The following is a 141,181-nucleotide window of genomic DNA, read 5'->3' on the forward strand; positions in this document are numbered from 1 at the left end:
CAGAGTTTTGTTGCTGACCATCTGACAAGAGGGTGAAGAAAAGCTTCAGGCTTCATTTGGACACTACGTTGGACAGAAGTCTCCACAAAAATGACTCAGAAACACAAATATTATTAACGAAAGTCCAAATGTCAAAAAGGGGTCATACATGATCCTGAGAAATGTCCTTGAACATTTGAACATGAGTCATAGGGTTGTCAGGTTTCTACACTGCATCGTGGCATCAAGCCTGAGATGTCTGTGTAAACAAGTATGGAGGACACAAATGCACAGACGCAGTCGAGCTGTTTACTGCTGATGAGGAAGGAAAATAGTCTGTTGGATATTAAAGCAGCATTTATTAGAGTAAGAACAGATACTTGTGTCCTTCATTTGATCCCCGTCAATTTACAGAAGACTTAAGGACCCTTTGACTTCTAACATACAGCTGCATGTTTACAATTTTATTATTTATTGATTGATTTCTAGCAAAGCGAGACTTTACTGATTAAAGACATATAATCAGACATATTACTGTTACTCTCTGAAAAAGACTCACATAAAGCAGATTTATCACAAGCAAACATCAAGACACATCCTTCATGGCTTAAAGTTGCAGTGGGACTCTTTCGCCATCTGGTGGTTGTAACAGTTATGACAACTGTTCCTGCATATATGTCCCTCCTCAGTGTGAAGAAGACTGGACTCCAAGCTGCTCCTGCTGATCACTGCGTGTTCCTCCTGTGTCTAAAATCTATTTCCATTATGAATCAGGAAACTGTTTGCACCAATCATAAAGGCAATAAAATACGTCACACACTAAGAAATAACTAAAAGGAATTGTGGATTTCAAGGAGATTTTTCCCTCGTTTTTTGAAATCATAAGAATACAAACTAATGCAAGACTGTCATGTTTTCATAAGTTTGTAGAGACACTGTTCTGTTGTATTCTAGGACATCAGTCACCTTTTTAAATGCATGCTCGTCCTCCTCATCATCATCATCATCATCAGCACCCATGACCTCCTTTTAGTCTTTGTTTTGTTATTTTTCAGAGTTCAGGAGACGTTCTTATGGGATTTCCACAGTGTACAAGTACTGTTTAGACCCTTTACCTAAAAGAAAAGAGTAAAGTACAAAGTAGATTTACTCACTGCAGGAAAATAATGCCTCAATCTGATATATTGTCTTATATGACAAACTGAAAGTGATGCATCAAAGTGTAAGCAGCATTTTCCTGTTACAGCTGGTCTAGATGGAACTGATCTGATCTCCTTTATGTACAGGTAGATATCCAGTGGGTTTGCTAAGGGTCACAGATGAGGGGCTGTGTGAGATGTTTAATGGGAAAGGAAATAAAACCATTGTTCCAGACCTGCAGCTAAGATACTCGAGTATCTTCAAATATGAAGCTGAGTATTACTTCCGTACTTTCCTCCACTGCTGATGACCTTGTTACCTGCTGCTCCCTGTTAATGATCAGCCTCAGTTCTGATAGTAAACTGTTGGCTCTCGTTCTGTCAGGTTGTTGCTCAGTGACGTCTTGTTTTCATTTTCCTTCTTCTTCAAATGTGTCTTCCTTTAACTCTTTGCTTTTGTTTCTGCTTCAAACACCAAATGATACACGTGCTGCACCTCTGATGGTTTGTCAGAGAGCAGAACAATTTACATTACAGAGAATATTTTACAGTTGAACATAAACTTTCACTTTTTTCCTCTAAAGTGTGCTCACTGGTTTTTCCAGCTGCTGTGAGATGTTTCTGCCTGACTGTAAAGATGGAAGTAAACACAGATGGAAACACTGAGTCAGAGTGTTGCTGCTGGTTAGTCAGTATATAGGGAGTGCAGAATTATTAGGCAAGTTGTATTTTTGAGGAATAATTTTATTATTGAACAACAACCATGTTCTCAATGAACCCAAAAAACTCATTAATATCAAAGCTGAATGTTTCTGGAAGTAGTTTTTAGTTTGTTTTTAGTTTTAGCTATTTTAGGGGGATATCTGTGTGTGCAGGTGACTATTACTGTGCATAATTATTAGGCAACTTAACAAAAAACAAATATATACCCATTTCAATGATTTATTTTTACCAGTGAAACCAATATAACATCTCCACATTCACAAATATACATTTCTGACATTCAAAAACAAAACAAAAACAAATCAGCGACCAATATAGCCACCTTTCTTTGCAAGGACACTCAAAAGCCTGCCATCCATGGATTCTGTCAGTGTTTTGATCTGTTCACCATCAACATTGCGTGCAGCAGCAACCACAGCCTCCCAGACACTGTTCAGAGAGGTGTACTGTTTTCCCTCCTTGTAAATCTCACATTTGATGATGGACCACAGGTTCTCAATGGGGTTCAGATCAGGTGAACAAGGTGGCCATGTCATTAGTTTTTCTTCTTTTATACCCTTTCTTGCCAGCCACGCTGTGGAGTACTTGGACGCGTGTGATGGAGCATTGTCCTGCATGAAAATCATGTTTTTCTTGAAGGATGCAGACTTCTTCCTGTACCACTGCTTGAAGAAGGTGTCTTCCAGAAACTGGCAGTAGGACTGGGAGTCAAGCTCAACTCCCAGTCCCAGTAGGACTGGGAGTTGAGCTGCATTTACTCCTTATGCAGCATAAGGAGTAAATACAGAATATTAACCAAAGTTGTGATTAAAACACCTTTTACAAATGCACAAAAAAACCCAAAAAAGAAATCTTTCTACCTTCTGCAAAGTTCATCGCCCCAGAAAAGACAAGAGCAGCAAATTCTCCGACACTGAAACCTGCAGCAGCGACACACATCTCAATGGCCTGTGTACAGCAGGAAACAAGTCAAAAAAAATAAAAATAAAAATGTAACAGCCTCCCGATTATGACCGATATATCATTTATGTCACTGATACATCCGTAACTGAAATTAACTCAGAACAATTTGTTTATTTTTTTAAATGGTCATTCAGAATCAGAAGATTATTTACGGTGATGTTTTTGGTGGGAGTGAAACAACAATCTACTGATAAAAACAATAAAAACAAGATGTGATAATAAGAAATAACCACTGTTGGAAGCCTTATTTACTCTGTCGCCTTAATCAGGTGCAGTAATTAAAGTTGAAATGAGAAACTTTGCATTTGAAAGATGCTCTTCTACTGGGCACTCAAAATGCTTTCTTACAACAAGTCAAAGGAGCTTGCAAAGAAAAGCGTCTGGACTTCTTTTCAGACAGGATTCTCACTGAACCTGAAAAGAGAGTATTAGCCAAAGGACTCAATTTTGCCATTTCTCCACAACAGTTGCCCATAGTGGACCTCATCACAGCCACAGAATCTGCCATACGGATTAATAAATTATCACAGACAGAAGCAGAGCAAATCAGGATGAAAGTCTCAGCCACGCTCTCCAGTGCCAAAGTCCCTCCATCCAACCTCACAATACAGGAAAAGAAGGCCGTCGCTTCCCTGAGCAAAGACCACAACATCACTGTTTTACCAGCTGATAAGGGAAGATGCACCGTGGTCCTAAACACTACAGATTACCATACAAAGATCACTACTCTCCTCAGTGACAATAATACCTACGAAGCCTTAAAGCGAGACCCCACAAGCAGCTACAAAAAGAAAGTTATAGCTTGCCTTCAAGACTTTGAAAAGGACAAAATTATTGACCGCCTTACTTATCACCGCCTTTACCCAGGGGATGCCATACCCTGCATCTACGGACTTCCTAAAATCCACAAGGAAGCTGTCCCACTCAGACCCATAGTCAGTAGCATAAACTCAGCCACTTATAACATTGCTAAACACCTTGCTACCATCCTTGCTCCTCTTGTGGGGAACACCCCACACCACATCAAGAACTCCACCGACTTCACTGACAAGGTCCAGAAACTTACCCTGGATCCAGATGAAACGATGGTGTCCTTTGATGTAGTCTCTCTCTTCACTTGCATACCCACCACGGAGGCCGTGGAGACTGTCAGAAAACGACTACAAGAAGACAGCTCCTTGGAGGACAGGACCAACTTCACACCCGATCAGATTTGCACACTGTTAGACCTCTGCCTCACCACTACATATTTCAAATACAACGAAGGCTTTTACAGACAAAAACATGGCTGTGCCATGGGCTCCCCCGTGTCACCTATTGTAGCCAACCTTTACATGGAGGAAGTGGAAAGGAAGGCTCTTGGCTCTTTCAAAGGAAGAGTACCCAGCCACTGGTACAGATATGTGGACGACACCTGGGTCAAAATCAAGACACAAGAAGTGGAATCCTTCACTGCGCACATTAACGCTGTGGATAAAAACATCAAGTTCACCAGGGAAGACACAAAGGACAACTGTTTGCCTTTCCTGGACTGCGCTGTGCACATTGAAGAGAACGGCAAACTCAACATCGAAGTTTACCGGAAGCCCACACACACGGACCAGTACCTCCTCTTTGACTCCCATCACCCTTTGGAACACAAACTTGGAGTAATTAGGACCCTACACCACCGGGCAGAACATGTTCCCTCTAAGCCTGAAGGAAAAAAGAAGGAACACACACATGTAAAGGAAGCACTCAAAACGTGCGGCTATCCTAAATGGGCGTTCTTAAAGTCAGCAAAGAGGCACAGAAAAGAAGACCAGACACCAGCGAGGGAGGATAAGAAGGACAGACGCAACAACATTGTCATCCCCTATGTAGCCGGTGTATCAGAAAAACTTAGGAGAGTTTTCTCCAAGCATGACATCCCGGTGCATTTCAGACCCAGCAACACGCTCAGACAAAAACTGGTTCACCCGAAAGACAAAACGCCAAAACACAGATTTAACAATGTGGTGTATGCTGTACAGTGCAGCGAGGAATGCCCAGACCTCTACATTGGAGAGACCAAACAGCCACTTCACAAGCGCATGGCACAACACAGAAGAGCCACCTCCACAGGACAAGACTCAGCAGTCCATCTGCATCTTAAGGATAAAGGACACTCTTTCGAGGATGCCAATGTTCACATTTTGGACAGAGAGGACAGATGGTTTGAAAGAGGAGTGAAAGAAGCCATCTATGTCCACTGTGAGCGACCATCTTTGAACAGAGGCGGGGGTTTACGACACCAACTCTCTGCCATCTATAATCCAGTTTTGAGATCCCTTCCCAGACGCCTTAACGCCCACTCACATCCTGGGCCATCTGACCTCAGGAATTCGCATGATAAGGTGGGGCCAGGTTTCACAATGAACACACCCGAAACTCTGGCTGATTGGGACCCACACCCGCTTTCACACCTTGGCTCAGGCGATTAGAGGATCATCAGGGGGTCCTTTTGTCCCTCTGTGGGGGGATACTCCCACTAGGTTTATATCTGGGACTCTCCACCATTTGACCTTAGAACTGAAGAAGCTTCTCGGATGAGAGGTGAAACGTCTTCAAGTAACTTAAAGAAGTCCAGACGCTTTTCTTTGCAAGCTCCTTTGACTACGATGACCTGGATGACTGAGAACCTTCACAGACTTCTTACAACAAGCATCATTCATCCACACCTTCATACATAATGTGCGCACATTTTAAATATAAATTAATATTACTGTAGCAGTATTTTTTTTTTTTATTAAAAAGATAAAATGGCCACATTTAAGAAGGCAGGACCTGCAGTTATTGTCCTTTTTCCAGACATTTATCTGGCACTTACTTTGGGGTTTTCTTGGTTGAGTCTCTCCACAGCAGCCAGGGAGGTGACAAACACCGCCGGCTGACAGTGAACCGTTTTCTGCAGCTCAAATTCAAATTCAAATTTTATTTGTCACGTACACAGTCACACACAGTACGATATGCAGTGAAATGCTTAGACAACTGCTCGTGACCTAAAGAAAAAAAGAAAAGGCTATGAATAAGATAGGAAATAAATATGAAAATTAAAAAGGGGTAAATTTAACTGGGAAAGAATAAGATAAAATATATAAATTAAAGTTAAAAAAATAAAATAACTGTACAACAAAATACACAATACACAGTATAGAACTATATAAGAATGTATGAAGAAAGCTCGTCCTCGGGGCCCTCCAGACACAGAGACAGCAGGTCGTAACCCAGGATCTTCTGGGCTACGGTGAACATTTCTTTAACGTTGGGGTATTTCAAAAGTCCTCTGCCCATGCCCACAAACTGGCTGCCCTGACCGGGGAAGAGGAGCACGGAGCAGCCGCTGGGGTCTTTTTTGGGTCTCCGCTGAGGCTCGCTGTTCGGGGGAGAAGCGGGGGCTTCAGCCGGAGGAGGGTAATCTCCAGCCGTGGAACCGGGCTTGTTGGTGGACAGCGTCCTGCTCAGAGAGACCAGCGACCTGACCTTCCCTCTGGAAGATGCTGCCATCCTGACTGCCACTGATGCTAACATGAGCTGTTCCTCATCCAGCGACGTGTCTGCGGATGAAATAAGACGCACAGCCCGCCCGGACAAACTGTAATCACCGAAAGAGTCAACTTTGCTTGAACTCAACTCTGACATCTGCTCGGCATGACACCTCACAGGGAGACGCCATGTTGTTTATACGGAGTTTATTCTCGTCTTCTTCCGGTTGACGTTCAGGCTCTTTCACGCTGCAGCGCCACCTCAGGTCAAAGTATGTCATGCTCTAATGTATCGTGTTTTTCTTTTCTGTGCTTTAATTTGTCTACAAAGTGAAAATAACTATAAGAGCTTTTAAGTATACACAGACATGCGCTTCTTAAATTTAGCTTAATTGGCTCCAGAGGTAGGAAGTAAAAAAGTAAAAAAAAACTTCCTTGCTGTACTTAATTTTTACTCCCTACATTTTTAAACAAATATCTGTAGTTTCCTCTCCGTATATTTTCAAAACAAACTCGTTACTTTGGGTTTAACGCATTTGGGGGAAGTTAATATTTCACGTCACTGCAGGCCTTCAAACAATGAGATTTGAGCCTAAACAGTGACACATGAAAGGCAGTCGCGTTTTAATCAGTAGAGATGAAAGAGCAAACCATGTACCGTAGTTTTGATTTATTTATTTTTAGCACAACACCAGAACAACCCCACGTGCCCATAATTTGCGGTACTTCAGAAAAAAAGGAGTGAACATAAAAGGGAGTAAAATGTTGTGGCAGGTAATTTCAAATGCAGCATTTCTATCACCTCAACAAACACTAACTGTGTCACAGTGTGTTGCTAGCTAAAGCTCCACTTGCTGTATTTCACAGGAAGAGAAAGAGTGAGAGCTAACTTCACTCAGAGATATAGAAAGAAAGAGAAAGAAACCAGGCTGTATTTAAAGGTAAGGACTGCTTAGTGATATTTGATAAAATGTAATTGTATTTTAACAGGGACATAAAGTGCTTGTCTTACTCCCTTCTTCTAGCTCGAAATTACTTGCCAAGTGGTAAGGACCGTTCATGGTCACACGGTGAGAACATTGGTGTTGACTATGAAGAGATATGGTCAGACAGGGGAGGGGCCAGTCAGATTTATCAACTCAACCTCCTTAAAGCATGGAGAGAGGCTGAAACCAATCTCTGGTGAGCCCGGTTAAGGAAAGAGATGAGTTGGTGCCTGAGATGCCAAATTCCAACATCCTCATTCCCGCCATTGAGATAACACTCTCACACAGGCCCAGAGAGCAGATGTTGCTGCATTGCAGATGTGTTATACCCCCTGCCCAGCCGAATGACTCTCAAAAAGAAAACTTTGCAGAAAATCAATGTGATCGCTTGGATCACTGGAATTATCATCTCGATATCTCTTGTCCTTCTTTCATTTCAGACGTCTTGAAAACAAGTTTTAACAAAGTCCTGGAGAAGTGCCCAATGCTGGAGGACCTCCTGCTTTACCCCTGGCTCAGATAAACTCCTCTCTGACACAAACACACACGCATACTGAATTCACATCTTGCCATACAAATGTGATACAGTAACCAACTTTCTTTCTTTCAGAAAAAAAGAAAATTGGGAGATTCAAAATTTTCCTCACAGTAATGTTTGCATCAGTCTATCAGATGAATCCCCTCCAAGTCCAATATTTACATCAGTTACAGTGATAATGCTTGGTGTCTACTTTCAGCCACCGCAGTAGAATGCCAGGAATGAATCTCATTGAAATTGTAGTTGCATTTGCTATTTAATTTAATTGTCATGGATGATACACAGACAACCCAACAGCAAACAGAGGAAAACAATGGGCTTAAATACACAGAGGGATAAATGAGGGAATAAGACACTGGATGAGAGCACAGCTGCGAGAAATCACAAACAACAAGACCATGGGGAAGGAAAACTGAAAACACTAACATAGTCTAAGGAGCTTAGAAAGAAAACGTCTGGACTTCTTTAAGTTGCTTGAAGACGTTCAAGCAAAGTTTAAGTTCTTTTCTTCCAAGAAGGTGAAACATCTTCAAGCAACTTCAAGTCCAAACGCTTTCTTTCCAAACTCCTTAGACTACGATGACCTAGATGACTGAGAACCTTCACAGACATGAAAACACTAACATAGCACCCAAGACTATCAAAGTAAAACAGCAAACAAGAGACTTTTACAAAGACACAGAGTTGACACAGAGACATGACTGACTGGGGAGAAATTGGGGAACATGGAAACAAGAGTGACTAGACATGACACGTGGGACACAGGGGCAAGGCAAAGTAACAGAAACCTAAAGCCTAAGAATATAACACAAGAAGAAAACAATAAAGAGAACCAAAAACATACATAAGAATAATCAATGAATATAAATGAACAAACACAAAACACTGGGTCACAGACTCAGTACCATGACAGTTAAATGTACAATAATAAATACTTTAAATCAGATGACAATGTAGCTGACACTGTGTTTATTAGTGTGTGGTCAACCACAAATCTTCATACTGTCATCCATACATGAGGTCTTTATACAAACGATGAAAGATAATGAAAGAAACTGTTTAATTGATGTGAAATGATTGAATTATATGAAATATTATGGCTTTGTCTGCCAGAGTGTTTTTCTGTAAACTACTTTGAACTACTGGCAGTCAGTGAAGTCACTGAAAGGCAAGATTCTATGTTGTGTTGCCGTAGTTTCCAGAGTTTACTTATAAAGCTCACTAACAGAATTCAGTTAGAAAAGTCAAGCATTTGAAGGGCGCACATTTGAAGGAATATTAACTCAATATTAACTCATTACGGTTTACATTTTTGAGTTTAAAAGTTCTCCGAAATTACAATGAAAAAGGAAACAAGAAAAATTACCACTCCAGCCGATAAGAAAGATTCAGGAGATCAAGGTAAGTAAAATAATAAAATCAAATCCTGGTAAAATCCAAATCCTAGAAATGTTGACACTGTGTGAATCATTTTTGGAGCAATTGAATCATATGTTTGATTGAAAATAGCTTTAATACAAGATGTCTAATCAAAGAAAGGTTACCGGTCTTTTGGTAAAATAATGTAATAAGTTTATTCTTGGACTCAACAGTAAAAACAGACCAACAAGTGTCATCAAGATCTAAGACTTAGTAAACCTAGTATCAATTCGCACTGGTCAGTTTTTTTATCCCAAGAATAAACTTGTGATAATTTAAGCAAAAGCAATTTCAAATTCTTTGCCAAACTGCTTCCAGTCCTGATGTCGGGGACTCTTTTTCACCACTGTGTTGTTGTCGTTTATAGATTGTAAGAGCAGGACTGCTAAAAGAAAGGCCAGTCCTGAAAAGAAGACCCCAATAAAAAGGAGGAGGGTCGCTGAGCAGGCTGGTCCTTCCACCAGCTCAGATGTGGTCAGAGGAGTGAAGCGCAAGGTTGTGCAAGATGAAGAGGGCACAACAAAGAAAGCAAAGAAGGCTAAACTTCTCGACCATATGAGCGGTGACAAGGAGCAAGCATCCTCCTCGTTGGACTCTGGTAAAGGTAGGCTAATTAGTTGAATAAGGGGGTAGATTAAGTGTGGTTGCTAGGTTTAAGATATTAGTGTTTAGTGTTTGTGTCTATCATCCAGTGAGCTGATGTGCTTTTGGTGTTTTCCACATCTCCAGACTTGAACAACAAACAGGTGTGCGCAAAAAATGGCAAAAGAAAGGCCGCGGGAGACAACAGAGAGTCACCCAAGAAAAAAAAAAGGAATGTGGACCAGGACAAAAAATCAGTGGCAGACCAAAAACGTAAGTAGCAAGCAGCTTGGGTTTTATATTCAGGGGAAGGGCAAAAGGAACATTTAGGCTACAGAGGAGAGTAATTTGTGTCACAGCTGTAATAAAACAAGATTTGTTGTTTTGTCTGTTCAGGTGAATTCCAAGCCAGATATGTGGAGGAGCACCAGCTCGGAGAAGGAGGCTGCGGAGCAGTGTTTGCTGGCTACCGGCTAGAAGATCGTTTTCCAGTAAGTGTTCAGATGATGGTAGTAAGACAGGCAGTAACGCAGATAATGGATAATATCGTAAACTGAGACGTCTGCTGTGTTTCCACCTTTCATTATGTCATACTGAGGAAATGCTCACCAATGCTCTGTGTCTTCTAGGTTGCCATCAAACACATTCCCAAAAATAAAGTCTACTGCAAAGTGGCGGTAAGCGTCCAACACTTGAATCAGTTTTACATTACTGGATTGAATGCGGCGTTCCTCATCATCCACTTTGTTGTAATATTTCAGGATGAAAGCGGGAAGAAGCTCTCAGTGGAAGTGGCCATTATGGTTAAACTTGCAGGTGAAGCAGAAGGGTCAGTGGGAATATCAGCACCTGTGTCCTTGCTGGAGTGGTTCGACCTTGGCAAAGAGCTGATCCTGGTGCTGGAGAGACCTGTCCCCGCTGTGGACCTGCAAAAATACAAAGAAGAAAATGGAAGAACTTTACCAGAGGACAAGGCCAAGGTAGGTTGACTGGGAGAGCCTTAGACTGTACAGCATTCAATCAAGGCAGAAAAGCATTAACTCATTATTGTGTTTTTCATCTTTTCCAGGTCATTCTGAAGCAACTAGTTGATGCTGTAAAGGAACTTGAGGATAAACACATCTTTCATCGGGACATCAAGGGACAAAACATTCTGATTGAGACCGGCTCAGATGTGCCTCGAGTTCGCATCATTGACTTTGGACTGAGCTGCTTTGTTAAACAGCGATCTCTGTATCGCATCTTCTATGGTAACATATTCTGCTCCTGCTTTTCACAGATGTAACAATTTGTGTCTTTTGTTTTAGAAGAAATTGCAATTGTGTCTGTTTGTTAGGCACTCCTCTTCACATCCCTCCCGAGTGGTACATTAGGAGCTGCTACAGGTGTGGACCCACCACGGTGTGGCAAATGGGAGTGGTGTTGTATGAAGCGCTTCATGCACGATACTTTAGTACCGCGAGGTTCCTCACAAAGAAACTGAGCATCAAGAAGCGTCTGTCCACAGGTAAGAAAACTTCACACTTCCAGATTCACTGATGCCTTGGATCACTAGAACTATCATCTTCATCTTTTTGATCTTTTCTTTCTTTCAAGAATGCCGGAATTTCTTGGACGCATGTTTAGCTATAGTCCCGGAGAAGCGCCCAACACTGGAGGAGCTCCAGCTTCACCCCTGGCTAAGATAACACACACAAACACATAATTCACACCTTATCATATAAGTATGATACATTGTAGTAACTTCCTTTCTTTTTTCTGTTGGACAGGAATAGATAGAATGGGTCAATCTTAAAAAATAAATAAATAAAAATTTAGCTTTTTTGGAGTTCCTGTAACCCCCCCAGCCATCCCAGGAAAGGGGATCTCTCTTTGAATGGGCTTTCCCGAGGTTTCTTCCCATCGATCTGGCCCCCTGGGGAGTTTTTCCTCGTCTTCATAGAGAGCTTGGGCTGGGTCAGGAGCTCCATCAAAACTGTCTTTATTTGATGACATTAAAGTCATCAAATAAAGATGTGTTTTACTTAAAGTAAAATTTGATCAAAATAAAACTTGTTTAATTCATCTTTGCTGAGGATTCTCCTTCATTACTATTTTGTTTTGTTTTTTTGTTTTGTTTTTTTTTACCCATGGTGCATTTTGACAAATAAGAAAACTGAATCAGGTTAAAGTGTGCACAAAGACAGTCACACTGCAAATGATCTGAAGACTTGCATCTGTTGCTCTAACCCCCAACTAGTTTAGACAGATTTCCTGGTTCTACCAGAGGTTTTTTCCTTCAAGAAGGGAGTTTTTCCTTCCCACTGTTGCTGAGTGTTTGCTCATAGTGGGTTGTAAAAGCATAAAAGTTAATAAGAGTTATCACAGCGGGAACTATATAGCTTAAGTGTACAATTTCTACAGGACGAATTATAACTTCATTATGTATAAAAGCTCCTGTGGATAATTACTCCTATTTGTAACTTTACACAAGAGAAAGTTTGCTGTCACACTATTTATAACAGGTTGGATTTTGTCCTCTGAGTTGAGCCTTTGGTTGCAGTTTATTGAAGAATTTCCTCTAAAGTAGCTGTTGATAAAGATTTAAAGTCCTGTTTATATACAGAAATATGCTTTAGTTCATGTTTTTTTACATGTCTGCCTCAGTGGATCAGTAGAAGATCTGGCACAGGAAACTAGATGATGAAAAAAGGGTACGAATACACATATATATCTATATCTATATAGATACAGATATATACACACACACACACACAGGTTGCAATGTAGTATTTTCATTTTTTTCTTAGCATTTCTTTAACGTCTTGGTGCAAAAGAATACCTGCATTTGTGTGTAAAGAAATGTTACATATATACTAAAAACAGTTGGAAAAAAGAACTACAAATTTGGAAAGGAATTTATTCATGTTCTTACTCATAGATGGAGTACATGGTTTAAAAACACTGAGGAAACAGATATGAGGCGGCTGTATCAACATAAAAACATTAATACAGTTAAAAATGAATAAAAAGTTGCACGCTTAAACTTATTTCTCTACAGTTTGTACAATTAATCCATGTAACAATAGGTTCTCTCTTAATATAGTAGTTAATTAAAATATCTTTACATTAAAATACATTTTTAAGTACTCTCCGGTGGAAGTCTGTTGTGGCTTATGTTTCTAAATGACACAACCATAAAGCAGCCCACAGAATATACAAATATGTCTTTGATAAGTGAATGTTGGCTCCCACAATGGCCTGTTAAGTTATTGCAAAAATAATTTACTGCATAATATGTCAGATTAGAACATGTTATAAGCACAAAACTGAAGGGGAAACAATAAAAACAAAAATTAAAAAACAAATACTAAATTAAGTTAAAGGATATTTCTTACTATACTATATAATTGTATAATGTTGCGTTTGATTGCAAAAGAAAACCCACCAAGAAAAAAAGAAAGAAAGAAAAAGAGAGAATAGAGTTTGATTTATTCAAAACACATTCTTTTCTTTTATTTAAGCTGTAGCGAGATTCAAATGGACAAAAGAGAAAGAAAAATATTACAGATTTGTTTTATTAATCATGAATAAACTTTATTATACACAACTCTAAATTTCAGTTGGTCTTAGTCAGATGTGTTTTTAATTAAATCCTGCAACACTGTGCTCGCTGCCATCACTTTATATCTTAGTGTGCAATTCAAATATATACTTATTACAATATTTTTCCCCCTTAACTCTCAACTCGCGTTTTTAAAATGTCTGTGATCATATTTGTCCGTTGACTTCTGTCTGGGCCTCGAACGATTCATCAGACAGGTTGGCAGCCTCCAACTGATGCTCCAGACTTTCATCATCGCCTCTATTCTGATCAACTCTTATCTTAAACTTAGTGATGAACTCATTACTGGCCAGCGCGCCCTCCTTTTTAGGGCATGTGGGCTTTGATAACAGCCGGCTTTCCAGTCGCTCTGCAAAGAAAATTCACAAAACATTTCTTATTTGGTAAGCTTGTTAACAAATTTTAGTTCAGTTTTGCTGAAAGTTATAGCATGCATCAGGTAAGAAGCAATTGGTTTTTAAAAAGCATATACATTCCCCAAAACATTTTTATTATGTGCATTTTGGAGAATAAAAGATTGTACACAATTTCCCTTTTTAAAGTAAAAAGATTATTAAGTCTAATTCTTACTTATTCAGTAGATTAAAGTATTGAAACATCATTATTCATAAAATATGCACATTACAAAATTAAAGTTATTCAAAAATTACTCAAGTACTTACTCCAATACTCACATTATTCAAGTAAATTTAATTTTTGCCAATGTAATGTCACATAAAATCTTAATCTGAATAAGGGATTTGAACCCCACTGTCACGGCGAGGGGATCAGCAGGCCGCTGACTAGTAGTGTTCTCTCTCTTACTCTCTCTCTCTCTCTTGCTCTCTCTCTCTCTCTCTCGCCAGGGCGGAACTCATGGTGGGTTCACGCCCTCGGCCCACGCCCCTCTGAAGAGGAAACACCTGGGCCTCATCAGTGCAGCCAGCATTTAAGCCAGGGAGTGGCTTCTACTCATCGCTGGATCGTTGTGTGTGACTCGCGTCAGTGCAGCCCGGCTCTGAGCAAGTTCTCTTTTGCTTCCCTGTGCAAAACCTCTAACGTGTGTTTCCTTCTGTACATAGATCCCCTGGACCCGACTCTGCATTCCCCGAGCGGATTCCCTTTTTGTGTGAGTGTTTGGAGAGAGAGTCAGAAGAGGAGCAAGTGTCTTTTCCCTACCTGGATTTCCCCGGAGCCTTTTCCCTGTCACCGCTTTGTATATAGCACTATCCCCTGCACTGTTTGTATATACACCTGGTGGAACTGTAATAAATACTGACTGTGCCTCTGAGTCCTGCGTGTGAGTCCTCAAGCGAACCGTGACACCCACACAGATGAGAGCTTAGCAGTGAAGCTCTCTCTTAAAATTTGAGTTATAAAGTCAGAAGTTATCACTGACAGAGATCCATGTTCTTTTAACATAAGAAAGAATATTTGCTGTATTGACATTAATCCAAGCCCTTAAAACGCCATTTTGGATTAAGCATTTCCTTTTAGAAAAGTCTTCAATGAGCAGGAAGCTCCAGTACTGAAAAAGAAGCCAACATCAACTGCTAAACATGCTAAAAGTAAGTAAGTCCCCATAGACTCCTATGATCAAAACACATACAGTATAAAAGTTATAGGTTACAGATCTGAAAAGTAAAACAAATGTCAAAGTGCAAAAAGACTTATGGTCCCATAGAAGTCTATTCCATTTGCCTGGAATTAGGTGAACACCTTTGTGACAAATTTAATGGCTCAGTCATTTGTTTCATGTCATATTTAATAAAAGACTGACATGGTGGCATGTTGAATTGTCCATTTTGCACATATTTGGTCATTCTAAGCGTCAGAAGGGGAAAGATCATTCTGGGAATGCCTACTGGCGAAGGACGTGTGACTGACAAGTCCAGTGTGTGAAGTTTAACTACAGTCTAAGGAGCTTGGAAAGAAAAGCATCTGGACTTCTTTAAGTTTCTTGAAGATGTTTCACCTCTCATCTGAGAAGCTTCTTCAGTTCAGAATTTCTTCAGAGAACTGAAGAAGCTTCTTGAATGAGAGGTGAAACGCTCTTCAAGAAACTTAAAGAAGTCCAGATGCTTTTCTTTCCAAGCTCCTTAGACTACGATGACCTGAACGACTGAGAACCTTAACAGACAGTTCTTCCCTTCATTCATCATGCCTGATTTCAAAACACCAAGATGGCAGTCGTGAAAACACTCATCTTGAGTCTTCATGGGACTACGGTGAGATCAGTTATGCCTCTTATGATGCTGTCCCAGACTTCAAAGCAGTATAAAACATGTTTGCAGCCTGTAACAACTGTGCATGCGGTTATTTTTCGTTTTAAGATTTCCGTGTTTAAATCATAATAAGATTTAGTTTTCATTTTAATTAACTTGAGGTGAGTCAGATTCTTTCATTCAAGTCACTGAATGAATCTCTTGACATGTTTGGGGGTAGGTGCCTTTTGTAGCATTTTAATGCAATTATCTGACAGATTATATGGTCTACACTGTTATTAACTATACTAACACTCTGTTCCAGAAGTCTGTGCTGCAAAGAGGCAAAGTGAATACGGCACCTGCAGGAGTAATGGGGGTCATCAGTCGGTTCAGCTGGATGTTCCAGTGCCGTACATGTTGACTGGCATTCCTCAGCCTCTCCTGAACCTCCTGGAAACAAAAATCATGCAGGCATCCTCATCAGTGTTGTTTTAGAAGAGCACTAAATAAGATGCTGCTCACAAAGCCAGTCAAAACAAACTTGTTCACCTCCAGACGCTGGTGGCTTCTTTGGCGAGATGCCTGCAGATCCTGGAGCTCCTGAGAGGCAGAGTTGAGGGCTGAGGGGGTGTCCTCATCGGGACTGCCATCTGACAGCTCCTGTATGGGGCTGAGGTTTTGCATTGTATGTTGCTGCTCCTGGAGGAGCTGGAAATGTTTCCTCTATTCATCTTCAGCCTGCAGCAACCTGAAGGAGGGGAAAAAGGGAAGAAGCAACTGAAAATGTTAATACTTCTCATGGATATATCAGATCTCCATCACAAATAAAATAATAAAGGGCCATAATAAGAGTTAGAAATCCATTGTTACCGCTCAAGCTCCAGTCTGGCCCTCTCCTCCTCCAGCCGAGCCTGGATCTCCATATTAAGGGCAACTTCCAGCTGCTGCTGTGTCAGCTCCAGCTCCCTGATCCTCTTCTTCTGTTGTTCAGCCTCCTTTTCCTTCACCTGCATCTCAGCCTGCATGCTGTCTTTTATCTATGCACACACACAGCTACATAAACAGATGCACCAACAGAGCGGTATGAACTGACCTATTCCTGAATCACCTTTTCCTGGACTGTCATAACCATTTTTCCAAATCATTAAAGACTAGGTTGAAGCCGTTGTTATGTTTTATTGATTATTTGGCTTTAGGTTTTCCAGTTTTCCAGCTGCTGCTGTTTAATGTTTGCCTGGGAAAAGAAATTTCAGTTAGTGTGGGAAGTTTGGTTAAGCTGGTGGAAAACAATACTGTTACACTGACCTTTTGGATAAGATTGTCTTACCTGTGGTTTCTCTGATGTGCACGACAAAACAGTCTCCAGGCAGCTTGAGTGCCCATTTAAAGGTTCCTGGTGGTACCAAGTGATTGAAGAGAGGATTGAAAAGCCATATTAGTTTATTGTAGATTGTAGTCAGTTGGCCAAGCTTGTAATGAAAAACGCTTCATTACTCGAAGCTTTCATCACAGTCCTCTTTGGTGACATCTGGTGGACAAATATATGAAGAGCAGCTTGAGTCTGCAGCTTATAATGAACTGCTTCATTATGATTGCCCACTCTGCAGAGCTGACAGCTTGTGTTTGATGTCATGTGACAGTTCTGTGTGATATTGGGCTGATATGTTGCTTTGAACATGAATTTTTGGGGGGTGAAAAAATTATGTTATCATCAATCAATCATGTGGTCAGAAGAATCTGTGCTTACCTTGCAGGAATGTTTTAAATTTACAGATTGGGAAGTTTTTATTCAGTCTTGATGCTTTGGTGGATGTTAGCTCATATGCAGTTTTTTGTAAAGACATGATTATACCCCTTAAGCGTGCTAAAGTGTACCCTAACAATAAGCCATGGGTCACCAAATGCATCAAATCCTGTTTAAGGAAAAAGAGACAGGCTTTTAAAGAGGGGGCTGTTACTGACTTTCAGGCAGTCACCAAAGACTTGAAAATCGAGCTCTTGAAAGCAAAACAGATCTACAAAAACCTTCTTGAAAGCAAATTTGCTGCAAAAAATTTTGGGTCCTCCTGGACTTGTATGAAAACCATATCAGGGTTTCAAAATCCCCAGAGCAGCAGTCAGATCATTGTAGACGGTTTTAAGTCAGACAGAGATGTGAATATGCTTTATGCTCGTTTTAGTTCTTCTGAACTGAAACAGAAACTGAAAGATACTCAACACTTCATCACTGAACTCAGCGATGTCCAAAAGGCCTTTCATACAGTTAATGTGAACAAGAGCCAGGGCCCTGATAACATTAGTGCCGCCTAATTAAATCTTGTGCTAAAGAACTCAGTCCTAAATTTCAGGTTATTTTTAATAAATCCTTTCAAATACAAAATGTGCCCTCGCTTTGGAAGGAAGCTGTCGTCGTTCATGTCCCTAAATCTAGTCGTCCAAACGTCCTGAATGACTTCAGGCCTGTTGCCTCACCTGAGTTGTCATGAAAGTCTTTGAAAAAATCATCAGAAATGTGATTATGGAAGAGATTGAATATCAGCTGGATCCAATGCAATTTGTGTACAGGCCCAACAGAGGAGTGCAGGACGCGCTTTTGACTAAATCTGATTCTTAAACATGTAGAGAGTAAAGGGACTTTTGCAAGACTTCTTTTCATTTCATCGGTCTGTAAAAAGGGTCACCAGTGCCTTTACTGCCTCAGGAAACTTGCTCATTTCCACATCGACCGAAAGATTTTAACTTTGTTTTCTTGTTCTTTTATTGAGTCTGTTTTATCTTTTTGTTTGGTGGCATGGTTCAGTCAGACCTCTGTCACAGAGAAAAATTGACTGAATTAGTTAGTGAGATGGTCCAGTCGTCTGATAGATGAGTCACAGGCCTGTTTAGACTCCCTGTACTCTAAACAGGTACCACAGATGGCTTAATCAATCCTTAAAAATGGTTCCCATCCTCTACGGGGTGGATTTAGCTTCTTTCTTCAGGACGGAGGTTTCTAGTTCCAAGATGCAGGACAAAGCATTATAAAAACAGCTTTGTCCCTGCTGCTGTCACTGAACTCAATAAGAATTGTTTTTGATTTGATTCACTTTGTTTAATTACTAAATATGTGTTTTGTCAGGTTTCATTAGGTGTGTGTGTTTGTGAAGGGAGGCCAAATGCTATCATTGTTCTGTAAAGCAAATTTACCTGTGGGTATAAATAAAGTAACCTTAACTTAAAGCTTATAGGAGGTTGTGAGGTCACTGCCTCCACCTGATTATGTAATTAACCAGCAGACTGGTACGTTTATATATAATATACTATAAGTTATATCATTATAATTATGTGTATATCATATTTCTTATGTACATTTTAGACCTGGGAGCAGAAATGCTGATGAACTGGTTTTTATTCAGGAACAGGCAGAGCGTCCTCTCTTCCTGGCTCCATGTCTATAATTATGTCACACACTGATTCGCTCTCACAAAATCACCAAAACACAGCACAAATCCCACCAATGGTTCAATTCCTTATAAATCATTGAATCAGGTACTGAAGCAGTGACGTGCTGAATGAAGCTTCAGACGTCATTGATCACGTGACTCTGTTCAGTCAAACCAAGCCTCAGCACAGCGTTTCTGAAGCAGTGTGTTGATTTTTTGACACATGTGCCGGAGCTTCAGCTTCAAACGGGCCGTCACCATCAGAGTTGCTGGAACCATGTCCCACTACTGGGCTACTCTGTTTTATTCTGTGTTAAGTTTCTGAATGTGAATTTTCTGTGTTAAGAATAACAAAGAAAATGTAATGAAGTGATTTTAAAGTTTAAACTTTGTGTTAAATCTTGTAAATCAGACAGAGAGAGAGAGAGAGAGAGAGAGAGATGAGGTGTGGGTGGACATCAGATGATCAAATGTCAACAACCTGATTGGCCCAAGTGTGCAGATGTGACGTCCAGTGAGGGAAGGGGGGAGAAAGGGTGAGCAGGTATAAAAGTGAGGTGAAGAAGAGATTCGGGGTTCTTCCCTTTTGTCCTCTGTGAGATGAGCAGTTCAGAAGTTTGGATCTAAGAGGTTCACAGTTCAAATTCCAGCAGAGACGCTAAAAGGAGAACCACAGTCCAACCTGTGAATGTTTTTAACCCTTTGTGAAACAACAAAGGCATAAATATGATCATATAAATATTATCTACTGGGTCAGACTCATAGGATCAGGGATTAGAACTCCTTTTATCAGAGAGGTGAAATCTACTTCCTGTACAGGGTTTTTTTGTGGGCCTACCGATCGACAGAAACTAGAGTCAATAAAAAAACTGGACATTGGCTCAATGTGTGTGTGGCACAGGGAAACAAGGACTGAGCGCTGTGTAGTCCCACATAAAGTCAGACACCTGGTCACCCTAGGTGGACCATGGCATGGTCTATATGGAGGATACAGACACTGCTGATGTCATGATCCTGGGTCCTTTTGACCCAGCGTTTGGTGTTTTCTGTTCTTCCTCTGTTTAGTGTTTACTCTGTTTTCTGCCGTGTGTTGTATTTTGTCCGCATTTCTTAGTTTGTGTCCTTTTATGCGTAGTTCCTGTTTTATTGTGAAGGTCTGCGTCTTATGTGAGTGTTTTCAGTTTGCCTCCCTAGTCTCGTCACGTTAATCACTCCCAGCTGTGTTCCCCACCTGTGTGAATTCCCTGTGTTCTCTGAGTGTATTTAAGTTGTGTCTTCTGTCTTAATAGTTGCTGGTTCGTCTGTGTGGTTTCCCCTCGGTCTCCCTGCATCTCTCCATGTGTATTTTCCCGGACCTCCCTGCATCTTCGTTTTTGGTTTGTTTTGTTAGTTTTACCCAGTTTAGGTTTCAGTTTCATGTTCCCAGTGCCTTTGTTGTTTGTTTTTCCCTTCGTTAATAAATACTCACCTGCACCAGAGCTGCCGCGTCCTGGTCCTAAATATTCCACACAGCTTGCCCCGGCAAACCGTGACAGCTGAAAACATGACTCTGTCTGGTTTAGATGATAAAATGTCTTTACTTTAGGAGGCTGTGGCTCAGAGTACATTCACATAATGCCTTTGAATAAATGTAAAAAGCTTGTTTTTCTCCTGCTTTGATTTCTTTGTCCAGGTAGAAATTCTGCTTTTTGCCTCTAAAATCTGAAACAGTTTGAAACAAAGTTTGGCGCTCTAATCCTCTCTGTGTTTGTCCTTTGGTCAGATGGTGATATTGAATGAAATATTCCAGTATTCAGTAGCTCAGCAGCTTTGTAACATGTGGTTTTGCACACTGTTCAAACCTCAGATGTTTGTGTAAACAAGTGTGGAGGACACAAACTCACGGGGGGAGGAACGACATTTACTGTTGATGTGTCTGACATTTAGTCTCCATGAGTTCTCATGAGACTGAAGAACTCTGTGATCTCTAACATGCAGCTGTATGTTTTGAAATTATGTGTCTCATTCTCTGGACTTTACTAGACAACGAGTGAAGAACAGATAACGAATATCATCTTTAAAGTGATGAATAATAACTCTGCCTCTGTCTTCATAAAAAGATCGTACTTCTGAAAGGTCAGAGGGCAGCATCCACTCTGGTTTTACACAGTTTTGCAGGTTTAGCTCTTCTGAAGTTCAGCACCTGCTTTTTCAACCAATCAGAAGCCAGTATTGTAGAGAGTTCATATTTCTTTTCATGCAATTGAATAATTTTGAATGTTTAGGTGAATATTTATATTTAGAGTATTTTCTCGATCAGTGTCTTCAGTCCTGACCCTGAGTGCGTACATTTAAAAATAAAGTGATATAACTTCTTTTACATTACTGTGAACTTCTTGTACAATTGACAGCTGATTGTTGTCGTGTTTGTCGTCATATGAAGATCGTTTCCTAAAGAGGACTGAACAGTCATTCAGCCTCTGGCTCCATCCATGAATCTGATGTTTGCTGTATAATCTGTGCTGTTAATAGTGTAATGGAACATATAATTTGTACATATAATTTCATATGTAATTATGATGATCTTTACCCATTAAGATTTTAAATGAACGATAAACAAAGGCCAAGAAAACTGAGTTAAACTCCTGAGTCTACTATATATTTGCACCATGAAGAAATGAATTGTTTGCACCAGTAATAAATAATCAAATACATCAAATTATCATCAATTATTTAAATAAATGAACCATCACACCAAACAAAACAACAATTCAACAGACAGTTCTATAAAACTGTGGATGATTCAAAGTGCTGCTATAACTGCACAACAAAACTGCAGTGAGAAAAGCTTTGGATGCTCAGTTTAGTTATAATGACAGTTAAACAACTAAAATACTCGATTAAGTAGGTGAGAAAAAGTTACATTTACTGGATCAGTTTAAGACCAAAATACAATTGAATGAATTACTGACATGGACACTTTGTGAAAAATTACTAAACAGTTCAGGCAAAATTTTACTAAAACCTGTAATTAAACTTGAAAGTTTGCATTTCAAGCACATCTTGATGTTTTCATTGAAAATCCACTGTGACTGTGTACACAGGAAAAACTACAAAATAATGTTTGTTTGTTTGTTTGTTTTTTTAAACACTGTGGACCGATCTGCATTTGTTATTGCTAAATTTAAATATTTGTTACTATTTAATGATCATAATCTCATTTGAACATAGGTTTGATTTAGTGGAGTCAGTTGTTCCCATGCATCATTCTGTAAGTGTGAGAATGAACTAAGATTAGAAAATGTCAAAATATAAAGTGTCATTTATTTTTATTCATCACAGCATCCTGAACTTTGGCGAACTTTCTAAAATATAAAATGAACTCGCTGAGTGTTGACTGTCACATTTCAAAGGACCAAGAAAAGATAAACTATTAAACTTTAACTGGGTCAGACTTGTTACTGCATGCTGTAACCAAACATACCACACCCTGCATCATGTGATTGGCTCTTGGTTGCTCTGTAAGAATTTTTCTTTAGTGCCTCCCTTCACAGATGTGTCTGTATCAGGATGGGTCTAAACAACATGGTGTAAATGCAGTTGCTGGTGAGCCTCATTTCCTGTAGGAGGTGAACAAGAGCAGAGATCTGTTTCCCTTCAGAGCACAGAGGTTGTTTCTGTTCAGAGGAAGTGAAACTGTCTGACAGTCACTGAGAGACGGTGAAACGGCACAGCACATGAATCAAATGGATCAAACAAAAATCTGCTGTTCAGTCTGTTTGGATCTACTGAAGGATCCGGTGACTATTCCCTGTGGACACAGCTACTGCATGAACTGTATTAAAAGCTTCTGGGATGAAGAGCAAAAGAAGAAAATCTACAGCTGCCCTCAGTGCCGGAGGACTTTCACAGCGAGGCCTGTCCTGTTGAAAAGCACCATGTTAGCAGATTTAGTGGAGGAGCTGAAGAAGACTGGACTCCAAGCTGCTCCTGCTGATCACTGCTATGCTGGACCTGAAGATGTGGCCTGTGATGTCTGCACTGGGAGAAAAATGAAAGCCTTCAAGTCCTGTCTGGTGTGTTTGATCTCTTACTGTGAGAAACATGTTAAGCTTCATTATGAATGTCCTGCATTTGACAAACACAAGCTGGTGGAGCCCTCCAAGAAGCTCCAGGAGAACATCTGCTCTCGTCACGATGAGGTGATGAAGATGTTCTGCCGTACTGATCAGCAGAGTATCTGTTATCTCTGCCCTGTGGATGAACATAAAGGCCACGACACAGTCTCAGCTGCAGCAGAAAGGACTGAGAGGCAGAGAGAGCTGGAGGTGAGTCGACAAAACATCCAGCAGAGAATCCAGGACAGAGAGAAAGATGTGAAGCTGCTTCAACAGGAGGTGGAGGCCATCAATCAGTCTGCTGATCAAACAGTGGAGCACAGTGAGAAGATCTTCACTGAGCTGATCCATCTCATCCAGAAAAGAAGCTCTGATGTGAAGCAGCAGATCAGATCCCAGCAGGAAACTGAAGTGAGTCGAGTCAAAGAGCTTCAGGAGAAGCTGGAGCAGGAGATCACTGAGCTGAAGAGGAAAGATGCTGAGCTGAAGCAGCTCTCACACACAGAGGATCACATCCAGTTTCTACACAACTACCCCTCACTGTCAGCACTCAGTGAGTCTACAGACTCATCCAGCATCAATATCCGTCCTCTGAGCTACTTTGAGGATGTGACAGCAGCTGTGTCAGAGGTCAGAGATAAACTACAGGACATTCTGAGAGAGGAATGGACAAACATCTCACTGACAGTCACTGAAGTGGATGTTTTACTGTCAGATCCACCAGCAGAGCCAAAGACCAGATTCTTAAAATATTCACGTGAAATCACACTGGATCCAAACACAGCAAACAGATGGCTGTTATTATCAGAGGGGAACAGAAAAGTAACATTTATGAAACAAAAACAGTCTTATTCTGATCATCCAGACAGATTCACTGAATGGTGGTCAGTCCTGAGTAGAGAGAGTCTGACTGGACGTTGTTACTGGGAGGTGGAGTGGAGAGGAGGAGTTTATGTAGCAGTCGCATACAAGAATATCAGCAGAAAAGGAGGGGGTAAAGAATGTGGATTTGGACGTAATGACAAATCTTGGTCATTAAATTGTATCAACAACATTTATACATTTTGGTACAACAACATCCAAACTCCTGTCTCAGGTCCTCGTTCCTCCAGAGTAGGAGTGTACCTGGATCACAGAGCAGGTATTTTGTCCTTCTACAGCGTCTCTGAAACCATGACTCTCCTCCACAGAGTCCAGACCACATTCACTCAGCCGCTCTATGCTGGACTTTGGCTTTATGATTATGGAGCCACTGCTGAGTTGATTAAAGTGAAATAGACTGAAGTCTTTCATATTGTGGGTTTAAATCTGTATTTTAGTTTCATTTTATTTTCTCTCCATCATTTCTGCACAGAGATCAGCTGTCAGTCAAACATTATGGGTGGTACCTCCACATCTTCTAGTTGTTCTCTTGATGTTTCTGAGTTTTTAAAGGAGATCTTTCCTGTGACTGTTTATGGAGGCTATCACTGCTCATCATCATTTTGATTTACTAAAATATTTCTCCACATGAAAATGTAAACTTCTCTATCCTCTAAATGTTTCTGGAATATTTGTATAGAAAAATGTCGACATTTCTCTTCATGAGTATGGCAGACCATGTGTGTGTGTTTGTGTTTGTTTTTGTCAAAATCATCAAACAAATGAGGAAAAACTGTGATTTTAATGAATGAATTCATATATTGTGTTGATGTTTTATTGTGTGAATAAACTGGAAGGTTTGACTATAAATCAAACTTTGAACAAAGTCTTTTCTTCTGTCTTCATTCCAGGATCTCACTCAAATCTGATGCAGAAAATATGAAACTAATCTGAGAGAATAACTGAAGCAGTTTTCCTCCTGAAGCATCACAAAGTTCAGAGTTCATGTTTAGAGCAGAAGATTCAGCAGTCGCTCTGTGACCTTTCAACTTTCTTCACTAAAACAGCTTCATTACAGAGAAACAAGTCACATTTTCTTGATGTTCTTAAGTCCTTTCAGATGTTTGTAATGGTCCTTGAATGCAGCATCAGTGTCGCAGGTTTAAAAGGTCACTTTCTGTTGTGTTCAAAGATTTCCTTCAGATATGGTCTTTAATCAGTAAAGCCAGTGATACAGCAGTGTCATTAGCTGTGTTATTGGCACCAGGCTGTGTTTATGTATGTGTTTAATTCTGTCTGAGGATGTCTTCAGCATGAAATGATCATTTGCTCAGCTGCTGTGTCTCAAACGACTCCTACAGTCTTTGCTTATGTGACCAACTTTTAAACAACCAAAACAAATTCCCCTTTCCTTGATAAAAGTCAACTTATCTCGATGCATTTTAGCTTTAAACTGCTTACAATTCTCTAGTAAATGACTGCTGTGTGAACAAAACAAACAACTATGCAGAACAGTGGAATTTGTTCTGCTTCCAGTTGATTGAGTTTTGACTCCTGGAACCGTACTGACATTAGTGGCAAAACTACTTCCCTTTTTTCTTTGCTTGGTGGAACTTGAAACTTTAAAGCTGCTTCCAGATTGTGAGTCTTGGATGTTGCCAAACACTGGATCTTATGCTACTTTCACCTGTTTTATTATGAAGGCAACCAGATCAGTGAACACTGCTCTGTGACCATTTTGTTCCTGCAGTTCATAGGCAACAACTCTCCATTTTTCCCTCAATTTGTATGGAAGTTTCATAACAATCATTCTCATATTTGAGGGTAAATCCAACTCCTTCATATAAACAACTTGCTGTGTTAGATTCGAACATCCTTGAAGAAAAAGAGAGAATGACTGTAGACCTTTCACATCCTCACTTTTAATAGGTGCCCAACTCACAATCCTCTCCATCTATGCAGAGGCAATTTTATTTCCGTTCCCAAAATGTTCTTCAAGAAGATATCTGGCTGTGGAATAGCCCTGCTCAGGAGGTAAATGCTGACAACTATGCACCAAGTCTTTAGGCTGCCCCCTAGTGAACTGCTCTAAAAAATGCAAACAGTCGCTCCAGTTATCAGTTTTAGCTTCCACTCCATTTTCAAAGGCATTCATAAATGATCTGTACTGTAAAGGGTCTCCATCAAACATAGGGATGTTTCTAGCTGGAAGGACAGAAGATACGTTTTGTTTTACAAGCAAAGTAGTGATGTCATTTTGTTTTTGCATAATATTGACAATCTCCTTCGTGCAATTCTCAGTCAAAGTAGGAGACTGAGGCTGTGTTTGCTGCGTCACTTGAGCTGAATCATCAACTTTTACCATCACCTCATCCACCTGATGTTGGTTTTGACTTTGTCTAGGTATGATTACTTGTGATTCAGATGCAGAATTTGTACCAGAGTAATCTCTTTCTGCCGGAACAAATGTATCAGCACAAGGATTTCAATTAGGCGCTTCTTGTACGTGCCCTCTTTCAAAATAAGAGTTCATTCCATCAGAACGCTCAGAGCTACAAACTCAGTTTATTTTTAAGACACGAAGCTTTGCCTTAGTTGCTGCCAACTCTGTTTCCAAGGATAATTTCTCCTTTTCTTTTCTCAGTTTTTCCTCTTGCGCTTCAATAGAATGTTTTTCTTTAATGCAGCGAGTCGCTCCATGAGCGCTGCCTTGTCAGCCGCAGCTTTAATGCGTGCGGAAGATGTTGATGAAATTCGACTTTGCTGTGACAATGTTTTCCAAGGTGGCTTTACACTTGAGATATTAGAGACACTGTCTTCAGGATTTATTTCATCCAAACTTTCAACAGCTTGATCATTAAGAGCAGTATTGCTTTGTTCAGTATACGGCTCGCCTGCTTCCTGCAACCAAACCTTTACTTTGTCCATAAAAACAGAGAATGCTGTCACCTTAGACTGAAAATGTGCGCTTTGCCTTTTCACTTCATCTTCTGGCAGTGGCAAACTTAAAAAGGATTCTTGCAAAGCGTTTGCATCTTGATAGCATTTAATAAACTTCCCAAATTCCGAAGACACTTCCTTAACCTTCTCATGTGAGGTCATTAAAGCAGAAATTTTCCCCATGTACTTAGATGCTTGCTTACACATTGAACTCCGCTTTTCTTGGCATGTCTTTATATACAAATCCAAACCTTTTGGCGTAAATTTGATGCTTCTTTTCTCTGCTTGCATCTGAGTGTCATCCTCTTGTTTACTCTCTTGTTTACTCTTAATATCCGACATTTTTATTGTCCTCTTGGATTATTTCAAACATTATAAAGATGCACAGCACACTGAGAATCCATAGCATAAAGCGCAAACATGATTGCAGTGAACAAACATTTCCACAGAGGGCGTTGGCATGTTTCAATTAGTGATCCTATTATGCACAAATTTAGTACATCAAAACTCAGTTCATCAGTCTTTGTAATGAAATAATGTCTTTAAACTCCAATAGCTTCACCGTTTTCCTTTACGGCTTAAACAATATTGTCACTCACCAGCTTTGATGAACGAGTGACATGTTGATCCAGGCTTCAACATCAAATCCGTCTGGAGTACTTACAGACGATCCAGTAACTTTTATTCGAGTTCGACGGTGATCCTTGAAATCCATATATCCAACATATCCATTAATGAAGGATTATTCCTTTGTCCACGGGCAGGTTTTTTACTTTTTGTAGTGGCAATTCCTTTTGTTTGACAAACCAAACATCCCACAGTTAAAGGTCCACAAGCCACTGCTGCACTGAGATAATATTTCGTACGCAGGCAAAAGAAGTCCACTGTCCAAACTTTAAAGTTGCGTTTTTATGGTTTATTTTATCCAGTTTGGCAAGCAATAAGAAGATCCATTTTTAGTTACTTCCTGCTGCTTCTCCTGCTCTAGTAAAAAACCATAGGCTCACCCCAGTGCATGCTGGTCCTATACCAGTGTCTTTATTTATAGAAACAAAATGGCCCTACAGCTTTTACTGACTAATTTAACAAGGTAACATCAAACAAACAAAACATTGAAAGAAATATTAACCTACAAATAAACTTGTAAATAAACCCCAACATATAAGTAAACTAACAACAAACTTTAACTAATTTCAAAATAATAAAAAATAAGAACAAATAGCTCCAACAGAAGTTATTGCTGCAGACTGAAGGTTCTGTAAACTACTCAGTCATAGAATGATTACGATATTGAACTAAAACAAATGCCTGAATCCTAAATTATGGATATCCTATTGTGGTGATCTGAAATGTAACACTAAATGTGATTAAAACACTAAAACTCTGGACTCCGGGGCTGAACGACCGCGGGGATCACCAGCCCGAGGAAAACACAAAATACACATGACTCCGTGAGAAAGACAATTCATTCTTGAATGAAGACGTTGATCAGACACATTTAAAATGTAGCCAATTGTGTTTATTATTAAATTATTAAGGAAATAGAAAAGCGGGGGAATAGAAAAGGGGGGAGGGGTGGGGGGTAAAGAAGAGGGTAAAGGAAAGGGATAGAAAGGAGGAAAGAGATAGAGGAGAGAGAACCCCAACTATGCCCTCTGAGCAAGCACTGGGTGCGACAGTGGATAGGAACAACTCCCTTTAAAGGAAGAAACCTATGACAGAACCAGGCTCTAGAGGGGGCAGTCAACTGTCGGGACTGGTTGGGGGGTGAGGGTGAAAGAGAAAGGGGGGGGGGGGGGGGGAGATGGGACAGGTGTTAGGAGTTAAGGTGAAAATTACGATGCAACGGTGGAGGAGGAAGACGGGGTGACATCAGCAGAAGGAAAAGTAGAAAAAGTAGAAAAAGCAGGAGTGCTCTTTCTCCAGAAGAAGCGGAAGCGTTTTTTCTTCTTTTCCATCATCTTTTCCACGAGCACTTTTTTCTCTAGGATGAGGGTTCGTAACTCATCAATTGTTTGTGTATTTTCCTTCTCGAGTTTCCTGCATGTTGTCTCCACTTCTTCTAATTTGGCTTGTTTTTCTTCGAGCCTTTCTTTCAGTTCTTTACATTTGGCCTCCTGCATAAGCTTTGCCTCGTGCATCTCTGTATAACTGTGTTGTAATTTGTTGTGTGCGTCTTGTAGCTGCTGACTTCTCTCGAGTTCTTGAAGTGTACACTGCAGGTCTTTGTTTGTTTTCTCTAGTTGCTGCTTTAACATCTGCACCTCAGTGTTTTTGCACTTCAAGTTGTTGGAAAGTTTCTCCAGTTCTGTGTTTTTAATTATTCTTTTTGAATCATAATCAGGTTACCACAAATTGTTTTTTAATTTAGTAGAACTTGAAATGTTTGTCAGTGGGTAAACAATTCATAATGCAAAGTCAGAAACATCAAGTTATTCTTAGTACTGCATACTTGCAATACATAAGTTGTCCTAACAGTCATGTAGGGCATCCGTAGTTCAGGGGGTCGGGAAGCTCATCTTGTAACTGGATGTAATATTAGCAGACAGAGGGTTTGATGTTGCAGAATCTTTGGAGTTGTACCATGCTGAATTGAAGAGCCCAACTTTCACCAAAGGAAAGAACTAACTGGCCCCTAGATTGCCCAATCAAATCTCTTAATGCCACCAGCCCTCCCCTACCTTCACTGTGTGCTCAGCTTGTAGAAAAGAGTTGAGTGTGGAAGAAATGGCAAAAATGTGGAGCTGAAAAGCTAAGAGAGAAAAAGAAATTATATATAAACCAACGTGTCAAATTAATGGACATGTTAGTTATTGGAGTTCTGGCTGCATTTTATATATCTATATTGTGTCCTTTTTATAATAAATAATAAAAAACATTATTTATCCTCACTGTATGAACATTGTTGGAGTCCTTGAAGTCTCGTCATGTTGAAGTTACTCATGTGATGTGATGTTGTTATAATGATCCAGCTGGTGTGCAGCCATCATATTAGAGTTCTCTTTCTTCTTCTGATTTTATACAATTTTTCTGTGATGGTGTCACATTTACAGTGGTCGCAACAATTGCACCTACAGGACCCTGAAAAACTGGTGCACAGACTTCAGAGTCTAATAAGTGTCACCACTGTAACCACTGCATAATGCAAACCATGACACGAGTTTAGTCTTGGTGTGAAACTCATTTTGGTTCATAGACACCAATCTGACCTTAAGTGGAACAGACCCATAAAACTAATGCGTAATAAATCTGTTAATAAATAAATCCAAATTCTCCCATCATCATTCTTTGGTAGGAAGTCATAAATAGGAGTTAAATTCAGACTCGCACAGGCTCACCTCTGCACGACTGGCTTCTCCTGTAACCCTGCATGTTTCTAAGGTTTGTTTTCTTTCTTTTTTTGTTGTTGTTCTTGTGCTTTTTGTCCTCGGGTGAGGTTTGAAGTGTCTGTGTGGTGCAGCTGGTCTGGTCTGTCCAGGCTGCACCACACAGACACTTCCAATCACCACACATCAAAGTACAAAGCGTATGACGTCATCACATTCTGTGTTAGGAAGTCATATTTAGGAGTTAAATTCATTGTTCATCATACTCAAGAAATCTTTCTGTTATCTTGATTAACTTATCCCAACATTGTCAATCAGACTAAGTGATCACATGACGCTAGTTATCAACTCTATAAGGTAACCCAGGGTTTCCCATTTTAGCTACTAGCCTGTTTACATGAAAGGGGTGGCGTTGGGGGCATCTGACCAATCACATACAGAGCAGCAGAACAGCTGACTTTACAAAGAAAGATAAAACTATAAACATGAGCATCCAATCATGATCCAGGTGACAGTGAACCGCCATCGAGCTCATCCACTGATCAAAGCCTCTCCATTTCAGCTCAAAAGAACACAGAGCTCAGGCTGTACCCAAGACTCGGGTACAGAGGCTCTCTTTTTTTTTTTTTGCCCCCACCACCAAATAACAGGAATGCATATAAGAGCAGCGGTAGCTACTCACAGATCCCTGTCAGAACAGGCATGGGGTCTGTCAACTCCCCGGCCGTTTCTGTGAGATTGGAGGCGTACGACATCGGAGAGAAGAAATGCATCTCGGATGTGAGGAGGACTTTCTGCCTCTTTGTCACCTTTGACCTCTTGTTCATCACCATGCTCTGGATCACAGAACTCAATGTAAGTCTGTGTTTGTAGTGGCTGTGACAGCAGTTTTGTTTTTTTATTAGATATCTGTAGTAATAAAGTTTTTACAGCAATGTAAAACCACACGAGATTAAGATGTATCACCAGACAGTGAGCCTTTTTGACTGAGTCAGCCTACTCGGGAGAAATTTATTGGATGCATCTGCTGTCTTCTATGTATTTTGCTCAAGAAAAAACTAAAACTGAAGATGATTTTATTATTTCCCAGAGATTAAAGGGTTATTTAAAAGTAAAGTTAAACAAAGTCAGGAAAGATAAAACGCTAGTATTGAAGTTTTTAAAAAACTCCAAAGTAAGTGAAGCCGTTAAAAGGCCAGGCTCAGAGCCTTTGGTTTTGCTTTTTTGTGGAAAAACATTTATTGTTCTTTTAGAGCATTTCGAGTTGTTTCTTTCAGCTTGTGGTGGACTTTCGGATTGACAGCATCATTCCTATCTGCTTTTACTTTTGTGCCTGATCGGTACGATTAACAGCAGTCAGCTTGACGCACAAGTTCAATTTCAAGTTGGCTTTTATTGTCACTTCAACCATATACATTTAGTTCACAGTGAAACGAAACAACGTTCCTCCAGGACCAGCCAATCGGCCACAATGCTGGTGGCTTTGCGAATACAGCGTGTAGTGTAGATGTCCTCAATAGAGGGGAGAGAGACCCCGATGATCTTCTCTGCTGTTCCCACTATCCGCTGTAGGGTCTTGCGGTCCGATATGGCACAGATGAACTGAATAACAAAAATAAACACACCGTAGATTTCTGATGCACTGAATCACTTTGGAGGAAAAATGAGTTTCCTCTGCTGACTGACAGTTATTGTTTGTTGAGCTCAGTTGTATGAAAGTTCAGAGGAACTCATGAGTAGCCACCGATTTGTACACAACTGATAGCAAAGTGTGGAATATGGCATTACATGTGAACAAAGGTTTAAAGCTGGTGAAGAATGCACGTTCCTTATCTGTACAGACTTTTTCTTAACTAAACTATCAAGTGGTTTAGTTGGTATCGTGGTTTACAGTGGTTCGCCTACCAGGTGAAAGATCCCAGAAGGAGACGCTTATCCCATTGGGTTTGGTTCAGGAAAGGCATCTACCTGCTGTGGTGACTTCTTGTGACAAGGGAGAAGTAATACCATTACTTCTTCCTGTTCACAATTTTTATCTTTGTAACAACAAATCATTGAGTAATAAAACCAGCTGCCTTTTCAGTGAGTCTCTCATCCAGTGGTGGTTGAGCTCCAAATCCACCGTCTTACACATCAGTTTGTGGCAGCTATCCTCGTTCTGCTCTTGGTGAGCTTCATATAGAGGTACAGAAGCCAGTTCTTGACATGGTGCAGGTTCTGCAGATGGACTCTGTTGAGGGCTTCAGTCCAGTTAGGTGGAGTCAGACAGCTGGATGAGAGACTCTCTGGAGAAGCAACTACAGAACTCCCAGAATAGCATCATAACCAGAGAGCCGGCTGGTAGTGATGACAGAATAAAGGTAGAGCAGATAGACACTGAACTTTCAAAATAAGAGCCACAGGATTGTCCATAAGTAAATCAGTCGCAGATGGCAACGTCCTTTAAGATGGATTAAAAAGGTATACCCGTTGATATACCTGATTAGATCTGTGCGCTGTCATACAACGCAGCGGCCAGATTGCACCAGACTGTCCTCCTCCACAGTTATTTAAATGGATTATAAAAAATATGCAATAAGATTAATGCTACAGGTTATTTTAACCAAACCAAACTATTTGTGCTTTCTCAGCACTGCCCCACCACTAACATCTGGATGAGTGTTAGAAAGCTAACTAACTTTATCAAATTACATCCAGGCTTTGTTTTAAAAGGAAAGAATTTCTTGTCTTTAACAAACGGCAGTGTTGTTAACCCATCCAGATAAAAACAAAAGACATACATCTGTTTGTTTCTATTCTTTTACCATGGTGGCAGTTTAGGAGGAGCTCTTGCAGGAACTTTTCTGGTTTTTAGTTACTGAAATGCTGCAGTATGTGCAGGGTGCCGATCTTTGTTTTTTCTGCTTTGAACCGTGATCTCAGGGTCTGCTGATTTAAACTAATGGAGAATTTACAGGCTCGTGCTGCAGTATTGAAGTGTCCAGCATGTTGGAACAGTGTTTGTATCCTCCAGGACTCTGAACTGTTTACAGTATTTGACTGAAAGTTTTAATTTATTCTGCACATGTTTATCTTCTTAGATGACAGCAATCATTAATTAAGCCGAGTGGACTCTGTCTCTCTCCTTTTTGAAGATGTTACTCAGCGTTGTTGCTTTTTCTGTAAATGTCACATCTGAAAAAAGCCGGAAGGAACATTTAGTAAAAAATGTTACTAAAATGCCATCACGATAAGAGATGGATAAAGTCAGCAGAATTATCAAACGTATTCCTGTAAGGGTGCATTTAGATACCACAAACAAACAGAGTTTATGAACTACAGAAAAAAAGTTTTTTAATCTTGTGCACATATTTTAATACGGTTCCTGCTCAGTTTGCCTGTTTACATGTTTTACTATTTTATCTTATTTGACTTGTTAAAAACAGGTCTGTTAACCATTAATCGGGAGGAAGCAGTTACATTATTGTCAGTAGTCCTCAGTCATGATAGGTTACTGTGTTTTATCGCTCTGGAACTGTAAAATGCCAGCAGTTGTGCACCGAGAAACAACGTTTACAGTTGGAGTGAATTGTGTCAAGGTCGAGCAGAAGCAGGACAGCCTGCATGCTGGACGAGTGGATCGAGGTCATGCAGCTGATTGAGGAAGTGATTTGACTGCAGCACACATTCCCAGAATGCTCCATTTGACCTCGGGCACTAAAATAACTGTCCACGAGAGACGGAGTTGTTCTCTTTTGTGTAACTAGAAGAGCACCCTGCAAATGCACTGCAAACCTGCTCACTTTCAAAATGGAGAACGTTTCATCATCCATGACTTTAATCCTGAGCAGTTTTTACTCAACAATTTGATGACTTTTTTATTTTTTTGTGAAGAAGTTTCCTTCCTTCCTCTCAGCTGTAACACTGAACACTTTGGCTATTACGTTACTCTGTTTTGACTAGCTGCTATGGGACTGATTGGAGGAGTAGTGCTGAGTGTTAATTCAGTTCAGTTTTTTTTATATATCGTTAGTAAAGTGGCCTCAAGGTGCTTTATAATTATGAGATAAAGACCCAACAGTATTGGAGAGAAAACCCCAACATTCAGACAGGGTTCATACCTTTACTGCCTTTAATACCTTTGCTATGAAAAGATACATTTTTTTGCAATTTCTGCCTCAAAAACACATTTGGACACTGTGATGAAGGTGACGCACCCTGCTAAGTATAGGCTAAGTATAGGTCTGTCAGCATTACTAATGGGTGCAAATTGAAATCTTTTGCTACATATGATCATGTTGAGGGGTTTTATATAAATCTTTTGTTTTTAACAGTGTTTTTGATTTAATAATGTTTCAAAATAAAATAACAGAAATGGTCAGTAACAACAAAAAATCTTTATGTAGCAGAAAATAAGTAGAATAGCTCCATGTTAATACCAGTATTATGCTCATAATTACAATACTAACTTATTTTATACAAACCACATCTGAGACGTCTTGGTTGTGCAATGACTGACACATTATAGTAAGTATATGCTTCTTTTTTCTTGCCTAATGTTGATGAAGCAGTTATGTCATTAAATCATAGGACTCCAAAATAATCCTGTTACTACAGGATTATTTAGGTAATCAATCATTTTTCTATCCTGATTGTTTCTTCTCAAATATGAGGCGTGCATTAGTATGTAGGCTGGATTTAAGTTGGAGCTGCCAGCCAACCAAAGACAACTCAGGATGTCGATGTTGTATTTTTGCTGGCAGTTTGTTGATTTAAAAAAATCAGCCTTCAACATAAGAGCACTGCAGTTGGAATTTAATGGTGTTTATACACCACTCTGCATTTAATCATTAGTTATTATTAATCTCTGGCCTCTGATTAATCTTCCCTCTGATGGTCAGGAGCAGCTTCTTTGTGTACAAGCGCCGTAAAAGAAGTTCTAGAAAGAATCTCAGGATACAGACTTTCTGAATATGTTGCAGATCGTGTTGTTGTTGGAGAGCTAAATTCCAGAGCTGAGTTTAGCCACTGACTTCAACAGTGTGGCACTTTCTGTCTAACAATTCATTCCACTCATGCCGATGATGCCACTGCAGCTGATCACGAAACTGAGTAAACTAGCAAGCAAGACCTGTACTTTGTGTTTTCAGTCCAAGTTCCTGCTCTTTCATTTAGTTTGCTTCTGTGTTTATCACAGAGGGGAGTCGAGTTCACAGCCCTCTAACACAAAAAGCTGAAATCCTCCAGTCTCATTTAATGTACCTAGTTTTTCAAACATCTATTTAGGATGATAATAAAAATCTGAAACTGTGTGAGAGAGATTCATTTCAGAGACATTTGAAACAAAAGGAAGTTCATTTTTCACCCACACAGTATTTCTGTGGTAATTTTTCACATTTGATTGAGCTCAGTTTTGAATTTTGTTGTTTAGGTGACAGCACATTATTCACTGTTAGGTCTGTACAAGCTGACGCTGACAGCTTTTAGCTTTAACTGTAAATGAAGCAAAAGTCCCTTTTTTTTGTCAATTTAATGTTAATACTCACGACTTCGTCTGAGTTGTAGCTTCTCACAGTTGCTAAACAACCTTACTCGAAGTATATTTGCAGAACCTCACAAACACATTTAAACCATTTTATCAGTGCTTAAAACCACAATATCTTTAAACGTTATCTTTCTAACCTCATGTTGCTGTTTCTTAATTTTGCAAAAATGACAGACTCGCGCTGCTTCTCAGAGTGATGCACAGAAACATCAGTTCACGGCAAAGATTCACAGACACAACTGCAGCACAGGGATTTTCCAGTTATACATATTGTTAGCTAATTCAGGTCAGAGTGTACCAACACCAACGATGGATGGAAACAATCTGAGAGGAAGACGAGGAAGAACAAAACCAGGAACACGAGTTTTAGGTGAAATTTGAGCAGCTGTTCTGGATTTATACATGAAATGATTAGAAACTTGAAGTGTGAGACTCTTTGTGTCTTTCTTTCAGATATTTCTGAAACAAGAATAACATTTCCTTTATTTATAGTTCCTGTAAGTTACTCTTCTTGATCTATCTCGTCCTCCTCCTCTGCCTCTCGGATGATTTCCATCCGTTGCCGGTGGGGGTGGAAGATTTTCAGCTGCTGTGCTTAGGAAATGATGCGAGTGCTGCAGATCTGTAAGCTTAACCTCTGCATCCTGTGGTTAACGTCATGCATCTTGCGGTGACTCATTGTGCAAAATGTGTTATTGAGCGAGGGAGAGCCCATTATTTAAAAAAAAAAAAAAAAAGGCATCAAAGGAGATCTGCAAATAGAGTCTAAAAAGGTGAAAGCTGTAAATGAGAGCAGGATTGTTTCAGTGACTGAAAATGATGCAGTTGCGTTTCATTTTTGGAAGAGGAACTGTAAAAAATGCCAGAAAGTAAAAATCTGTTGAGGTCATCAAAAGCAAAGGTGAAGCTGAGGTCTGCAAACTGTCTGCCGCTGCATTTTTCATGTCCTTTTTTAATACATGCAGATATGAGTGCTGTTTTATTGAAGTGAGACTTTAAATATAGCACCAACACCCTCAGATTTCCTGTTGGTTCTAGAGAACTGATGCACTGCTGATGTTGTCAAGCCAGCTCTCAGTTTAAGGCATAAAATCAAGAGGAAGTCACCGAGCGAGGTCCTTTATGACCCAAGATAGCGCTGTGCAATATGATGAAATATATCGATGACGAAATGAAAAAAACTATCGTTTCAAATTGTACGCTATCGTTTGTTTCGTGGTTTCCAAAATAAGCTGTTTACGGCAACGTTTTTCCATCGGGGCGCAGAGAATACCAGCATGGCCAGTGAATATGAGGCAGAACCAGGTAGCTCCAAACAGAAGGACTAGTCAAAACAAAACGAGGACCTTATTCCTAATGAGGGCCGGCCCCTGTAGCATGGACATGATTTGGTTATGAAAAGTCTGACACGGACCAGAAAACTCTACTATGCAAATTATGCCGCAAACCGGTTCCCACCACAGACTCAAACACGACAAACCTCTTCTACCACCTACGCAAGAATCACGTGAAAGGTTGTTGACAGAGTTTACAGATGAGAAGCAAAAAAGAGCCGTCAGGTGCTCAAAATAAACCTTAGACTCAAACGTTAGAACAGGCTTTTCCTCGCAGCACGCCGTGTAATAAATACAAAGAACATGGTGGCCGTCACATATAGTTTCATGCACCGGTCAAAACACTCGGCTCCAGGTACACGACACCCAGCTGAAAACACTTCACACAAGTCGGGTTGCCCAAGATTCATAGAGTTTACATAAAAAGCCCTTTTTTGTCATATACATCGTTATCAGGATGAGAAATGTCTTACATGAGGATATGAGATTTTGGTCATCGCACAGCCCTAACCCCAAATGTTTACTTGAATCCTACAACTTCTCATGTTTTTTGTGTTGTATTAAAACTTATGATTATTATTTTAGATGGAATAAACTTACAAAAAATATTCCTCTAGTAACAAAAAATATAACTGCCTCACTCAGGTCATTTTAGCCTCAGTTGTGTCAGGGTTAACTTTAACATTCAGAGTATTTGTCATGATGAGCTGTTTGTGTTTGTCAGGTGAACGGCGGCATTCAGAATCGGCTGGAACAAGAAGTCCTGCACTACGACTACCACGCCTCCTTCTTCGACATCTTTGTAAGGTTCTTTCTTTTGCTTTAAATGATCAACTTTATATCATTTATTTTATGTGGGGTTTTTTTCACTATTTTTTTCCTTCCTTTTTGTTTCTCTCCTCCTTCTGTGCCACCTTCACCTTCCTCCCCTCCCTCAGCTGCTGGCAGTTTTCAGGTTTGCCGTCCTCATCCTGGCCTACGCTGTCTGCAAGCTTCGTCACTGGTGGGCCATCGCGGTAGGTTTTAAGGCTGTACGCCACAACAGTGTTTCTGTAATTGCGCCAGCAGAGGGCGCTGCCCAGCAAGAGCTCACATTGTTGGGTGCACAGTGAAGTGTCTGGCAGGAGGATGCACTAATTCTTGTTTCTGTGCATTAAATATGTCTTCAGGGGGCATCAGTGTTTGTTACAGGGTGATTCTGTGATTTTTCCATTTCACTTCATTATATTCAGTATATTTAGAGAGTTAAAGACCATTAACATGAGGATGTTTTCAGGTAAAAGGGGTTCTGTTTAAAATATTAGCAAAAATAAGAGCATGAGCATTTCTGATGTTTTCTGTCTTTGTGCAGATCACCACTGCAGTCAGCTGTGCTTTCCTGATTGCTAAAGTCATTTTGTCGAAGGTAAGAAAAAGCTTTACAATTCCTAACTGTCTGCACTCCTGGGTGCACTCCTACACACACACACACACACACACACACACACACACACACACACACCTTAACAGCACCTCAGAAAACAGGGTGGTACTTAAAGCTTTGATCTAAGAAACCTGACAACATCTAATATTTTCATTATTTGTAACAAAAATGTTGCACTGACTTTAGTTTTTTACTTCTAATAATATCTTTATTTATTTTAGTATTGGTGTCAATGTCCACACACAAAAACCTCTTAGAGGACAGTTTGTTGTTGGAGTTAATTTTCCTCTGCAGTCTTTGCTCCATATTCCCCGATGGCGATGCATACATGAGGATTTAAGGAAGTGAAGCAAACTATCTCCTTCCTGTACAGGAAAACCTGTAATTGCTGCTGCTTAACAATAATAAATATTTGTTTTTGCACCTTCTAAATTTTAAATGGTCAGATTTTGTATGCTTTGTGTAGAATTACGTATTCATATTGGGACGTGTGTGTTTCTTGTGTAGCTGCTGAGTCAGGGGGCCTTTGGGTACCTGCTGCCCATCATCTCCTTCGTTCTGGCCTGGATAGAAACGTGGCTGCTCGACTTCAAGGTCCTGCCTCAGGAGATCGAAGACGAAAACAGTGAGTCTCAATTGAGCTAATAATAAAAAAGGCACCTTCATTACTGTTGCAGTACTGCTGCTGTCGCTGCTGTGATCTCTGTCAACAGATCGTTTACCTTACAGGTTCCTTTTAAAACCTTCCTTTAAGTTAGCAAAAGAATGTGAAAAAACAAGTACTATGACTCAAGAGCCTCTGAGTGGAGAATGAAAAAGAAACAAGAAAACGATAAAGAACAGCAGCAGACGCTCTGGTGAAACACTGCCACCTGCTGGTGAACATTCAAAGCTACATACTGAGTAATTTTATTCAGTTGTTTTATTTCAAATAAAAGATCATGGGATAAGAAGTTAATATTATAATTATTTATTATAATGTTAGAGTAAAAAGCGTAATGCATCAGCTTCCTGTTGCTATTTCACAGGTAGTTTACCTGTAATTATTAATAATTATATGCCATGAACAACATCTGCAAATGTGTTTACTCACCTGATAAATGAAAGTTATTTCACCACTGTTATGTTATTTTAACCTCATTGATGTCCTGCTGATGCAGTTATTCCTGCTTCCTTCATCCTGCTGTGTTTCAGGACATCGGTCCATCATAGATACAAGTAGGGCTCCTCTCCTGGGTCCAGGTCCTTTATCTGATGGGCAGTTCTACTCTCCGCCAGAGTCTTTGGCAGGTCTGTTTCCTCCCACTGACATCAGACAAACCCAAACACACCCGACACACTCGCTTCAGCTGTCGCTCCTTCAGACTGCTCAGTCTGATGATTCTGACTCTTCATTCCCATTTAAATGAGCGTACAGACACAAAATATGAAGATATACAGTTCATTTTATTGTCATTATTATTATTATTATTATTAGAGTTTTTAGATTTCCAGCTTTGCACTTCACACCCAGAAATGAGTGGCGTAGCTCCTTCAGTATTTCTTTCACTGCACAGTGAAAGGAGCTTTTTCATCTGCAGACATCTTATTGCTTAGAAAATAATTCAATTACTCAGCTGCCTCTGCAGTGAGCCTTCCATACAATGGGTGGGCCCATCCTTTGCAGACACAGACACTCTCCAGAGCAGAAGCAGAGCTGCAGTCGATAACACAAAATACAAAAATAATTCCCGTTTCTGTAAAATGTGAAGAATTAAAAGTGAAGGTTTATTCTCACACCAGACTCCTGCAGCTGCTTTGAACCTGCAGCCTCCTGCAGACGGATTAAGACAAGCGCGCCTCAGTTGTTTCACACAGGTCAATAAACAAGAAAATTTAAAAATGATGAAACCTGACAAGACAGGAATTGTCAGGCTGGTTATCAGTGGCTGAATTTTCAAAATAAGAGCGAAGGGCATCATCTGCTATTAAGCAGTTGTAGATGCCATTAATGTCTTTAAGGATAATACATTTAGTTGGCATGAATACCTGAGCCGTCCGGGTTCAGAGGGGTCGTCTTCTAATCTGAAGGTTGGCAGTTAAAATCCTGGCTCCACCGTTCTTTTATCATCCTAAATTTTCTGTGGTGTTTCTATAAAAACGCTGACCGATTTCCCTTTCGTGCTCAGACTCTGACGAGGAGCTGGATGATAAACACGAACCTGAAAAAGGGCTCATTACACAAGTGACTTAACAGGTAAGAATACGTAATGACAGACGTCAGTCAGGATTCGTATCCACAGTATTAGTCTGATGTGCTGTTTTATTTCTCCACAGGATCGCCGATCCTGAACATGGAGGGATTTTTGGGTCCTCCAGCGTTGTGCTACTGAGGGGAAAACTTCTGCCTTACACCTTCAGCCATTTTAGTTTGTATTTGTTCATATCCACAAATGCAGCTCACGTTCTGATATCAGCCTTCTGCACGTACACCGCGACCGGGAAAGTGCCACTTAAAAGTTTCAGTGTCATGAACTCTGGTTACTGTATGAGTTTTGTTTCTCCACCTTTAAGGAACTCGAGACCTTACAAGAGATTTATCAGAAATAAATCATTACATCCTTATCAGTATCCATCCATAATTCAAAACATTACATTCATTTTAAAACTTAAAAAAATATATATACACTTTCAATTAAAAAACAGAGTGTTAATGTCTTATTTCCAGCATAATGTTTACTTATAATTCTGTGATCATTTTCTTATGCTTCGGTTGTGTCACTGCAAAGGAAAATAAGCTCATGGATGCCACAGAAAGGATTGTTCAGCCAGTATTGAGCCTGCAGACCAGACTGTAGCAGAAAGAGAAAGTCAAACTCTTAGAGATGTTTATGATTACTTCAATGTCTTAAAAATGTGCATGAAAGAATATTAAGGTAACATATAGAGATGTGAACGATACTGTTTGTTTTGAAACGAGTGAAGGATTGTGTGTTAAAGAAAACGAGCCATAAACGTGCAGCATGTACACTCGGAGATTTGGGTTTAGTGCACTGAACAGAAGGGACGCTGCTCTCGAAAGCTGCTGTGACGGGCGGGGAAACGTTCTAATGGAAATGTACATATCTTCATGCATGCTTTGCAAGCTCAGTGGATGTTTATTCTTTTTTTTCTTTTTTAAAGAAAAGCCCGTCTGTATAACAGAATCATTAAAATGTTAAAGGTTATGTGGTTTTGTTTAATTGTTTATGTCAAACGTCGACCTTAAAGAGATCAACAGAATAAGAACTTAGACATAAATTAGCCTTATGAATAAATAAAATGTGAAAATATCAGTTTGTTTCAGGTAATGTCAGCTGTTTATTAAAAAAAATATTCCTTTAAAAAAACTTTTTCATCTCTATTTTTCTTAAGCCAAATTACTAGTCTTAATTAAGGTGAACAGACTCTGAATGGGGGACTTTTATTTTAATTGTGTGTAATATATTAATTACATTTATTGAATTAAATAAAGATTAACCCTTATTTTTAAAGAAGACATGCTACTGAATACATGGACTGTAGATAAAAGACGGAGGTGACCTTTTACTAGAGTTATTAGTTTCGAATTTTCTAGTTTTTATTTTTCATTCCATTTTGACTTTTTAAGGTCAGTTTAGTGTCAGTTAGTCTCCAGAGTGAATTTTCTTCTTTCAGTTTAGTTTTTAGTAGTTTCAGTTTCTTTTAGGCTTTTAAATTATTATTGTTATATGGAGGCCAAATGTCAGAGGGAACATTTATGAAAATCAGTAGAGAGATCACTAAAAATAAAGATTTACCCCCTATTTTTAGTTTAGTTTTCCAAGTTCAATGTCTTGAAATGTTTTATTTTTATCTCAGTTTGGGTTTAGATTAGATTAAATTTTTGGGGGTTTTTTTTGTTTGTTTTTTGCTAAGCAAGCATTGTCAACATGCTCCATCCATAAAATACAGCTCAACCTTTGTTTAATTTAATGCATTTTTTATTCATTAAATAAGATCAAACTAATTTTTGGGGGGACTTTTTATTTAGTAATTTTTGTGGCAATAACCAAAAAAACAAGCAACATATTAACATTCTCTGACATAAGACCATTTAAGAGAGAGGGAAAAAAACAGACCATGATTAATATAATGACATGTCGTAGGGGAGATTTATAGCTTTATATTACAATGTTCCAAAGTTCGTGTTCATTCACCCAAGTATCTGGCCACACATCCATCTCTGGTGGAAGATCTCCACCTTCAGTTGCAGGCTTGCTGTCATTCTTTCCATTGTATGAACTCTTTTCAGTCTCTGTTTCCATTGAGTTATGGATGGTGAGTTTGTTTGTTTTCCTTTTCTTAGCTATCAGTAAGAGTATCTGCAGAATATATTTTTCATCTATGGTATACCTCTCTCTAGGTATAACTCCCAAGAGAAATATGGTGGGGTTCAGTGCAGTATTTACTTGTAGGATTTTCTCTGTTTCTTCTTTGATTCTTATCCAGAAACCTTGAATTATTGGACAGTCCCAAAAGATATGTGAATCGTCTCCTATTCCCCCACATTTTCTCCAACATAGTTCTGCATTGGGTTCCTTACAATATGAGGAGATAACAAGAGGTGTATTAAAAAAAAATCTAATTTTAAATTTCCAGTCAAACTCTCCATAATTGACTACTTATTCCCTTGTGACAAGTTTTACACATCTCTTCCCATACATTATCAGTGATAATAATATTTAGTTCTAGTTTCCATTTCTCTGTAATATGGCCTGTATTTTAAGATCAAACTAATTTTAATATTAGATAAGAATAACCCAAGTAAGTAAAAAAGTGTTTTATAAATGATGATTTCGTTAGAAATCCAGAAATCACTCAAACAGAACCTGTCTGTCAAAGTGAAGCAAGCTAAAAGATCAGAAAAACAAACATCACACCACGATTTAAAGACGCTCAAGAAAACTTGTGAGAAAAATTACAAACAAAGTTATTGGCATCTATTAGTCTGCAAATGTTTGTAAGGCTTTGGGGCTCCAGTGAACAACGGAGAGGTGAACTTTCCAAGAAGCTACCAGTGACTCATCCAGGTCACATAAGAACCCAGAATAACATCTAAAGAACTGCAAACCACAGAAATCTAATATATAAAAAATGTATAAAACCACATGTGCTCAATGGGTTGTTTTTAATTGTTATTCTTCTGTTTCAATTCCTGTTAAGATAAACCAGCTGGAGGGAACGCGGCAGATAAACGACTGCAGACAGAAGAAGAAACACAAAGCAGCAGTTTCTGTAATTCTCTTTTATTAATTTTTTTCTTCACATTTTTATTGACAGAAGTCAAGTAACCAAGGCATCTGTAAACAGTGCATCCACAAATCTACATGTTGCCTCTCATCAGTGCGATCGTTCAGTCATTCAAAAACACTGTTTGGAAATAAATACAATACTGATTGTTTTTTTTTTCTTTAAAAAAAAGAAGAAGAAGAAGAAGGTAAAACCTACATCTGCCTGAAGGAGCTCGTAAAGATTCAGTCTTTGTCTGTAGTCACAGTCTGGAAATGATGCCACATATGAAGCAACACACGGAGGTAAACGACTCAATGTGGTAAAATCCTGAAGCCGGAGGATGAAATACTGACACCACCTGCACGGCTGGTTATGTGAGGTTTGAGTTTTCAGAGGGAAAAACAAACACAGATGTGTAACGAGCTGTAAACAGAGAGCCAAGAGGAAAGAAGCTCCGACACTGATCTAAATTTATATTTCTGTTCCTAAAGCTCAGAAATGCCCTCACCGTTTCTAGACTGAGGAGAAAAGTTTTGGCCTGCAGCCACAGTGGAAGCAAATCCTCATCAAACTGTTTATATACAAAACACAAACATGGCTTACATGGTGGTACAGGTTCAAAAATATTTCCTTTGTAAATGTAATCTCTGGATTTAAAAGAATCCAAAAAATTTGGAGCAAAATTATTTTCGGGATCAAAAAAAGAAGTTTGTCCCATCACTGTGCGCACTGACAGTGTCCGACAAATGTTATTAATTTACTTTTACTAATACTATTCATTTATTGATTTATTGCAAAACTATTAAAACATTTTAGGAATTAAACTTGTTACTTTTTGAGCTTTCATCACTGTTAAGTAGCACTTCAGTTCCACAGTTTGTTTAGTGTAAAGTAGAATTAAAAACATAAAAGTCATGGTGTTTATTTGCTTCCACTGGGCTGCTAAATCAAAAATTTAACTACTTTAACCACTAACTAATTTTAAAACAAGCTTTAAATATGGCTTAATTGTTACCTTTAAAATCAAAACAAACAAGAAAAAAAAAGGTCTAAATTTTCTGTTATTGGGTTGTGTTTTCTTCAGATTGGTCATTTTTACTTATTTTTGTTGAGACTTCTTGTTGAAAACTTTCCAAATACGGTGACTGCTTGCTTTTCAGTGCATTTAGTAGCAGTTGTGCAACTTTTCCTTCACAGAACACGATCAGAACACGTCTACCAAAAAACGACTCTGCTTCTTCTTTGTGTAAGAGCTCAGTGAATACTCTCCTTTTGAGTTTAATATTATATTTTTTAAATGTCATAATAAATGGAGCAAAATTTATTCTGACCTTTAACGACTAAATCTGTTACACCAAACTGCCAAAAGAAAAAACAACGTCTGAGGTTCAAACTGGTGCTTCACGTCTTTTAAAGTCGAGCTGTTATCCTTACTTGCCGTTAAATGTCTGCTGTTTTAATGGTGAATATTTAAGTGAGTGAGCTGGGAAGTCCCTACTATTGTCATCTCAGGCAACACCACTCTGGGTGTGAGACCAAAGCCCCACCCCCTCCTGCTCAAACCTACTGTTTGTGAGGGGCAGCCAACCAGAAGAAAGCAGGTTTAAAGTGGTACTTTTTTTCCTATGCTCTTGCATTGACTCTAGATCAAGACCCTACGTTTGTTGTTAGTAATTGATAAAAGATGGTTTAGTGACGGGCAGTGGCGGTCCTAGCCTGTCACTAAACACTCCCTATGCCCCCCCCCCACCTACACACACACACACACACATTATGGATTGTACATTAACATAAAACTTGTTGGAACCATACTGAATTTCACCAGAGAAACACACACATACATGAAGAGAGAGAGAGTATGCATACTATGCAAACGGCTACCAAACAGCCATCGTAGTTCGCCATACAATGAGAACAGGACAAATAAAGAATTGACAATGACTAATTAATATTGTGCTGAACACACGCTCTTTTCTGGAATATTCTCACTAATTTTCTTGATATTTATTTATAATCACCTCTGTTAATCCTTGATATTTATAACTGAGTGATCTGTATATATTAGTGCTATTTCTTAAATGTGTAAAATCTGTCACATAAGGTATTGTTTGGAGTTTAGTCTGTTACTGTTACTATTTTTACCATTTCTTCTTGGAGCAACTGTAACCCACATAATTTCCTTAGGGATTAATAAAGTATTCTGATTCTGATTGTTTCAGGATGACCTGCCATTATCCAATGACACATCTGCTTACCTGTATCTTTTGCTCGTTTCTCCTCCTCTTGTTTTCTCTTTTTTCTAAACTGAGGACCTGATGGCTTTTTTTCTTGTCCATCTTGGTTTTAATTTTGCGCTCCAGTATGAACACCCATCCCCCAACCCGAGGATCACCACAACATGATCTAACAGACCTACTCCTTAGTTCACAGATTCACTTTGTCTAAGGTTTATTTCTGGGATTTTGTACAACCCAGGGTTCAAATCATGAATACATAATGGGCTTGGATTTACAACATTATGAATGAAATCTGCTCTGTTTGGAAGCAGCAGGGCCCACCGCCCCTTTCGACGGGTTGTGTGTGAGATTTTAAATCATCAAACTGTAAATTTTAATAACAATAACAGTTGTTATTGATCCCTATACCCCGAGTCCTAAAGTGTATATTTATTTTCTTACTCTTCTTATATATATTGTTTGTTTACTTGCACTGCTGTAACTGGAGCCTCGTCTCTCTATATACTGGACTGTACGTAGCGGAGATAACAATAAAGTTTACTTTGACTTCAGCAGCGAGCAGGCGCACCGAGGGGTTTCGCGCTCACTTTTCGTGTATAGAATTTTGAAAGAACATCGGTGCAAATGATAAGTCTGTATCATAATGTCTGGTGTTTTCATGTTTGTTGGTTTGTTTTAATTTTGTTTTATTTTGCGAGTTGGTTATTAGATGCTGCTCCAGCCAGCCAGAGAATCACCCGCCGCCCCGCCCTCTCCTCCCTGTGCCGCAAGCAGCAGGCCCCAGCAAACCCAATCGGTGCCTACGACATTCCCGATATGCGCTGGCATGATGTCGGGGCAGCATGAGTACGAGTAGTTTTTTTTTTTTGCCTGTTGAGATATTCATTGTGTGTACTCATGTTGTACAGTGTTTTGGTTGTCACCACGGGGAGGCGCTGTTTCATTGTGGGAGCGCGGATGCTGCGTCATCACGCCCCTGGGAAGAAGAAAGGTGTACCACAACGAAAATGGCACCCGTGAGGAAAGTTTTGCCATGTGTAATAAAGTTCCCAAAATATTAAGAACATTTTTGCCTCCGTCGTCATTTTTCCTTCGAGTTGATCGCTGTCGATGCTGCAATACTCAACAGGTTATGGGCCCAGGGCCGACTCGAAGAAGAGTTTTTTCTCATGAAGATCCGGAGCCGCAACGGATAGCGGGCTAACGGCTAAATAGCAACATGGATCAACGAGGAGCAAGCAGGCTGCCTCGACTCACGTTTGACGGAGATGAGACCAGGTATGAACTTTGGGAAACTAAGGTGCTAGGATATTTGCACTTGTTGGGATTAAAAGACACTGTTCTGAAGGAACCGAACAGTGAGGCTGAAGTAGCAGCAGACGGTAAGAAGAACGCTGACGCTTACGCCGAGTTAATCCAATTTTTGGACGATAAAAGCCTCTCACTGATTATGAGAGATGCCCCTGATAATGGGAGAAGAGCATTAGAAATATTGAGGGACTACTACGCTGGAAAGGGGAAGCCCCGAATCATCAACCTGTACACCACGCTGACATCGCTTCAGAAAAAGAGGGAAGAGACTGTCACAGACTATGTCATCAGAGCAGAGGCCGCCATTACAGCACTGCGGGTGAGACTTTAGGTGATGGATTATTGATTGCTATGGTTTTAAAAGGACTACCTGAAAGTTTTAAGCCATTTGCAATACACGTTACCCACGATAAAGACGATATGACATTTGCTGAGTTCAAAACAAAGCTACGGAGTTTCGAAGACACTGAAAAGTCAAGCGCATTGGAGTGTAGAGACAACGTAATGAAAACAGGAGGAAGAACCGGGCGTGAGCACACGAGATCCAGCGCACAATGCAGACACAAGAGCGATGTGGACATTGTGTGTTTCAAGTGTGGACTAAAAGGCCACCGAGCAAAAGTGTGCAGACGGAGGACGTGGGGCAGTCATTGCAAAAGCAGCACACACAGTGATACCACATGTAGACATAAAGACAAACAAGATGGCGCGCGGAAGGTCGCAGATGAGAGCGGCAACGGATCCAAAGCAGAAACGCCGGATTATGCCTTCAGGATTAAGGGCGTAGACATCAAAGTCCAGCAGTCAGCATACAGCATTGAGGAGAAAGGCCTGTTGGTGGACACTGGGGCTACCTCACACATCATTAACAGCATCGCCAAGTTCAAGAGCTTCGACAACGCGTTCAGACCGGAGTCACACAGCGTAGAACTGGCAGACGGTACCCAGTGCAGAGGCGTCGCCCAACAGAGGGGGGACGCAGAGGTGTTCCTGATTGACAATACAGGCCAGCAACGCAAAGCAACGCTGAAAGATGCGCTGTTTATTCCATCATACCCCCAGAACATATTCTCTGTAAAGTCAGCCACTGCATTAGGAGCAACAGTCACCTTTAAACAAGGGCAGGACATGTTGACCCACAAAGACGGTACTAACTTTAACATTCATGTGTATGGCAAGTTGTACTATTTGCAGACTGAAGTTGAGGGTAATGATAAGTGTAACACCTGTCATGACATACAGGCATGGCATGAGATATTAGGTCATTGCAACTATGAAGATGTAGTAAGATTGCAAGGTGTGGTTAACAGTATGCAGATTAAGGGGAGAACCGATAGACCTGACCAGGAATGTGAAGTGTGTATCCAGGGAAAGTTTGCACAAACCCGAAACAGAGATCCTGATACAAGAGCAAAGGCTCCTTTACAAATGGTACACACAGATTTAGCAGGTCCGATAGCCACTGAATCTATTGATGGGTACAAATATGTGCAGTCATTCACTGATGATTATTCAAACTCAGTGTTTCTATATTTCCTGAAGACGAAAACTGATACAGTGCAGGCAACAGAGAAATTTCTAGCGGATGTTGCACCATATGGCAATGTAAAATGCATTAGATCAGACAATGGGACAGAGTTCACATGCAGAGATTTCCAAACCCTGTTAAGAAAAAATGGCATTAAGCATGAGACATCAGCCCCGTACTCACCCCATCAGAACGGTACAGCCGAGAGGGGGTGGCGTACTCTTTTCGAGATGGGCAAGTGCATGCTAATTGAGAGTCAGCTACCGAAATGCCTATGGAACTATGCCATTCAAACTGCTGCTGTAACACGGAACAGATGCTTTAATAAGCGAACAGGGAGAAAACCCTACCAAATGCTGACAGGTAAAAAGCCAGACTTGTCAAAGATGCAGAAATTTGGGTCTGTGTGCTATGCATACAAACAGGACAAGGGGAAACTTGATTCAAAATGTGTCCAAGGTTTCTTTGTAGGTTATGATAAGAACAGTCCCGCCTACTTAGTTTACCACCCCGAAACTGAGAAAGTTCAGAAACATAGACTTGTTAAGTTTGTGAGCAAAGTAAATGTAGAAAGACAAACACAGACAGATGAGGGAGAACTAAATGATGACTGTAGCAGAGTAAGACAGCCTATGGCTAACAGACCTTCAGAGAAAGGTGACAAGGACAATGAGGAGGTTCCAGAACCTATTGTGACAGACAAAAGTCCACAAAGTGGTATACCTGATGAGCGTGAACGAAAAGGGACAAGTGTGACAAGTGATGGATTTGTCAACAAAAGGTATCCTATTAGGGAGAGAAGAAAACCAGGACATTTAAATGACTTTGTAGCTGCCAACAGTGGCAGCGATGAGATCCACACTACCATAGACTACTGCTACAGGGCAGTGTGTGGTGTCCCAAACACATTTAAGGAAGCCATAGAATCAGCTAACTCAAAGAACTGGATCAAAGCCATGGATGAAGAAATTCACTCGTTACGGGAAAATGACACTTTCACCCTAACCACTTTGCCAAAGAGAAAGAAAACAGTGGGGGGGAAGTGGGTTTATTCCGTTAAGAGTGACATTGAGGGAAACGACAGATACAAGGCAAGGTTCGTAGCCAAGGGTTACAGCCAACAGTTGGGGATAGATTATGGAGAGACATTCTCACCAACAGCCAATTTAACCAGCATAAGAGTTTTGTTACAGAAAGCAGCACAGGAGAACCTGTTACTCCATCAAATGGATGTGAAGACAGCGTATTTACACGCTCCCATTGATTATGAAATCTACATTGATCAGCCAGACGGTTATGAAGAGGGAGAAGGGCTAGTCTGTAGATTACAAAAATCCTTGTATGGGTTAAAGCAATCTGGTCGTAACTGGAATAGGATCTTGCATGAATACCTAACAGCGAACAGTTTCAGGCAAAACCCAGCAGACCACTGTGTTTATACCAAAGAGACAAAAAATGGCATGGTGATTATGATCATCTGGGTGGACGACCTGATAATTGCTGCTGGCAATGAAAAGGTAATGAAGGATGTGAAAGAAATGCTTTCAGTCAAATTTAAGATGAAAGACTTGGGCAGACTTAAGCATTTTCTGGGTATTGATTTCACTCAGTCTGATGGATGTGTAACAATGTCACAAGAAACATATGTCAACAAGATACTGATGAGGTTTAACATGCAGAACTGTAAACCCAGAGAAACTCCCTGTGATCAGAAGTTGTGTTACACAGAAGGTGCTACTAAGATAAGAGATGTGAGGATGTATAGAGAGGCTGTAGGCAGTCTTATATACCTCGCATCAGGTACCCGTCCTGACCTGAGTTTTGTGGTAAGCAAGTTATCGCAACATTTCCATGAGCCTACGGAAGAACAGTGGGGAACTGTGAAACATGTGTTGAGATATCTCAAAGGGTCCAAAGATAAGAAGTTGTGTTTTAGAAGAAACACAGATGAAAATTTGGGTCTAGTGGCCTACAGTGATGCTGACTGGGCAGGTGACACTGCCGACAGACGCAGCACTACTGGTTACTGTGTACATCTATGTAACAACAGTTCTTTAGTTTCATGGAAGACCAAGAAACAGCCCACTGTGGCGCTCTCTACCTGTGAAGCAGAGTATATGGCTCTGGCTTCCACAATGCAAGAGTGTATATATTTAGAACAGCTTTTGAAAGGTATAGATGACTACAGATACACTCAAACAATAGTGTACGAGGACAACCAGGGAACAATTGCCCTGGCTAAAAACCCTGTGAGCCGACAGAGGTGCAAACATGTGGACATTAAATATCATTTTGTAAGGTCCATTGTAAATGAAGGGAAAATGTGTCTGTTATATTGCACCACTGAAGAAATGGTTGCAGATGTTATGACCAAACCTGTTTCTAAGCTAAAACTTGCTAAGTTTGCTGACATTATGTTTGGTGCTTAAAAAGAAGAAGAAAAAAAAAAGAGAGAAAAAGAAAAAAGGAAGTGTGGTAGAGATTGTACAACTGTTTATCGTTTATTGTACAACTTTTCTTGGATTCCAGCAACCTGAGTACAAGAGGGGGTGTTGAGATATTCATTGTGTGTACTCATGTTGTACAGTGTTTTGGTTGTCACCACGGGGAGGCGCTGTTTCATTGTGGGAGCGCGGATGCTGCGTCATCACGCCCCTGGGAAGAAGAAAGGTGTACCACAACGAAAATGGCACCCGTGAGGAAAGTTTTGCCATGTGTAATAAAGTTCCCAAAATATTAAGAACATTTTTGCCTCCGTCGTCATTTTTCCTTCGAGTTGATCGCTGTCGATGCTGCAATACTCAACATTGCCGATGCCCGTGAATCTGCCCCCCACCACGATGCCGCCCCGGGCAACCGCCCGTGTCGCCCGTATCAAAAACCGCTACTATATAGCAGTGGAACAGAAGCTGTTGTGGTCTTCTTGTCCTGAGACATGAATGTTTGTAAACAACTTTATTTTTTTGAATGTGTTCATATTTCGACAGTGCACATCTGTATGCTGAAACTGTAATGAGGAACCTGAGGTGATGGACAACAGAAGTAAATATATATAAATATGAAAACATATTGAAGTAATGTCTTTACCCTGTGCAGCGTGTGGACGCTGTGCACACAATCACCTTATTCACTGTAGTAAACGTGCACCGCTACCTCACGTGACTGACTCTGTCTCCATGGTTACATGTATATTATTAGCTGTGTAAACAGCTTCCAAAGATACCGCCATAGCTCTCTGCAGCCGTAACACCTTCACACTTTGCAAATCATTTCACGTTTTTGATAGTTATGAAGACAGAATGTGTTTTTAAGCTCATGCTAGGTGGTTGCTATGGTGGTTGCTGTGGACTAGGGTGGACCGCGCGTCCGATTCCTGTTATTAGCTGTCCGCCGTAGGAAGGCTGCGTTCCATTTAGAAGTAGCGACAGTCTCGTAACTTGAACTCAAACCCCGTTTTGTTCTTTAAGAAAATGCATTTATTTTAAAGCCGTTCATAACACGCACTCACATAAAACACTTTGCCTCACCATGACAGTGCAACTTTACTAAAAAATTTCGGCTCTTTTGGCTCCTAACCGGCTCTTCAGGTTGTTTTGTTGCTTTAATTAATTTATTATCAACAAAAATATGAAATTATGCACAAAAGGAATTAATAATGTAAAAAAAAAAATTCTGTTTTTTTTTTTATATATGTTTATATATAAATATATACGGTGGCCCCTATAGACAAATCACGTACAAAGCTCAACATTGCCCCTAGCATCCTGGAGCACTTCCGTTGTGTTTTGTACATGTTTTTGTCTCTCGGGGCCACCGTAAATATACTTTTGTTTATTCACTCCACATAAAATGTAATAAATAAATCATATAATACAAAAACCAACTATTTACATTTCAACTTTTAACTATTTAAATTTTCAGCTTTTTCTTTTAAACAAATTTAAAGTGAAACAACACAAAACACTGCAAACCACAACACAATTAAATATAGATTAAAATATGAAAACAAAAAGAAGATGCATATTCTCTGTCATACGGGCCTGCATGAATAAACTTTTTGAATCCTTTATCATCCGCAAATGAAAATAGTTGTGGATGATTACTATACCTTTCTAATCTGACGTTGTTGACCCTGGCTCGCTATGTTATATATGAGAGAAAGACAATATCTTCTTGGAATAACCCCCCACCCCAGGGGGGAAAACCTATACAAGGTGTAGGTCTATTAGGTGTTGATACTGGAGTGCAAAATTGCTGATGGACAAAAATGGACAAGAAAAGGTCAAAGCCATCGGGTCCTCGGTTTAGAAAAAACAGAAAAGGAGAAACAAGCAAAAGATACAGGTAAGCAGATGCGTCTTTAGATAACGGCAGGTATTATGTATCCTGAAACAAGACAACATTCATTAGTAGGAATTGGGAAAATTTCCAAAAGATTAAAAGATTATTGAATCTTTTGGACTGTTCAGCATAATATTTATTCGATTTTACAGTCCTGTGGTCTCAGCCTCAGATACTTATCAAATCAAACAAAGCTCATAAAAAAACAAACAGATGGACGCTGAATAAATTATTAGATTAATTGGAAGAGGTGTTTTATTGATTTGTCTGCTACTCTCAATGTATGATGAATTATAATGGCTGTTTGTCATTTACTCTCTTTCTCTCACTATATCAAATATTTATCTGGTTAAATTCAGTATGGTCCCGATAGCAGTTTCCACAATAACATATGTTAATGTACAATCCTTAATTTGGTGTGTGTGTGTGTGTGTGAGAGAGAGAGAGAGAGCGAGTCAGTGTGTGAGAGTGGGCGGGTATTAACATCTTCGCTGGGACCAAAACTTGGTAGTTTACTATACTCGTGGGGACAAACAGGCCTCACAGGGACCAAGATCCCAGTCCCCACGTGTTTGAAGGCATTTTTGAGACTCAAAATTTGGTTTTAGTGTCAGGGTTACAATTAGGTTATGGTTAGGTTTAGGGTAAGGGTCAGGGTTAGGCATTCATTTTTGATGGTTAGGGTAAGCAGCTAGCTTGTGTGTGTGCCTTTCCTGCCTTTACTCCATGTGCACCTAGAAGCAGTTGAGTCTTCCAGCCAAGTGGTTCACAAAACGTTCATTTCTCAAGGCTTCACACAGCGTGTGTGTGTGTGTGTGTGTGTTTGTGTGTGTGTGTGTGTGTGTGTGTGTGTGTGTGAGGGTATAATGAAGGTCGTCTTCATTACTTAACCATATAAACACACATGGGTGATTTTAATACTGATATTTAACTCAAACAAAAGTTTGTTATGTTTTATTGAATGTTTGTTTATAATCCTCAGATTTACCCGTTCTTATATTTTGCTTGTTCTTATGTTATTATATTGTATTTTTCTTGCAGACAAGAATTTTGGATACGATTGTCTTACCTGTGATTTCTCTTGATTGTGTGTGAAATGTGTGTGTAGCTTCGTTCAGTATGTAACCCCAGACAGTGGTTTGGCTTCAGGGTAAATTAGCAGCAGTCTATAAAGGGCTGCCAGTTAACATCAGACGGCCTCTGATGTCCAAATGAAGCTTTCTGAAGCTTGGTTTGAAAAACGGTTCATTACTCGAAGCTTTTCAACACAGTCCTGTTTGGTGACATCTGGTGGACAAAACTATGAAGCGCAGTTGAATCTACAGCTTATAATGAACTGCTTCATTATGATTGCCCACTCTGCAGAGATGAACTGACAGCTTCTCTTTAATGTCACGTGACAGTTGTGTCTGATATCGGGCTGATATGGTGCTTTGAACATGTATTTGTTTTACGTGAAAAAAATTCTGTTACGTCGATTTTAATAATAAATAATTTAGATGAATAAAACGTTCTTGTGTAAACATGTGCCATGGTGTGTTCTCCTGTTGCTTGTGACTTCTTGTAGTTTGTTAGTAATAAAGAATACACTATATATATCAATGTAAAGCACAATATTATAATAGGTTGTGAGTATGCTTGTGCTGTGAGGTCACTGCCTCCACCTGATTATGTAATTAACCAGCAGACTGGTACGTTTATATATAATATACTATAAGTTATATCATTATAATTATGTGTATATCATATTTCTTATGTACATTTTAGACCTGGGAGCAGAATTGCTGATGAACTGGTTTTTATTCAGGAACAGGCAGAGCGTCCTCTCTTCCTGGCTCCATGTCTATAATTATGTCACACACTGATTCACTCTCACAAAATCACCAAAACACAGCACAAATCCCACCAATGATTCAATTCCTTATAAATCATTGAATCAGGTACTGAAGCAGTGACGTGCTGAATGAAGCTTCAGGCGTCATTGATCACGTGACTCTGTTCAGACAAACCAAGCCTCAGCACAGCGTTTCTGAAGCAGTGTGTTGATTTTTTGACACATGTGCCGGAGCTTCAGCTTCAAACGGGACGTCACCATCAGAGTTGCTGGAACCATGTCCCACTACTGGCTACTCTGTTTTATTCTGTGTTAAGTTTCTGAATGTGAATTTTCTGTGTTAAGAATAACAAAGAAAATGTAATGAAGTGATTTTAAAGTTTAAACTTTGTGTTAAATCTTGTAAATCAGACAGAGAGAGAGTTGAGGTGTGGGTGGATTTCAGATGATCAAATGTCAACAACCTGATTGGTGTGAAGATGTGATGTCCAGTGAGGGAAGGGGGGAGAAAGGGTGAGCAGGTATAAAAGTGAGGTGAAGAAGAGATTCGGGGTTCTTCCCTTTTGTCCTCTGTGAGATGAGCAGTTCAGAAGTTTGGATCTAAGAGGTTCACAGTTCAAATTCCAGCAGAGACGCTAAAAGGAGAACCACAGTCCAACCTGTGAATGTTTTTAACCCTTTGTGAAACAACAAAGGCATAAATATGATCATATAAATATTATCTACTGGGTCAGACTCATAGGATCAGGGATTAGAACTCCTTTTATCAGAGAGATGAAATCTACTTCCTGTACAGGGTTTTTTTGTGGGCCTACCGATCGACAGAAACTAGAGTCAATAAAAAAACTGGACATTGGCTCAATGTGTGTGTGGCACAGGGAAACAAGGACTGAGCGCTGTGTAGTCCCACATAAAGTCAGACACCTGCTCACCCTAGGTGGACCATGGCATGGTCTATATGGAGGATACAGACACTGCTGAAAACATGACTCTGTCTGGTTTAGATGATAAAATGTCTTTACTTTAGGAGGCTGTGGCTCAGAGTACATTCACATAATGCCTTTGAATAAATGTAAAAAGCTTGTTTTTCTCCTGCTTTGATTTCTTTGTCCAGGTAGAAATTCTGCTTTTTGCCTCTAAAATCTGAAACAGTTTGAAACAAAGTTTGGCGCTCTAATCCTCTCTGTGTTTTTCCTTTGGTCAGATGGTGATATTGAATGAAATATTCCAGTATTCAGTAGCTCAGCAGCTTTGTAACATGTGGTTTTGCACACTGTTCAAACCTCAGATGTTTGTGTAAACAAGTGTGGAGGACACAAACTCACGGGGGGAGGAACGACATTTACTGTTGATGTGTCTGACATTTAGTCTCCATGAGTTCTCATGAGACTGAAGAACTCTGTGATCTCTAACATGCAGCTGTATGTTTTGAAATTATGTGTCTCATTCTCTGGACCAGTGGTCCCCAAACTACGGCCTCCACATTTGACCCGGCCCCCTGAACAATATTAGAGATGCATTATTATTTTTTCAGTCTGGCCACGTGATCGACACTAATGCACCCATAGCACACTGGGGTGTAGTGGGCCTGCCCGACTGAATCTCTGGAAATGTTTCCTCATGTCAATAAAGCTCATTTGATTTGAATTGTGAACCGCGCTAAAAAAATTTTTTTGCTACTACGACCTCACTTTGCCCAGAACGTGAACGTGACCCCCCCCCCCCCAGAACGCAATAATGTTAGGTAAGAGAAAAATTGCTTCAGAATGCAGGGTATTTAACCTGCAGTGGACACACGATTATTTTTTTCTTCAATGCAAAGAAAAGGCTGTTTGTCTCATCTGTCAAGAGAAGGTGGCGGTATTCAAAGAATACAATCTGCGCCGACATTATGAATGCCGTCACAAAGACAAGTATGATAGCTTGCAAGGCCAAATGCGAACAGACAAAATCTCAAAGTTAAAAAGTGGACTGTTAGCTCAGCAGACTGCATTTGTACGCCAAACTCAGCTGAACCAGTCATCAGTTCGGGCCAGCTTTCGTGTTGCTCAACTGATAGCAAGCTACGGTAAACCTTTCACTGAGGGAGAGTTTGTCAAGAAATGTTTGAATGTTGTTGTGGAGGAGGTGTGTCCCGATAAGAAAGATGTCTATAATGCTGTGAGTCTATCGGCGAGCACAATCACCAGAGGCGTGGAAGAAATAGGGGGTAATGTATATGCCCAGCTGCAGCAAAAGACGAAAGAATTTGACTTTTTTTCATTAGCACTGGATGAGAGCACGGACGTGCAGGACACAGCGCAGCTTCTTATTTTTATTCGTGGAATTAGCGCAAACTTTGAGATGTGTGAGGAGCTGGCAGCCCTCCAAAGTCTGAAAGGCACTACGACGGGGGAGGATATTTTCGACAAAGTATGTCAAACAATGGAAGAGTTGGATCTGGACTGGGCAAAGCTTGCTAGCATCACGACTGACGGGGCTCCTTGTATGGTGGGCGCATCTCGGGGCCTAATAGGACGCATGAACCGCGAGATGGAAGAACGGGGTCTCACCGCCCCTCTACAAGTCCACTGCATAATTCACCAGCAAGCGCTTTGCTGCAAAGTGTGGAAGTGGGATTCTGTCATGAAGGCTGTGGTATCATGCATAAACTTCATCAGAGCAAATGGACTTAAACACAGGCAGTTCCAACAATTCCTGTCTGAACTGGAATCTGCGTACGGAGATGTGCTGCACTACACAGAGGTCCGATGGTTGAGCCGCGGCAGAGTTTTGAGGCGTTTTTACGAACTGCTACCCGAAATTAACGCATTTCTTCATTCAAAAGGCAAAACGGTCCCAGAGCTGATCGACCCAGAATGGAAGTGGCACCTCGCATTTTTAACAGACGTGACGGAAATGCTGAACGGCCTTGACTTGCAGCTACAAGGCCAGGGGAAACTCATTTGCGACATGTATTCCCACATAAAAGCATTTGAGTTGAAACTAGCGCTGCTTTTGGAACAAGTGAAAAAGCACAACTTCACCCATCTCCCTGCTACCCAAAACCTTTCTGCAGAGAACCCAGCGGTTCTGTTCCCAGCTGAAAAGTGTGTGGAAGCACTGGAAATGCTGAAGGCGGAGGTCAGTGTGCGCTTCCGTCAACTACATGTTCATGCAAAAGAAATCCGTCTTTTCCAAAACCCCTTTGTTGCCGACATCGATGAAGCCCAGCCTTTTTATTAGGGGTGGGTTTTTATAATCGATTTATCGATTAAAATCGATTCTGACGTGGAAATCGATTCATTAAAATCCTGAATCGATTTTTCAATATAAATTTATTTTGCCCGAAATTCCAGAATCTCAGGTGAAACCTCACAAAATTTCAACAACCACCAAACAGCTAAGACAGTAAATGAGAGCAGGAACACGGATTCTGCACAAAGACGTAAACACAAAACTCGGACCCGCCGTCGGATCAGAATCAGTGAGATGTCGCCTTTCTCACCGACTGCACGGACACGGTCGGGGCTGAAAGCCGACAGCTCGCTGATTCTGATGTTTCGGCGGGTCCGCGCTTTGTGTTTACACCCTTTTTGCGCTGATTCTGAAGCTGTTAGTTTTATCTCTCTCCAAACAATATTGACCGAACCAGCAGCAAAAGAAGATCCAAACTACGCTTCACATAAACATCGTCATGAATTCACTCTGACTTTTGCTGTTTTGCTTCCACCACAATAAAATCACACCTCATACACAGCTCTCTCTCTCTCTCTGTACTTCAAGAACAGTTTCCCGTCTAAAAATCTGTTTTCTTCATCATTCGCTTGCTTGTTAGGCACGAATCTACCGTTGTTTACAGCGCTGTCAGACGCTGGTTTTTTTTTTCGTTTTACATACTTCCGAAAAGAAAACCTAATTTCTGCCGTTCAATACTGAACAAACTTAAACTTAAAATTATGCAAAATGCAAAACGCTTAGCGTGTCTCTAATAAAACCTCTGTAACTTCAGAGGTAATGTTCATATGTTGATTAATGGTTTTCTTTCGTTTTTGATGTACTGCAGAATATTTTTATAAAATCCCAGGCCAGGAAAATCGCCTTCATGTTTTTCTGTGTTTTATCTTCAGCTACTTTGACACAAAGGCATCTGCTGTGATGCTCACACCTTTGATAAAGTCTGGAAAGTGTCAGCTTCCTTTTTATAGATACAAAAATATGTAAATGTACTGATCTGAATTATAATATTTCTGACTGTCAAAATTTCCCAGATTCAAATCGAATTGAATCGAATAGAATAGAATCGATTCGGGGATCGAATCGATTCGGGACCTTGTGAATCGGAATTGAATCGATTCTAGAAATCAGTGACGATACCCAGCCCTACTTTTTATCAGTTTGAGCTGGCCGAGTTACAGAACTCTGATGTTCTGAAAGACGCATTCAAGCCCAACAGTCTCCTTGACTTCTATGCCGCCCTCCCAAATGACACGTACCCTAACATAAAAAAACATGCAATGAAGATGTCCACAGTTTTTGGCAGCACGTATATCTGCGAGCAAACCTTTTCACGCATGAAACTCATGAAAACTCCGATGAGATCAAGATTGACAGATGAACATCTGCATCAGTGTTTGAGACTGGCTGTGACTAGAATGGAACCGGACACTCAACTTCTCACCGGCCAGATGCAGGCCCACAGTTCACACTGATGAACATACAGTACATAGGTAAGCTCACTTTTGTGACTTGAATGAGTTATTCTGAGTATAAACAAATAGAATCATAATAAAATCTACTGGGATAAAATCCATCTCCACAACCATTGAAAAAAGCTTGTGAAAATGTTTTGTGCTGTGTAGGTGCTGTATCACTTAGTTCGGTTTCTCAGCCTGCTTGCTTTGTGGTTTTCAGAGGGAAGTTGGTGAGAGAGAGCAAACAGTGGTGTCTACTAGGCTACCCTACTGGAACCTACAAAACTGGATTATAAGGAAAGAACACAAGAACTTTGAGAGACTGCTCATATGAGTCATTTAAGAGATTCTGCTCTGACAACTGAAGCGTAAGATTGTGCACGGCACAACAGAAACTTTCTTTCTGTGAAGAACCCAGAGAGGGTTATTTGATTATTTATTGATGTCATAAATAGTGTTATTAAGTATTTCCTAAGTTAATTTTTTCTGTTAAGAACCCAGAGAGGGTTATTTGATCTCGGAAAGGGTTATTAATATTTGGTTATGTGTGGCTTTCTGGAAAACAATAAATGTTTACATTTCGGCAAACCTGCGATCGTCACACTTTTTCTGTTACAAACTGACCCTGGCCCCCCATCAGAGAAGGAAAAAGTTTGGGGACCCCTGCTCTGGACTTTACTAGACAACGAGTGAAGAACAGATAACGAATATCATCTTTAAAGTGATGAATAATAACTCTGCCTCTGTCTTCATAAAAAGATCGTACTTCTGAAAGGTCAGAGGGCAGCATCCACTCTGGTTTTACACAGTTTTGCAGCTTTAGCTCTTCTGAAGTTCAGCACCTGCTTTTTCAGCCAATCAGAAGCCAGTATTGTAGAGAGTTCATATTTCTTTTCATGCAATTGAATAATTTTGAATGTTTAGGTGAATATTTATATTTAGAGTATTTCCTCGATCAGTGTCTTCAGTCCTGACCCTGAGTGCGTACATTTAAAAATAAAGTGATATAACTTCTTTTACATTACTGTGAACTTCTTGTACAGTTTGACAGCTGATTGTTGTCGTGTTTGTCGTCATATGAAGATTGTTTCCTAAAGAGGACTGAACAGTCATTCAGCCTCTGGCTCCATCCATGAATCTGATGTTTGCTGTATAATCTGTGCTGTTAATAGTGTAATGGAACATATAATTTGTACATATAATTTCATATGTAATTATGATGATCTTTAGAGAGACTTACAGGGCTCTCAGCGAAGGCGGTCGCACTTTTCTCCTCTCCTCTCCTTATCTTCCCTACTTAGCTTCTTATGTCCTTGTCTTGTCTTGTGTTTTTACTTACTTCTCCCTGGAAGACTCTCTCACAGTCTGTTCTCTAAAACCTAAAAGAGGAATTATGGATTTGATCAACTGGTCTCTGAATGCAATTGACACCCCTTCTCAACGAGAAGTCTGGGCTCGGCTGAGCCTGACTGCTGAAGATATCTACCTATTCGGAACCATGATAACAGGGTTCTTGCTGATCGGAGCTGGCTTGGCCCTGGCTTATCGAAGAATTAAGGAAGCGGAACCGGCTGTTCAAACCCCCACAAGGCTGCCCGCTGGGATTGAAATGATGGGACGAGGTGTGAGTTTCTCAAAATGGGCTCATTGAGTGCAGCACGGAGAAGATCTTGGAGAACGCACGGCTGCCGTGAATACTCAGAACAAGACCTCTGAGTGGAAAACTGGATTACATCTGGAGTGGCTAGCTCGACTAACACCTTTGAGCGCAAATTGATCACATCTTGGGGAAGTGCACTGCGGTCATGAGTTCTCAGAACCTGCTCTTTGAGCAAAAAGAATGACAACATCACGAAACGTAAGTTTGGATAACATCATGGAGAAGCTCGCGGCTCTCCAACGGGAGATTGAGAGACCAGTGTTGGACTGTTAGAACAGCTTTGAAATTCATATGAGTTGTTCGCACTAAAATAAAAACCATCATCACTTCATGCGGAGACCCCTTCGGCGCCAGCTGCAGTCTCAAGGCTGGAGCTGAACAAAACACCCTGATAACGACTGTTTAGACTGTTCCCCCCATTCCATGCAAGGCCACCTGGGTTGGCTGGAAGACTGTTTACTTAGCCTAGCAGGGCGAAGGACACTGTCTCCGCTGAACTCTGGACACACACACACACACACATACACTGATATGCACACACTGATCCCCCCTCCCTTTCCAAACGCCTTCGATGCTTGTGCCCTACTGGGGCAGATGGCAGTCGACTGGACCAGCGCAGACATGCTGCAGGACCGGATGCGCTGTCTACACCGGCTCTCATTCACCCTTTACCCGCCCCTGTTGCTTGTCTTGTGTTTCTATGGTGTATTGATAGTCATGTGCTTTTTGTGCTGAGGTGTTTTTTCTGTTATCAAACTGTTCTCCCACTAGGAGCTCAGTCTGAGTGGAGGTTTTTTTCTCCTCCTCTTACCTCATGTTATGTATTTTTGTTGTTTTTTTCCTATCAGCCTACCTTTCTGACATGTCTCCCCAATGTGATGTTTGTGTAAAGTTGGTCAGAAGGTTTCTTTGTAAGTGTGCATGCGCCATTAGCGTGCTGCCTGCTGTAACCCTAATTTCCTTCGGGATTAATAAAGTATTCTGATTCTGATTCTGATTTACCCATTAAGATTTTAAATGAACGATAAACAAAGGCCAAGAAAACTGAGTTAAACTCCTGAGTCTACTATATATTTGCACCATGAATAAATGAATTGTTTGCACCAGTAATAAATAATCAAATATATCAAATTATCATCAATGTTTAAATAAAAGCAAGCATCGCACCAAACAAAACAACAATTCAACAGACAGTTCTATAAAACTGTGGATGATTCAAAGTGCTGCTATAACTGCACAACAAAACTGCAGTGAGAAAAGCTTTGGATGTTCAGTTTAGTTATAATGACAGTTAAACAACTAAAATACTCGATTAAGTAGGTGAGAAAAAGTTACATTTACTGGATCAGTTTACGACCAAAATACATTTGAATGAATTACTGACATGGACACTTTGTGAATTTTAAAATTACTAAACAGTTCAGGCAAAATTTTACTAAAACCTTGAATTAAACTTGAAAGTTTTCATTTGAACTCCACTGTGACTGTGTACACAGGAAAAACTACAAAATAATGTTTGTTTGTTTGTTTTTTAAACATTGTGGACCGATCTGCATTTATTATTGCTAAATTTAAATATTTGTTACTATTTAATGATCATAATCTCATTTGAACATAGGTTTGATTTAGTGGAGTCAGTTGTTCCCATGCATCATTCTGTAAGTGTGAGAATGAACTAAGATTAGAAAATGTCAAAATATAAAATGTGATTTATTTTTATTCATTACAGCATCCTAAACTTTGCTGAACTTTTTGAAATATAAAATGAACTCGCTGGGTGTTGACTGTCATAACTCAAGAAAAGTTAAACTGGGCTGTCCCAGTTGAAACTAATTTTAACAGTTTAAACCAGTTTACCTGGGTCAGACTTGTTACTGCATGTTGTAATCACACATACCACACCCTGAATCATGTGATTGGCTCTTGGTCGCTCTGTAAGAATATTTCTTTAGCGCCTCCCTTCACAGATGTGTCTGTATCAGGATGGGTCTAAACAACATGGTGTAAATGCAGTTGCTGGTGAGCCTCATTTCCTGTAGGAGGTGAACAACAGCAGAGATCTGTTTCCCTTCAGAGCACAGAGGTTGTTTCTGTTCAGAGGAAGTGAAACTGTCTGACAGTCACTGAGAGACGGTGAAACGGCACAGCACATGAATCAAATGGATCAAACAAAATTCTGCTGTTCAGTCTGTTTGGATCTACTGAAGGATCCGGTGACTATTCCCTGTGGACACAGCTACTGCATGAACTGTATTAAAAGCTTCTGGGATGAAGAGGAAAAGAAGAAAATCTACAGCTGCCCTCAGTGCCGGAGGACTTTCACAGCGAGGCCTGTCCTGGAGAAAAGCACCATGTTAGCAGATTTAGTGGAGGAGCTGAAGAAGACTGGACTCCAAGCTGCTCCTGCTGATCACTGCTATGCTGGACCTGAAGATGTGGCCTGTGATTTCTGCACTGGCATGAAGCTAAAAGCTGTGAAATCCTGTCTGGTGTGTTTGGTCTCTTACTGTGAGAAACACCTTCAGCCTCATCATGATGTGGTTCAATTAAAGAGACACAAGCTGGTGGAGCCCTCCAAGAAGCTCCAGGAGAACATCTGCTCTCGTCATGATGAGGTGATGAAGATGTTCTGCCGTACTGATCAGCAGAGTATCTGTTATCTCTGCCCTGTGGATGAACATAAAGGCCACGACACAGTCTCAGCTGCAGCAGAAAGGACTGAGAGGCAGAGAGAGCTGGAGGTGAGTCGACAAAACATCCAGCAGAGAATCCAGGACAGAGAGAAAGATGTGAAGCTGCTTCAACAGGAGGTGGAGGCCATCAATCAGTCTGCTGATCAAACAGTGGAGCACAGTGAGAAGATCTTCACTGAGCTGATCCATCTCATCCAGAAAAGAAGCTCTGATGTGAAGCAGCAGATCAGATCCCAGCAGGAAACTGAAGTGAGTCGAGTCAAAGAGCTTCAGGAGAAGCTGGAGCAGGAGATCACTGAGCTGAAGAGGAAAGATGCTGAGCTGAAGCAGCTCTCACACACAGAGGATCACATCCAGTTTCTACACAACTACCCCTCACTGTCAGCACTCAGTGAGTCTACAGACTCATCCAGCATCAATATCCGTCCTCTGAGCTACTTTGAGGATGTGACAGCAGCTGTGTCAGAGGTCAGAGATAAACTACAGGACATTCTGAGAGAGGAATGGACAAACATCTCACTGACAGTCACTGAAGTGGATGTTTTACTGTCACAATCAGAGCCAAAGACCAGAGAAGGATTCTTAAAATATTCATGTGAAATCACACTGGATCCAAACACAGCAAACAAACACCTGTTATTATCAGAGGAGAACAGAAAAGCAACATTCAATTTATTTGGAAAGTCTTATTCTGATCATCCAGACAGATTCACTGGATCGTGGTCAGTCCTGAGTAGAGAGAGTCTGACTGGACGTTGTTACTGGGAGGTGGAGTGGAGAGGAGGAGTTTATGTAGCAGTCGCATACAAGAATATCAGCAGAGAAGGAGGGGGTAATGAATGTGTATTTGGATGTAATAACAAATCTTGGTCTTTAAATTTTTACAACAACAGTTATACATTTTGGTACAACAACATTGAAACTCCTGTCTCAGGTCCTCGTTCCTCCAGAGTAGGAGTGTACCTGGATCACAGAGCAGGTATTTTGTCCTTCTACAGCGTCTCTGAAACCATGACTCTCCTCCACAGAGTCCAGACCACATTCACTCAGCCGCTCTATGCTGGACTGTTGGTTTATTGTGTTGGAGCCACTGCTGAGTTGATTAAAGTGAAATAGACTGAAGTCTTTCATATTGTGGGTTTAAATCTGTGTTTTAGTTTCATTTCATTTTCTCTCCATCATTTCTGCACAGAGATCAGCTGTCAGTCAAACATTATGGGTGGTACCTCCACATCTTCTAGTTGTTCTCTTGATGTTTCTGAGTTTTTAAAGGAGATCTTTCCTGTGACTGTTTATGGAGGCTATCACTGCTCATCATCATTTTGATTTACTAAAATATTTCTCCACATGAAAATGTAAACTTCTCTATCCTCTAAATGTTTCTGGAATATTTGTATTGAAAAATGTCGACATTTCTCTTTATGAGTATGGCAGACCATGTGTGTGTGTTTGTGTTTGTTTTTGTCAAAATCATCAAACAAATGAGGAAAAACTGTGATTTTAATGAATGAATTCATATATTGTGTTGATGTTTTATTGTGTGAATAAACTGGAAGGTTTGACTATAAATCAAACTTTGAACAAAGTCTTTTCTTCTGTCTTCATTCCAGGATCTCACTCAAATCTGATGCAGAAAATATGAAACTAATCTGAGAGAATAACTGAAGCAGTTTTCCTCCTGAAGCATCACAAAGTTCAGAGTTCATGTTTAGAGCAGAAGATTCAGCAGTCGCTCTGTGACCTTTCAACTTTCTTCACTAAAACAGCTTCATTACAGAGAAACAAGTCACATTTTCTTCATGTTCTTAAGTCCTTTCAGATGTTTTTAATGGTCCTTGAATGCAGCATCAGTGTCGCAAGTTTAAAAGGTCACTTTCTGTTGTGTTCAAAGATTTCCTTCAGATATGGTCTTTAATCAGTAAAGCCAGTGATACAGCAGTGTCATTAGCTGTGTTATTGGCACCAGGCTGTGTTTATGTATGTATTTAATTCTGTCTGAGGATGTCTTCAGCATGAAATGATCATTTGCTCAGCTGCTATGTCTCATCTCTTATCAGACATTGGTTGGAACAGAGTTTTGTTGCTGACCATCTGACAAGAGGGTGAAGAAAAGCTTCAGGCTTCATTTGGACACTACGTTGGACAGAAGTCTCCACAAAAATGACTCAGAAACACAAATATTATTAATGAAAGTCCAAATGTCAAAAAGGGGTCATACATGATCCTGAGAAATGTCCTTGAACATTTGAACATGAGTCAGAGGGTTGTCAGGTTTCTACACTGCATCGTGGCATCAAGCCTGAGATGTCTGTGTAAACAAGTATGGAGGACACAAATGCACAGACGCAGTCGAGCTGTTTACTGCTGATGAGGAAGGAAAATAGTCTGTTGGATATTAAAGCAGCATTTATTAGAGTAAGAACAGATACTTGTGTCCTTCATTTGATCCCCGTCAATTTACAGAAGACTTAAGGACCCTTTGACTTCTAACATACAGCTGCATGTTTACAATTTTATTATTTATTGATTGATTTCTAGCAAAGCGAGACTTTACTGATTAAAGACATATAATCAGACATATTACTGTTACTCTCTGAAAAAGACTCACATAAAGCAGATTTATCACAAGCAAACATCAAGACACATCCTTCATGGCTTAAAGTTGCAGTGGGACTCTTTCGCCATCTGGTGGTTGTAACAGTTATGACAACTGTTCCTGCATATATGTCCCTCCTCAGTGTGAAGAAGACTGGACTCCAAGCTGCTCCTGCTGATCACTGCGTGTTCCTCCTGTGTCTAAAATCTATTTCCATTATGAATCAGGAAACTGTTTGCACCAATCATAAAGGCAATAAAATACGTCACACACTAAGAAATAACTAAAAGGAATTGTGGATTTCAAGGAGATTTTTCCCTCGTTTTTTGAAATCATAAGAATACAAACTAATGCAAGACTGTCATGTTTTCATAAGTTTGTAGAGACACTGTTCTGTTGTATTCTAGGACATCAGTCACCTTTTTAAATGCATGCTCGTCCTCCTCATCATCATCATCATCATCAGCACCCATGACCTCCTTTTAGTCTTTGCTTTGTTATTTTTCAGAGTTCAGGAGACGTTCTTATGGGATTTCCACAGTGTACAAGTACTGTTTAGACCCTTTACCTAAAAGAAAAGAGTAAAGTACAAAGTAGATTTACTCACTGCAGGAAAATAATGCCTCAATCTGATATATTGTCTTATATGACAAACTGAAAGTGATGCATCAAAGTGTAAGCAGCATTTTCCTGTTACAGCTGGTCTAGATGGAACTGATCTGATCTCCTTTATGTACAGGTAGATATCCAGTGGGTTTGCTAAGGGTCACAGATGAGGGGCTGTGTGAGATGTTTAATGGGAAAGGAAATAAAACCATTGTTCCAGACCTGCAGCTAAGATACTCGAGTATCTTCAAATATGAAGCTGAGTATTACTTCCATACTTTCCTCCACTGCTGATGACCTTGTTACCTGCTGCTCCCTGTTAATGATCAGCCTCAGTTCTGATAGTAAACTGTTGGCTCTCGTTCTGTCAGGTTGTTGCTCAGTGACGTCTTGTTTTCATTTTCCTTCTTCTTCAAATGTGTCTTCCTTTAACTCTTTGCTTTTGTTTCTTCTACAAACACCAAATGATACATGTGCTGCACCTCTGATGGTTTGTCAGAGAGCAGAACAATTTACATTACAGAGAATATTTTACAGTTGAACATAAACTTTCACTTTTTTCCTCTAAAGTGTGCTCACTGGTTTTTCCAGCTGCTGTGAGATGTTTCTGCCTGACTGTAAAGATGGAAATAAACACAGATGGAAACACTGAGTCAGAGTGTTGCTGCTGGTTAGTCAGTATATAGGGAGTGCAGAATTATTAGGCAAGTTGTATTTTTGAGGAATAATTTTATTATTGAACAACAACCATGTTCTCAATGAACCCAAAAAACTCATTAATATCAAAGCTGAATGTTTTTGGAAGTAGTTTTTAGTTTGTTTTTAGTTTTAGCTATTTTAGGGGGATATCTGTGTGTGCAGGTGACTATTACTGTGCATAATTATTAGGCAACTTAACAAAAAACAAATATATACCCATTTCAATTATTTATTTTTACCAGTGAAACCAATATAACATCTCCACATTCACAAATATACATTTCTGACATTCAAAAACAAAACAAAAACAAATCAGCGACCAATATAGCCACCTTTCTTTGCAAGGACACTCAAAAGCCTGCCATCCATGGATTCTGTCAGTGTTTTGATCTGTTCACCATCAACATTGCGTGCAGCAGCAACCACAGCCTCCCAGACACTGTTCAGAGAGGTGTACTGTTTTCCTTCCTTGTAAATCTCACATTTGATGATGGACCACAGGTTCTCAATGGGGTTCAGATCAGGTGAACAAGGAGGCCATGTCATTAGTTTTTCTTCTTTTATACCCTTTCTTGCCAGCCACGCTGTGGAGTACTTGGACGCGTGTGATGGAGCATTGTCCTGCATGAAAATCATGTTTTTCTTGAAGGATGCAGACTTCTTCCTGTACCACTGCTTGAAGAAGGTGTCTTCCAGAAACTGGCAGTAGGACTGGGAGTTGAGTCCAGTCCCAGTAGGACTGGGAGTTGAGCTGCATTTACTCCTTATGCAGCATAAGGAGTAAATACAGAATATTAACCAAAGTTGTGATTAAAACACCTTTTACAAATGCACAAAAAAACCCAAAAAAGAAATCTTTCTACCTTCTGCAAAGTTCATCGCCCCAGAAAAGACAAGAGCAGCAAATTCTCCGACACTGAAACCTGCAGCAGCGACACACATCTCAATGGCCTGTGTACAGCAGGAAACAAGTCAAAAAAAATAAAAATAAAAATGTAACAGCCTCCCGATTATGACCGATATATCATTTATGTCACTGATACATCCGTAACTGAAATTAACTCAGAACAATTTGTTTATTTTTTTAAATGGTCATTCAGAAGCAGAAGATTATTTACGGTGATGTTTTTGGTGGGAGTGAAACAACAATCTACCGATAAAAACAATAAAAACAAGATGTGATAATAAGAAATAACCACTGTTGGAAGCCTTATTTACTCTGTCGCCTTAATCAGGTGCAGTAATTAAAGTTGAAATGAGAAACTTTGCATTTGAAAGATGCTCTTCTACTGGGCACTCAAAATGCTTTCTTACAACAAGCATCATTCATCCACACCTTCATACATAATGTGCGCACATTTTAAATATAAATTAATATTACTGTAGCAGTATTTTTTTTTTTTTTATTAAAAAGATAAAATGGCCACATTTAAGAAGGCGGGACCTGCAGTTATTGTCCTTTTTCCAGACATTTATCTGGCACTTACTTTGGGGTTTTCTTGGTTGAGTCTCTCCACAGCAGCCAGGGAGGTGACAAACACCGCCGGCTGACAGTGAACCGTTTTCTGCAGCTCAAATTCAAATTTTATTTGTCACGTACACAGTCACACACAGTACGATATGCAGTGAAATGCTTAGACAACTGCTCGTGACCTAAAGAAAAAAAGAAAAGGCTATGAATAAGATAGGAAATAAATATGAAAATTAAAAAGGGGTAAATTTAACTGGGAAAGAATAAGATAAAATATATAAATTAAAGTTAAAAAAATAAAATAACTGTACAACAAAATACACAATACACAGTATAGAACTATATAAGAATGTATGAAGAAAGCTCGTCCTCGGGGCCCTCCAGACACAGAGACAGCAGGTCGTAACCCAGGATCTTCTGGGCTACGGTGAACATTTCTTTAACGTTGGGGTATTTCAAAAGTCCTCTGCCCATGCCCACAAACTGGCTGCCCTGACCGGGGAAGAGGAGCACGGAGCAGCCGCTGGGGTCTTTTTTGGGTCTCCGCTGAGGCTCGCTGTTCGGGGGAGAAGCGGGGGCTTCAGCCGGAGGAGGGTAATCTCCAGCCGTGGAACCGGGCTTGTTGGTGGACAGCGTCCTGCTCAGAGAGACCAGCGACCTGACCTTCCCTCTGGAAGATGCTGCCATCCTGACTGCCACTGATGCCAACATGAGCTGTTCCTCATCCAACGACGTGTCTGCGGATGAAATAAGACGCACAGCCCGCCCGGACAAACTGTAATCACCGAAAGAGTCAACTTTGCTTGAACTCAACTCTGACATCTGCTCGGCATGACACCTCACAGGGAGACGCCATGTTGTTTATACGGAGTTTATTCTCGTCTTCTTCCGGTTGACGTTCAGGCTCTTTCACGCTGCAGCGCCACCTCAGGTCAAAGTATGTCATGCTCTAATGTATCGTGTTTTTCTTTTCTGTGCTTTAATTTGTCTACAAAGTGAAAATAACTATAAGAGCTTTTAAGTATACACAGACATGCGCTTCTTAAATTTAGCTTAATTGGCTCCAGAGGTAGGAAGTAAAAAAGTAAAAAAAAACTTCCTTGCTGTACTTAATTTTTACTCCCTACATTTTTAAACAAATATCTGTAGTTTCCTCTCCGTATATTTTCAAAACAAACTCGTTACTTTGGGTTTAACGCATTTGGGGGAAGTTAATATTTCACGTCACTGCAGGCCTTCAAACAATGAGATTTGAGCCTAAACAGTGACACATGAAAGGCAGTCGCGTTTTAATCAGTAGAGATGAAAGAGCAAACCATGTACCGTAGTTTTGATTTATTTATTTTTAGCACAACACCAGAACAACCCCACGTGCCCATAATTTGCGGTACTTCAGAAAAAAAGGAGTGAACATAAAAGGGAGTAAAATGTTGTGGCAGGTAATTTCAAATGCAGCATTTCTATCACCTCAACAAACACTAACTGTGTCACAGTGTGTTGCTAGCTAAAGCTCCACTTGCTGTATTTCACAGGAAGAGAAAAGAATGAGAGCTAACTTCACTCAGAGATATAGAAAGAAAGAGAAAGAAACCAGGCTGTATTTAAAGGTAAGGACTGCTTAGTGATATTTGATAAAATGTAATTGTATTTTAACAGGGACATAAAGTGCTTGTCTTACTCCCTTCTTCTAGCTCGAAATTACTTGCCAAGTGGTAAGGACCGTTCATGGTCACACGGTGAGAACATTGGTGTTGACTATGAAGAGATATGGTCAGACAGGGGAGGGGCCAGTCAGATTTATCAACTCAACCTCCTTAAAGCATGGAGAGAGGCTGAAACCAATCTCTGGTGAGCCCGGTTAAGGAAAGAGATGAGTTGGTGCCTGAGATGCCAAATTCCAACATCCTCATTCCCGCCATTGAGATAACACTCTCACACAGGCCCAGAGAGCAGATGTTGCTGCATTGCAGATGTGTTATACCCCCTGCCCAGCCGAATGACTCTCAAAAAGAAAACTTTGCAGAAAATCAATGTGATCGCTTGGATCACTGGAATTATCATCTCGATATCTCTTGTCCTTCTTTCATTTCAGACGTCTTGAAAACAAGTTTTAACAAAGTCCTGGAGAAGTGCCCAATGCTGGAGGACCTCCTGCTTTACCCCTGGCTCAGATAAACTCCTCTCTGACACAAACACACACGCATACTGAATTCACATCTTGCCATACAAATGTGATACAGTAACCAACTTTCTTTCTTTCAGAAAAAAAGAAAATTGGGAGATTCAAAATTTTCCTCACAGTAATGTTTGCATCAGTCTATCAGATGAATCCCCTCCAAGTCCAATATTTACATCAGTTACAGTGATAATGCTTGGTGTCTACTTTCAGCCACCGCAGTAGAATGCCAGGAATGAATCTCATTGAAATTGTAGTTGCATTTGCTATTTAATTTAATTGTCATGGATGATACACAGACAACCCAACAGCAAACAGAGGAAAACAATGGGCTTAAATACACAGAGGGATAAATGAGGGAATAAGACACTGGATGAGAGCACAGCTGCGAGAAATCACAAACAACAAGACCATGGGGAAGGAAAACTGAAAACACTAACATAGTCTAAGGAGCTTAGAAAGAAAACGTCTGGACTTCTTTAAGTTGCTTGAAGACGTTCAAGCAAAGTTTAAGTTCTTTTCTTCCAAGAAGGTGAAACATCTTCAAGCAACTTCAAGTCCAAACGCTTTCTTTCCAAACTCCTTAGACTACGATGACCTAGATGACTGAGAACCTTCACAGACATGAAAACACTAACATAGCACCCAAGACTATCAAAGTAAAACAGCAAACAAGAGACTTTTACAAAGACACAGAGTTGACACAGAGACATGACTGACTGGGGAGAAATTGGGGAACATGGAAACAAGAGTGACTAGACATGACACGTGGGACACAGGGGCAAGGCAAAGTAACAGAAACCTAAAGCCTAAGAATATAACACAAGAAGAAAACAATAAAGAGAACCAAAAACATACATAAGAATAATCAATGAATATAAATGAACAAACACAAAACACTGGGTCACAGACTCAGTACCATGACAGTTAAATGTACAATAATAAATACTTTAAATCAGATGACAATGTAGCTGACACTGTGTTTATTAGTGTGTGGTCAACCACAAATCTTCATACTGTCATCCATACATGAGGTCTTTATACAAACGATGAAAGATAATGAAAGAAACTGTTTAATTGATGTGAAATGATTGAATTATATGAAATATTATGGCTTTATCTGCCAGTGTGTTTTTCTGTAAACTACTTTGAACTACTGGCAGTCAGTGAAGTCACTGAAAGGCAAGATTCTATGTTGTGTTGCCGTAGTTTCCAGAGTTTACTTATAAAGCTCACTAACAGAATTCAGTTAGAAAAGTCAAGCATTTGAAGGGCGCACATTTGAAGGAATATTAACTCAATATTAACTCATTACGGTTTACATTTTTGAGTTTAAAAGTTCTCCGAAATTACAATGAAAAAGGAAACAAGAAAAATTACCACTCCAGCCGATAAGAAAGATTCAGGAGATCAAGGTAAGTAAAATAATAAAATCAAATCCTGGTAAAATCCAAATCCTAGAAATGTTGACACTGTGTGAATCATTTTTGGAGCAATTGAATCATATGTTTGATTGAAAATAGCTTTAATACAAGATGTCTAATCAAAGAAAGGTTACCGGTCTTTTGGTAAAATAATGTAATAAGTTTATTCTTGGACTCAACAGTAAAAACAGACCAACAAGTGTCATCAAGATCTAAGACTTAGTAAACCTAGTATCAATTCGCACTGGTCAGTTTTTTTATCCCAAGAATAAACTTGTGATAATTTAAGCAAAAGCAATTTCAAATTCTTTGCCAAACTGCTTCCAGTCCTGATGTCGGGGACTCTTTTTCACCACTGTGTTGTTGTCGTTTATAGATTGTAAGAGGAGGACTGCTAAAAGAAAGGCCAGTCCTGAAAAGAAGACCCCAATAAAAAGGAGGAGGGTCGCTGAGCAGGCTGGTCCTTCCACCAGCTCAGATGTGGTCAGAGGAGTGAAGCGCAAGGTTGTGCAAGATGAAGAGGGCACAACAAAGAAAGCAAAGAAGGCTAAACTTCTCGACCATATGAGCGGTGACAAGGAGCAAGCATCCTCCTCGTTGGACTCTGGTAAAGGTAGGCTAATTAGTTGAATAAGGGGGTAGATTAAGTGTGCTTGCTAGGTTTAAGATATTAGTGTTTAGTGTTTGTGTCTATCATCCAGTGAGCTGATGTGCTTTTGGTGTTTTCCACATCTCCAGACTTGAACAACAAACAGGTGTGCGCAAAAAATGGCAAAAGAAAGGCCGCGGGAGACAACAGAGAGTCACCCAAGAAAAAAAAAAGGAATGTGGACCAGGACAAAAAATCAGTGGCAGACCAAAAACGTAAGTAGCAAGCAGCTTGGGTTTTATATTCAGGGGAAGGGCAAAAGGAACATTTAGGCTACAGAGGAGAGTAATTTGTGTCACAGCTATAATAAAACAAGATTTGTTGTTTTGTCTGTTCAGGTGAATTCCAAGCCAGATATGTGGAGGAGCACCAGCTCGGAGAAGGAGGCTGCGGAGCAGTGTTTGCTGGCTACCGGCTAGAAGATCGTTTTCCAGTAAGTGTTCAGATGATGGTAGTAAGACAGGCAGTAACGCAGATAATGGATAATATCGTAAACTGAGACGTCTGCTGTGTTTCCACCTTTCATTATGTCATACTGAGGAAATGCTCACCAATGCTCTGTGTCTTCTAGGTTGCCATCAAACACATTCCCAAAAATAAAGTCTACTGCAAAGTGGCGGTAAGCGTCCAACACTTGAATCAGTTTTACATTACTGGATTGAATGCGGCGTTCCTCATCATCCACTTTGTTGTAATATTTCAGGATGAAAGCGGGAAGAAGCTCTCAGTGGAAGTGGCCATTATGGTTAAACTTGCAGGTGAAGCAGAAGGGTCAGTGGGAATATCAGCACCTGTGTCCTTGCTGGAGTGGTTCGACCTTGGCAAAGAGCTGATCCTGGTGCTGGAGAGACCTGTCCCCGCTGTGGACCTGCAAAAATACAAAGCAGAAAATGGAAGAACTTTAACAGAGGACAAGGCCAAGGTAGGTTGACTGGAAGAGCCTTAGACTGTACAGCATTCAATCAAGGCAGAAAAGCATTAACTCATTATTGTGTTTTTCATCTTTTCCAGGTCATTCTGAAGCAACTAGTTGATGCTGTAAAGGAACTTGAGGATAAACACATCTTTCATCGGGACATCAAGGGACAAAACATTCTGATTGAGACCGGCTCAGATGTGCCTCGAGTTCGCATCATTGACTTTGGACTGAGCTGCTTTGTTAAACAGCGATCTCTGTATCGCATCTTCTATGGTAACATATTCTGCTCCTGCTTTTCACAGATGTAACAATTTGTGTCTTTTGTTTTAGAAGAAATTGCAATTGTGTCTGTTTGTTAGGCACTCCTCTTCACATCCCTCCCGAGTGGTACATTAGGAGCTGCTACAGGTGTGGACCCACCACGGTGTGGCAAATGGGAGTGGTGTTGTATGAAGCGCTTCATGCACGATACTTTAGTACCGCGAGGTTCCTCACAAAGAAACTGAGCATCAAGAAGCGTCTGTCCACAGGTAAGAAAACTTCACACTTCCAGATTCACTGATGCCTTGGATCACTAGAACTATCATCTTCATCTTTTTGATCTTTTCTTTCTTTCAAGAATGCCGGAATTTCTTGGACGCATGTTTAGCTATAGTCCCGGAGAAGCGCCCAACACTGGAGGAGCTCCAGCTTCACCCCTGGCTAAGATAACACACACAAACACACAATTCACACCTTATCATATAAGTAAGATACATTGTAGTAACTTCCTTTCTTTTTTCTGTTGGACAGGAATAGATAGAATGGGTCAATCTTAAAAAATAAATAAATAAAAATTTAGCTTTTTTGGAGTTCCTGTAACCCCCCCAGCCATCCCAGGAAAGGGGATCTCTCTTTGAATGGGCTTTCCCGAGGTTTCTTCCCATCGATCTGGCCCCCTGGGGAGTTTTTCCTCGTCTTCATAGAGAGCTTGGGCTGGGTCAGGAGCTCCATCAAAACTGTCTTTATTTGATGACTTTAATGTCATCAAATAAAGATGTGTTTTACTTAAAGTAAAATTTGATCAAAATAAAACTTGTTTAATTCATCTTTGCTGAGGATTCTCCTTCATTACTATTTTGTTTTGTTTTTTTGTTTTGTTTTTTTTTACCCATGGTGCATTTTGACAAATAAGAAAACTGAATCAGGTTAAAGTGTGCACAAAGACAGTCACACTGCAAATGATCTGAAGACTTGCATCTGTTGCTCTAACCCCCAACTAGTTTAGACAGATTTCCTGGTTCTACCAGAGGTTTTTTCCTTCAAGAAGGGAGTTTTTCCTTCCCACTGTTGCTGAGTGTTTGCTCATAGTGGGTTGTAAAAGCATAAAAGTTAATAAGAGGCATTCATAGCAGAGTTATCACAGCGGGAACTATATAGTTTAAGTGTACAATTTCTACAGGACGAATTATAACTTCATTATGTATAAAAGCTCCTGTGGATAATTACTCCTATTTGTAACTTTACACAAGAGAAAGTTTGCTGTCACACTATTTATAACAGGTTGGATTTTGTCCTCTGAGTTGAGCCTTTGGTTGCAGTTTATTGAAGAATTTCCTCTAAAGTAGCTGTTGATAAAGATTTAAAGTCCTGTTTATATACAGAAATATGCTTTAGTTCATGTTTTTTTACATGTCTGCCTCAGTGGATCAGTAGAAGATCTGGCACAGGAAACTAGATGATGAAAAAAGGGTACGAATACACATATATATCTATATCTATATAGATACAGATATATACACACACACACACACACAGGTTGCAATGTAGTATTTTCATTTTTTCTTAGCATTTCTTTAACGTCTTGGTGCAAAAGAATACCTGCATTTGTGTGTAAAGAAATGTTACATATATACTAAAAACAGTTGGAAAAAAGAACTACAAATTTGGAAAGGAATTTATTCATGTTCTTACTCATAGATGGAGTACATGGTTTAAAAAACACTGAGGAAACAGATATGAGGCGGCTGTATCAACATAAAAACATTAATACAGTTAAAAATGAATAAAAAGTTGCACGCTTAAACTTATTTCTCTACAGTTTGTACAATTAATCCATGTAACAATAGGTTCTCTCTTAATATAGTAGTTAATTAAAATATCTTTACATAAAAATACATTTTTAAGTACTCTCCGGTGGAAGTCTGTTGTGGCTTATGTTTCTAAATGACACAACCATAAAGCAGCCCACAGAATATACAAATATGTCTTTGATAAGTGAATGTTGGCTCCCACAATGGCCTGTTAAGTTATTGCAAAAATAATTTACTGCATAATATGTCAGATTAGAACATGTTATAAGCACAAAACTGAAGGGGAAACAATAAAAACAAAAATTAAAAAACAAATACTAAATTAAGTTAAAGGATATTTCTTACTATACTATATAATTGTATAATGTTGCGTTTGATTGCAAAAGAAAACCCACCAAGAAAAAAAGAAAGAAAGAAAAAGAGAGAATAGAGTTTGATTTATTCAAAACACATTCTTTTCTTTTATTTAAGCTGTAGCGAGATTCAAATGGACAAAAGAGAAAGAAAAATATTACAGATTTGTTTTATTAATCATGAATAAACTTTATTATACACAACTCTAAATTTCAGTTGGTCTTAGTCAGATGTGTTTTTAATTAAATCCTGCAACACTGTGCTCGCTGCCATCACTTTATATCTTAGTGTGCAATTCAAATATATACTTATTACAATATTTTTCCCCCTTAACTCTCAACTCGCGTTTTTAAAATGTCTGTGATCATATTTGTCCGTTGACTTCTGTCTGGGCCTCGAACGATTCATCAGACAGGTTGGCAGCCTCCAACTGATGCTCCAGACTTTCATCATCGCCTCTATTCTGATCAACTCTTATCTTAAACTTAGTGATGAACTCATTACTGGCCAGCGCGCCCTCCTTTTTAGGGCATGTGGGCTTTGATAACAGCCGGCTTTCCAGTCGCTCTGCAAAGAAAATTCACAAAACATTTCTTATTTGGTAAGCTTGTTAACAAATTTTAGTTCAGTTTTGCTGAAAGTTATAGCATGCATCAGGTAAGAAGCAATTGGTTTTTAAAAAGCATATACATTCCCCAAAACATTTTTATTATGTGCATTTTGGAGAATAAAAGATTGTACACAATTTCCCTTTTTAAAGTAAAAAGATTATTAAGTCTAATTCTTACTTATTCAGTAGATTAAAGTATTGAAACATCATTATTCATAAAATATGCACATTACAAAATTAAAGTTATTCAAAAATTACTCAAGTACTTACTCCAATACTCACATTATTCAAGTAAATTTAATTTTTGCCAATGTAATGTCACATAAAATCTTAATCTGAATAAGGGATTTGAACCCCACTGTCACGGCCAGGGGATCAGCAGGCCGCTGACTAGTAGTGTTCTCTCTCTTGCTCTCTCTCTCTCTCTTGCTCTCTCTCTCGCTCTCTCGCCAGGGCGGAACTCATGGTGGGTTCACGCCCTCGGCCCACGCCCCTCTGAAGAGGAAACACCTGGGCCTCATCAGTGCAGCCAGCATTTAAGCCAGGGAGTGGCTTCTACTCATCGCTGGATCGTTGTGTGTGACTCGCGTCAGTGCAGCCCGGCTCTGAGCAAGTTCTCTTTTGCTTCCCTGTGCAAAACCTCTAACGTGTGTTTCCTTCTGTACATAGATCCCCTGGACCCGACTCTGCATTCCCCGAGCGGATTCCCTTTTTGTGTGAGTGTTTGGAGAGAGAGTCAGAAGAGGAGCAAGTGTCTTTTCCCTACCTGGATTTCCCCGGAGCCTTTTCCCTGTCACCGCTTTGTATATAGCACTATCCCCTGCACTGTTTGTATATACACCTGGTGGAACTGTAATAAATACTGACTGTGCCTCTGAGTCCTGCGTGTGAGTCCTCAAGCGAACCGTGACACCCACACAGATGAGAGCTTAGCAGTGAAGCTCTCTCTTAAAATTTGAGTTATAAAGTCAGAAGTTATCACTGACAGAGATCCATGTTCTTTTAACATAAGAAAGAATATTTGCTGAAATTGACATTAATCCAAGCCCTTAAAACGCCATTTTGGATTAAGCATTTCCTTTTAGAAAAGTCTTCAATGAGCAGGAAGCTCCAGTACTGAAAAAGAAGCCAACATCAACTGCTAAACGTGCTAAAAGTAAGTAAGTCCCCGTAGACTCCTATGATCAAAACACATACAGTATAAAAGTTATAGGTTACAGATCTGAAAAGTAAAACAAATGTCAAAGTGCAAAAAGACTTATGGTCCCATAGAAGTCTATTCCATTTGCCTGGAATTAGGTGAACACCTTTGTGACAAATTTAATGGCTCAGTCATTTGTTTCATGTCATATTTAATAAAAGACTGACATGGTGGCATGTTGAATTGTCCATTTCGCACATATTTGGTCATTCTAAGCGTCAGAAGGGGAAAGATCATTCTGGGAATGCCTACTGGCGAAGGACGTGTGACTGACAAGTCCAGTGTGTGAAGTTTAACTACAGTCTAAGGAGCTTGGAAAGAAAAGCATCTGGACTTCTTTAAGTTTCTTGAAGATGTTTCACCTCTCATCTGAGAAGCTTCTTCAGTTCAGAATTTCTTCAGAGAACTGAAGAAGCTTCTTGAATGAGAGGTGAAACATCTTCAAGAAACTTAAAGAAGTCCAGATGCTTTTCTTTCCAAGCTCCTTAGACTACGATGACCTGAACGACTGAGAACCTTAACAGACAGTTCTTCCCTTCATTCATCATACCTGATTTCAAAACACCAAGATGGCAGTCGTGAAAACACTCATCTTGAGTCTTCATGGGACTACGGTGAGATCAGTTATGCCTCTTATGATGCTGTCCCAGACTTCAAAGCAGTATAAAACATGTTTGCAGCCTGTAACAACTGTGCATGCGGTTATTTTTCATTTTAAGATTTCCGTGTTTAAATCATAATAAGATTTAGTTTTCATTTTAATTAACTTGAGGTGAGTCAGATTCTTTCATTCAAGTCACTGAATGAATCTCTTGACATGTTTGGGGGTAGGTGCCTTTTGTAGCATTTTAATGCAATTATCTGACAGATTATATGGTCTACACTGTTATTAACTATACTAACACTCTGTTCCAGAAGTCTGTGCTGCAAAGAGGCAAAGTGAATACGGCACCTGCAGGAGTAATGGGGGTCATCAGTCGGTTCAGCTGGATGTTCCAGTGCCGTACATGTTGACTGGCATTCCTCAGCCTCTCCTGAACCTCCTGGAAACAAAAATCATGCAGGCATCCTCATCAGTGTTGTTTTAGAAGAGCACTAAATAAGATGCTGCTCACAAAGCCAGTCAAAACAAACTTGTTCACCTCCAGACGCTGGTGGCTTCTTTGGCGAGATGCCTGCAGATCCTGGAGCTCCTGAGAGGCAGAGTTGAGGGCTGAGGGGGTGTCCTCATCGGGACTGCCATCTGACAGCTCCTGTATGGGGCTGAGGTTTTGCATTGTACGTTGCTGCTCCTGTAGGAGCTGGAAATGTTTCCTCTTTTCATCTTCAGCCTGCAGCAACCTGAAGGAGGGGAAAAAGGGAAGAAGCAACTGAAAATGTTAATACTTCTCATGGATATATCAGATCTCCATCACAAATAAAATAATAAAGGGCCATAATAAGAGTTAGAAATCCATTGTTACCGCTCAAGCTCCAGTCTGGCCCTCTCCTCCTCCAGCCGAGCCTGGATCTCCATATTAAGGGCAACTTCCAGCTGCTGCTGTGTCAGCTCCAGCTCCCTGATCCTCTTCTTCTGTTGTTCAGCCTCCTTTTCCTTCACCTGCATCTCAGCCTGCATGCTGTCTTTTATCTATGCACACACACAGCTACATAAACAGATGCACCAACAGAGCGGTATAAACTGACCTATTCCTGAATCACCTTTTCCTGGACTGTCATAACCATTTTTCCAAATCATTAAAGACTAGGTTGAAGCCGTTGTTATGTTTTATTGATTGTTTGGCTTTAGGTTTTCCAGTTTTCCAGCTGCTGCTGTTTAATGTTTGCCTGGGAAAAGAAATTTCAGTTAGTGTGGGAAGTTTGGTTAAGCTGGTGGAAAACAATACTGTTACACTGACCTTTTGGATAAGATTGTCTTACCTGTGGTTTCTCTGATGTGCACGACAAAACAGTCTCCAGGCAGCTTGAGTGCCCATTTAAAGGTTCCTGGTGGTACCAAGTGATTGAAGAGAGGATTGAAAAGCCATATTAGTTTATTGTAGATTGTAGTCAGTTGGCCAAGCTTGTAATGAAAAACGGTTCATTACTCGAAGCTTTCATCACAGTCCTCTTTGGTGACATCTGGTGGACAAATATATGAAGAGCAGCTTGAGTCTGCAGCTTATAATGAACTGCTTCATTATGATCGTCCACTCTGCAGAGCTGACAGCTTGTGTTTGATGTCATGTGACAGTTCTGTGTGATATTGGGCTGATATGTTGCTTTGAACATGAATTTTTGGGGGGTGAAAAAATTATGTTATCATCAATCAATCATGTGGTCAGAAGAATCTGTGCTTACCTTGCAGGAATGTTTTAAATTTACAGATTGGGAAGTTTTTATTCAGTCTTGATGCTTTGGTGGATGTTAGCTCATATGCAGTTTTTTGTAAAGACATGATTATACCCCTTAAGCGTGCTAAAGTGTACCCTAACAATAAGCCATGGGTCACCAAATGCATCAAATCCTGTTTAAGGAAAAAGAGACAGGCTTTTAAAGAGGGGGCTGTTACTGACTTTCAGGCAGTCACCAAAGACTTGAAAATCGAGCTCTTGAAAGCAAAACAGATCTACAAAAACCTTCTTGAAAGCAAATTTGCTGCAAAAAATTTTGGGTCTGCCTGGACTTGTATGAAAACCATATCAGGGTTTCAAAATCCCCAGAGCAGCAGTCAGATCATTGTAGACAGTTTTAAGTCAGACAGAGATGTGAATATGCTTTATGCTCGTTTTAGTTCTTCTGAACTGAAACAGAAACTGAAAGATACTCAACACTTCATCACTGAACTCAGCGATGTCCAAAAGGCCTTTCATACAGTTAATGTGAACAAGAGCCAGGGCCCTGATAACATTAGTGCCGCCTAATTAAATCTTGCGATAAAGAACTCAGTCCTAAATTTCAGGTTATTTTTAATAAATCCTTTCAAATACAAAATGTGCCCTCGCTTTGGAAGGAAGCTGTCGTCGTTCATGTCCCTAAATCTAGTCGTCCAAACGTCCTGAATGACTTCAGGCCTGTTGCCTCACCTGAGTTGTCATGAAAGTCTTTGAAAAAATCATCAGAAATGTGATTATGGAAGAGATTGAATATCAGCTGGATCCAATGCAGTTTGTGTACAGGCCCAACAGAGGAGTGCAGGACGCGCTTTTGACTCGACTAAATCTGATTCTTAAACATGCAGAGAGTAAAGGGACTTTTGCAAGACTTCTTTTCATTGATTTTTCTTCGGCTTTTAATACAATACAGCCCCATATTTTAATTAAAAGACTTTTAGAAGAGTTTGAAATCAGGAAAAACCTGGTTTGCTGGATTTTAGATCTTTTAACTGACAGGTCACAAAGAGTGAGAATAAATGGGGTTCTGTCTGACCCAGTGTTCTCCTCCACAGCTTCTCCTCCAGGGTGTCTCTTATCGCCCTTATTATTCATTCTCTTTACAAACATGTGTCAGAGCAGATATGAAAACAGGGCCATCATTAAATTTACAGATGACTTTGTTATTGTCAGCTTACTGAAAGAGGGTGAAACTCACCACGGTCCAATCATTGATGACTTTGTTCAGTGGTGGGAGGAGTCTTATCTCCAATTGAACATATCTAAAACAAAAGATATGGTTATTGATTTTAGGAAACAACAAAATGGGCACAGAGTCACTTTAATTAAAGGTCAGAAAATAGAGCAAGTGCAATCATAGAAATATCTTGGGACCATAATCAATGAAAAACTGAACTTTTATTGCAAATCGGTCTGTAAAAAGGGTCACCAGTGCCTTTACTGCCTCAGGAAACTTGCTCATTTCCACATCAAGCGAAAGATTTTAACTTTGTTTTCTTGTTCTTTTATTGAGTCTGTTTTATCTTTTTGTTTGGTGGCATGGTTCAGTCAGACCTCTGTCACAGAGAAAAATTGACTGAATTAGTTAGTGAGATGGTCCAGTCGTCTGATAGATGAGTCACAGGCCTGTTTAGACTCCCTGTACTCTAAACAGGTCCCACAGATGGCTTAATCAATCCTTAAAAATGGTTCCCATCCTCTACGGGGTGGATTTAGCTTCTTTCTTCAGGACGGAGGTTTCTAGTTCCAAGATGCAGGACAAAGCATTATAAAAACAGCTTTGTCCCTGCTGCTGTCACTGAACTCAATAAGAATTGTTTTTGATTTGATTCACTTTGTTTAATTACTAAATATGTGTTTTGTCAGGTTTCATTAGGTGTGTGTGTTTGTGAAGGGAGGCCAAATGCTATCATTGTTCTGTAAAGCACAGTGGGTACCTGTGGGTATAAATAAAGTAACCTTAACTTAAAGCTTATAGGAGGTTGTGAGGTCACTGCCTCCACCTGATTATGTAATTAACCAGCAGACTGGTACATTTATATATAATATACTATAAGTTATATCATTATAATTATGTGTATATCATATTTCTAAACCAAGCCTCAGCACAGCGTTTCTGAAGCAGTGTGTTGATTTTTTGACACATGTGCCGGAGCTTCAGCTTCAAACGGGCCGTCACCATCAGAGTTGCTGGAACCATGTCCCACTACTGGCTACTCTGTTTTATTCTGTGTTAAGTTTTTGAATGTGAATTTTCTGTGTTAAGAATAACAAAGAAAATGTAATGAAGTGATTTTAAAGTTTAAAGTTTGTGTTAAATCTTGTAAATCAGAGAGAGAGAGAGAGAGATGAGGTGTGGGTGGACATCAGATGATCAAATGTCAACAACCTGATTGGCCCAAGTGTGCAGATGTGACGTCCAGTGAGGGAAGGGGGGAGAAAGGGTGAGCAGGTATAAAAGTGAGGTGAAGAAGAGATTCGGGGTTCTTCCCTTTTGTCCTCTGTGAGATGAGCAGTTCAGAAGTTTGGATCTAAGAGGCTCACAGTTAAAATTCCAGCAGAGACACTAAAAGGAGAACCACAGTCCAACCTGTGAATGTTTTTAACCCTTTGTGAAACAACAAAGGCATAAATATGATCATATAAATATTATCTACTGGGTCAGACTCATAGGATCAGGGATTAGAACTCCTTTTATCAGAGAGATGAAATCTACTTCCTGTACAGGGTTTTTTTGTGGGCCTACCGATCGACAGAAACTAGAGTCAATAAAAAAACTGGACATTGGCTCAATGTGTGTGTGGCACAGGGAAACAAGGACTGAGCGCTGTGTAGTCCCACATAAAGTCAGACACCTGGTCACCCTAGGTGGACCATGGCATGGTCTATATGGAGGATACAGACACTGCTGAAAACATGACTCTGTCTGGTTTAGATGATAAAATGTCTTTACTTTAGGAGGCTGTGGCTCAGAGTACATTCACATAATGCCTTTGAATAAATGTAAAAAGCTTGTTTTTCTCCTGCTTTGATTTCTTTGTCCAGGTAGAAATTCTGCTTTTTGCCTCTAAAATCTGAAACAGTTTGAAACAAAGTTTGGCGCTCTAATCCTCTCTGTGTTTGTCCTTTGGTCAGATGGTGATATTGAATGAAATATTCCAGTATTCAGTAGCTCAGCAGCTTTGTAACATGTGGTTTTGCACACTGTTCAAACCTCAGATGTTTGTGTAAACAAGTGTGGAGGACACAAACTCACGGGGGGAGGAACGACATTTACTGTTGATGTGTCTGACATTTAGTCTCCATGAGTTCTCATGAGACTGAAGAACTCTGATCTCTAACATGCAGCTGTATGTTTTGAAATTATGTGTCTCATTCTCTGGACTTTACTAGACAACGAGTGAAGAACATGTAACGAATATCATCTTTAAAGTGATGAATAATAACTCTGCCTCTGTGTCTTCATAAAAAGATCGTACTTCTGAAAGGTCAGAGGGCAGCATCCACTCTGGTTTTACACAGTTTTGCAGGTTTAGCTCTTCTGAAGTTCAGCACCTGCTTTTTCAGCCAATCAGAAGCCAGTATTGTAGAGAGTTCATATTTCTTTTCATGCAATTGAATAATTTTGAATGTTTAGGTGAATATTTATATTTAGAGTATTTTCTCGATCAGTGTCTTCAGTCCTGACCCTGAGTGCGTACATTTAAAAATAAAGTGATATAACTTCTTTTACATTACTGTGAACTTCTTGTACAGTTTGACAGCTGATTGTTGTCGTGTTTGTCGTCATATGAAGATCGTTTCCTAAAGAGGACTGAACAGTCATTCAGCCTCTGGCTCCATCCATGAATCTGATGTTTGCTGTATAATCTGTGCTGTTAATAGTGTAATGGAACATATAATTTGTACATATAATTTCATATGTAATTATGATGATCTTTAGAGAGACTTACAGGGCTCTCAGCGAAGGCGGTCGCACTTTTCTCCTCTCCTCTCCTTATCTTCCCTACTTAGCTTCTTATGTCCTTGTCTTGTCTTGTGTTTTTACTTACTTCTCCCTGGAACACTCTCTCACAGTCTGTTCTCTAAAACCTAAAAGAGGAATTATGGATTTGATCAACTGGTCTCTGAATGCAATTGACACCCCTTCTCAACGAGAAGTCTGGGCTCGGCTGAGCCTGACTGCTGAAGATATCTACCTATTCGGAACCATAATAACAGGGTTCTTGCTGATCGGAGCTGGCTTGGCCCTGGCTTATCGAAGAATTAAGGAAGCGGAACCGGCTGTTCAAACCCCCACAAGGCTGCCCGCTGGGATTGAAATGATGGGACGAGGTGTGAGTTTCTCAAAATGGGCTCATTGAGTGCAGCACGGAGAAGATCTTGGAGAACGCACGGCTGCCGTGAATACTCAGAACAAGACCTCTGAGTGGAAAACTGGATTACATCTGGAGGGGCTAGCTCGACTAACACCTTTGAGCGCAAATTGATCACATCTTGGGGAAGTGCACTGCGGTCATGAGTTCTCAGAACCTGCTCTTTGAGCAAAAAGAATGACAACATCACGAAACGTAAGTTTGGATAACATCATGGAGAAGCTCGCGGCTCTCCAACGGGAGATTGAGAGACCAGTGTTGGACTGTTAGAACAGCTTTGAAATTCATATGAGGTGTTCGCACTAAAGTAAAAACCATCATCACTTCATGCGGAGACCCCTTCGGCGCCAGCTGCAGTCTCAAGGCTGGAGCTGAACAAAACACCCTGATAACGACTGTTTAGACTGTTCCCCCCATTCCATGCAAGGCCACCTGGGTTGGCTGGAAGACTGTTTACTTAGCCTAGCAGGGCGAAGGACACTGTCTCAGCTGAACTCTGGACACACACACACACACACACACACATACACACACACACACACACACACACACACACACACACACACACACACACACACACACACACACACACACACACACACACATACACTGATATGCACACACTGACACGTACTGATCAGCAGAGTATCTGTTATCTCTGCCCTGTGGATGAACATAAAGGCCACGACACAGTCTCAGCTGCAGCAGAAAGGACTGAGAGGCAGAGAGAGCTGGAGGTGGGTCGACAAAACATCCAGCAGAGAATCCAGGACAGAGAGAAAGATGTGAAGCTGCTTCAACAGGAGGTGGAGGCCATCAATCAGTCTGCTGATCAAACAGTGGAGCACAGTGAGAAGATCTTCACTGAGCTGATCCATCTCATCCAGAAAAGAAGCTCTGATGTGAAGCAGCAGATCAGATCCCAGCAGGAAACTGAAGTGAGTCGAGTCAAAGAGCTTCAGGAGAAGCTGGAGCAGGAGATCACTGAGCTGAAGAGGAAAGATGCTGAGCTGAAGCAGCTCTCACACACAGAGGATCACATCCAGTTTCTACACAACTACCCCTCACTGTCAGCACTCAGTGAGTCTACAGACTCATCCAGCATCAATATCCGTCCTCTGAGCTACTTTGAGGATGTGACAGCAGCTGTGTCAGAGGTCAGAGATAAACTACAGGACATTCTGAGAGAGGAATGGACAAACATCTCACTGACAGTCACTGAAGTGGATGTTTTACTGTCAGATCCACCAGCAGAGCCAAAGACCAGAGCTGGATTCTTAAAATATTCATGTGAAATCACACTGGATCCAAACACAGCAAACAAACAGCTGTTATTATCAGAGGGGAACAGAAAAGTAACATTAATGAATCAACAACAGTCTTATTCTGATCATCCAGACAGATTCACTGGATCGTGGTCAGTCCAGAGTAGAGAGAGTCTGACTGGACGTTGTTACTGGGAGGTGGAGTGGAGAGGGGGAGGAGTTTATGTAGCAGTCGCATACAAGAATATCAGCAGAAAAGGATGGGGTAAAGAATGTTTATTTGGACGTAATGACAAATCTTGGTCATTAGATTGTATCAACAACAGTTATACATTTTGGTACAACAACATCCAAACTCCTGTCTCAGGTCCTCGTTCCTCCAGAGTAGGAGTGTACCTGGATCACAGAGCAGGTATTTTGTCCTTCTACAGCGTCTCTGAAACCATGACTCTCCTCCACAGAGTCCAGACCACATTCACTCAGCCGCTCTATGCTGGACTTTGGCTTTATGATTATGGAGCCACTGCTGAGTTGATTAAAGTGAAATAGACTGAAGTCTTTCATATTGTGGGTTTAAATCTGTATTTTAGTTTCATTTTATTTTCTCTCCATCATTTCTGCACAGAGATCAGCTGTCAGTCAAACATTATGGGTGGTACCTCCACATCGTCTAGTTGTTCTCTTGATGTTTCTGAGTTTTTAAAGGAGATCTTTCCTGTGACTGTTTATGGAGGCTATCACTGCTCATCATCATTTTGATTTACTAAAATATTTCTCCACATGAAAATGTAAACTTCTCTATCCTCTAAATGTTTCTGGAATATTTGTATTGAAAAATGTCGACATTTCTCTTTATGAGTATGGCAGACCATGTGTGTGTGTTTGTGTTTGTTTTTGTCAAAATCATCAAACAAATGAGGAAAAACTGTGATTTTAATGAATGAATTCATATATTGTGTTGATGTTTTATTGTGTGAATAAACTGGAAGGTTTGACTATAAATCAAACTTTGAACAAAGTCTTTTCTTCTGTCTTCATTCCAGGATCTCACTCAAATCTGATGCAGAAAATATGAAACTAATCTGAGAGAATAACTGAAGCAGTTTTCCTCCTGAAGCATCACAAAGTTCAGAGTTCATGTTTAGAGCAGAAGATTCAGCAGTCGCTCTGTGACCTTTCAACTTTCTTCACTAAAACAGCTTCATTACAGAGAAACAAGTCACATTTTCTTCATGTTCTTAAGTCCTTTCAGATGTTTTTAATGGTCCTTGAATGCAGCATCAGTGTCGCAGGTTTAAAAGGTCACTTTCTGTTGTGTTCAAAGATTTCCTTCAGATATGGTCTTTAATCAGTAAAGCCAGTGATACAGCAGTGTCATTAGCTGTGTTATTGGCACCAGGCTGTGTTTATGTATGTATTTAATTCTGTCTGAGGATGTCTTCAGCATGAAATGATCATTTGCTCAGCTGCTGTGTCTCATCTCTTATCAGACATTGGTTGGAACAGAGTTTTGTTGCTGACCATCTGACAAGAGGGTGAAGAAAAGCTTCAGGCTTCATTTGGACACTACGTTGGACAGAAGTCTCCACAAAAATGACTCAGAAACACAAATATTATTAATGAAAGTCCAAATGTCAAAAAGGGGTCATACATGATCCTGAGAAATGTCCTTGAACATTTGAACATGAGTCAGAGGGTTGTCAGGTTTCTACACTGCATCGTGGCATCAAGCCTGAGATGTCTGTGTAAACAAGTATGGAGGACACAAATGCACAGACGCAGTCGAGCTGTTTACTGCTGATGAGGAAGGAAAATAGTCAGTTGGATATTAAAGCAGCATTTATTAGAGTAAGAACAGATACTTGTGTCCTTCATTTGATCCCCGTCAATTTACAGAAGACTTAAGGACCCTTTGACTTCTAACATACAGCTGCATGTTTACAATTTTATTATTTATTTATTGATTTCTAGCAAAGCGAGACTTTACTGATTAAAGACATATAATCAGACATATTACTGTTACTCTCTGAAAAAGACTCACATAAAGCAGATTTATCACAAGCAAACATCAAGACACATCCTTCATGGCTTAAAGTTGCAGTGGGACTCTTTCGCCATCTGGTGGTTGTAACAGTTATGACAACTCTTCCTGCATATATGTCCCTCCTCAGTGTGAAGAAGACTGGACTCCAAGCTGCTCCTGCTGATCACTGCGTGTTCCTCCTGTGTCTAAAATCTATTTCCATTATGAATCAGGAAACTGTTTGCACCAATCATAAAGCCAATAAAATACGTCACACACTAAGAAATAACAAAAAGGAATTGTGGATTTCAAGGAGATTTTTCCCTCGTTTTTTGAAATCATAAGAATACAAACTAATGCAAGACTGTCATGTTTTCATAAGTTTGTAGAGACACTGTTCTGTTGTATTCTAGGACATCAGTCACTTTTTAAATGCATGCTCCTCCTCCTCATCATCATCATCATCATCAGCACCCATGACCTCCTTTTAGTCTTTGTTTTGTTATTTTTCAGAGTTCAGGAGACGTTCTTATGGGATTTCCACAGTGTACAAGTACTGTTTAGACCCTTTACCTAAAAGAAAAGAGTAAAGTACAAAGTAGATTTACTCACTGCAGGAAAATAATGCCTCAATCTGATATATTGTCTTATATGACAAACTGAAAGTGATGCATCAAAGTGTAAGCAGCATTTTCCTGTTACAGCTGGTCTAGATGGAACTGATCTGATCTCCTTTATGTACAGGTAGATATCCAGTGGGTTTGCTAAGGGTCACAGATGAGGGGCTGTGTGAGATGTTTAATGGGAAAGGAAATAAAACCAGTGTTCCAGACCTGCAGCTAAGATACTCGAGTATCTTAAAGTATGAAGCTGAGTATTACTTCCATACTTTCCTCCACTGCTGATGACCTTGTTACCTGCTGCTCCCTGTTAATGATCAGCCTCAGTTCTGATAGTAAACTGTTGGCTCTCGATCTGTCAGGTTGTTGCTCAGTGACGTCTTGTTTTCATTTTCCTTCTTCTTCAAATGTGTCTTCCTTTAACTCTTTGCTTTTGTTTCTGCTTCAAACACCAAATGATACACGTGCTGCACCTCTGATGGTTTGTCAGAGAGCAGAACAATTTACATTACAGAGAATATTTTACAGTTGAACATAAACTTTCACTTTTTTCCTCTAAAGTGTGCTCACTGGTTTTTCCAGCTGCTGTGAGATGTTTCTGCCTGACTGTAAAGATGGAAATAAACACAGATGGAAACACTGAGTCAGAGTGTTGCTGCTGGTTAGTCAGTATATAGGGAGTGCAGAATTATTAGGCAAGTTGTATTTTTGAGGAATAATTTTATTATTGAACAACAACCATGTTCTCAATGAACCCAAAAAACTCATTAATATCAAAGCTGAATGTTTTTGGAAGTAGTTTTTAGTTTGTTTTTAGTTTTAGCTATTTTAGGGGGATATCTGTGTGTGCAGGTGACTATTACTGTGCATAATTATTAGGCAACTTAACAAAAAACAAATATATACCCATTTCAATGATTTATTTTTACCAGTGAAACCAATATAACATCTCCACATTCACAAATATACATTTCTGACATTCAAAAACAAAACAAAAACAAATCAGCGACCAATATAGCCACCTTTCTTTGCAAGGACACTCAAAAGCCTGCCATCCATGGATTCTGTCAGTGTTTTGATCTGTTCACCATCAACATTGCGTGCAGCAGCAACCACAGCCTCCCAGACACTGTTCAGAGAGGTGTACTGTTTTCCCTCCTTGTAAATCTCACATTTGATGATGGACCACAGGTTCTCAATGGGGTTCAGATCAGGTGAACAAGGTGGCCATGTCATTAGTTTTTCTTCTTTTATACCCTTTCTTGCCAGCCACGCTGTGGAGTACTTGGACGCGTGTGATGGAGCATTGTCCTGCATGAAAATCATGTTTTTCTTGAAGGATGCAGACTTCTTCCTGTACCACTGCTTGAAGAAGGTGTCTTCCAGAAACTGGCAGTAGGACTGGGAGTCAAGCTCAACTCCCAGTCCCAGTAGGACTGGGAGTTGAGCTGCATTTACTCCTTATGCAGCATAAGGAGTAAATACAGAATATTAACCAAAGTTGTGATTAAAACACCTTTTACAAATGCACAAAAAAACCCAAAAAAGAAATCTTTCTACCTTCTGCAAAGTTCATCGCCCCAGAAAAGACAAGAGCAGCAAATTCTCCGACACTGAAACCTGCAGCAGCGACACACATCTCAATGGCCTGTGTACAGCAGGAAACAAGTCAAAAAAAATAAAAATAAAAATGTAACAGCCTCCCGATTATGACCGATATATCATTTATGTCACTGATACATCCGTAACTGAAATTAACTCAGAACAATTTGTTTATTTTTTTAAATGGTCATTCAGAAGCAGAAGATTATTTACGGTGATGTTTTTGGTGGGAGTGAAACAACAATCTACTGATAAAAACAATAAAAACAAGATGTGATAATAAGAAATAACCACTGTTGGAAGCCTTATTTACTCTGTCGCCTTAATCAGGTGCAGTAATTAAAGTTGAAATGAGAAACTTTGCATTTGAAAGATGCTCTTCTACTGGGCACTCAAAATGCTTTCTTACAACAAGCATCATTCATCCACACCTTCATACATAATGTGCGCACATTTTAAATATAAATTAATATTACTGTAGCAGTATTTTTTTTTTTTTATTAAAAAGATAAAATGGCCACATTTAAGAAGGCAGGACCTGCAGTTATTGTCCTTTTTCCAGACATTTATCTGGCACTTACTTTGGGGTTTTCTTGGTTGAGTCTCTCCACAGCAGCCAGGGAGGTGACAAACACCGCCGGCTGACAGTGAACCGTTTTCTGCAGCTCAAATTCAAATTTTATTTGTCACGTACACAGTCACACACAGTACGATATGCAGTGAAATGCTTAGACAACTGCTCGTGACCTAAAGAAAAAAAGAAAAGGCTATGAATAAGATAGGAAATAAATATGAAAATTAAAAAGGGGTCAATTTAACTGGGAAAGAATAAGATAAAATATATAAATTAAAGTTAAAAAAATAAAATAACTGTACAACAAAATACACAATACACAGTATAGAACTATATAAGAATGTATGAAGAAAGCTCGTCCTCGGGGCCCTCCAGACACAGAGACAGCAGGTCGTAACCCAGGATCTTCTGGGCTACGGTGAACATTTCTTTAACGTTGGGGTATTTCAAAAGTCCTCTGCCCATGCCCACAAACTGGCTGCCCTGACCGGGGAAGAGGAGCACGGAGCAGCCGCTGGGGTCTTTTTTGGGTCTCCGCTGAGGCTCGCTGTTCGGGGGAGAAGCGGGGGCTTCAGCCGGAGGAGGGTAATCTCCAGCCGTGGAACCGGGCTTGTTGGTGGACAGCGTCCTGCTCAGAGAGACCAGCGACCTGACCTTCCCTCTGGAAGATGCTGCCATCCTGACTGCCACTGATGCCAACATGAGCTGTTCCTCATCCAACGACGTGTCTGCGGATGAAATAAGACGCACAGCCCGCCCGGACAAACTGTAATCACCGAAAGAGTCAACTTTGCTTGAACTCAACTCTGACATCTGCTCGGCATGACACCTCACAGGGAGACGCCATGTTGTTTATACGGAGTTTATTCTCGTCTTCTTCCGGTTGACGTTCAGGCTCTTTCACGCTGCAGCGCCACCTCAGGTCAAAGTATGTCATGCTCTAATGTATCGTGTTTTTCTTTTCTGTGCTTTAATTTGTCTACAAAGTGAAAATAACTATAAGAGCTTTTAAGTATACACAGACATGCGCTTCTTAAATTTAGCTTAATTGGCTCCAGAGGTAGGAAGTAAAAAAGTAAAAAAAAACTTCCTTACTGTACTTAATTTTTACTCCCTACATTTTTAAACAAATATCTGTAGTTTCCTCTCCGTATATTTTCAAAACAAACTCGTTACTTTGGGTTTAACGCATTTGGGGGAAGTTAATATTTCACGTCACTGCAGGCCTTCAAACAATGAGATTTGAGCCTAAACAGTGACACATGAAAGGCAGTCGCGTTTTAATCAGTAGAGATGAAAGAGCAAACCATGTACCGTAGTTTTGATTTATTTATTTTTAGCACAACACCAGAACAACCCCACGTGCCCATAATTTGCGGTACTTCAGAAAAAAAGGAGTGAACATAAAAGGGAGTAAAATGTTGTGGCAGGTAATTTCAAATGCAGCATTTCTATCACCTCAACAAACACTAACTGTGTCACAGTGTGTTGCTAGCTAAAGCTCCACTTGCTGTATTTCACAGGAAGAGAAAAGAATGAGAGCTAACTTCACTCAGAGATATAGAAAGAAAGAGAAAGAAACCAGGCTGTATTTAAAGGTAAGGACTGCTTAGTGATATTTGATAAAATGTAATTGTATTTTAACAGGGACATAAAGTGCTTGTCTTACTCCCTTCTTCTAGCTCGAAATTACTTGCCAAGTGGTAAGGACCGTTCATGGTCACACGGTGAGAACATTGGTGTTGACTATGAAGAGATATGGTCAGACAGGGGAGGGGCCAGTCAGATTTATCAACTCAACCTCCTTAAAGCATGGAGAGAGGCTGAAACCAATCTCTGGTGAGCCCGGTTAAGGAAAGAGATGAGTTGGTGCCTGAGATGCCAAATTCCAACATCCTCATTCCCGCCATTGAGATAACACTCTCACACAGGCCCAGAGAGCAGATGTTGCTGCATTGCAGATGTGTTATACCCCCTGCCCAGCCGAATGACTCTCAAAAAGAAAACTTTGCAGAAAATCAATGTGATCGCTTGGATCACTGGAATTATCATCTCGATATCTCTTGTCCTTCTTTCATTTCAGACGTCTTGAAAACAAGTTTTAACAAAGTCCTGGAGAAGTGCCCAATGCTGGAGGACCTCCTGCTTTACCCCTGGCTCAGATAAACTCCTCTCTGACACAAACACACACGCATACTGAATTCACATCTTGCCATACAAATGTGATACAGTAACCAACTTTCTTTCTTTCAGAAAAAAAGAAAATTGGGAGATTCAAAATTTTCCTCACAGTAATGTTTGCATCAGTCTATCAGATGAATCCCCTCCAAGTCCAATATTTACATCAGTTACAGTGATAATGCTTGGTGTCTACTTTCAGCCACCGCAGTAGAATGCCAGGAATGAATCTCATTGAAATTGTAGTTGCATTTGCTATTTAATTTAATTGTCATGGATGATACACAGACAACCCAACAGCAAACAGAGGAAAACAATGGGCTTAAATACACAGAGGGATAAATGAGGGAATAAGACACAGGATGAGAGCACAGCTGCGAGAAATCACAAACAACAAGACCATGGGGAAGGAAAACTGAAAACACTAACATAGTCTAAGGAGCTTAGAAAGAAAACGTCTGGACTTCTTTAAGTTGCTTGAAGACGTTCAAGCAAAGTTTAAGTTCTTTTCTTCCAAGAAGGTGAAACATCTTCAAGCAACTTCAAGTCCAGACGCTTTCTTTCCAAACTCCTTAGACTACGATGACCTAGATGACTGAGAACCTTCACAGACATGAAAACACTAACATAGCACACAAGACTATCAAAGTAAAACAGCAAACAAGAGACTTTTACAAAGACACAGAGTTGACACAGAGACATGACTGACTGGGGAGAAATTGGGGAACATGGAAACAAGAGTGACTAGACATGACACGTGGGACACAGGGGCAAGGCAAAGTAACAGAAACCTAAAGCCTAAGAATATAACACAAGAAGAAAACAATAAAGAGAACCAAAAACATACATAAGAATAATCAATGAATATAAATGAACAAACACAAAACACTGGGTCACAGACTCAGTACCATGACAGTTAAATGTACAATAATAAATACTTTAAATCAGATGACAATGTAGCTGACACTGTGTTTATTAGTGTGTGGTCAACCACAAATCTTCATACTGTCATCCATACATGAGGTCTTTATACAAACGATGAAAGATAATGAAAGAAACTGTTTAATTGATGTGAAATGATTGAATTATATGAAATATTATGGCTTTGTCTGCCAGTGTTTTTCTGTAAACTACTTTGAACTACTGGCAGTCAGTGAAGTCACTGAAAGGCAAGATTCTATGTTGTGTTGCCGTAGTTTCCAGAGTTTACTTATAAAGCTCACTAACAGAATTCAGTTAGAAAAGTCAAGCATTTGAAGGGCGCACATTTGAAGGAATATTAACTCAATATTAACTCATTACGGTTTACATTTTCGAGTTTAAAAGTTCTCCGAAATTACAATGAAAAAGGAAACAAGAAAAATTACCACTCCAGCCGATAAGAAAGATTCAGGAGATCAAGGTAAGTAAAATAATAAAATCAAATCCTGGTAAAATCCAAATCCTAGAAATGTTGACACTGTGTGAATCATTTTTGGAGCAATTGAATCATATGTTTGATTGAAAATAGCTTTAATACAAGATGTCTAATCAAAGAAAGGTTACCGGTCTTTTGGTAAAATAATGTAATAAGTTTATTCCTGGACTCAACAGTAAAAACAGACCAACAAGTGTCATCAAGATCTAAGACTTAGTAAACCTAGTATCAATTCGCACTGGTCAGTTTTTTTATCCCAAGAATAAACTTGTGATAATTTAAGCAAAAGCAATTTCAAATTCTTTGCCAAACTGCTTCCAGTCCTGATGTCGGGGACTCTTTTTCACCACTGTGTTGTTGTCGTTTATAGATTGTAAGAGCAGGACTGCTAAAAGAAAGGCCAGTCCTGAAAAGAAGACCCCAATAAAAAGGAGGAGGGTCGCTGAGCAGGCTGGTCCTTCCACCAGCTCAGATGTGGTCAGAGGAGTGAAGCGCAAGGTTGTGCAAGATGAAGAGGGCACAACAAAGAAAGCAAAGAAGGCTAAACTTCTCGACCATATGAGCGGTGACAAGGAGCAAGCATCCTCCTCGTTGGACTCTGGTAAAGGTAGGCTAATTAGTTGAATAAGGGGGTAGATTAAGTGTGGTTGCTAGGTTTAAGATATTAGTGTTTAGTGTTTGTGTCTATCATCCAGTGAGCTGATGTGCTTTTGGTGTTTTCCACATCTCCAGACTTGAACAACAAACAGGTGTGCGCAAAAAATGGCAAAAGAAAGGCCGCGGGAGACAACAGAGAGTCACCCAAGAAAAAAAAAAGGAATGTGGACCAGGACAAAAAATCAGTGGCAGACCAAAAACGTAAGTAGCAAGCAGCTTGGGTTTTATATTCAGGGGAAGGGCAAAAGGAACATTTAGGCTACAGAGGAGAGTAATTTGTGTCACAGCTGTAATAAAACAAGATTTGTTGTGTTGTCTGTTCAGGTGAATTCCAAGCCAGATATGTGGAGGAGCACCAGCTCGGAGAAGGAGGCTGCGGAGCAGTGTTTGCTGGCTACCGGATAGAAGATCGTTTTCCAGTAAGTGTTCAGATGATGGTAGTAAGACAGGCAGTAACGCAGATAATGGATAATATCGTAAACTGAGACGTCTGCTGTGTTTCCACCTTTCATTATGTCATACTGAGGAAATGCTCACCAATGCTCTGTGTCTTCTAGGTTGCCATCAAACACATTCCCAAAAATAAAGTCTACTGCAAAGTGGCGGTAAGCGTCCAACACTTGAATTAGTTTTACATTACTGGATTGAATGCGGCGTTCCTCATCATCCACTTTGTTGTAATATTTCAGGATGAAAGCGGGAAGAAGCTCTCAGTGGAAGTGGCCATTATGGTTAAACTTGCAGGTGAAGCAGAAGGGTCAGTGGGAATATCAGCACCTGTGTCCTTGCTGGAGTGGTTCGACCTTGGCAAAGAGCTGATCCTGGTGCTGGAGAGACCTGTCCCCGCTGTGGACCTGCAAAAATACAAAGAAGAAAATGGAAGAACTTTAACAGAGGACAAGGCCAAGGTAGGTTGACTGGAAGAGCCTTAGACTGTACAGCATTCAATCAAGGCAGAAAAGCATTAACTCATTATTGTGTTTTTCATCTTTTCCAGGTCATTCTGAAGCAACTAGTTGATGCTGTAAAGGAACTTGAGGATAAACACATCTTTCATCGGGACATCAAGGGACAAAACATTCTGATTGAGACCGGCTCAGATGTGCCTCGAGTTCGCATCATTGACTTTGGACTGAGCTGCTTTGTTAAACAGCGATCTCTGTATCGCATCTTCTATGGTAACATATTCTGCTCCTGCTTTTCACAGATGTAACAATTTGTGTCTTTTGTTTTAGAAGAAATTGCAATTGTGTCTGTTTGTTAGGCACTCCTCTTCACATCCCTCCCGAGTGGTACATTAGGAGCTGCTACAGGTGTGGACCCACCACGGTGTGGCAAATGGGAGTGGTGTTGTATGAAGCGCTTCATGCACGATACTTTAGTACCGCGAGGTTCCTCACAAAGAAACTGAGCATCAAGAAGCGTCTGTCCACAGGTAAGAAAACTTCACACTTCCAGATTCACTGATGCCTTGGATCACTAGAACTATCATCTTCATCTTTTTGATCTTTTCTTTCTTTCAAGAATGCCGGAATTTCTTGGACGCATGTTTAGCTATAGTCCCGGAGAAGCGCCCAACACTGGAGGAGCTCCAGCTTCACCCCTGGCTAAGATAACACACACAAACACACAATTCACACCTTATCATATAAGTAAGATACATTGTAGTAACTTCCTTTCTTTTTTCTGTTGGACAGGAATAGATAGAATGGGTCAATCTTAAAAAATAAATAAATAAATAAAAATTTAGCTTTTTTGGAGTTCCTGTAACCCCCCCAGCCATCCCAGGAAAGGGGATCTCTCTTTGAATGGGCTTTCCCGAGGTTTCTTCCCATCGATCTGGCCCCCTGGGGAGTTTTTCCTCGTCTTCATAGAGAGCTTGGGCTGGGTCAGGAGCTCCATCAAAACTGTCTTTATTTGATGACATTAAAGTCATCAAATAAAGATGTGTTTTACTTAAAGTAAAATTTGATCAAAATAAAACTTGTTTAATTCATCTTTGCTGAGGATTCTCCTTCATTACTATTTTGTTTTGTTTTTTTGTTTTGTTTTTTTTTACCCATGGTGCATTTTGACAAATAAGAAAACTGAATCAGGTTAAAGTGTGCACAAAGACAGTCACACTGCAAATGATCTGAAGACTTGCATCTGTTGCTCTAACCCCCAACTAGTTTAGACAGATTTCCTGGTTCTACCAGAGGTTTTTTCCTTCAAGAAGGGAGTTTTTCCTTCCCACTGTTGCTGAGTGTTTGCTCATAGTGGGTTGTAAAAGCATAAAAGTTAATAAGAGTTATCACAGCGGGAACTATATAGCTTAAGTGTACAATTTCTACAGGACGAATTATAACTTCATTATGTATAAAAGCTCCTGTGGATAATTACTCCTATTTGTAACTTTACACAAGAGAAAGTTTGCTGTCACACTATTTATAACAGGTTGGATTTTGTCCTCTGAGTTGAGCCTTTGGTTGCAGTTTATTGAAGAATTTCCTCTAAAGTAGCTGTTGATAAAGATTTAAAGTCCTGTTTATATACAGAAATATGCTTTAGTTCATGTTTTTTTACATGTCTGCCTCAGTGGATCAGTAGAAGATCTGGCACAGGAAACTAGATGATGAAAAAAGGGTACGAATACACATATATATCTATATCTATATAGATACAGATATATATACACACACACACACACACAGGTTGCAATGTAGTATTTTCATTTTTTCTTAGCATTTCTTTAACGTCTTGGTGCAAAAGAATACCTGCATTTGTGTGTAAAGAAATGTTACATATATACTAAAAACAGTTGGAAAAAAGAACTACAAATTTGGAAAGGAATTTATTCATGTTCTTACTCATAGATGGAGTACATGGTTTAAAAACACTGAGGAAACAGATATGAGGCGGCTGTATCAACATAAAAACATTAATACAGTTAAAAATGAATAAAAAGTTGCACGCTTAAACTTATTTCTCTACAGTTTGTACAATTAATCCATGTAACAATAGGTTCTCTCTTAATATAGTAGTTAATTAAAATATCTTTACATAAAAATACATTTTTAAGTACTCTCCGGTGGAAGTCTGTTGTGGCTTATGTTTCTAAATGACACAACCATAAAGCAGCCCACAGAATATACAAATATGTCTTTGATAAGTGAATGGTGGCTCCCACAATGGCCTGTTAAGTTATTGCAAAAATAATTTACTGCATAATATGTCAGATTAGAACATGTTATAAGCACAAAACTGAAGGGGAAACAATAAAAACAAAAATTAAAAAACAAATACTAAATTAAGTTAAAGGATATTTCTTACTATACTATATAATTGTATAATGTTGCGTTTGATTGCAAAAGAAAACCCACCAAGAAAAAAAGAAAGAAAGAAAAAGAGAGAATAGAGTTTGATTTATTCAAAACACATTCTTTTCTTTTATTTAAGCTGTAGCGAGATTCAAATGGACAAAAGAGAAAGAAAAATATTACAGATTTGTTTTATTAATCATGAATAAACTTTATTATACACAACTCTAAATTTCAGTTGGTCTTAGTCAGATGTGTTTTTAATTAAATCCTGCAACACTGTGCTCGCTGCCATCACTTTATATCTTAGTGTGCAATTCAAATATATACTTATTACAATATTTTTCCCCCTTAACTCTCAACTCGCGTTTTTAAAATGTCTGTGATCATATTTGTCCGTTGACTTCTGTCTGGGCCTCGAACGATTCATCAGGCAGGTTGGCAGCCTCCAACTGATGCTCCAGACTTTCATCATCGCCTCTATTCTGATCAACTCTTATCTTAAACTTAGTGATGAACTCATTACTGGCCAGCGCGCCCTCCTTCTTAGGGCACGTGGGCTTTGATAACAGCCGGCTTTCCAGTCACTCTGCAAAGAAAATTCACAAAACATTTCTTATTTGGTAAGCTTGTTAACAAATTTTAGTTCAGTTTTGCTGAAAGTTATAGCATGCATCAGGTAAGAAGCAATTGGTTTTTAAAAAGCATATACATTCCCCAAAACATTTTTATTATGTGCATTTTGGAGAATAAAAGATTGTACACAATTTCCCTTTTTAAAGTAAAAAGATTATTAAGTCTAATTCTTACTTATTCAGTAGATTAAAGTATTGAAACATCATTATTCATAAAATATGCACATTACAAAATTAAAGTTATTCAAAAATTACTCAAGTACTTACTCCAATACTCACATTATTCAAGTACATTTAATTTTTGCCAATGTAATGTCACATAAAATCTTAATCTGAATAAGGGATTTGAACCCCACTGTCACGGCCAGGGGATCAGCAGGCCGCTGACTAGTAGTGTTCTCTCTCTTGCTCTCTCTGTCTCTTGCTCTCTCTCTCGCTCTCTCGCCAGGGCGGAACTCATGGTGGGTTCACGCCCTCGGCCCACGCCCCTCTGAAGAGGAAACACCTGGGCCTCATCAGTGCAGCCAGCATTTAAGCCAGGGAGTGGCTTCTACTCATCGCTGGATCGTTGTGTGTGACTCGCGTCAGTGCAGCCCGGCTCTGAGCAAGTTCTCTTTTGCTTCCCTGTGCAAAACCTCTAACGTGTGTTTCCTTCTGTACATAGATCCCCTGGACCCGACTCTGCATTCCCCGAGCGGATTCCCTTTTTGTGTGAGTGTTTGGAGAGAGAGTCAGAAGAGGAGCAAGTGTCTTTTCCCTACCTGGATTTCCCCGGAGCCTTTTCCCTGTCACCGCTTTGTATATAGCACTATCCCCTGCACTGTTTGTATATACACCTGGTGGAACTGTAATAAATACTGACTGTGCCTCTGAGTCCTGCGTGTGAGTCCTCAAGCGAACCGTGACACCCACACAGATGAGAGCTTAGCAGTGAAGCTCTCTCTTAAAATTTGAGTTATAAAGTCAGAAGTTATCACTGACAGAGATCCATGTTCTTTTAACATAAGAAAGAATATTTGCTGAAATTGACATTAATCCAAGCCCTTAAAACGCCATTTTGGATTAAGCATTTCCTTTTAGAAAAGTCTTCAATGAGCAGGAAGCTCCAGTACTGAAAAAGAAGCCAACATCAACTGCTAAACGTGCTAAAAGTAAGTAAGTCCCCGTAGACTCCTATGATCAAAACACATACAGTATAAAAGTTATAGGTTACAGATCTGAAAAGTAAAACAAATGTCAAAGTGCAAAAAGACTTATGGTCCCATAGAAGTCTATTCCATTTGCCTGGAATTAGGTGAACACCTTTGTGACAAATTTAATGGCTCAGTCATTTGTTTCATGTCATATTTAATAAAAGACTGACATGGTGGCATGTTGAATTGTCCATTTTGCACATATTTGGTCATTCTAAGCGTCAGAAGGGGAAAGATCATTCTGGGAATGCCTACTGGCGAAGGACGTGTGACTGACAAGTCCAGTGTGTGAAGTTTAACTACAGTCTAAGGAGCTTGGAAAGAAAAGCATCTGGACTTCTTTAAGTTTCTTGAAGATGTTTCACCTCTCATCTGAGAAGCTTCTTCAGTTTAGAATTTCTTCAGAGAACTGAAGAAGCTTCTTGAATGAGAGGTGAAACGCTCTTCAAGAAACTTAAAGAAGTCCAGATGCTTTTCTTTCCAAGCTCCTTAGACTACGATGACCTGAACGACTGAGAACCTTAACAGACAGTTCTTCCCTTCATTCATCATGCCTGATTTCAAAACACCAAGATGGCAGTCGTGAAAACACTCATCTTGAGTCTTCATGGGACTACGGTGAGATCAGTTATGCCTCTTATGATGCTGTCCCAGACTTCAAAGCAGTATAAAACATGTTTGCAGCCTGTAACAACTGTGCATGCGGTTATTTTTCGTTTTAAGATTTCCGTGTTTAAATCATAATAAGATTTAGTTTTCATTTTAATTAACTTGAGGTGAGTCAGATTCTTTCATTCAAGTCACTGAATGAATCTCTTGACATGTTTGGGGGTTGGTGCCTTTTGTAGCATTTTAATGCAATTATCTGACAGATTATATGGTCTACACTGTTATTAACTATACTAACACTCTGTTCCAGAAGTCTGTGCTGCAAAGAGGCAAAGTGAATACGGCACCTGCAGGAGTAATGGGGGTCATCAGTCGGTTCAGCTGGATGTTCCAGTGCCGTACATGTTGACTGGCATTCCTCAGCCTCTCCTGAACCTCCTGGAAACAAAAATCATGCAGGCATCCTCATCAGTGTTGTTTTAGAAGAGCACTAAATAAGATGCTGCTCACAAAGCCAGTCAAAACAAACTTGTTCACCTCCAGACGCTGGTGGCTTCTTTGGCGAGATGCCTGCAGATCCTGGAGCTCCTGAGAGGCAGAGTTGAGGGCTGAGGGGGTGTCCTCATCGGGACTGCCATCTGACAGCTCCTGTATGGGGCTGAGGTTTTGCATTGTACGTTGCTGCTCCTGGAGGAGCTGGAAATGTTTCCTCTTTTCATCTTCAGCCTGCAGCAACCTGAAGGAGGGGAAAAAGGGAAGAAGCAACTGAAAATGTTAATACTTCTCATGGATATATCAGATCTCCATCACAAATAAAATAATAAAGGGCCATAATAAGAGTTAGAAATCCATTGTTACCGCTCAAGCTCCAGTCTGGCCCTCTCCTCCTCCAGCCGAGCCTGGATCTCCATATTAAGGGCAACTTCCAGCTGCTGCTGTGTCAGCTCCAGCTCCCTGATCCTCTTCTTCTGTTGTTCAGCCTCCTTTTCCTTCACCTGCATCTCAGCCTGCATGCTGTCTTTTATCTATGCACACACACAGCTACATAAACAGATGCACCAACAGAGCGGTATGAACTGACCTATTCCTGAATCACCTTTTCCTGGACTGTCATAACCATTTTTCCAAATCATTAAAGACTAGGTTGAAGCCGTTGTTATGTTTTATTGATTGTTTGGCTTTAGGTTTTCCAGTTTTCCAGCTGCTGCTGTTTAATGTTTGCCTGGGAAAAGAAATTTCAGTTAGTGTGGGAAGTTTGGTTAAGCTGGTGGAAAACAATACTGTTACACTGACCTTTTGGATAAGATTGTCTTACCTGTGGTTTCTCTGATGTGCACGACAAAACAGTCTCCAGGCAGCTTGAGTGCCCATTTAAAGGTTCCTGGTGGTACCAAGTGATTGAAGAGAGGATTGAAAAGCCATATTAGTTTATTGTAGATTGTAGTCAGTTGGCCAAGCTTGTAATGAAAAACGCTTCATTACTCGAAGCTTTCATCACAGTCCTCTTTGGTGACATCTGGTGGACAAATATATGAAGAGCAGCTTGAGTCTGCAGCTTATAATGAACTGCTTCATTATGATTGCCCACTCTGCAGAGCTGACAGCTTGTGTTTGATGTCATGTGACAGTTCTGTGTGATATCGGGCTGATATGTTGCTTTGAACATGAATTTTTGGGGGGTGAAAAAATTATGTTATCATCAATCAATCATGTGGTCAGAAGAATCTGTGCTTACCTTGCAGGAATGTTTTAAATTTACAGATTGGGAAGTTTTTATTCAGCCTTGATGCTTTGGTGGATGTTAGCTCATATGCAGTTTTTTGTAAAGACATGATTATACCCCTTAAGCGTGCTAAAGTGTACCCTAACAATAAGCCATGGGTCACCAAATGCATCAAATCCTGTTTAAGGAAAAAGAGACAGGCTTTTAAAGAGGGGGCTGTTACTGACTTTCAGGCAGTCACCAAAGACTTGAAAATCGAGCTCTTGAAAGCAAAACAGATCTACAAAAACCTTCTTGAAAGCAAATTTGCTGCAAAAAATTTTGGGTCCTCCTGGACTTGTATGAAAACCATATCAGGGTTTCAAAATCCCCAGAGCAGCAGTCAGATCATTGTAGACGGTTTTAAGTCAGACAGAGATGTGAATATGCTTTATGCTCGTTTTAGTTCTTCTGAACTGAAACAGAAACTGAAAGATACTCAACACTTCATCACTGAACTCAGCGATGTCCAAAAGGCCTTTCATACAGTTAATGTGAACAAGAGCCAGGGCCCTGATAACATTAGTGCCGCCTAATTAAATCTTGTGCTAAAGAGCTCAGTCCTAAATTTCAGGTTATTTTTAATAAATCCTTTCAAATACAAAATGTGCCCTCGCTTTGGAAGGAAGCTGTCGTCGTTCATGTCCCTAAATCTAGTCGTCCAAACGTCCTGAATGACTTCAGGCCTGTTGCCTCACCTGAGTTGTCATGAAAGTCTTTGAAAAAATCATCAGAAATGTGATTATGGAAGAGATTGAATATCAGCTGGATCCAATGCAGTTTGTGTACAGGCCCAACAGAGGAGTGCAGGACGCGCTTTTGACTCGACTAAATCTGATTCTTAAACATGTAGAGAGTAAAGGGACTTTTGCAAGACTTCTTTTCATTGATTTTTATTCAGCTTTTAATACAACACAGCCCCATATTTTAATTAAAAGACTTTTAGAAGAGTTTGAAATCAGGAAAAACCTGGTTTGCTGGATTTTAGATCTTTTAACTGACAGGTCACAAAGAGTGAGAATAAATGGGGTTCTGTCTGACCCAGTGTTCTCCTCCACAGCTTCTCCTCCAGGGTGTCTCTTATCGCCCTTATTATTCATTCTCTTTACAAACATGTGCCAGAGCAGATATGAAAACAGGGCCATCATTAAATTTACAGATGACTTTGTTATTGTCAGCTTACTGAAAGAGGGTGAAACTCACCACGGTCCAATCATTGATGACTTTGTTCAGTGGTGGGAGGAGTCTTATCTCCAATTGAACATATCTAAAACAAAAGATATGGTTATTGATTTTAGGAAACAACAAAATGGGCACAGAGTCACTTTAATTAAAGGTCAGAAAATAGAGCAAGTGCAATCATATAAATATCTTGGGACCATAATCAATGAAAAACTGAACTTTTATTGCAAATCGGTCTGTAAAAAGGGTCACCAGTGCCTTTACTGCCTCAGGAAACTTGCTCATTTCCACATCAAGCGAAAGATTTTAACTTTGTTTTCTTGTTCTTTTATTGAGTCTGTTTTATCTTTTTGTTTGGTGGCATGGTTCAGTCAGACCTCTGTCACAGAGAAAAATTGATTGAATTAGTTAGTGAGATGGTCCAGTCGTCTGATAGATGAGTCACAGGCCTGTTTAGACTCCCTGTACTCTAAACAGGTACCACAGATGGCTTAATCAATCCTTAAAAATGGTTCCCATCCTCTACGGGGTGGATTTAGCTTCTTTCTTCAGGACGGAGGTTTCTAGTTCCAAGATGCAGGACAAAGCATTATAAAAACAGCTTTGTCCCTGCTGCTGTCACTGAACTCAATAAGAATTGTTTTTGATTTGATTCACTTTGTTTAATTACTAAATATGTGTTTTGTCAGGTTTCATTAGGTGTGTGTGTTTGTGAAGGGAGGCCAAATGCTATCATTGTTCTGTAAAGCAAATTTACCTGTGGGTATAAATAAAGTAACCTTAACTTAAAGCTAATAGGAGGTTGTGAGGTCACTGCCTCCACCTGATTATGTAATTAACCAGCAGACTGGTACGTTTATATATAATATACTATAAGTTATATCATTATAATTATGTGTATATCATATTTCTAAACCAAGCCTCAGCACAGCGTTTCTGAAGCAGTGTGTTGATTTTTTGACACATGTGCCGGAGCTTCAGCTTCAAACGGGCCGTCACCATCAGAGTTGCTGGAACCATGTCCCACTACTGGCTACTCTGTTTTATTCTGTGTTAAGTTTCTGAATGTGAATTTTCTGTGTTAAGAATAACAAAGAAAATGTAATGAAGTGATTTTAAAGTTTAAAGTTTGTGTTAAATCTTGTAAATCAGACAGAGAGAGAGAGAGATGAGGTGTGGGTGGATTTCAGATGATCAAATGTCAACAACCTGATTGGTGTGAAGATGTGACGTCCACTGAGGGAAGGGGGGAGAAAGGGTGAGCAGGTATAAAAGTGAGGTGAAGAAGAGATTCGGGGTTCTTCCCTTTTGTCCTCTGTGAGATGAGCAGTTCAGAAGTTTGGATCTAAGAGGTTCACAGTTCAAATTCCAGCAGAGACGCTAAAAGGAGAACCACAGTCCAACCTGTGAATGTTTTTAACCCTTTGTGAAACAACAAAGGCATAAATATGATCATATAAATATTATCTACTGGGTCAGACTCATAGGATCAGGGATTAGAACTCCTTTTATCAGAGAGATGAAATCTACTTCCTGTACAGGGTTTTTTTGTGGGCCTACCGATCGACAGAAACTAGAGTCAATAAAAAAACTGGACATTGGCTCAATGTGTGTGTGGCACAGGGAAACAAGGACTGAGCGCTGTGTAGTCCCACATAAAGTCAGACACCTGGTCACCCTAGGTGGACCATGGCATGGTCTATATGGAGGATACAGACACTGCTGAAAACATGACTCTGTCTGGTTTAGATGATAAAATGTCTTTACTTTAGGAGGCTGTGGCTCAGAGTACATTCACATAATGCCTTTGAATAAATGTAAAAAGCTTGTTTTTCTCCTGCTTTGATTTCTTTGTCCAGGTGACGATACCCAGCCCTACTTTTTATCAGTTTGAGCTGGCCGAGTTACAGAACTCTGATGTTCTGAAAGACGCATTCAAGCCCAACAGTCTCCTTGACTTCTATGCCGCCCTCCCAAATGACACGTACCCTAACATAAAAACCACGCAATGAAGATGTCCACACTTTTTGGCAGCACGTATATCTGCGAGCAAACCTTTTCACGCATGAAACTCATGAAAACTCCGATGAGATCAAGATTGACAGATGAACATCTGCATCAGTGTTTGAGACTGGCTGTGACTAGAATGGAACCGGACACTCAACTTCTCACCGGCCAGATGCAGGCCCACAGTTCACACTGATGAACATACAGTACATAGGTAAGCTCACTTTTGTGACTTGAATGAGTTATTCTGAGTATAAACAAATAGAATCATAATAAAATCTACTGGGATAAAATCCATCTCCACAACCATTGAAAAAAGCTTGTGAAAATGTTTTGTGCTGTGTAGGTGCTGTATCACTTAGTTCGGTTTTTCAGCCTGCTTGCTTTGTGGTTTTCAGAGGGAAGTTGGTGAGAGAGAGCAAACAGTGGTGTCTACTAGGCTACCCTACTGGAACCTACAAAACTGGATTATAAGGAAAGAACACAAGAACTTTGAGAGACTGCTCATATGAGTCATTTAAGAGATTCTGCTCTGACAACTGAAGCGTAAGATTGTGCACGGCACAACAGAAACTTTCTTTCTGTGAAGAACCCAGAGAGGGTTATTTGATTATTTATTGATGTCATAAATAGTGTTATTAAGTATTTCCTAAGTTAATTTTTTCTGTTAAGAACCCAGAGAGGGTTATTTGATCTCGGAAAGGGTTATTAATATTTGGTTATGTGTGGCTTTCTGGAAAACAATAAATGTTTACATTTCGGCAAACCTGCGATCGTCACACTTTTTCTGTTACAAACTGACCCTGGCCCCCCATCAGAGAAGGAAAAAGTTTGGGGACCCCTGCTCTGGACTTTACTAGACAACGAGTGAAGAACAGATAACGAATATCATCTTTAAAGTGATGAATAATAACTCTGCCTCTGTCTTCATAAAAAGATCGTACTTCTGAAAGGTCAGAGGGCAGCATCCACTCTGGTTTTACACAGTTTTGCAGGTTTAGCTCTTCTGAAGTTCAGCACCTGCTTTTTCAGCCAATCAGAAGCCAGTATTGTAGAGAGTTCATATTTCTTTTCATGCAATTGAATAATTTTGAATGTTTAGGTGAATATTTATATTTAGAGTATTTTCTCGATCAGTGTCTTCAGTCCTGACCCTGAGTGCGTACATTTAAAAATAAAGTGATATAACTTCTTTTACATTACTGTGAACTTCTTGTACAGTTTGACAGCTGATTGTTGTCGTGTTTGTCGTCATATGAAGATTGTTTCCTAAAGAGGACTGAACAGTCATTCAGCCTCTGGCTCCATCCATGAATCTGATGTTTGCTGTATAATCTGTGCTGTTAATAGTGTAATGGAACATATAATTTGTACATATAATTTCATATGTAATTATGATGATCTTTAGAGAGACTTACAGGGCTCTCAGCGAAGGCGGTCGCACTTTTCTCCTCTCCTCTCCTTATCTTCCCTACTTAGCTTCTTATGTCCTTGTCTTGTCTTGTGTTTTTACTTACTTCTCCCTGGAAGACTCTCTCACAGTCTGTTCTCTAAAACCTAAAAGAGGAATTATGGATTTGATCAACTGGTCTCTGAATGCAATTGACACCCCTTCTCAACGAGAAGTCTGGGCTCGGCTGAGCCTGACTGCTGAAGATATCTACCTATTCGGAACCATGATAACAGGGTTCTTGCTGATCGGAGCTGGCTTGGCCCTGGCTTATCGAAGAATTAAGGAAGCGGAACCGGCTGTTCAAACCCCCACAAGGCTGCCCGCTGGGATTGAAATGATGGGACGAGGTGTGAGTTTCTCAAAATGGGCTCATTGAGTGCAGCACGGAGAAGATCTTGGAGAACGCACGGCTGCCGTGAATACTCAGAACAAGACCTCTGAGTGGAAAACTGGATTACATCTGGAGGGGCTAGCTCGACTAACACCTTTGAGCGCAAATTGATCACATCTTGGGGAAGTGCACTGCGGTTATGAGTTCTCAGAACCTGCTCTTTGAGCAAAAAGAATGACAACATCACGAAACGTAAGTTTGGATAACATCATGGAGAAGCTCGCGGCTCTCCAACGGGAGATTGAGAGACCAGTGTTGGACTGTTAGAACAGCTTTGAAATTCATATGAGTTGTTCGCACTAAAATAAAAACCATCATCACTTCATGCGGAGACCCCTTCGGCGCCAGCTGCAGTCTCAAGGCTGGAGCTGAACAAAACACCCTGATAACGACTGTTTAGACTGTTCCCCCCTTTCCATGCAAGGCCACCTGGGTTGGCTGGAAGACTGTTTACTTAGCCTAGCAGGGCGAAGGACACTGTCTCCGCTGAACTCTGGACACACACACACACACACACACACACACACACACACACACACACACACACACACACACACACATACAATGATATGCACACACTGATCCCCCCTCCCTTTCCAAACGCCTTCGATGCTTGTGCCCTACTGGGGCAGATGGCAGTCGACTGGACCAGCGCAGACATGCTGCAGGACCGGATGCTCTGTCTACACCGGCTCTCATTCACCCTTTACCCGCCCCTGTTGCTTGTCTTGTGTTTCTATGGTGTATTGATAGTCATGTGCTTTTTGTGCTGAGGTGTTTTTTCTGTTATCAAACTGTTCTCCCACTAGGAGCTCAGTCTGAGTGGAGGTTTTTTTCTCCTCCTCTTATCTCATGTTATGTATTTTTGTTGTTTTTTTCCTATCAGCCTACCTTTCTGACATGTCTCCCCAATGTGATGTTTGTGTAAAGTTGGTCAGAAGGTTTCTTTGTAAGTGTGCATGCGCCATTAGCGTGCTGCCTGCTGTAACCCTAATTTCCTTCGGGATTAATGAAGTATTCTGATTCTGATTCTGATTTACCCATTAAGATTTTAAATGAACGATAAACAAAGGCCAAGAAAACTGAGTTAAACTCCTGAGTCTACTATATATTTGCACCATGAATAAATGAATTGTTTGCACCAGTAATAAATAATCAAATATATCAAATTATCATCAATGTTTAAATAAAAGCAAGCATCGCACCAAACAAAACAACAATTCAACAGACAGTTCTATAAAACTGTGGATGATTCAAAGTGCTGCTATAACTGCACAACAAAACTGCAGTGAGAAAAGCTTTGGATGCTCAGTTTAGTTATAATGACAGTTAAACAACTAAAATACTCGATTAAGTAGGTGAGAAAAAGTTACATTTACTGGATCAGTTTAAGACCAAAATACATTTGAATGAATTACTGACATGGACACTTTGTGAATTTTAAAATTACTAAACAGTTCAGGCAAAATTTTACTAAAACCTTGAATTAAACTTGAAAGTTTTCATTTGAACTCCACTGTGACTGTGTACACAGGAAAAACTACAAAATAATGTTTGTTTGTTTGTTTTTTAAACACTGTGGACCGATCTGCATTTGTTGTTGCTAAATGTAAATATTTGTTACTATTTAATGATCATAATCTCATTTGAACATAGGTTTGATTTAGTGGAGTCAGTTGTTCCCATGCATCATTCTGTAAGTGTGAGAATGAACTAAGATTAGAAAATGTCAAAATATAAAGTTTGATTTATTTTTATTCATTACAGCATCCTAAACTTTGCTGAACTTTTTGAAATATAAAATGAACTCGCTGAGTGTTGACTGTCATAACTCAAGAAAAGTTTAACTGGGCTGTCCCAGTTGAAACTAATTTTAACAGTTTAAACCAGTTAAACCAGTTTACCTGGGTCAGACTTGTTACTGCATGTTGTAATCACACATACCACACCCTGCATCATGTGATTGGCTCTTGGTTGCTCTGTAAGAATATTTCTTTAGCGCCTCCCTTCACAGATGTGTCTGTATCAGGATGGGTCTAAACAACATGGTGTAAATGCAGTTGCTGGTGAGCCTCATTTCCTGTAGGAGGTGAACAAGAGCAGAGATCTGTTTCCCTTCAGAGCACAGAGGTTGTTTCTGTTCAGAGGAAGTGAAACTGTCTGACAGCCACTGAGAGACGGTGAAACGGCACAGCACATGAATCAAATGGACCAAACAAAATTCTGCTGTTCAGTCTGTTTGGATCTACTGAAGGATCCGGTGACTATTCCCTGTGGACACAGCTACTGCATGAACTGTATTAAAAGCTTCTGGGATGAAGAGGAAGAGAAGAAAATCTACAGCTGCCCTCAGTGCAGACAGACTTTCACAGCGAGGCCTGTCCTGGTGAAAAACACCATGTTAGCAGATTTAGTGGAGGAGCTGAAGAAGACTGGACTCCAAGCTGCTCCTGCTGATCACTGCTATGCTGGACCTGAAGATGTGGCCTGTGATTTCTGCACTGGCATGAAGCTAAAAGCTGTGAAATCCTGTCTGGTGTGTTTGGTCTCTTACTGTGAGAAACACCTTCAGCCTCATTATGATGTGGTTCAATTAAAGAGACACAAGCTGGTGGAGCCCTCCAAGAAGCTCCAGGAGAACATCTGCTCTCATCATGATGAGGTGATGAAGATGTTCTGCCGTACTGATCAGCAGAGTATCTGTTATCTCTGCCCTGTGGATGAACATAAAGGCCACGACACAGTCTCAGCTGCAGCAGAAAGGACTGAGAGGCAGAGAGAGCTGGAGGTGAGTCGACAAAACATCCAGCAGAGAATCCAGGACAGAGAGAAAGATGTGAAGCTGCTTCAACAGGAGGTGGAGGCCATCAATCAGTCTGCTGATCAAACAGTGGAGCAGAGTGAGAAGATCTTCACTGAGCTGATCCATCTCATCCAGAAAAGAAGCTCTGATGTGAAGCAGCAGATCAGATCCCAGCAGGAAACTGAAGTGAGTCGAGTCAAAGAGCTTCAGGAGAAGCTGGAGCAGGAGATCACTGAGCTGAAGAGGAAAGATGCTGAGCTGAAGCAGCTCTCACACACAGAGGATCACATCCAGTTTCTACACAACTACCCCTCACTGTCAGCACTCAGTGAGTCTACAGACTCATCCAGCATCAATATCCGTCCTCTGAGCTACTTTGAGGATGTGACAGCAGCTGTGTCAGAGGTCAGAGATAAACTACAGGACATTCTGAGAGAGGAATGGACAAACATCTCACTGACAGTCACTGAAGTGGATGTTTTACTGTCACAATCAGAGCCAAAGACCAGAGAAGGATTCTTAAAATATTCATGTGAAATCACACTGGATCCAAACACAGCAAACAAACACCTGTTATTATCAGAGGGGAACAGAAAAGCAACATTCAATTTATTTGGAAAGTCTTATTCTGATCATCCAGACAGATTCACTGGATTGTGGCAGATCCTGAGTAGAGAGAGTCTGACTGGACGTTGTTACTGGGAGGTGGAGTGGAGAGGGGGAGGAGTTTATGTAGCAGTCGCATACAAGAATATCAGCAGAGAAGGAGGGGGTGATGAATGTGGATTTGGACGTAATGACAAATCTTGGTCATTAGATTGTATCAACAACAGTTATACATTTTGGTACAACAACATCCAAACTCCTGTCTCAGGTCCTCGTTCCTCCAGAGTAGGAGTGTACCTGGATCACAGAGCAGGTATTTTGTCCTTCTACAGCGTCTCTGAAACCATGACTCTCCTCCACAGAGTCCAGACCACATTCACTCAGCCGCTCTATGCTGGACTGTTGGTTTATTGTGTTGGAGCCACTGCTGAGTTGATTAAAGTGAAATAGACTGAAGTCTTTCATATTGTGGGTTTAAATCTGTGTTTTAGTTTCATTTCATTTTCTCTCCATCATTTCTGCACAGAGATCAGCTGTCAGTCAAACATTATGGGTGGTACCTCCACATCTTCTAGTTGTTCTCTTGATGTTTCTGAGTTTTTAAAGGAGATCTTTCCTGTGACTGTTTATGGAGGCTATCACTGCTCATCATCATTTTGATTTACTAAAATATTTCTCCACATGAAAATGTAAACTTCTCTATCCTCTAAATGTTTCTGGAATATTTGTATTGAAAAATGTCGACATTTCTCTTTATGAGTATGGCAGACCATGTGTGTGTGTTTGTGTTTGTTTTTGTCAAAATCATCAAAGAAATGAGGAAAAACTGTGATTTTAATGAATGAATTCATATATTGTGTTGATGTTTTATTGTGTGAATAAACTGGAAGGTTTGACTATAAATCAAACTTTGAACAAAGTCTTTTCTTCTGTCTTCATTCCAGGATCTCACTCAAATCTGATGCAGAAAATATGAAACTAATCTGAGAGAATAACTGAAGCAGTTTTCCTCCTGAAGCATCACAAAGTTCAGAGTTCATGTTTAGAGCAGAAGATTCAGCAGTCGCTCTGTGACCTTTCAACTTTCTTCACTAAAACAGCTTCATTACAGAGAAACAAGTCACATTTTCTTGATGTTCTTAAGTCCTTTCAGATGTTTTTAATGGTCCTTGAATGCAGCATCAGTGTCGCAGGTTTAAAAGGTCACTTTCTGTTGTGTTCAAAGATTTCCTTCAGATATGGTCTTTAATCAGTAAAGCCAGTGATACAGCAGTGTCATTAGCTGTGTTATTGGCACCAGGCTGTGTTTATGTATGTATTTAATTCTGTCTGAGGATGTCTTCAGCATGAAATGATCATTTGCTCAGCTGCTGTGTCTCATCTCTTATCAGACATTGGTTGGAACAGAGTTTTGTTGCTGACCATCTGACAAGAGGGTGAAGAAAAGCTTCAGGCTTCATTTGGACACTACGTTGGACAGAAGTCTCCACAAAAATGACTCAGAAACACAAATATTATTAATGAAAGTCCAAATGTCAAAAAGGGGTCATACATGATCCTGAAAAATGTCCTTGAACATTTGAACATGAGTCAGAGGGTTGTCAGGTTTCTACACTGCATCGTGGCATCAAGCCTGAGATGTCTGTGTAAACAAGTATGGAGGACACAAATGCACAGACGCAGTCGAGCTGTTTACTGCTGATGAGGAAGGAAAATAGTCTGTTGGATATTAAAGCAGCATTTATTAGAGTAAGAACAGATACTTGTGTCCTTCATTTGATCCCCGTCAATTTACAGAAGACTTAAGGACCCTTTGACTTCTAACATACAGCTGCATGTTTACAATTTTATTATTTATTTATTGATTTCTAGCAAAGCGAGACTTTACTGATTAAAGACATATAATCAGACAAATTACTGTTACTCTCTGAAAAAGACTCACATAAAGCATATTTATCACAAGCAAACATCAAGACACATCCTTCATGGCTTAAAGTTGCAGTGGGACTCTTTCGCCATCTGGTGGTTGTAACAGTTATGACAACTCTTCCTGCATATATGTCCCTCCTCAGTGTGAAGAAGACTGGACTCCAAGCTGCTCCTGCTGATCACTGCGTGTTCCTCCTGTGTCTAAAATCTATTTCCATTATGAATCAGGAAACTGTTTGCACCAATCATAAAGGCAATAAAATACGTCACACACTAAGAAATAACAAAAAGGAATTGTGGATTTCAAGGAGATTTTTCCCTCGTTTTTTGAAATCATAAGAATACAAACTAATGCAAGACTGTCATGTTTTCATAAGTTTGTAGAGACACTGTTCTGTTGTATTCTAGGACATCAGTCACTTTTTAAATGCATGCTCCTCCTCCTCATCATCATCATCATCATCAGCACCCATGACCTCCTTTTAGTCTTTGTTTTGTTATTTTTCAGAGTTCAGGAGACGTTCTTATGGGATTTCCACAGTGTACAAGTACTGTTTAGACCCTTTACCTAAAAGAAAAGAGTAAAGTACAAAGTAGATTTACTCACTGCAGGAAAATAATGCCTCAATCTGATATATTGTCTTATATGACAAACTGAAAGTGATGCATCAAAGTGTAAGCAGCATTTTCCTGTTACAGCTGGTCTAGATGGAACTGATCTGATCTCCTTTATGTACAGGTAGATATCCAGTGGGTTTGCTAAGGGTCACAGATGAGGGGCTGTGTGAGATGTTTAATGGGAAAGGAAATAAAACCATTGTTCCAGACCTGCAGCTAAGATACTCGAGTATCTTCAAATATGAAGCTGAGTATTACTTCCGTACTTTCCTCCACTGCTGATGACCTTGTTACCTGCTGCTCCCTGTTAATGATCAGCCTCAGTTCTGATAGTAAACTGTTGGCTCTCGTTCTGTCAGGTTGTTGCTCAGTGACGTCTTGTTTTCATTTTCCTTCTTCTTCAAATGTGTCTTCCTTTAACTCTTTGCTTTTGTTTCTGCTTCAAACACCAAATGATACACGTGCTGCACCTCTGATGGTTTGTCAGAGAGCAGAACAATTTACATTACAGAGAATATTTTACAGTTGAACATAAACTTTCACTTTTTTCCTCTAAAGTGTGCTCACTGGTTTTTCCAGCTGCTGTGAGATGTTTCTGCCTGACTGTAAAGATGGAAATAAACACAGATGGAAACACTGAGTCAGAGTGTTGCTGCTGGTTAGTCAGTATATAGGGAGTGCAGAATTATTAGGCAAGTTGTATTTTTGAGGAATAATTTTATTATTGAACAACAACCATGTTCTCAATGAACCCAAAAAACTCATTAATATCAAAGCTGAATGTTTTTGGAAGTAGTTTTTAGTTTGTTTTTAGTTTTAGCTATTTTAGGGGGATATCTGTGTGTGCAGGTGACTATTACTGTGCATAATTATTAGGCAACTTAACAAAAAACAAATATATACCCATTTCAATGATTTATTTTTACCAGTGAAACCAATATAACATCTCCACATTCACAAATATACATTTCTGACATTCAAAAACAAAAACAAATCAGCGACCAATATAGCCACCTTTCTTTGCAAGGACACTCAAAAGCCTGCCATCCATGGATTCTGTCAGTGTTTTGATCTGTTCACCATCAACATTGCGTGCAGCAGCAACCACAGCCTCCCAGACACTGTTCAGAGAGGTGTACTGTTTTCCCTCCTTGTAAATCTCACATTTGATGATGGACCACAGGTTCTCAATGGGGTTCAGATCAGGTGAACAAGGAGGCCATGTCATTAGTTTTTCTTCTTTTATACCCTTTCTTGCCAGCCACGCTGTGGAGTACTTGGACGCGTGTGATGGAGCATTGTCCTGCATGAAAATCATGTTTTTCTTGAAGGATGCAGACTTCTTCCTGTACCACTGCTTGAAGAAGGTGTCTTCCAGAAACTGGCAGTAGGACTGGGAGTTGAGTCCAGTCCCAGTAGGACTGGGAGTTGAGCTGCATTTACTCCTTATGCAGCATAAGGAGTAAATACAGAATATTAACCAAAGTTGTGATTAAAACACCTTTTACAAATGCACAAAAAAACCCAAAAAAGAAATCTTTCTACCTTCTGCAAAGTTCATCGCCCCAGAAAAGACAAGAGCAGCAAATTCTCCGACACTGAAACCTGCAGCAGCGACACACATCTCAATGGCCTGTGTACAGCAGGAAACAAGTCAAAAAAAATAAAAATAAAAATGTAACAGCCTCCCGATTATGACCGATATATCATTTATGTCACTGATACATCCGTAACTGAAATTAACTCAGAACAATTTGTTTATTTTTTTAAATGGTCATTCAGAATCAGAAGATTATTTACGGTGATGTTTTTGGTGGGAGTGAAACAACAATCTACTGATAAAAACAATAAAAACAAGATGTGATAATAAGAAATAACCACTGTTGGAAGCCTTATTTACTCTGTCGCCTTAATCAGGTGCAGTAATTAAAGTTGAAATGAGAAACTTTGCATTTGAAAGATGCTCTTCTACTGGGCGCTCAAAATGCTTTCTTACAACAAGCATCATTCATCCACACCTTCATACATAATATGCGCACATTTTAAATATAAATTAATATTACTGTAGCAGTATTTTTTTTTTTTATTAAAAAGATAAAATGGCCACATTTAAGAAGGCAGGACCTGCAGTTATTGTCCTTTTTCCAGACATTTATCTGGCACTTACTTTGGGGTTTTCTTGGTTGAGTCTCTCCACAGCAGCCAGGGAGGTGACAAACACCGCCGGCTGACAGTGAACCGTTTTCTGCAGCTCAAATTCAAATTTTATTTGTCACGTACACAGTCACACACAGTACGATATGCAGTGAAATGCTTAGACAACTGCTCGTGACCTAAAGAAAAAAAGAAAAGGCTATGAATAAGATAGGAAATAAATATGAAAATTAAAAAGGGGTAAATTTAACTGGGAAAGAATAAGATAAAATATATAAATTAAAGTTAAAAAAATAAAATAACTGTACAACAAAATACACAATACACAGTATAGAACTATATAAGAATGTATGAAGAAAGCTCGTCCTCGGGGCCCTCCAGACACAGAGACAGCAGGTCGTAACCCAGGATCTTCTGGGCTACGGTGAACATTTCTTTAACGTTGGGGTATTTCAAAAGTCCTCTGCCCATGCCCACAAACTGGCTGCCCTGACCGGGGAAGAGGAGCACGGAGCAGCCGCTGGGGTCTTTTTTGGGTCTCCGCTGAGGCTCGCTGTTCGGGGGAGAAGCGGGGGCTTCAGCCGGAGGAGGGTAATCTCCAGCCGTGGAACCGGGCTTGTTGGTGGACAGCGTCCTGCTCAGAGAGACCAGCGACCTGACCTTCCCTCTGGAAGATGCTGCCATCCTGACTGCCACTGATGCCAACATGAGCTGTTCCTCATCCAACGACGTGTCTGCGGATGAAATAAGACGCACAGCCCGCCCGGACAAACTGTAATCACCGAAAGAGTCAACTTTGCTTGAACTCAACTCTGACATCTGCTCGGCATGACACCTCACAGGGAGACGCCATGTTGTTTATACGGAGTTTATTCTCGTCTTCTTCCGGTTGACGTTCAGGCTCTTTCACGCTGCAGCGCCACCTCAGGTCAAAGTATGTCATGCTCTAATGTATCGTGTTTTTCTTTTCTGTGCTTTAATTTGTCTACAAAGTGAAAATAACTATAAGAGCTTTTAAGTATACACAGACATGCGCTTCTTAAATTTAGCTTAATTGGCTCCAGAGGTAGGAAGTAAAAAAGTAAAAAAAAACTTCCTTGTTGTACTTAATTTTTACTCCCTACATTTTTAAACAAATATCTGTAGTTTCCTCTCCGTATATTTTCAAAACAAACTCGTTACTTTGGGTTTAACGCATTTGGGGGAAATTAATATTTCACGTCACTGCAGGCCTTCAAACAATGAGATTTGAGTCTAAACAGTGACACATGAAAGGCAGTCGCGTTTTAATCAGTAGAGATGAAAGAGCAAACCATGTACCGTAGTTTTGATTTATTTATTTTTAGCACAACACCAGAACAACCCCACGTGCCCATAATTTGCGGTACTTCAGAAAAAAAGGAGTGAACATAAAAGGGAGTAAAATGTTGTGGCAGGTCATTTCAAATGCAGCATTTCTATCACCTCAACAAACACTAACTGTGTCACAGTGTGTTGCTAGCTAAAACTCCACTTGCTGTATTTCACAGGAAGAGAAAAGAATGAGAGCTAACTTCACTCAGAGATATAGAAAGAAAGAGAAAGAAACCAGGCTGTATTTAAAGGTAAGGACTGCTTAGTGATATTTGATAAAATGTAATTGTATTTTAACAGGGACATAAAGTGCTTGTCTTACTCCCTTCTTCTAGCTCGAAATTACTTGCCAAGTGGTAAGGACCGTTCATGGTCACACGGTGAGAACATTGGTGTTGACTATGAAGAGATATGGTCAGACAGGGGAGGGGCCAGTCAGATTTATCAACTCAACCTCCTTAAAGCATGGAGAGAGGCTGAAACCAATCTCTGGTGAGCCCGGTTAAGGAAAGAGATGAGTTGGTGCCTGAGATGCCAAATTCCAACATCCTCATTCCCGCCATTGAGATAACACTCTCACACAGGCCCAGAGAGCAGATGTTGCTGCATTGCAGATGTGTTATACCCCCTGCCCAGCCGAATGACTCTCAAAAAGAAAACTTTGCAGAAAATCAATGTGATCGCTTGGATCACTGGAATTATCATCTCGATATCTCTTGTCCTTCTTTCATTTCAGACGTCTTGAAAACAAGTTTTAACAAAGTCCTGGAGAAGTGCCCAATGCTGGAGGACCTCCTGCTTTACCCCTGGCTCAGATAAACTCCTCTCTGACACAAACACACACGCATACTGAATTCACATCTTGCCATACAAATGTGATACAGTAACCAACTTTGTTTCTTTCAGAAAAAAAGAAAATTGGGAGATTCAAAATTTTCCTCACAGTAATGTTTGCATCAGTCTATCAGATGAATCCCCTCCAAGTCCAATATTTACATCAGTTACAGTGATAATGCTTGGTGTCTACTTTCAGCCACCGCAGTAGAATGCCAGGAATGAATCTCATTGAAATTGTAGTTGCATTTGCTATTTAATTTAATTGTCATGGATGATACACAGACAACCCAACAGCAAACAGAGGAAAACAATGGGCTTAAATACACAGAGGGATAAATGAGGGAATAAGACACAGGATGAGAGCACAGCTGCGAGAAATCACAAACAACAAGACCATGGGGAAGGAAAACTGAAAACACTAACATAGTCTAAGGAGCTTAGAAAGAAAACGTCTGGACTTCTTTAAGTTGCTTGAAGACGTTCAAGCAAAGTTTAAGTTCTTTTCTTCCAAGAAGGTGAAACATCTTCAAGCAACTTCAAGTCCAAACGCTTTCTTTCCAAACTCCTTAGACTACGATGACCTAGATGACTGAGAACCTTCACAGACATGAAAACACTAACATAGCACCCAAGACTATCAAAGTAAAACAGCAAACAAGAGACTTTTACAAAGACACAGAGTTGACACAGAGACATGACTGACTGGGGAGAAATTGGGGAACATGGAAACAAGAGTGACTAGACATGACACGTGGGACACAGGGGCAAGGCAAAGTAACAGAAACCTAAAGCCTAAGAATATAACACAAGAAGAAAACAATAAAGAGAACCAAAAACATACATAAGAATAATCAATGAATATAAATGAACAAACACAAAACACTGGGTCACAGACTCAGTACCATGACAGTTAAATGTACAATAATAAATACTTTAAATCAGATGACAATGTAGCTGACACTGTGTTTATTAGTGTGTGGTCAACCACAAATCTTCATACTGTCATCCATACATGAGGTCTTTATACAAACGATGAAAGATAATGAAAGAAACTGTTTAATTGATGTGAAATGATTGACTTATATGAAATATTATGGCTTTGTCTGCCAGAGTGTTTTTCTGTAAACTACTTTGAACTACTGGCAGTCAGTGAAGTCACTGAAAGGCAAGATTCTATGTTGTGTTGCCGTAGTTTCCAGAGTTTACTTATAAAGCTCACTAACAGAATTCAGTTAGAAAAGTCAAGCATTTGAAGGGCGCACATTTGAAGGAATATTAACTCAATATTAACTCATTACGGTTTACATTTTCGAGTTTAAAAGTTCTCCGAAATTACAATGAAAAAGGAAACAAGAAAAATTACCACTCCAGCCGATAAGAAAGATTCAGGAGATCAAGGTAAGTAAAATAATAAAATCAAATCCTGGTAAAATCCAAATCCTAGAAATGTTGACACTGTGTGAATCATTTTTGGAGCAATTGAATCATATGTTTGATTGAAAATAGCTTTAATACAAGATGTCTAATCAAAGAAAGGTTACCGGTCTTTTGGTAAAATAATGTAATAAGTTTATTCTTGGACTCAACAGTAAAAACAGACCAACAAGTGTCATCAAGATCTAAGACTTAGTAAACCTAGTATCAATTCGCACTGGTCAGTTTTTTTATCCCAAGAATAAACTTGTGATAATTTAAGCAAAAGCAATTTCAAATTCTTTGCCAAACTGCTTCCAGTCCTGATGTCGGGGACTCTTTTTCACCACTGTGTTGTTGTCGTTTATAGATTGTAAGAGCAGGACTGCTAAAAGAAAGGCCAGTCCTGAAAAGAAGACCCCAATAAAAAGGAGGAGGGTCGCTGAGCAGGCTGGTCCTTCCACCAGCTCAGATGTGGTCAGAGGAGTGAAGCGCAAGGTTGTGCAAGATGAAGAGGGCACAACAAAGAAAGCAAAGAAGGCTAAACTTCTCGACCATATGAGCGGTGACAAGGAGCAAGCATCCTCCTCGTTGGACTCTGGTAAAGGTAGGCTAATTAGTTGAATAAGGGGGTAGATTAAGTGTGGTTGCTAGGTTTAAGATATTAGTGTTTAGTGTTTGTGTCTATCATCCAGTGAGCTGATGTGCTTTTGGTGTTTTCCACATCTCCAGACTTGAACAACAAACAGGTGTGCGCAAAAAATGGCAAAAGAAAGGCCGCGGGAGACAACAGAGAGTCACCCAAGAAAAAAAAAAGGAATGTGGACCAGGACAAAAAATCAGTGGCAGACCAAAAACGTAAGTAGCAAGCAGCTTGGGTTTTATATTCAGGGGAAGGGCAAAAGGAACATTTAGGCTACAGAGGAGAGTAATTTGTGTCACAGCTGTAATAAAACAAGATTTGTTGTTTTGTCTGTTCAGGTGAATTCCAAGCCAGATATGTGGAGGAGCACCAGCTCGGAGAAGGAGGCTGCGGAGCAGTGTTTGCTGGCTACCGGATAGAAGATCGTTTTCCAGTAAGTGTTCAGATGATGGTAGTAAGACAGGCAGTAACGCAGATAATGGATAATATCGTAAACTGAGACGTCTGCTGTGTTTCCACCTTTCATTATGTCATACTGAGGAAATGCTCACCAATGCTCTGTGTCTTCTAGGTTGCCATCAAACACATTCCCAAAAATAAAGTCTACTGCAAAGTGGCGGTAAGCGTCCAACACTTGAATCAGTTTTACATTACTGGATTGAATGCGGCGTTCCTCATCATCCACTTTGTTGTAATATTTCAGGATGAAAGCGGGAAGAAGCTCTCAGTGGAAGTGGCCATTATGGTTAAACTTGCAGGTGAAGCAGAAGGGTCAGTGGGAATATCAGCACCTGTGTCCTTGCTGGAGTGGTTCGACCTTGGCAAAGAGCTGATCCTGGTGCTGGAGAGACCTGTCCCCGCTGTGGACCTGCAAAAATACAAAGCAGAAAATGGAAGAACTTTAACAGAGGACAAGGCCAAGGTAGGTTGACTGGGAGAACCTTAGACTGTACAGCATTCAATCAAGGCAGAAAAGCATTAACTCATTATTGTGTTTTTCATCTTTTCCAGGTCATTCTGAAGCAACTAGTTGATGCTGTAAAGGAACTTGAGGATAAACACATCTTTCATCGGGACATCAAGGGACAAAACATTCTGATTGAGACCGGCTCAGATGTGCCTCGAGTTCGCATCATTGACTTTGGACTGAGCTGCTTTGTTAAACAGCGATCTCTGTATCGCATCTTCTATGGTAACATATTCTGCTCCTGCTTTTCACAGATGTAACAATTTGTGTCTTTTGTTTTAGAAGAAATTGCAATTGTGTCTGTTTGTTAGGCACTCCTCTTCACATCCCTCCCGAGTGGTACATTAGGAGCTGCTACAGGTGTGGACCCACCACGGTGTGGCAAATGGGAGTGGTGTTGTATGAAGCGCTTCATGCACGATACTTTAGTACCGCGAGGTTCCTCACAAAGAAACTGAGCATCAAGAAGCGTCTGTCCACAGGTAAGAAAACTTCACACTTCCAGATTCACTGATGCCTTGGATCACTAGAACTATCATCTTCATCTTTTTGATCTTTTCTTTCTTTCAAGAATGCCGGAATTTCTTGGACGCATGTTTAGCTATAGTCCCGGAGAAGCGCCCAACACTGGAGGAGCTCCAGCTTCACCCCTGGCTAAGATAACACACACAAACACACAATTCACACCTTATCATATAAGTAAGATACATTGTAGTAACTTCCTTTCTTTTTTCTGTTGGACAGGAATAGATAGAATGGGTCAATCTTAAAAAATAAATAAATAAATAAAAATTTAGCTTTTTTGGAGTTCCTGTAACCCCCCCAGCCATCCCAGGAAAGGGGATCTCTCTTTGAATGGGCTTTCCCGAGGTTTCTTCCCATCGATCTGGCCCCCTGGGGAGTTTTTCCTCGTCTTCATAGAGAGCTTGGGCTGGGTCAGGAGCTCCATCAAAACTGTCTTTATTTGATGACATTAAAGTCATCAAATAAAGATGTGTTTTACTTAAAGTAAAATTTGATCAAAATAAAACTTGTTTAATTCATCTTTGCTGAGGATTCTCCTTCATTACTATTTTGTTTTGTTTTTTTGTTTTGTTTTTTTTTACCCATGGTGCATTTTGACAAATAAGAAAACTGAATCAGGTTAAAGTGTGCACAAAGACAGTCACACTGCAAATGATCTGAAGACTTGCATCTGTTGCTCTAACCCCCAACTAGTTTAGACAGATTTCCTGGTTCTACCAGAGGTTTTTTCCTTCAAGAAGGGAGTTTTTCCTTCCCACTGTTGCTGAGTGTTTGCTCATAGTGGGTTGTAAAAGCATAAAAGTTAATAAGAGTTATCACAGCGGGAACTATATAGCTTAAGTGTACAATTTCTACAGGACGAATTATAACTTCATTATGTATAAAAGCTCCTGTGGATAATTACTCCTATTTGTAACTTTACACAAGAGAAAGTTTGCTGTCACACTATTTATAACAGGTTGGATTTTGTCCTCTGAGTTGAGCCTTTGGTTGCAGTTTATTGAAGAATTTCCTCTAAAGTAGCTGTTGATAAAGATTTAAAGTCCTGTTTATATACAGAAATATGCTTTAGTTCATGTTTTTTTACATGTCTGCCTCAGTGGATCAGTAGAAGATCTGGCACAGGAAACTAGATGATGAAAAAAGGGTACGAATACACATATATATCTATATCTATATAGATACAGATATATACACACACACACACACAGGTTGCAATGTAGTATTTTCATTTTTTTCTTAGCATTTCTTTAACGTCTTGGTGCAAAAGAATACCTGCATTTGTGTGTAAAGAAATGTTACATATATACTAAAAACAGTTGGAAAAAAGAACTACAAATTTGGAAAGGAATTTATTCATGTTCTTACTCATAGATGGAGTACATGGTTTAAAAACACTGAGGAAACAGATATGAGGCGGCTGTATCAACATAAAAACATTAATACAGTTAAAAATGAATAAAAAGTTGCACGCTTAAACTTATTTCTCTACAGTTTGTACAATTAATCCATGTAACAATAGGTTCTCTCTTAATATAGTAGTTAATTAAAATATCTTTACATTAAAATACATTTTTAAGTACTCTCCGGTGGAAGTCTGTTGTGGCTTATGTTTCTAAATGACACAACCATAAAGCAGCCCACAGAATATACAAATATGTCTTTGATAAGTGAATGTTGGCTCCCACAATGGCCTGTTAAGTTATTGCAAAAATAATTTACTGCATAATATGTCAGATTAGAACATGTTATAAGCACAAAACTGAAGGGGAAACAATAAAAACAAAAATTAAAAAACAAATACTAAATTAAGTTAAAGGATATTTCTTACTATACTATATAATTGTATAATGTTGCGTTTGATTGCAAATGAAAACCCACCAAGAAAAAAAGAAAGAAAGAAAAAGAGAGAATAGAGTTTGATTTATTCAAAACACATTCTTTTCTTTTATTTAAGCTGTAGCGAGATTCAAATGGACAAAAGAGAAAGAAAAATATTACAGATTTGTTTTATTAATCATGAATAAACTTTATTATACACAACTCTAAATTTCAGTTGGTCTTAGTCAGATGTGTTTTTAATTAAATCCTGCAACACTGTGCTCGCTGCCATCACTTTATATCTTAGTGTGCAATTCAAATATATACTTATTACAATATTTTTCCCCCTTAACTCTCAACTCGCGTTTTTAAAATGTCTGTGATCATATTTGTCCGTTGACTTCTGTCTGGGCCTCGAACGATTCATCAGGCAGGTTGGCAGCCTCCAACTGATGCTCCAGACTTTCATCATCGCCTCTATTCTGATCAACTCTTATCTTAAACTTAGTGATGAACTCATTACTGGCCAGCGCGCCCTCCTTTTTAGGGCATGTGGGCTTTGATAACAGCCGGCTTTCCAGTCGCTCTGCAAAGAAAATTCACAAAACATTTCTTATTTGGTAAGCTTGTTAACAAATTTTAGTTCAGTTTTGCTGAAAGTTATAGCATGCATCAGGTAAGAAGCAATTGGTTTTTAAAAAGCATATACATTCCCCAAAACATTTTTATTATGTGCATTTTGGAGAATAAAAGATTGTACACAATTTCCCTTTTTAAAGTAAAAAGATTATTAAGTCTAATTCTTACTTATTCAGTAGATTAAAGTATTGAAACATCATTATTCATAAAATATGCACATTACAAAATTAAAGTTATTCAAAAATTACTCAAGTACTTACTCCAATACTCACATTATTCAAGTAAATTTAATTTTTGCCAATGTAATGTCACATAAAATCTTAATCTGAATAAGGGATTTGAACCCCACTGTCACGGCCAGGGGATCAGCAGGCCGCTGACTAGTAGTGTTCTCTCTCTTGCTCTCTCTCTCTCTCTCTCTCTCTGTCTCTTGCTCTCTCTCTCGCTCTCTCGCCAGGGCGGAACTCATGGTGGGTTCACGCCCTCGGCCCACGCCCCTCTGAAGAGGAAACACCTGGGCCTCATCAGTGCAGCCAGCATTTAAGCCAGGGAGTGGCTTCTACTCATCGCTGGATCGTTGTGTGTGACTCGCGTCAGTGCAGCCCGGCTCTGAGCAAGTTCTCTTTTGCTTCCCTGTGCAAAACCTCTAACGTGTGTTTCCTTCTGTACATAGATCCCCTGGACCCGACTCTGCATTCCCCGAGCGGATTCCCTTTTTGTGTGAGTGTTTGGAGAGAGAGTCAGAAGAGGAGCAAGTGTCTTTTCCCTACCTGGATTTCCCCGGAGCCTTTTCCCTGTCACCGCTTTGTATATAGCACTATCCCCTGCACTGTTTGTATATACACCTGGTGGAACTGTAATAAATACTGACTGTGCCTCTGAGTCCTGCGTGTGAGTCCTCAAGCGAACCGTGACACCCACACAGATGAGAGCTTAGCAGTGAAGCTCTCTCTTAAAATTTGAGTTATAAAGTCAGAAGTTATCACTGACAGAGATCCATGTTCTTTTAACATAAGAAAGAATATTTGCTGAAATTGACATTAATCCAAGCCCTTAAAACGCCATTTTGGATTAAGCATTTCCTTTTAGAAAAGTCTTCAATGAGCAGGAAGCTCCAGTACTGAAAAAGAAGCCATCATCAACTGCTAAACGTGCTAAAAGTAAGTAAGTCCCCGTAGACTCCTATGATCAAAACACATACAGTATAAAAGTTATAGGTTACAGATCTGAAAAGTAAAACAAATGTCAAAGTGCAAAAAGACTTATGGTCCCATAGAAGTCTATTCCATTTGCCTGGAATTAGGTGAACACCTTTGTGACAAATTTAATGGCTCAGTCATTTGTTTCATGTCATATTTAATAAAAGACTGACATGGTGGCATGTTGAATTGTCCATTTTGCACATATTTGGTCATTCTAAGCGTCAGAAGGGGAAAGATCATTCTGGGAATGCCTACTGGCGAAGGACGTGTGACTGACAAGTCCAGTGTGTGAAGTTTAACTACAGTCTAAGGAGCTTGGAAAGAAAAGCATCTGGACTTCTTTAAGTTTCTTGAAGATGTTTCACCTCTCATCTGAGAAGCTTCTTCAGTTCAGAATTTCTTTAGAGAACTGAAGAAGCTTCTTGAATGAGAGGTGAAACATCTTCAAGAAACTTAAAGAAGTCCAGATGCTTTTCTTTCCAAGCTCCTTAGACTACGATGACCTGAACGACTGAGAACCTTAACAGACAGTTCTTCCCTTCATTCATCATGCCTGATTTCAAAACCCCAAGATGGCAGTCGTGAAAACACTCATCTTGAGTCTTCATGGGACTACGGTGAGATCAGTTATGCCTCTTATGATGCTGTCCCAGACTTCAAAGCAGTATAAAACATGTTTGCAGCCTGTAACAACTGTGCATGCGGTTATTTTTCATTTTAAGATTTCCGTGTTTAAATCATAATAAGATTTAGTTTTCATTTTAATTAACTTGAGGTGAGTCAGATTCTTTCATTCAAGTCACTGAATGAATCTCTTGACATGTTTGGGGGTAGGTGCCTTTTGTAGCATTTTAATGCAATTATCTGACAGATTATATGGTCTACACTGTTATTAACTATACTAACACTCTGTTCCAGAAGTCTGTGCTGCAAAGGGGCAAAGTGAATACGGCACCTGCAGGAGTAATGGGGGTCATCAGTCGGTTCAGCTGGATGTTCCAGTGCCGTACATGTTGACTGGCATTCCTCAGCCTCTCCTGAACCTCCTGGAAACAAAAATCATGCAGGCATCCTCATCAGTGTTGTTTTAGAAGAGCACTAAATAAGATGCTGCTCACAAAGCCAGTCAAAACAAACTTGTTCACCTCCAGACGCTGGTGGCTTCTTTGGCGAGATGCCTGCAGATCCTGGAGCTCCTGAGAGGCAGAGTTGAGGGCTGAGGGGGTGTCCTCATCGGGACTGCCATCTGACAGCTCCTGTATGGGGCTGAGGTTTTGCATTGTATGTTGCTGCTCCTGGAGGAGCTGGAAATGTTTCCTCTTTTCATCTTCAGCCTGCAGCAACCGGAAGGAGGGGGAAAAGGGAAGAAGCAACTGAAAATGTTAATACTTCTCATGGATATATCAGATCTCCATCACAAATAAAATAATAAAGGGCCATAATAAGAGTTAGAAATCCATTGTTACCGCTCAAGCTCCAGTCTGGCCCTCTCCTCCTCCAGCCGAGCCTGGATCTCCATATTAAGGGCAACTTCCAGCTGCTGCTGTGTCAGCTCCAGCTCCCTGATCCTCTTCTTCTGTTGTTCAGCCTCCTTTTCCTTCACCTGCATCTCAGCCTGCATGCTGTCTTTTATCTATGCACACACACAGCTACATAAACAGATGCACCAACAGAGCGGTATGAACTGACCTATTCCTGAATCACCTTTTCCTGGACTGTCATAACCATTTTTCCAAATCATTAAAGACTAGGTTGAAGCCGTTGTTGTGTTTTATTGATTATTTGGCTTTAGGTTTTCCAGTTTTCCAGCTGCTGCTGTTTAATGTTTGCCTGGGAAAAGAAATTTCAGTTAGTGTGGGAAGTTTGGTTAAGCTGGTGGAAAACAATACTGTTACACTGACCTTTTGGATAAGATTGTCTTACCTGTGGTTTCTCTGATGTGCACGACAAAACAGTCTCCAGGCAGCTTGAGTGCCCATTTAAAGGTTCCTGGTGGTACCAAGTGATTGAAGAGAGGATTGAAAAGCCATATTAGTTTATTGTAGATTGTAGTCAGTTGGCCAAGCTTGTAATGAAAAACGCTTCATTACTCGAAGCTTTCATCACAGTCCTCTTTGGTGACATCTGGTGGACAAATATATGAAGAGCAGCTTGAGTCTGCAGCTTATAATGAACTGCTTCATTATGATTGCCCACTCTGCAGAGCTGACAGCTTGTGTTTGATGTCATGTGACAGTTCTGTGTCATATCGGGCTGATATGTTGCTTTGAACATGAATTTTTGGGGGGTGAAAAAATTATGTTATCATCAATCAATCATGTGGTCAGAAGAATCTGTGCTTACCTTGCAGGAATGTTTTAAATTTACAGATTGGGAAGTTTTTATTCAGTCTTGATGCTTTGGTGGATGTTAGCTCATATGCAGTTTTTTGTAAAGACATGATTATACCCCTTAAGCGTGCTAAAGTGTACCCTAACAATAAGCCATGGGTCACCAAATGCATCAAATCCTGTTTAAGGAAAAAGAGACAGGCTTTTAAAGAGGGGGCTGTTACTGACTTTCAGGCAGTCACCAAAGACTTGAAAATCGAGCTCTTGAAAGCAAAACAGATCTACAAAAACCTTCTTGAAAGCAAATTTGCTGCAAAAAATTTTGGGTCTGCCTGGACTTGTATGAAAACCATATCAGGGTTTCAAAATCCCCAGAGCAGCAGTCAGATCATTGTAGACGGTTTTAAGTCAGACAGAGATGTGAATATGCTTTATGCTCGTTTTAGTTCTTCTGAACTGAAACAGAAACTGAAAGATACTCAACACTTCATCACTGAACTCAGCGATGTCCAAAAGGCCTTTCATACAGTTAATGTGAACAAGAGCCAGGGCCCTGATAACATTAGTGCCGCCTAATTAAATCTTGTGATAAAGAACTCAGTCCTAAATTTCAGGTTATTTTTAATAAATCCTTTCAAATACAAAATGTGCCCTCGCTTTGGAAGGAAGCTGTCGTCGTTCATGTCCCTAAATCTAGTCGTCCAAACGTCCTGAATGACTTCAGGCCTGTTGCCTCACCTGAGTTGTCATGAAAGTCTTTGAAAAAATCATCAGAAATGTGATTATGGAAGAGATTGAATATCAGCTGGATCCAATGCAGTTTGTGTACAGGCCCAACAGAGGAGTGCAGGACGCGCTTTTGACTAAATCTGATTATTAAACATGTAGAGAGTAAAGGGACTTTTGCAAGACTTCTTTTCATTTCATCGGTCTGTAAAAAGGGTCACCAGTGCCTTTACTGCCTCAGGAAACTTGCTCATTTCCACATCGACCGAAAGATTTTAACTTTGTTTTCTTGTTCTTTTATTGAGTCTGTTTTATCTTTTTGTTTGGTGGCATGGTTCAGTCAGACCTCTGTCACAGAGAAAAATTGACTGAATTAGTTAGTGAGATGGTCCAGTCGTCTGATAGATGAGTCACAGGCCTGTTTAGACTCCCTGTACTCTAAACAGGTACCACAGATGGCTTAATCAATCCTTAAAAATGGTTCCCATCCTCTACGGGGTGGATTTAGCTTCTTTCTTCAGGACGGAGGTTTCTAGTTCCAAGATGCAGGACAAAGCATTATAAAAACAGCTTTGTCCCTGCTGCTGTCACTGAACTCAATAAGAATTGTTTTTGATTTGATTCACTTTGTTTAATTACTAAATATGTGTTTTGTCAGGTTTCATTAGGTGTGTGTGTTTGTGAAGGGAGGCCAAATGCTATCATTGTTCTGTAAAGCAAATTTACCTGTGGGTATAAATAAAGTAACCTTAACTTAAAGCTTATAGGAGGTTGTGAGGTCACTGCCTCCACCTGATTATGTAATTAACCAGCAGACTGGTACGTTTATATATAATATACTATAAGTTATATCATTATAATTATGTGTATATCATATTTCTAAACCAAGCCTCAGCACAGCGTTTCTGAAGCAGTGTGTTGATTTTTTGACACATGTGCCGGAGCTTCAGCTTCAAACGGGCCGTCACCATCAGAGTTGCTGGAACCATGTCCCACTACTGGCTACTCTGTTTTATTCTGTGTTAAGTTTTTGAATGTGAATTTTCTGTGTTAAGAATAACAAAGAAAATGTAATGAAGTGATTTTAAAGTTTAAACTTTGTGTTAAATCTTGTAAATCAGAGAGAGAGAGAGAGAGAGAGAGAGAGAGAGAGAGAGAGAGAGAGAGATGAGGTGTGGGTGGACATCAGATGATCAAATGTCAACAACCTGATTGGCCCAAGTGTGAAGATGTGATGTCCACTGAGGGAAGGGGGGAGAAAGGGTGAGCAGGTATAAAAGTGAGGTGAAGAAGAGATTCGGGGTTCTTCCCTTTTGTCCTCTGTGAGATGAGCAGTTCAGAAGTTTGGATCTAAGAGGTTCACAGTTCAAATTCCAGCAGAGACGCTAAAAGGAGAACCACAGTCCAACCTGTGAATGTTTTTAACCCTTTGTGAAACAACAAAGGCATAAATATGATCATATAAATATTATCTACTGGGTCAGACTCATAGGATCAGGGATTAGAACTCCTTTTATCAGAGAGATGAAATCTACTTCCTGTACAGGGTTTTTTTGTGGGCCTACCGATCGACAGAAACTAGAGTCAATAAAAAAACTGGACATTGGCTCAATGTGTGTGTGGCACAGGGAAACAAGGACTGAGCGCTGTGTAGTCCCACATAAAGTCAGACACCTGCTCACCCTAGGTGGACCATGGCATGGTCTATATGGAGGATACAGACACTGCTGAAAACATGACTCTGTCTGGTTTAGATGATAAAATGTCTTTACTTTAGGAGGCTGTGGCTCAGAGTACATTCACATAATGCCTTTGAATAAATGTAAAAAGCTTGTTTTGCTCCTGCTTTGATTTCTTTGTCCAGGTAGAAATTCTGCTTTTTGCCTCTAAAATCTGAAACAGTTTGAAACAAAGTTTGGCGCTCTAATCCTCTCTGTGTTTGTCCTTTGGTCAGATGGTGATATTGAATGAAATATTCCAGTATTCAGTAGCTCAGCAGCTTTGTAACATGTGGTTTTGCACACTGTTCAAACCTCAGATGTTTGTGTAAACAAGTGTGGAGGACACAAACTCACGGGGGGAGGAACGACATTTACTGTTGATGTGTCTGACATTTAGTCTCCATGAGTTCTCATAAGACTGAAGAACTCTGTGATCTCTAACATGCAGCTGTATGTTTTGAAATTATGTGTCTCATTCTCTGGACCAGTGGTCCCCAAACTACGGCCTCCACATTTGACCCAGCCCCCTGAACAATATTAGAGATGCATTATTATTTTTTCAGTCTGGCCACGTGATCGACACTAATGCACCCATAGCACACTGGGGTGTAGTGGGCCTGCCCGACTGAATCTCTGGAAATGTTTCCTCATGTTAATAAAGCTCATTTGATTTGAATTGTGAACCACACCAAAAAAATTTTTGCTACTACGACCTCACTTTGCCCAGAAAGTGAACGTGACCCCCCCCCCAGAACGCAATAATGTTAGGTAAGAGAAAAATTGCTTCAGAATGCAGGGTATTTAACCTGCAGTGGACACACGATTATTTTTTTGTTCAATGCAAAGAAAAGGCTGTTTGTCTCATCTGTCAAGAGAAGGTGGCGGTATTCAGAGAATACAATCTGCGCCGACATTATGAATGCCGTCACAAAGACAAGTATGATAGCTTGCAAGGCCAAATGCGAACAGACAAAATCTCAAAGTTAAAAAGTGGACTGTTAGCTCAGCAGACTGCATTTGTACGCCAAACTCAGCTGAACCAGTCATCAGTTCGGGCCAGCTTTCGTGTTGCTCAACTGATAGCAAGCTACGGTAAACCTTTCACTGAGGGAGAGTTTGTCAAGAAATGTTTGAATGTTGTTGTGGAGGAGGTGTGTCCCGATAAGAAAGATGTCTTTAATGCTGTGAGTCTATCGGCGAGCACAATCACCAGAGGCGTGGAAGAAATAGGGGGTAATGTATATGCCCAGCTGCAGCAAAAGACGAAAGAATTTGACTTTTTTTCATTAGCACTGGATGAGAGCACGGACGTGCAGGACACAGCGCAGCTTCTTATTTTTGTTCGTGGAGTTAGCGCAAACTTTGAGATGGGTGAGGAGCTGGCAGCCCTCCAAAGTCTGAAAGGCACTACGACGGGGGAGGATATTTTCGACAAAGTATGTCAAACAATGGAAGAGTTGGATCTGGACTGGGCAAAGCTTGCTAGCATCACGACTGACGGGGCTCCTTGTATGGTGGGCGCATCTCGGGGCCTAATAGGACGCATGAACCGCGAGATGGAAGAACGGGGTCTCACCGCCCCTCTACAAGTCCACTGCATAATTCACCAGCAAGCGCTTTGCTGCAAAGTGTGGAAGTGGGATTCTGTCATGAAGGCTGTGGTATCATGCATAAACTTCATCAGAGCAAATGGACTTAAACACAGGCAGTTCCAACAATTCCTGTCTGAACTGGAATCTGCGTACGGAGATGTGCTGTACTACACAGAGGTCCGATGGTTGAGCCGCGGCAGAGTTTTGAGGCGTTTTTACGAACTGCTACCCGAAATTAACGCATTTCTTCATTCAAAAGGCAAAACGGTCCCAGAGCTGATCGACCCAGAATGGAAGTGGCACCTCGCATTTTTAACAGACGTGACGGAAATGCTGAACGGCCTTGACTTGCAGCTACAAGGCCAGGGGAAACTCATTTGCGACATGTATTCCCACATAAAAGCATTTGAGTTGAAACTAGCGCTGCTTTTGGAACAAGTGAAAAAGCACAACTTCACCCATCTCCCTGCTACCCAAAACCTTTCTGCAGAGAACCCAGCGGTCCTGTTCCCAGCTGAAAAGTGTGTGGAAGCACTGGAAATGCTGAAGGCGGAGGTCAGTGTGCGCTTCCGTCAACTACATGTTCATGCAAAAGAAATCCGTCTTTTCCAAAACCCCTTTGTTGCCGACATCGATGAAGCCCAGCCTTTTTATTAGGGGTGGGTTTTTATAATCGATTTATCGATTAAAATCGATTCTGACGTGGAAATCGATTCATTAAAATCCTGAATCGATTTTTCAATATAAATTTATTTTGCCCGAAATTCCAGAATCTCAGGTGAAACCTCACAAAATTTCAACAACCACCAAACAGCTAAGACAGTAAATGAGAGCAGGAACACGGATTCTGCACAAAGACGTAAACACAAAACTCGGACCCGCCGTCGGATCAGAATCAGTGAGATGTCGCCTTTCTCACCGACTGCACGGACACGGTCGGGGCTGAAAGCCGACAGCTCGCTGATTCTGATGTTTCGGCGGGTCCGCGCTTTGTGTTTACGCCCTTTTTGCGCTGATTCTGAAGCTGTTCGTTTTATCTCTCTCCAAACAATATTGACCGAACCAGCAGCAAAAGAAGATCCAAACTACGCTTCACATAAACATCGTCATGAATTCACTCTGACTTTTGCTGTTTTGCTTCCACCACAATAAAATCACACCTCATACACAGCTCTCTCTCTCTCTCTCTCTGTACTTCAAGAACAGTTTCCCGTCTAAAAATCTGTTTTCTTCATCATTCGCTTGCTTGTTAGGCACGAATCTACCGTTGTTTACAGCGCTGTCGGACGCTGTTTTTTTTTTTTCGTTTTACATACTTCCGAAAAGAAAACCTAATTTCTGCCGTTCAATACTGAACAAACTTAAACTTAAAATTATGCAAAATGCAAAACGCTTAGCGTGTCTCTAATAAAACCTCTGTAACTTCAGAGGTAATGTTCATATGTTGATTAATGGTTTTCTTTCGTTTTTGATGTACTGCAGAATATTTTTATAAAATCCCAGGCCAGGAAAATCGCCTTTTCTGTGTTTTATCTTCAGCTACTTTGACACAAAGGCATCTGCTGTGATGCTCACACCTTTGATAAAGTCTGGAAAGTGTCAGCTTCCTTCCTATAGATACAAAAATATGTAAATGTACTGATCTGAATTATAATATTTCTGACTGTCAAAATTTCCCAGATTCAAATCGAATTGAATCAAATCGAATAGAATCGATTCGGGGATCGAATCGATTCGGGACCTTGTGAATCGGAATTGAATCGATTCTAGAAATCAGTGACGATACCCAGCCCTACTTTTTATCAGTTTGAGCTGGCCGAGTTACAGAACTCTGATGTTCTGAAAGACGCATTCAAGCCCAACAGTCTCCTTGACTTCTATGCCGCCCTCCCAAATGACACGTACCCTAACATAAAAACCACGCAATGAAGATGTCCACACTTTTTGGCAGCACGTATATCTGCGAGCAAACCTTTTCACGCATGAAACTCATGAAAACTCCGATGAGATCAAGATTGACAGATGAACATCTGCATCAGTGTTTGAGACTGGCTGTGACTAGAATGGAACCGGACACTCAACTTCTCACCGGCCAGATGCAGGCCCACAGTTCACACTGATGAACATACAGTACATAGGTAAGCTCACTTTTGTGACTTGAATGAGTTATTCTGAGTATAAACAAATAGAATCATAATAAAATCTACTGGGATAAAATCCATCTCCACAACCATTGAAAAAAGCTTGTGAAAATGTTTTGTGCTGTGTAGGTGCTGTATCACTTAGTTCGGTTTCTCAGCCTGCTTGCTTTGTGGTTTTCAGAGGGAAGTTGGTGAGAGAGAGCAAACAGTGGTGTCTACTAGGCTACCCTACTGGAACCTACAAAACTGGATTATAAGGAAAGAACACAAGAACTTTGAGAGACTGCTCATATGAGTCATTTAAGAGATTCTGCTCTGACAACTGAAGCGTAAGATTGTGCACGGCACAACAGAAACTTTCTTTCTGTGAAGAACCCAGAGAGGGTTATTTGATTATTTATTGATGTCATAAATAGTGTTATTAAGTATTTCCTAAGTTAATTTTTTCTGTTAAGAACCCAGAGAGGGTTATTTGATCTCGGAAAGGGTTATTAATATTTGGTTATGTGTGGCTTTCTGGAAAACAATAAATGTTTACATTTCGGCAAACCTGCGATCGTCACACTTTTTCTGTTACAAACTGACCCTGGCCCCCCATCAGAGAAGGAAAAAGTTTGGGGACCCCTGCTCTGGACTTTACTAGACAATGAGTGAAGAACAGATAACGAATATCATCTTTAAAGTGATGAATAATAACTCTGCCTCTGTCTTCATAAAAAGATCGTACTTCTGAAAGGTCAGAGGGCAGCATCCACTCTGGTTTTACACAGTTTTGCAGGTTTAGCTCTTCTGAAGTTCAGCACCTGCTTTTTCAGCCAATCAGAAGCCAGTATTGTAGAGAGTTCATATTTCTTTTCATGCAATTGAATAATTTTGAATGTTTAGGTGAATATTTATATTTAGAGTATTTTCTCGATCAGTGTCTTCAGTCCTGACCCTGAGTGCGTACATTTAAAAATAAAGTGATATAACTTCTTTTACATTACTGTGAACTTCTTGTACAGTTTGACAGCTGATTGTTGTCGTGTTTGTCGTCATATGAAGATTGTTTCCTAAAGAGGACTGAACAGTCATTCAGCCTCTGGCTCCATCCATGAATCTGATGTTTGCTGTATAATCTGTGCTGTTAATAGTGTAATGGAACATATAATTTGTACATATAATTTCATATGTAATTATGATGATCTTTAGAGAGACTTACAGGGCTCTCAGCGAAGGCGGTCGCACTTTTCTCCTCTCCTCTCCTTATCTTCCCTACTTAGCTTCTTATGTCCTTGTCTTGTCTTGTGTTTTTACTTACTTCTCCCTGGAACACTCTCTCACAGTCTGTTCTCTAAAACCTAAAAGAGGAATTATGGATTTGATCAACTGGTCTCTGAATGCAATTGACACCCCTTCTCAACGAGAAGTCTGGGCTCGGCTGAGCCTGACTGCTGAAGATATCTACCTATTCGGAACCATGATAACAGGGTTCTTGCTGATCGGAGCTGGCTTGGCCCTGGCTTATCGAAGAATTAAGGAAGCGGAACCGGCTGTTCAAACCCCCACAAGGCTGCCCGCTGGGATTGAAATGATGGGACGAGGCGTGAGGTTCTCAAAATGGGCTCATTGAGTGCAGCACGGAGAAGATCTTGGAGAACGCACGGCTGCCGTGAATACTCAGAACAAGACCTCTGAGTGGAAAACTGGATTACATCTGGAGGGGCTAGCTCGACTAACACCTTTGAGCGCAAATTGATCACATCTTGGGGAAGTGCACTGCGGTCATGAGTTCTCAGAACCTGCTCTTTGAGCAAAAAGAATGACAACATCACGAAACGTAAGTTTGGATAACATCATGGAGAAGCTCACGGCTCTCCAACGGGAGATTGAGAGACCAGTGTTGGACTGTTAGAACAGCTTTGAAATTCATATGAGGTGTTCGCACTAAAATAAAAACCATCATCACTTCATGCGGAGACCCCTTCGGCGCCAGCTGCAGTCTCAAGGCTGGAGCTGAACAAAACACCCTGATAACGACTGTTTAGACTGTTCCCCCCATTCCATGCAAGGCCACCTGGGTTGGCTGGAAGACTGTTTACTTAGCCTAGCAGGGTGAAGGACACTGTCTCCGCTGAACTCTGGACACACACACACATACACTGATATGCACACACTGATCCCCCCTCCCTTTCCAAACGCCTTCGATGCTTGTGCCCTACTGGGGCAGATGGCAGTCGACTGGACCAGCGCAGACATGCTGCAGGACCGGATGCGCTGTCTACACCGGCTCTCATTCACCCTTTACCCGCCCCTGTTGCTTGTCTTGTGTTTCTATGGTGTATTGATAGTCATGTGCTTTTTGTGCTGAGGTGTTTTTTCTGTTATCAAACTGTTCTCCCACTAGGAGCTCAGTCTGAGTGGAGGTTTTTTTCTCCTCCTCTTACCTCATGTTATGTATTTTCGTTGTTTTTTTCCTATCAGCCTACCTTTCTGACATGTCTCCCCAATGTGATGTTTGTGTAAAGTTGGTCAGAAGGTTCCTTTGTAAGTGTGCATGCGCCATTAGCGTGCTGCCTGCTCTAACCCTAATTTCCTTCGGGATTAATAAAGTATTCTGATTCTGATTCTGATTTACCCATTAAGATTTTAAATGAACGATAAACAAAGGCCAAGAAAACTGAGTTAAACTCCTGAGTCTACTATATATTTGCACCATGAATAAATGAATTGTTTGCACCAGTAATAAATAATCAAATATATCAAATTATCATCAATATTTAAATAAAAGCAAGCATCGCACCAAACAAAACAACAATTCAACAGACAGTTCTATAAAACTGTGGATGATTCAAAGTGCTGCTATAACTGCACAACAAAACTGCAGTGAGAAAAGCTTTGGATGTTCAGTTTAGTTATAATGACAGTTAAACAACTAAAATACTCGATTAAGTAGGTGAGAAAAAGTTACATTTACTGGATCAGTTTAAGACCAAAATACATTTGAATGAATTACTGACATGGACACTTTGTGAAAAATTACTAAACAGTTCAGGCAAAATTTTACTAAAACGTTGAATTAAACTTGAAAGTTTTCATTTAAACTCCACTGTGACTGTGTACACAGGAAAAACTACAAAATAATGTTTGTTTGTTTGTTTTTTAAACACTGTGGACCGATCTGCATTTGTTGTTGCTAAATTTAAATATTTGTTACTATTTAATGATCATAATCTCATTTGAACATAGGTTTGATTTAGTGGAGTCAGTTGTTCCCATGCATCATTCTGTAAGTGTGAGAATGAACTAAGATTAGAAAATGTCAAAATATAAAGTTTGATTTATTTTTATTCATCACAACATCCTAAACTTTGCTGAACTTTTTGAAATATAAAATGAACTCGCTGAGTGTTGACTGTCATAACTCAAGAAAAGTTTAACTGGGCTGACCCAGTTGAAACTAATTTTAACAGTTTAAACCAGTTAAACCAGTTTACCTGGGTCAGACTTGTTACTGCATGCTGTAACCAAACATACCACACCCTGAATCATGTGATTGGCTCTTGGTTGCTCTGTAAGAATATTTCTTTAGCGCCTCCCTTCACAGATGTGTCTGTATCAGGATGGGTCTAAACAACATGGTGTAAATGCAGTTGCTGGTGAGCCTCATTTCCTGTAGGAGGTGAACAAGAGCAGAGATCTGTTTCCCTTCAGAGCACAGAGGTTGTTTCTGTTCAGAGGAAGTGAAACTGTCTGACAGTCACTGAGAGACAGTGAAACGGCACAGCACATGAATCAAATGGATCAAACAAAATTCTGCTGTTCAGTCTGTTTGGATCTACTGAAGGATCCGGTGACTATTCCCTGTGGACACAGCTACTGCATGAACTGTATTAAAAGCTTCTGGGATGAAGAGGAAAAGAAGAAAATCTACAGCTGCCCTCAGTGCCGGAGGACTTTCACAGCGAGGCCTGTCCTGGAGAAAAGCACCATGTTAGCAGATTTAGTGGAGGAGCTGAAGAAGACTGGACTCCAAGCTGCTCCTGCTGATCACTGCTATGCTGGACCTGAAGATGTGGCCTGTGATTTCTGCACTGGCATGAAGCTAAAAGCTGTGAAATCCTGTCTGGTGTGTTTGGTCTCTTACTGTGAGAAACACCTTCAGCCTCATTATGATGTGGTTCAATTAAAGAGACACAAGCTGGTGGAGCCCTCCAAGAAGCTCCAGGAGAACATCTGCTCTCGTCATGATGAGGTGATGAAGATGTTCTGCCGTACTGATCAGCAGAGTATCTGTTATCTCTGCCCTGTGGATGAACATAAAGGCCACGACACAGTCTCAGCTGCAGCAGAAAGGACTGAGAGGCAGAGAGAGCTGGAGGTGAGTCGACAAAACATCCAGCAGAGAATCCAGGACAGAGAGAAAGATGTGAAGCTGCTTCAACAGGAGGTGGAGGCCATCAATCAGTCTGCTGATCAAACAGTGGAGCACAGTGAGAAGATCTTCACTGAGCTGATCCATCTCATCCAGAAAAGAAGCTCTGATGTGAAGCAGCAGATCAGATCCCAGCAGGAAACTGAAGTGAGTCGAGTCAAAGAGCTTCAGGAGAAGCTGGAGCAGGAGATCACTGAGCTGAAGAGGAAAGATGCTGAGCTGAAGCAGCTCTCACACACAGAGGATCACATCCAGTTTCTACACAACTACCCCTCACTGTCAGCACTCAGTGAGTCTACAGACTCATCCAGCATCAATATCCGTCCTCTGAGCTACTTTGAGGATGTGACAGCAGCTGTGTCAGAGGTCAGAGATAAACTACAGGACATTCTGAGAGAGGAATGGACAAACATCTCACTGACAGTCACTGAAGTGGATGTTTTACTGTCACAATCAGAGCCAAAGACCAGAGAAGGATTCTTAAAATATTCATGTGAAATCACACTGGATCCAAACACAGCAAACAAACACCTGTTATTATCAGAGGGGAACAGAAAAGCAACATTCAATTTATTTGGAAAGTCTTATTCTGATCATCCAGACAGATTCACTGACTGGTTTCAGGTCCTGAGTAGAGAGAGTCTGACTGGACGTTGTTACTGGGAGGTGGAGTGGAGAGGAGGAGAAGTTTATGTAGCAGTCGCATACAAGAATATCAGCAGAAAAGGAGGGGGTAATGAATGTAGATTTGGACGTAATGACAAATCTTGGTCATTAGATTTTAACAACAACAGTTATACATTTTGGTACAACAACATCCAAACTCCTGTCTCAGGTCCTCGTTCCTCCAGAGTAGGAGTGTACCTGGATCACAGAGCAGGTATTTTGTCCTTCTACAGCGTCTCTGAAACCATGACTCTCCTCCACAGAGTCCAGACCACATTCACTCAGCCGCTCTATGCTGGACTGTTGGTTTATTGTGTTGGAGCCACTGCTGAGTTGATTAAAGTGAAATAGACTGAAGTCTTTCATATTGTGGGTTTAAATCTGTATTTTAGTTTCATTTTATTTTCTCTCCATCATTTCTGCACAGAGATCAGCTGTCAGTCAAACATTATGGGTGGTACCTCCACATCTTCTAGTTGTTCTCTTGATGTTTCTGAGTTTTTAAAGGAGATCTTTCCTGTGACTGTTTATGGAGGCTATCACTGCTCATCATCATTTTGATTTACTAAAATATTTCTCCACATGAAAATGTAAACTTCTCTATCCTCTAAATGTTTCTGGAATATTTGTATTGAAAAATGTCGACATTTCTCTTTATGAGTATGGCAGACCATGTGTGTGTGTTTGTGTTTGTTTTTGTCAAAATCATCAAACAAATGAGGAAAAACTGTGATTTTAATGAATGAATTCATATATTGTGTTGATGTTTTATTGTGTGAATAAACTGGAAGGTTTGACTATAAATCAAACTTTGAACAAAGTCTTTTCTTCTGTCTTCATTCCAGGATCTCACTCAAATCTGATGCAGAAAATATGAAACTAATCTGAGAGAATAACTGAAGCAGTTTTCCTCCTGAAGCATCACAAAGTTCAGAGTTCATGTTTAGAGCAGAAGATTCAGCAGTCGCTCTGTGACCTTTCAACTTTCTTCACTAAAACAGCTTCATTACAGAGAAACAAGTCACATTTTCTTCATGTTCTTAAGTCCTTTAAAATGTTTTTAATGGTCCTTGAATGCAGCATCAGTGTCGCAGGTTTAAAAGGTCACTTTCTGTTGTGTTCAAAGATTTCCTTCAGATATGGTCTTTAATCAGTAAAGCCAGTGATACAGCAGTGTCATTAGCTGTGTTATTGGCACCAGGCTGTGTTTATGTATGTGTTTAATTCTGTCTGAGGATGTCTTCAGCATGAAATGATCATTTGCTCAGCTGCTGTGTCTCAAACGACTCCTACAGTCTTTGCTTATGTGACCAACTTTTAAACAACCAAAACAAATTCCCCTTTCCTTGATAAAAGTCAACTTATCTCGATGCATTTTAGCTTTAAACTGCTTACAATTCTCTAGTAAATGACTGCTGTGTGAACAAAACAAACAACTATGCAGAACAGTGGAATTTGTTCTGCTTCCAGTTGATTGAGTTTCGACTCCTGGAACCGTACTGACATTAGTGGCAAAACTACTTCCCTTTTTTCTTTGCTTGGTGGAACTTGAAACTTTAAAGCTGCTTCCAGATTGTGAGTCTTGGATGTTG

At 40.1% G+C, this 141,181-nt stretch overlaps 13 protein-coding genes, 1 long non-coding RNA gene and 2 pseudogenes across 15 annotated transcripts; 12 read left to right on the top strand and 4 right to left on the bottom strand.

The window, feature by feature from the left end:
* Positions 1 to 1,844: 1,844 nt before the first annotated feature.
* On the bottom strand, positions 1,845 to 6,558 carry LOC146368740 (uncharacterized; annotated as a pseudogene).
* LOC146368741 (serine/threonine-protein kinase pim-2-like) lies at positions 6,493 to 11,896 on the top strand. Of its 2 annotated transcripts, none has more exons than XM_084911410.1 (10): positions 6,493 to 6,579; positions 7,734 to 9,232; positions 9,618 to 9,854; positions 9,980 to 10,105; positions 10,229 to 10,323; positions 10,462 to 10,509; positions 10,594 to 10,812; positions 10,902 to 11,082; positions 11,169 to 11,339; positions 11,429 to 11,896. In XM_084911410.1, the coding sequence occupies exons 2-10, from the start codon at positions 9,172 to 9,174 to the stop codon at positions 11,518 to 11,520; spliced, it is 1,230 nt and encodes a 409-aa protein (XP_084767536.1). In that variant the 5' UTR covers positions 6,493 to 6,579; positions 7,734 to 9,171; the 3' UTR covers positions 11,521 to 11,896. The 2 variants fall into 2 exon arrangements, with proteins under 2 accessions (XP_084767536.1, XP_084767537.1); XM_084911411.1 differs by lacking the exon at positions 6,493 to 6,579 and adding an exon at positions 7,172 to 7,248.
* Positions 11,897 to 22,560: 10,664 nt separating this feature from the next.
* LOC146368742 (tripartite motif-containing protein 16-like) lies at positions 22,561 to 24,841 on the top strand. Its single transcript, XM_084911409.1, has one exon. The coding sequence runs from the start codon at positions 22,761 to 22,763 to the stop codon at positions 24,417 to 24,419; it is 1,659 nt and encodes a 552-aa protein (XP_084767535.1). The 5' UTR covers positions 22,561 to 22,760; the 3' UTR covers positions 24,420 to 24,841.
* Positions 24,842 to 28,916: 4,075 nt separating this feature from the next.
* LOC146368743 (STARD3 N-terminal-like protein) lies at positions 28,917 to 41,755 on the top strand. The gene is made up of 8 exons (XM_084913223.1): positions 28,917 to 28,937; positions 37,851 to 37,928; positions 38,065 to 38,142; positions 38,478 to 38,531; positions 39,057 to 39,174; positions 39,744 to 39,839; positions 40,718 to 40,785; positions 40,866 to 41,755. Exons 1-7 carry the CDS (start codon positions 28,932 to 28,934, stop codon positions 40,780 to 40,782), a joined length of 495 nt encoding a protein of 164 aa, XP_084769349.1. The 5' UTR covers positions 28,917 to 28,931; the 3' UTR covers positions 40,783 to 40,785; positions 40,866 to 41,755.
* A 15,251-nt stretch (positions 41,756 to 57,006) lies between these two features.
* On the top strand, positions 57,007 to 58,296 carry LOC146368744 (general transcription factor II-I repeat domain-containing protein 2-like). Its single transcript, XM_084913580.1, has one exon. It carries the CDS (start codon positions 57,007 to 57,009, stop codon positions 58,294 to 58,296), a length of 1,290 nt encoding a protein of 429 aa, XP_084769706.1.
* Positions 58,297 to 63,509: 5,213 nt separating this feature from the next.
* Positions 63,510 to 65,643, top strand: LOC146368745 (tripartite motif-containing protein 16-like). The gene has a single exon (XM_084911785.1). The coding sequence runs from the start codon at positions 63,555 to 63,557 to the stop codon at positions 65,211 to 65,213; it is 1,659 nt and encodes a 552-aa protein (XP_084767911.1). The 5' UTR covers positions 63,510 to 63,554; the 3' UTR covers positions 65,214 to 65,643.
* Positions 65,644 to 70,315: 4,672 nt separating this feature from the next.
* LOC146368746 (serine/threonine-protein kinase pim-2-like) lies at positions 70,316 to 77,486 on the top strand. The gene is made up of 11 exons (XM_084911786.1): positions 70,316 to 70,406; positions 71,002 to 71,076; positions 71,562 to 73,060; positions 73,446 to 73,682; positions 73,808 to 73,933; positions 74,057 to 74,151; positions 74,290 to 74,337; positions 74,422 to 74,640; positions 74,730 to 74,910; positions 74,997 to 75,167; positions 75,257 to 77,486. The coding sequence occupies exons 3-11, from the start codon at positions 73,000 to 73,002 to the stop codon at positions 75,346 to 75,348; spliced, it is 1,230 nt and encodes a 409-aa protein (XP_084767912.1). The 5' UTR covers positions 70,316 to 70,406; positions 71,002 to 71,076; positions 71,562 to 72,999; the 3' UTR covers positions 75,349 to 77,486.
* LOC146368747 (differentially expressed in FDCP 6 homolog) lies at positions 77,115 to 80,599 on the bottom strand. The gene is made up of 5 exons (XM_084913581.1): positions 80,576 to 80,599; positions 80,338 to 80,504; positions 80,017 to 80,215; positions 79,827 to 79,917; positions 77,115 to 77,630 (listed from the first exon to the last, which is right to left on the bottom strand). Exons 1-5 carry the CDS (start codon positions 80,597 to 80,599, stop codon positions 77,428 to 77,430), a joined length of 684 nt encoding a protein of 227 aa, XP_084769707.1. The 3' UTR covers positions 77,115 to 77,427.
* Positions 80,600 to 86,236: 5,637 nt separating this feature from the next.
* On the top strand, positions 86,237 to 87,541 carry LOC146368748 (tripartite motif-containing protein 16-like). The gene has a single exon (XM_084913582.1). The coding sequence runs from the start codon at positions 86,237 to 86,239 to the stop codon at positions 87,434 to 87,436; it is 1,200 nt and encodes a 399-aa protein (XP_084769708.1). The 3' UTR covers positions 87,437 to 87,541.
* A 2,952-nt stretch (positions 87,542 to 90,493) lies between these two features.
* LOC146368749 (malonyl-CoA-acyl carrier protein transacylase, mitochondrial-like) lies at positions 90,494 to 92,607 on the bottom strand. Its single transcript, XM_084911789.1, has 3 exons — positions 92,065 to 92,607; positions 91,714 to 91,801; positions 90,494 to 91,178 (listed from the first exon to the last, which is right to left on the bottom strand). Exons 1-3 carry the CDS (start codon positions 92,517 to 92,519, stop codon positions 91,050 to 91,052), a joined length of 672 nt encoding a protein of 223 aa, XP_084767915.1. The 5' UTR covers positions 92,520 to 92,607; the 3' UTR covers positions 90,494 to 91,049.
* On the top strand, positions 92,544 to 97,954 carry LOC146368750 (serine/threonine-protein kinase pim-2-like). The gene is made up of 11 exons (XM_084911788.1): positions 92,544 to 92,634; positions 93,230 to 93,304; positions 93,790 to 95,286; positions 95,672 to 95,908; positions 96,034 to 96,159; positions 96,283 to 96,377; positions 96,516 to 96,563; positions 96,648 to 96,866; positions 96,956 to 97,136; positions 97,223 to 97,393; positions 97,483 to 97,954. Exons 3-11 carry the CDS (start codon positions 95,226 to 95,228, stop codon positions 97,572 to 97,574), a joined length of 1,230 nt encoding a protein of 409 aa, XP_084767914.1. The 5' UTR covers positions 92,544 to 92,634; positions 93,230 to 93,304; positions 93,790 to 95,225; the 3' UTR covers positions 97,575 to 97,954.
* Positions 97,955 to 110,639: 12,685 nt separating this feature from the next.
* On the top strand, positions 110,640 to 112,789 carry LOC146368751 (tripartite motif-containing protein 16-like). The gene has a single exon (XM_084913333.1). It carries the CDS (start codon positions 110,687 to 110,689, stop codon positions 112,346 to 112,348), a length of 1,662 nt encoding a protein of 553 aa, XP_084769459.1. The 5' UTR covers positions 110,640 to 110,686; the 3' UTR covers positions 112,349 to 112,789.
* A 2,558-nt stretch (positions 112,790 to 115,347) lies between these two features.
* On the bottom strand, positions 115,348 to 116,877 carry LOC146368752 (uncharacterized). Its single transcript, XR_014797543.1, has 2 exons — positions 115,991 to 116,877; positions 115,348 to 115,890 (listed from the first exon to the last, which is right to left on the bottom strand). It is a non-coding gene; the product is annotated as an uncharacterized LOC146368752 (long non-coding RNA).
* Positions 116,878 to 117,442: 565 nt separating this feature from the next.
* LOC146368753 (serine/threonine-protein kinase pim-2-like) lies at positions 117,443 to 122,855 on the top strand. Its single transcript, XM_084911787.1, has 11 exons — positions 117,443 to 117,533; positions 118,129 to 118,203; positions 118,689 to 120,187; positions 120,573 to 120,809; positions 120,935 to 121,060; positions 121,184 to 121,278; positions 121,417 to 121,464; positions 121,549 to 121,767; positions 121,857 to 122,037; positions 122,124 to 122,294; positions 122,384 to 122,855. The coding sequence occupies exons 3-11, from the start codon at positions 120,127 to 120,129 to the stop codon at positions 122,473 to 122,475; spliced, it is 1,230 nt and encodes a 409-aa protein (XP_084767913.1). The 5' UTR covers positions 117,443 to 117,533; positions 118,129 to 118,203; positions 118,689 to 120,126; the 3' UTR covers positions 122,476 to 122,855.
* An 8,682-nt stretch (positions 122,856 to 131,537) lies between these two features.
* LOC146368754 (general transcription factor II-I repeat domain-containing protein 2 pseudogene) lies at positions 131,538 to 133,025 on the top strand (annotated as a pseudogene).
* Positions 133,026 to 138,187: 5,162 nt separating this feature from the next.
* On the top strand, positions 138,188 to 140,351 carry LOC146368755 (tripartite motif-containing protein 16-like). Its single transcript, XM_084913503.1, has one exon. The coding sequence runs from the start codon at positions 138,279 to 138,281 to the stop codon at positions 139,938 to 139,940; it is 1,662 nt and encodes a 553-aa protein (XP_084769629.1). The 5' UTR covers positions 138,188 to 138,278; the 3' UTR covers positions 139,941 to 140,351.
* The last annotated feature ends 830 nt before the right edge of the window (positions 140,352 to 141,181 follow it).

The sequence above is a fragment of the Perissodus microlepis genome, chromosome 18 (genome assembly GCF_051167445.1).
Source record: "Perissodus microlepis isolate ML-2025 ecotype Zambia chromosome 18, ASM5116744v1, whole genome shotgun sequence".
In the NCBI taxonomy this organism is placed as follows: Eukaryota; Metazoa; Chordata; class Actinopteri; order Cichliformes; family Cichlidae; genus Perissodus; species Perissodus microlepis.

Excerpts from the sequence above, each read along its gene's own strand:
- LOC146368746 (XM_084911786.1), top strand. The coding sequence starts at position 73,000 with ATGAAAAAGGAAACAAGAAAAATTACCACTCCAGCCGATAAGAAAGAT. Across the intron at positions 74,152-74,289 it reads GGCTAGAAGATCGTTTTCCA|GTTGCCATCAAACACATTCC; the intron begins GTAAGTGTTCAG and ends TGTGTCTTCTAG. Across the intron at positions 75,168-75,256 it reads CAAGAAGCGTCTGTCCACAG|AATGCCGGAATTTCTTGGAC; the intron begins GTAAGAAAACTT and ends CTTTCTTTCAAG.
- LOC146368750 (XM_084911788.1), top strand. The coding sequence starts at position 95,226 with ATGAAAAAGGAAACAAGAAAAATTACCACTCCAGCCGATAAGAAAGAT. Across the intron at positions 95,287-95,671 it reads GAAAGATTCAGGAGATCAAG|ATTGTAAGAGCAGGACTGCT; the intron begins GTAAGTAAAATA and ends TGTCGTTTATAG. Across the intron at positions 96,378-96,515 it reads GGATAGAAGATCGTTTTCCA|GTTGCCATCAAACACATTCC; the intron begins GTAAGTGTTCAG and ends TGTGTCTTCTAG.
- LOC146368747 (XM_084913581.1), bottom strand. The coding sequence starts at position 80,599 with ATGGTTATGACAGTCCAGGAAAAG. Across the intron at positions 80,216-80,337 it reads GCCAGACTGGAGCTTGAGCG|GTTGCTGCAGGCTGAAGATG; the intron begins GTAACAATGGAT and ends CCCCTCCTTCAG. Across the intron at positions 77,631-79,826 it reads GACCCCCATTACTCCTGCAG|AGCGACTGGAAAGCCGGCTG; the intron begins GTGCCGTATTCA and ends TTTTCTTTGCAG.
- LOC146368753 (XM_084911787.1), top strand. The coding sequence starts at position 120,127 with ATGAAAAAGGAAACAAGAAAAATTACCACTCCAGCCGATAAGAAAGAT. Across the intron at positions 122,038-122,123 it reads TCTGTATCGCATCTTCTATG|GCACTCCTCTTCACATCCCT; the intron begins GTAACATATTCT and ends TCTGTTTGTTAG. Across the intron at positions 122,295-122,383 it reads CAAGAAGCGTCTGTCCACAG|AATGCCGGAATTTCTTGGAC; the intron begins GTAAGAAAACTT and ends CTTTCTTTCAAG.
- LOC146368749 (XM_084911789.1), bottom strand. The coding sequence starts at position 92,519 with ATGTCAGAGTTGAGTTCAAGCAAAGTTGACTCTTTCGGTGATTACAGT. Across the intron at positions 91,802-92,064 it reads TGTCTGGAGGGCCCCGAGGA|TGAGCTGCAGAAAACGGTTC; the intron begins CGAGCTTTCTTC and ends AAAATTTGAATT. Across the intron at positions 91,179-91,713 it reads TCAACCAAGAAAACCCCAAA|GCCATTGAGATGTGTGTCGC; the intron begins GTAAGTGCCAGA and ends TGCTGTACACAG.
- LOC146368751 (XM_084913333.1), top strand. The coding sequence starts at position 110,687 with ATGAATCAAATGGACCAAACAAAATTCTGCTGTTCAGTCTGTTTGGAT.
- LOC146368744 (XM_084913580.1), top strand. The coding sequence starts at position 57,007 with ATGCGAACAGACAAAATCTCAAAGTTAAAAAGTGGACTGTTAGCTCAG.
- LOC146368755 (XM_084913503.1), top strand. The coding sequence starts at position 138,279 with ATGAATCAAATGGATCAAACAAAATTCTGCTGTTCAGTCTGTTTGGAT.
- LOC146368742 (XM_084911409.1), top strand. The coding sequence starts at position 22,761 with ATGAATCAAATGGATCAAACAAAAATCTGCTGTTCAGTCTGTTTGGAT.
- LOC146368741 (XM_084911410.1), top strand. The coding sequence starts at position 9,172 with ATGAAAAAGGAAACAAGAAAAATTACCACTCCAGCCGATAAGAAAGAT. Across the intron at positions 10,813-10,901 it reads TACCAGAGGACAAGGCCAAG|GTCATTCTGAAGCAACTAGT; the intron begins GTAGGTTGACTG and ends CATCTTTTCCAG. Across the intron at positions 11,083-11,168 it reads TCTGTATCGCATCTTCTATG|GCACTCCTCTTCACATCCCT; the intron begins GTAACATATTCT and ends TCTGTTTGTTAG.
- LOC146368743 (XM_084913223.1), top strand. Across the intron at positions 38,532-39,056 it reads CTAAAGTCATTTTGTCGAAG|CTGCTGAGTCAGGGGGCCTT; the intron begins GTAAGAAAAAGC and ends TTTCTTGTGTAG. Across the intron at positions 39,840-40,717 it reads TCCGCCAGAGTCTTTGGCAG|ACTCTGACGAGGAGCTGGAT; the intron begins GTCTGTTTCCTC and ends TTTCGTGCTCAG.
- LOC146368748 (XM_084913582.1), top strand. The coding sequence starts at position 86,237 with ATGCACACACTGACACGTACTGATCAGCAGAGTATCTGTTATCTCTGC.
- LOC146368745 (XM_084911785.1), top strand. The coding sequence starts at position 63,555 with ATGAATCAAATGGATCAAACAAAATTCTGCTGTTCAGTCTGTTTGGAT.